The sequence below is a fragment of the Mauremys reevesii genome, linkage group 3 (genome assembly GCF_016161935.1).
Source record: "Mauremys reevesii isolate NIE-2019 linkage group 3, ASM1616193v1, whole genome shotgun sequence".
NCBI classification, from domain to species: Eukaryota; Metazoa; Chordata; order Testudines; family Geoemydidae; genus Mauremys; species Mauremys reevesii.
The window spans coordinates 163,776,843-163,921,021 of NC_052625.1; the positions used below are offsets into that span (position 1 = coordinate 163,776,843).

A 144,179-nucleotide genomic window follows, 5' to 3' on the forward strand; every position below is an offset into this window, starting at 1 on the left:
CCCAGGCCCTCTGTTGTGCTAATCTAATGGCAGCCCCTTGTGAGCAATCTGGGTATGTAGAAGTGATTTGAAAACTGGATAAGGGCAATGTCATTACATACTGAAGGATTTATCCAAAACACAGGGCACAGCCTGTAGATTAAACCCCAAAAGTCAATTAATACCACATTCCCAATCATGGGTCCCATAAATTTCTTCCTGCCAGTGTACAATTCTTTGTTTCTTCACCAGGGTCAGTTCTCAATGTCCTTTTAGTCAGGAATTCCTGGACTTTGGCAATGTCAGTGGAGTGAGTGTTTCTTCTTCTTTCCCAAAACAATTGTGGTTTAGCATCCTACAGGGGAGAGGTTTCCAGCACATATCACCCTGTAATGGCTTTGCTTTTTCTAGAAAAGTCTAAAGGCACAGTTGGTCTGTCAGTGGACAAGGGAGAGGTTGTCCAGAAGCTGTCCAGAAGCACAGTGGAACTAGAAGAAAGAATAGGCTAATCATCAATAGGAAAATTCTTCTGATGTGGAGGGGTCTTTTTGCAGTGAGAATCCTGGGTCCAAGCAGTCAGTCTTTGGCACTTCACAGCAGTGTGTGGACAGGAGGACTTGGAAAGGGCCTTTCCAGCGTGGAGCCAAGGCAGTCTTTCGTTGATGGATCTTTATGTAGACCCAGTCTTCTGGTTCCTAGGAGTGGTAGGACTGCTAGGATCTTCGGGTTGTTTCTTCTTTACCTGTGAGAAAAAAAAAAACCTAACACATTGCATTAGTGTCTTTGCAGATTTTACAAATTTTATAGTTGCATGGGCAAATTGAAGTCCCCCCTTTTTCTGGTTTTTAGCCAAGTAATGGTTCTTATACTTATTAGTGCCAAAGAAAGGGCATCTGGCCACTTTAAGTTTGTCTCAGCACAAATCTTGGCCAGTTCATTTTTAGCATGTTAACTATTCTTTTTTTTTTTTCTCAGTTAATTTATTCTTTTTCCTTTTCCCATTTTTTTCTTTAACCTATAAAGGAAACTTTTACTTATACACCTTTTGTTAACAATAAACACATACACAGTACATTAGTCTTATTTAATGTATGCCACATATACCCTTTCACTAAAATAACCTTATTACAGAGCTTTAGAACAACAGGCCAGGACAAGCACACCCACTTTGATGAGTTCACTCAATACAACCTCTAGTCCAATAGTTTTCCACCATCCCCAGCCCTCTGGCTAGAAGTCTGAGGTAGCCAGAAGGATCCCATGTCCAATATGGGGAGTGGGTTAACTTTCCATGTCCTTGCTTTCAAAGACTGTTAATATGCAAATTTCAATAACAATTGTCAATTAAAAGTTTTGGCCAATGTAGTATCTTTCTCTTACTTAAGAAAATGTATAAGACTTTAGTATATCACATTTTTCTGATGCATCCAAACACTTTGTATTCTAAGTTGAACAAAACAAATATCTGCATTTTAATCCAACACTGCTGCTTGATTTTAAATCAGACCATCCCATAAAATATTAAACACATCAATTTTGGCCACAAGACAAACACCACAAGACAGAACATAGAACACAAAACACAATTTTTACTGTGCCAGCAAATCATGGTACGTTGAATGCTGTTCAGCCGGCATCAGTGTTCTCTGATTATCTGAAAGACAAAACAGAAGTCTACCCCTTCTGGGCAGGCAATCATTACTAAAAATATACAAATACTCTTGTTGATTTTAGGCAAAACAAGGGAATTACCCCATATTGTCTTGTATGTGTTTTATAGGCAGCCCCTGTTTTAGTGGCTCCTATCTTATTAGTTAGATAATTTGCATTAATACAGATGCTTGCTGGCTCACTTTTTACTTGTAACTCCTGCTTGTAAACACTGAAAGAAAACATCATCACTCACAGTGCTCTTAGAGCCTAATACAATTTTAATTACATAGCAGTGGATACATTCTTCAGCTAATTTAACAAAATTGTTCATAGCCAAATGATTGCAATCTAATAATTTCTTTGCCTGAATTTATTTACAAACATTTCAAAGACACCAAGAACTTTTTACTTTAGTACATTTACAAAATTCAACTGCTGTTCCCTCCAGCAACTATAGAGTTAACTTTTCACTGTGCCTTAAATCACTTGCTTGTCCTTTCAACAACCACTTACCAACTCAGATCACCATTCCAAATATTCTTCTGAGTATTTGAACCCACATGCGTATACTTACTTACTCTGTTTTTTTTTTTTTTTTCACTACACCCTAAAAGTTTCCAACCTGTTCTCCAAGCTCTCTGTCTGTTGCCTGGCCGCCTGGGCCCGATCCTTTTTTTTTTTTTTTTCTGAACCGTTTCTTTCCATGGGTACCAACGTATTCCACTACCAGTTAGCTAGGAGGGTGGGCTTTTTAAGTAGCCCCCACCCTTCTGGTCCTTTCCCTAAAACATTTCTACTCACAAAACTACTCGAGTCCTCCCCTGTGAGGCTTGCCACCTGGGCAAAACACATGGCCCACTGGCATTGAACTATTTAATTTCCTCTTGTAGCAAACACACTGCTGTTACAACATATGCTGAGCACAAATGGTTAAATTTTAACAAGTCCCTGAAGGACTGGTACTTGCTTAGCCAGGGCTTCCTTTTCTAACTGGAAATCCTGTCTCAAGACCTGCAACTTGCCCTGGCGCAGGTTGGAGTTGCCGCCTGGTTCATGATCTATGCCCTTAATTGCTCAATTCTAGTTATCAAGTACACATCTCGGCCCTTTTCTCCAACTACTCTATTGCCCAGTCCTGCTACGACTGGGGGTAGATCCACCTGCCACCCTTCCGGTCAACCAGGGTGGAGAGAAAAATGCTAAACCTCTCTCCAGTTCTGAGACTTACTGCAGCTGAGAGTAGGCTCACCTTTAATCATGCAATCCTCAACATATAACACCAACAGTACCAAACAAAAGAAACACAAAAGAACAAAGGCAAAACAGATAGATGGTGTAAATTCTATAGGGCTCCCCTATTCTCAATTGCTCACCAAACTGTAACAAATCTGTTACCAATTTATCTACTGCAGGACGTTGGGGGAACACACCATATAATCAAATTTTAAAGCTTAATTAAAAATAATAAAACAACAATGAAGAGTGTTGGGAACGTTCCCACATTACTCAGGAAGAACATGAATACTTTAACCCTTAAGCCACTTTAATACTCACACATGTCCAAACTGGCCACGTCTGTATAACGTTCAGAGAAGGGGAATAGGCAGACGGGAGATTATCCTGTATACAGCTTGTCCAGAATTTCCAACATGCTTCTGCTCTTGGGAGAGCTGTTTTTTACACCCTGGAATCTCCTGCAGTGTCTCTTTTAGAGAGTCCAGTTCAGATTCCAGCCCGTGGCTTCTCCAGTTTCACCAAGTCAAGCTGAATTTCAAATTAACCCGTTCCTAGACAAATTGCTCACACTGTGTCAGAGGCTTTTCTTTGGTGATTAAAAGCTCCTTTGAGATATATGATCTTATCTAGATTGAAGGTACCTTCTAACAGGCATTGTTTAGATAGATTTTCACGCGTGTACAGATTCCAATTCTTTAAATACCTGCAGGTTTTAGGACCATAATGTACGTACATGTAACATGCTGAGGTACCCTTAGGGGGTGAGGTGGAATATTTAGTGTCTCTCCCCCATTTTCCACACACACACACACACACACACACACACCAAGGCCATTATTTCCTATTACCACGATGTATCATATCTTGCTGCACAGTCAATAAATTCAGATGGCGTGAGCCCAAGAGAGACAGACGTCCCCACGTACAGTCTTCCTCCCAGTGTGGCTCTGGGGCATATGCTGAGGGATTTTTTACAAGAGCTCTACATACAAACAGCTTCAGAAGCTACCTGTTTGCTGACAAAACAGGAGTAATTGAAGGATCGTGTTGTAATTAAGTGATCCTTCCGGTGGCCACCTTTCCTGGCTCTCTAGCTGATACTGAGGCCAGTCTACTGTACAGAACCTTTTCAGTTTACTTTTAGTCAATGGATCCAAACCAAATACCTTCCAATTCATCAGAATGCATTCTAAGGGTGTACACCATACCCTTCCTGTACTCTGTTCCTGCCCCATACCTATGGGAAGACACTGGGCGTCCCCAGGTCTTAACAGGCAAACAAAAGGTTAACAGCACTGGACTGTTCCTACCTTATCCACAGGACCGGTTCCTCACCGTCGCCCGCAGCTGCTTCTCCACTATCTGAGCGCGTTGCACCGTTGTGTCCTCCAAGGTCAGCCTGACGCGTCTCTGCCGAGGCCCCCGGTAAAGGCACCGGTGCGCGCTGGGCTTTGGCTGTGACCATCGTCCACCGGCCATTGGAGGAGTCCGGGCAAGGCACAATTTTGCCTCGAGCCCACCCAGGGACGCCAAAACTGTTGCCGGCTCAAAGAGCCCGAGGCGGAGCAACAGCAGGGTTCGTTGCCCGGTGTGCGTCGCACTAATTATCACACCAGGGTGGAGAAGCAAAACCAGGTTTATTTAAGCCCAAAGAAAGGTGCCAGGGAGAAAAGCATTCTCAAATCCTGCACACAGATACAAACAGCTCTCTCTCTTTATACATAACTTCAGCTAAGCATTCCCATCACCCCCACACTCCTCCTCTCCCCCCACCTTTCATTCCCATGCAGCAAATACACTTTGCAATAGCAATCACATGAAGCAGTTAAGTCATACTTGGCAAAAAAACCACCTTAGCTCGTTAGCAACTCTTCTGTGATCAGTTATCTGTACTTTCCCACCGTGGGGGCTACGTTCTCATGCATATAACTTTAATTACAGCACCTGCTTTCCGCCTATCTTATTTAGTATTGGCTACATCTAGTATCAAGCAACCTTGCCACTGCCAGTAATTAGCACATAACACAAAAGGTTACAAAAGTTTAGTAAGGCTAACAAAAGCACTTTACATAAAGGTACTTTGGGTCACATAGGCCCAAAGCCATCCTCCCGAGTTACCTAGATTTATGCCTAGTGACACCAACAGTATGACAGACCAAAATTACCATCTATGGGCTGGATCCTCCACTGGTGTAAATCACTAGTTCCATTGGCCTGAGTGGAAACACCCTGAATTACCCCAGTTGAAAACTGACCCATGGTCAGATAGTGAGATGTTCTGACCTTGGGCAAGCACAATGAAGAATGATTAATGAAGACAGTAGCTGTTCCTGATGGGCTTGGCAGAGACTGCTGTATAAAAATAACAAAGATTACCCCTATATTGCTATTGAACATTCAACATGTATAGGCAGTTACCACAATGATAGCTCTACACTTAGAATGGAAAATAGTGGGTATTTCAAATACACAGTGTGGTAACTGTCAGTGATTTTTTGAGACTTGTATAGAAACACTGTTATATACCTATACAGAGGCCTATTTTCAAAATGGACAAGTGATTTTGTATGGATCCATTTTGAGTCTCCTTAATGGGGCTTGATTTTCAGAGGGCAAGTGGTCAGCAATTTCTGAAAATTTGGCTCCAGCTCAGCCAGTCAAAAACTTAGGCAACCCATATCACTGGTAATCTTTGACATTTTAAAATTTGAAGGTTCAGGCCACTGGCAGGGGCCTGAGGACAGGAGTCAGGAGACCTTAGTTATATCCTCAGCTTTACTATCAGCTCACTATGAAATCTTGGATGAGTGACACAAGACCTCCGTGCCTCAGTTTCTCCAATTTGTCAAGTGGAGGTAATAATGTGTATTCACCTATGCAGAGTTCTGAGATCTAAGCACTTTTATAGCAGATTTCATCCTATGTATTATTTTTTTAACAGTACATACTGAATCAAAAAATGACACTTTACACTTTTTGCTGATGAATAGTATCTCATTGCTTAGTCTCAAACAAATCTATAATTTATATCATAAATTAAATCTTGATTTTGTTTAGTTATACAGGCAAGGCTTGTTTGTCAAGTCAGTTGAGACTTTAATAGGGTTTATTATTTATACTAATTTTTGAGCTCCCACATACATGCTAGGCACTTTAGAGAAAGAAGTTGAAAACAGTCCCCCGCCCTGAAGAACTTACAGTCTAAGTTTAGATTTGACACACGTGAAGGAAATAAACAAAGAGGGGAAAGGGAAGAAGTGGGACCCAGGAGTGTAATCCTGACATCAGGTGGTTACTCAGTTACAGCATGAGCACATCTTGCTTAGTAGGTTAAATCTTTATGCTCTTTTATTTATATTGCTGTATATGAGGCCACTGTGTGATTTTATGTATATGTCTATCTGAACATGTGCACACACACACCCCATAACCAAATAATCACCTGATCTTATTTCTATAACTCGTCCTCTCTTTTTCTTTCCTCTCTTTTTGTTCATTTTCTTTTTATAAAAAATGGAGATATCTCCTAGAACTGGAAGGGACCTTGAAAGGTTGACTCCAGCCCCCTGCCTTCACTAGCAGGACCAAGTACTGATTTTTTGCCCCAGATGGCCTCCTCAAGGATTGAGCTCACAGCCCTGGGTTTAAGCAGGCCAATGCTCAAACCACTGAGCTATCCTTCCCTTAAACTTATTAAGTTTAAATGTAGACTGTAAGCTCTTTAGGTCGTCTTTTCCCTACTTATTTCTCTAAAGCACCTAGCACATATTTGGATATTGAAAATCCATTCCTCATGAGACATTAAGTTGGAAGTCTATGCTTATGCACAGAGGAGTGTGTGAAGACACTTCTTGTAAGTAATCTGATAAAAGTGAGTTTTTAGGAAGCATTTAAATGGGGAGAGGTTAGATGCTAGGCAAATAGATTTTGAAAGGGGCATCATGGAATAGGACCTGAGGTGGCTGTGTGTTAGAAGAAAGAAAAGAGGATATCAATTATCATTAACAAAGCAGAGGTAATATGAAAGGAAACAAATCTGGAGATGCATGTAGAAGCAGAGTGATATAAGACATTGAAATTAAGCACAGAAAGTTGACATAATTGACCCGATCCTTGTAACCTTATTATCTCCTTTATTGCTACCTCTATTTTACTATTGATATTCTGCAGGGAAATTATTTAAGTTTTCATCCTCCAATTCCCAGTCCAAGGGTAGACTGCTGATTCTGTATGAGGCCCCATGGAAATCAGTGAGGCTCCATGAAGGGATAGCATGCACTAAATTGCAGGGTTAGAGCTTTCATTACCAACATTCGATGCTTAACTTGTTTTGTGTCAGTACATTTTTTAAAATTAAAAAAATTGCTGAAGATATTTAAAACTAGAAATATTAGTAGTAGTATGAAATCAATGTAAATAAAGATGTCAGAGAAACGAAGCTTTAAAAGAAGCATTTTATTTGGTAAAAAATAATAAAAGTAATAAATTATTTCATGACAAATTTTGGTTTGCATTTGTACATATACAGTATATGCATAGCATTAACTACAATGTAATGTAAGTATTTCCACTGAGAAACCAGAGTTTACATAATGAATATCAGTGCAAAACTAAATCCAGACTAGAAACAGGCATATTAATCTAGCTTCATGGAATTCCCTGGTGCTTTCAAAACATTTTTAAATTCTGTTTTCTGCTTTGCAATCAAGAATACCAATTCTGGAGGCTTGTATATGTGTATATAATATCCTGTCTATTTCCTTTGCATCATCTAGATTACAAAAGACAGAAGCAATAGCTACCATTTACATGGGGTTTGGAAGGGGCAATAAAATCCAGATCTAGCTACAGCTTGGCTGTGTGAATTCCAGACATTGCTCTAAGTAAATAAAAAACCATATATTTAGATTAACAATTGATTGGAATATGTGATTTGATGCCCAAGTAGTATTATGAGTCTTTAGAACATGATAAAGGAAAGCACTTACGCACATGCTTAATTTTATACTTTAACTTTATGCTAGGACTACTTGAGTGCTTAAAGATAAGCACATGCTTAAATGCTTTGCTAAATTAGGTTCTAAGAGCTTGATACAAAGGCCATTAAAATCAGTGGAAAACAATCAGGTTTTTGAGCTCTTTAACTGCTAGATGATGCAAGAACAGGCATTGTAGAACAGACACTTAAATGCACTATGTTCACATGCAAATATTTGGTGTTTTACATCCAGTGTATACTTAAATCAGTAAATAAAATAAAATTTTGCTAGTGGTCTCCTGTCAGTATTTTAATAGGAGACTCGCACAGGAAGGTTTTTTCCTGGCCTATGTTACACCCTGTGTATGCCACTTGTAGAGAAAGAGTGTCAGGTGAGCAGTCTATTGGCCCCCGCAATTTTCTCAACCATACCCATCCAGAGAGAGAACACCAATTAGCAAACAAATGTCTATTACGTGCATTTTACTGGAAATGTTTATATGTTCTTTCTCTTGACTTAACAATCTGTCTTTGATAGAAGAAATAGTAATTTTCCAAAAATTGTAACAAACTATATCTCATAAGATTTACTATATGTATGTACACAAACACAGACCTGACATTTTTAGCAGCTGCAATGGTAGCCACAAAAGGAAAAATATGAACATTCCATGGTGGTATGCTGGAGAGCTGCCTAGGACAGGAGAATGCAAATAAATGAGCTTCCATTGCTTACAGATCCTGCCTTACAGGGCCATGAGCAGCTCTGCAGCTTGTATGTTTTCCAGTGGAGTTCTCTTAATTGGGACACCCTCCTGAAAACTTGCTGATCATAAAAAATGTGATGTTAATAAAGAATGCTGCTGTCTAGAGCAGGGGTCCCCAACGCGGTGCCTGCGGGCGCATGTCCTGGCCAGCAGTCGAGCATCCGCCGAAATGCTGCTGAAATTCGGTGGCATTTCGGCAGCGACGCTTCTGGATGACGCCGCTTGCGACCGCTGCCACGGTCCTTCGTCTGGCGGTGCCAGATGAAAAGGTTGGGGACCACTGGTCTAGAGAGTAACAGGAGTCCACACTGGGCAGTTCCCTAGAGTTGTGAGGAGGCATTTTCTGTACTGAACACTCCAGCTATGCCAGTTCAGCATGGAAAAGGCAAACTAACAACATGCATTAGTGAAGCAATTCATATACTTTCTGCCAATATCTCAGCTAAGAAGAACTGGAAACTTTTGGTAGAGGGAAAGAGAAAGACCCAACATACAATTAAGACACAAGAAATCACCACTAACTGTAAATACCATCCCCACTATATAATAGCTATTGTTATTACATATCATTTTGCTTAAAACTGTTCTTTGGAAAATGTCCTGATCATCATAGAAGTCACTGGCAAAAACCATTGTGATTTTAATGGGACCAGGAGAGGGTTCTAGGTGAAATGCAGCACACTATAGTTCAAGGACTCCTATCACAGCCATAGGTGGGGAGGAACAAGCAGGTTTCTGATGTAGCCGATGAACAAATCAGGCGTGCTTTTTAAAAATTTTTTAAAGAATTAAATAGCATATCCCTTCACTGGAATTTTTGAGAAGTGCTGTGGGAGGGGGATCCTTTCACATCAACCACTGATTATACATTTTACTTTATCTTTCAAATTTCATGGACCAATCTGCTGTCTTAACAGCATCTGGAAATTCAGAGTTCAGCTAGGTAGCCTATTATCTTTGGGTCACATCTCCTTTAGGTTTCAAACTGAATGATTTTATAGACCTCTAAGGGGGTATGATCATGACTGGTGTGGCAAAAGTAAATAAGGAAGTGTTATTTACTCCTTCTCATAACACAAGAACTAGGGGGTCACCAAATGAAATTAATAGGCAGCAGATTTAAAACAAACAAAAGGAAGTATTTCTTCACACAACTCACAGTCAACCTGTGGAACTCTTTTTCTAGAGGATGTTGTGAAGGCCAAGACTGTAACAGGGTTCATGGAGGATAGGTCCAACAGTGGCTACTAGCGAGGATGGGAAGAGATTGTGTCCCTAGCCTCTGTTTGCCAGAAGCTGGGAATGGGCGACAGGGGATGGATCACTATATGTTAGTATAAATCAGAAATAACTCAGTGGGGTGACAGGAGTGTAGAACACTTAGCCCTGGTTTACACTACGAGTTTAGGTCGAATTTAGCAGTGTTACATCGATTTAAACCTGCACCTGTCCACACGATGAAGCCGTTTTTTTCAACTTAAAGGGCTCAAAATCGATTTCTGACTCCTCCTGATGAGAAGATTAGCGCTGAAATCAACCTTGCCGGGTCGAATTCGGAGTAGTGTGGATGCAATTTGACGGTATTGGCCTCTGGGAGCTATCCCAGAGTGCTCCATTGTGACTGCTCTGGACAGTGCTCTCAACTCAGATGCACTGGCCAGGTAGACAGGAAAAGGCCCACAAACTTTTGAATCTCATTTCCTGTTTGGCCAGCATGGCCAATCTGCAGGTGAGTGCAGATCTCATCAGCAGAGGTGACCATGATGTAGTCCCAGAATTGCAAAAGAGCTCCAGCATGGACTGAACAGGAGGTATGGATTCTGATTGCTATATGGGGAGACAAATCTGTGCTATCAGAACTCTGTTCCAAAAGATGAAATGCCCAAACTTTTGAAAAAATCTCCAAGGGCATGAAGGACAGAGGCTATAACAGGGACCTGCAGCAGTGCTGAGGGAGGGTCGACTGATGACATGGCTTACAGGGAATTAAAATAAACAAAGGGGGTGGGTTTGCATCAAGGAGAAACATACACAACTGTCACACAGAATGGCCCCCTTAAGGATTGAACTCAAAACCTTGGGTTTAGCAGGCTGATGCTCAAACCACAGAGCTATCCCTCCTCCCACTATTCCAGATAGGACTGAATCTCCATTAAACTTTTAAAGGTGCTCCTGACAGACCTCACTGAAACAATTGTCGGCTGTTGATTTCACGGAGGGAGGGAGGGGGGAGCAAATGAATACAACACAAATCTGGTCTCTTTCTTGTTTTGATCCACTCCATCTCTCTTATACATCTTACGCTGGCAGTAGACAGTGCAGTACGACTGCAGGCACGACTGAATCTCCGGGAGACAAAACTTAAAAAGAGAATGACCTGGAGCCACTCCCATTTATGTCCAGGTGCCCCTGACAGACCTCACCAAGGTCTGCAAGGAGCACTCACGTCTGCCCAGGCGCCTCTGACCGACCTCACCAAGGTCAGCTAAAAGAACATCCAATGAGACGATGATGATGGCTACCAATTCTAATGCACCATCTGCTGCCAAAAGGCAATGAGCTGCTGCTGTGTAGCAATGCAGTCCCATATCTGCCGGCACCCAGGAGACGTACGGTGAGGGTGAGCTGAGCGGGCTCCATCTTGCCGTGGTATGGCGTCTGCACGGGTAACCCAGGAAAAAAAAGGCAAGAAATGATTGTTTGCTGTTGATTTCATCAGGTTGGGCGGCGGGGAGCTGATGACATGTACCCAGAACCACCCGCGACAATGTTTTTGACCCATCAGGCATTGGGATCTCAACCCAGAATTCCAATGGGCGGCGGAGACTGTGGGAACTGTGGGATAGATACCCACACTGCAACGCTCTGGAAGTTGACGGTAGCCTTGGTACTGTGGACATACTCCGCCGAGTTAATGGTCTTCATGGTCTTAAGTGGGGACACACACAATCGACTGTATAAAATCGATTTCTAAAAAATCGACTTCTATAAATTTGACCTAATTTAGTAGTGTAGACATACCCTTAGATACTATGGTGCTGTGGGCCACATTTGTTCCAAGTTATATAGATAAAGCTAAATTAAGTGAGATCATAATCAGGGCCAAGACAACTTTTTCCATAATATTAACAATTGCTGCATGAAAATATGGTTGCTATTTAAAAAAGTTATTTGGATGGGAGTTGCTCTCCTCAAAAGTACAATTTCTTATTCAAAATCCCCCCTCCCACACACACCATTAAAATAAAGGAAATAACATACAGAAATCACTGGCGTGCTCATCTCAACAAACAGTTCAGGTATAGACATTAAAAATAAATGTTTGTCAATGAATTAACATTAAATATTAATAGTCAGTGTCATACTCTTCTCATATGAAATGTTGTTGTAGCCATGTTGGTCCAGGATATTAGAGAGACAAGGTTTCACAGATCTAAAGAAGAGCTCTGTAGAAGATCAAAACTTGTCTCTATGACCAAGAGAAGTTGGTCCAATAAAATATATGCTTCACCAACCTTGTCTCTCTCATACTCTTCTTATATTTACTATGCACAGTAGTGGGGTCCTGATTATCTTACTCCTTGATACTAGTAACTCTTATTGACTTCAGTGGGAATTACTCATGTCTTAGTTAAATAAAATGGTTGGGTCCTGATCCAATGTCCATTGAAGTCACTGGCAGAACACCCGAATTTTGCAAACAGATTATCTCAATTTGAGAAATCCTTAAATTAGCACTGACTGATTCAAATGAAAAGAGTTTGTGAATGTTTCCATACTTTAAAAAAATGATTTGAATGCAAGCTGGTCAAGTGAACAGAGAGCATTCCTGTACATTGTCCTTTGGTCCATATAGTAAGTAGGAAGAAATTAGGAACAGAAGTTTATAAACAAGATAGGTGAAATCTTGGCTCCACTAATGTCAATGGGTATTTTACCACTGACGCCAATGGAGCCAGAATTTTACCCAGTCTGTCTAAAAGGTTTTTTGTTGCTTCCATTACTTTAATCTTTGGAAATACTTCAAGTTTTGAATGAAATAAGTGCCTACAACTTCTTTTAACTGGACTACTTAAGTTAGAATTGGAAATTCAATTGCTAACATTTAAAGCTAGGTACTGTATGGGAAACATACAGACTTGCCTGAGAAATGGTAATCCACAGACTAATTTTCTTCCTTGATGCTCCAAATTTAAAAACACAGGAAAGCACATGTTTCTAAGGATGCATTATGGAATATTGGCATATATGATAAAAAGTTAACTGTACATTTGAGGTTTAACTCCAATTGCAGACTACTTTCAATAAATCTTGATGCATCAATAGTTTTTAAAATGTCACCCTACAGTTACAACCACTTCACATTGTAAACAAGTACACTACACCCTGGTGTGAGGGTCACTTTGAGGTTTGTGGTGATATGTAATTACATACAATATTCAGTACAATAAGAGAGATTCTCCATTTGTTACCCTCACAGTTCAATATAGTCTGTGGGGACAATCAGTAATATGGTAAAGTCTGTAAGAGGCTTTCAAAAATTAGTTTAAATGGCTAAGTAACATACAATGAATTAACGTCTGCTTTTATTACTTTCAAGAGTACATAAATGCTGAAAAGACACAGCAGACCACGTATCCCAGTGTTATTCTATTTTTAAACAACAGGTTTTTGAAAAAAATATTAGTTGGAGTTTAAAAAACCTCCTCCCTCTTTTTCACACTTATAAGATATTATTACATACTTTCTGCATGAGGGAAAGTATCTATCTCAAATTAATCTTACAGTATAAACAGTATAAACATCTCATTTAAAACATCTTTTAGACACAGAACTTGTGTAATGACTGAAGTATAACTCCTCTAGGTTTATTACATAAAAACATATACATCAATTCCAAAGTTCTAACCCCTGCAGAAACCCTTGTAAACTTTACAGGCCTGCCCATCAGTCTAAGTCAGTTAAATACTTCCAGTCCTGCTGCCTTTGCTATTTTTCATGCAGTCCTCAGACTATATAGGTGTTATTTGTTTTTGTACAGTAAGTTTCCAAACTTTTGCATAAATCCTCGAAGCTTGTTTTCATTTGGCTGTGATGGATGGTATACAGTCGAGTTGTAATGAACCACCTGATTGCCCCTGGCATAGTTATTCTCTAAGGTTTTGCTTTTTGTTTCTGGGAGGTGTGTACTGCTCTTGGGTGTATTTCTTGCTGGCTGACCAGAGCTTTCCATCTTCAAGAATGGCTCAAAGCGACTATAAACACGTCTTTCACTCAAACGAGATCTTAATAACTCCTCTTTGTTCTTTGAGTTTCCAGGCTGGGATGTCATTGTGCTTACTCTTTGTGGAGAACTAGAAACAGGTGCAGTTTCCTGGGTAGCATTAGTTATAGCTTTTTTCACCTCTTGGTACTGGATCTGTTCAGTATTAAATCTTGGAGTGGATGCATCTCCTAGAGTTTCTAAGAACTTTTCAGGGGGGCATAAAGTAGGGCACTTTTTACTGCTTTCATCAAATGGAGGTTTTGGAGACTTTGGAGGCTTGGGAGACTTTGGTGGCTTGGGAGACTTTGGTGGCTTGGGAGACTTTGGTGGGCTCACAGTGACATCCTCTTTACTTTTATGCAAGCTGCCTTGTGAATTGGATGATGTGGTCCTCTTTTTTCTAGGAGAGGAATCAGCCTTAGTCTCAGATATTTTTGGCTTTTGAGTGCCTTCACCATCAGAAGCCAGAGTGTCAGAACTGCTGCACATTCTATAAAACACAGGAGCTTTGTTTTTAGACAAGTTTTCCTTCTTGTCTTGTGTGAGATTCAGCAATGACCTCAGTTTCTGGGATCCCTTTTTCAGGAAACTTGGAGAATTCTTATTTTCTTTCTTTAAAGTACATTCTTTGCTAGGTTCCTCTTTGCTATCTTCAGCTAGAGCAGCCACAGAGATGGCCTTTGTGGTAGTGGGGCTCTTTGATTCTTCTTCAATATTTTTATCTTCATGTTCTATGTGGTTGGTCACACTGTGAAAGCTTTTAGAGTTTTTTATTGTATCCTCTGGGGGCTTTAGATTTTCTGGCCGCTTAAGTCTCTGCCTAGTCAATGTGCTGTACACATAGCTGGACGCCTGTTTGTTGACACCATGATCCAAAGTGGACTTGAAGTTGTCAAACATAGGGAAACTTCGCCTTTTTAGTATATTTTCATTTTGGTGGTTCTTCACATTTTCCGCTGGTCTGTTTGCATAGAAGGCTGTGTACATGTAGATAGATGGGTCCCGAGTGGCATTTGGATATACAATAGGTTTTTTGTTTTCTGCAACCTGTATTCCAGACTTTTTTGGTTCATCTGAGTCAGGTGGGACGTTAGTGCTGACCTCTGCTGATTCTTTGTCGGTCACATTTTTCACAATCGGGATATGATTGGGTGTCCCTTTAGGTGTTTCACTTCCCTCTGAACCAACAATAGTTGAATTTGAAGAACTTGTACAGCTGCTTACTTCCTGCTGTTCTGGCAAAGTTGGCTTAAAAGCTAATGATGACCTCAGGCGAGAATGAGAATAAAGGGCATGAGCTTTAATATTTTCCGCTGTGTCATAGCCCTCATACCTGTCACCGACTGCTGATCCACTGCAATCTGCAGCTGAATCTGACTGATCATTTAAGTATGACTCAATTCGCCAGTTACGGAGAAATGATTTTGTAGTGTGTTCAAGGGTTGGCATCCTCTGCTGCAGATGGCGGATATGATTATCTGTTCCATTGAAAGACCTCCGTACAATTGAATTTCTTTCTGCAATATTTATCTTTGGTTGTGAAAAACGATCAGCAAAACTTTGTTGGGGTGCATTGCAGTTGTTTGTATAGCCTCCCTTTAATGAAGATACAATACTAAGACTATCAGATGGCATCTTCCAAGTATTTGATAGATTATTGGCCCGATTAATAGCTCTGTGTAGCAAAAAGTAAGGAGTCCTTTCTGGGTTTTCCCCAGCATAACTGTGTCTCTTCCAATGCCCATTTTGTTCACTGGGTTGATTCTGCTGAATTTTATTTTGCATGTTAAAACCTGGATGAAAGGGTAGTTTGTTGTAGGTCTGATTTCTCAAACCATATGTATCTATTTCATTCATTGCATATCTTCCTCGAGTTTTCAAGTAAATGGGATCTAGTTTGTGAATCTTGTCTTGCCTACCAAAAAGGTTTCGTTGGCTGGAAACTGAAGCTAAAGAAGACTGTGAATGCTGGCATGTGCCATTCTCCCAGAGTATCCTGTGACTATTTACCCTAACTAATTCTGGGGCAAATGAACTAGGAACAGAGGAACGGGCATACAGTGTCCTAAACTCTTCATCAAAGGATTCAACCAGTTGTCCTGTGATAACTTGAACCATGCTGAGGTTGGTTTTTTCAAATGACCACATAAAGCTGAAAGCAGAACAAATTACAATTAGCAATACTTTAAAACTTTTGGACAAATGCATCATACCAGGCCTCATTATTATGAGCGACTCCTCTCAGTCTCTGATTTAGCAAGCATAATTTTTCATGCACAAATACTTATTCATGCAGTTAATTGTGGGCATGATTCATGGCACTTAGATATGGAGGGCCTGACCCAACTCCATTTGAATTCACTGGAAGACTTACCATTGATTTCAGTGGGAGCTGCATTAGGCCTGTAACTATCTAATTGTACTTACAAACACTATACATTGCAATGTTTCCATCCACAAATTGGGTAGATAGGTGCACATGTGCAAATAATTTCACTAGCAATTAATAGTGTATGTAAAACTGTATGTACAATTATTTGTAGGTGCAAAATTAGCCCTGCAATTCAAAGGCCACATCTGAAAATTAGGCCCATGGTATGCATAAGTAATTTGTATTATTATATGAAAATAGTAAATTAGGAATATATGCAAAAGTCTTTCCACAATTCTGAATAAATAAGAGCTTGTCTACACAAACATTTACTTTGCTGCAAGCTAGGACGTGAATCTACTCCAAGCTAGCCTAACTGTCTGTGTGCTCCCTGCTGTCATACATTAGTAGATTGTTAATGTGCTTCAGTGTAATCTAATTTTAAAGAGGACTAGATCAAAGCACATTAAGAAACTTTTAATGTGATTCAGCAGCGTCCATGCAGACAGTTAGAATGGGGTAAATTCACACCCCAGCTTGCCACAAACTAATTGTGTGTTGACAAGCACTAAAAAAATCCTCAAAAATATGTACACTGGAATTGTTAAATAAATTTAGACCCCAAGAATTGGGTAGTGAAATCTCTTCATAACATACATACATAATACTTTGATAATGGAAATCTAACTCTCTTGTAGTGTGTGCAGAATGTTTGAAGGACGTGCCAATCACAGCATTAATGGAGAAGGTAGCTTTACATCAGCAAAAAATGCAAAAAAAAACCACTATAAATGTTGTGTCACATGGATTCATTAATGCCATTGTGATTAACAAGTGTTACTCCTGGGGGAATTCTACATCACTGCATTTGCACAGAATTCATGTCCCCCACAGATTTCTTTACTTCCCTGCAGAAAAAATGACTTCTGACGGGGGAGCAAAGGGAAGCCCAAAGAGTGGTCACACACCCTTCCCTGGCATTGCAGGCAGGTTGGTTCAGGCACACGGAGCCGCCAGTTGAGATGTAAATCACTGCTGGGGGGAGGGTCTAGGCAGTTGTGCATGTGTGAGAGGGAGACACTCTGTCCCTCTCACTCGCTATTGCAGCACGCTCGGCATGGAGGGGCAGGGCTTCGGAGTGTTTCTGAGGAAGTACACATGGGGCAGGCTCTGTCCCCTCAGGCAGAGCACAATGTAGCAGCCTGCCTATTTAGTGAATTCCCCCAGGAGTATAAAACAGGTGGAAAAGGTTTAAGGCTCCTTTACATCACCAGAGTGGTGTAAAGGACATTATGACCTTATAAATGCTTATGGTGCTTTAGTGATTAGAACTGGCCTAAATTTTTTGACTGAAAAATTTTTCTATCAAAATGTGCTCCATGAACTGTTTGCTACTGATCTTTCTGGAGATGGTCAGTAGCCAATATAAATTGTGAGTTAATTCCTCAGTCCTCACTTACTGTTCAGTTGCCTATGATGTAACACTGAGCATATGGCTGCATTTATTTGTTGACTAATAACTAGAAATATAGAATCAAGTCTAGCTACATTACTAATAGGAAAGGAGGTTGGGGGATTTCCTCCAATGTCCCCACTCCCATTCTCCATCCATTGTATTGTAGTTTAAATAAATTACTGAAATAATTGAAACCAGAGTGATTATATTGCATTATTTTGACAAATAAAATATGCAGAATTTTAAAATATTGTGTGCAGAATTTTTTAATTTTTGACATCGAATTCTCCCAGGAGTAAAGTGCCACACCGTGATATTATATTTTGTAGATTACATTTGTAACATATATACATTTATCTTATGATCCCATTCTTGCTTGTGTCAAAATAATGAAAGACAACTGAAAGTGAAGGTATTAAGCAATATGTTACAATTTGTTGGTTCTGATGATAGTAATAAGGATTGTTGAGTTAATTTGAATGTCTTACTTCTTTTATTTTATTTGTTCAGTTAGTTTTGTATTTTTTAGGAAAGAAATATGAAAATATAATAGAATTACATCAAAAAGTTAACTTAATGACTCATGTAAAACAGTTCTATTTCTCATTCATTTTCAATTAAGTTATTAAATAAGCATATTGTACTTTTGCACATTAAAAAGTTCTGTAGTTTTAACTAATTTTTAGAAGACAAATTCAAATATGATAGTCCTAGCTATCATAATGCTTGAAACGTTTTTTTTAATGGAAGCTTAATTTCAGCAGACATGGATGATTTAGGCCCCAAAGTGCCTGGTCATGAAAACTGTAATTTTCTAAAATGCTTTTCTTTGAGACATAGTAATTTTCAAAGTCACATTCTCACAGACACTGACATTTCAAAGGCATTATCGGTGAAAGATGTCAAACCAGTCAGATTCCCTCTGTGTCCTTATACTTACTCACTTTTGAACCTGTCACTTCCCTCATCACCTTGCACACCTCACATCTGAATTTAGTTAGCTGAGTCTCACTAAGCGTAGAGGGACAGATTGTCAGCTAGTGTATACTGGCAGAATTCTATCAGACACCAGCTGAGGATCTAGCCCATAATCTCTATGTTGCTGCAAATAAATTTGAGAGCCCAAAAGAGAGAAGTGTTGCAATAAAAGCAAATAAAAATGTCTAATAATGTGAAAGATGAAGTTGGCCATCCTCCTTTTAGCTTACCACATTTTTATAGTCTCTTCCAGCTCCTGAGTATGTAAGTTATGCCAAATTTCACTCCCTTGCACACATTTGTATATTGTTAAGTAGGTATAAGTTGGTCTAAGGGAAATCTGACCAAGTGTAAGAGAATCTAACTTACCTTACCTTATACATTATCACCTCTGAATTTGGATCACAGTGTAGAACACAAAACAGGAAAGAACAAATTAACGATGCAAGTATCTGGAGGACTATTACAAATAGAAGTTTAACAGGAGAGCTTATGAAATATACCTTGGTAATCTTTTCTAAGGTGAATATTAAATAAGAATAATTAAATGGTATGGGACAAATACTGGGGTCCTCATTCTGGCCTTGTCTACACTACCGGGGTAAGACGACCTAAGTTATGTTACTCCAGCTGTGTGAATAACGTAGCTTAGGTCGACTTACTGCGGTGTCTACACTGCACTGCGTCGATGGGAAACGCCCTCCCATCAACTTACCTCTTTTCATTCCAGTGGAGTACCAGAGTCGACGGGAGAGCAATCTGCAGTCATCACTAGTCCCACCAAATAGACTCCCAGCAGCAGCGTTGTAGACATGGCCTCTGTTTTTACTGACTTCTTTGAACTGAAGCCAAATTGAGTCTGTCTGAGTCCTTATTCACTAAATACTGAATGAGGAGTTCAAAATTTGGCCAACCAAACTTCTATGTCAGAGTTATTAAATAATATACAATATATATTATATCAAAGTTAACCATAGAGTATACTGGCCATTTTCAGAAATAGCAAAATTAGTTATCATGAAAGAGTCATATTCTGACTACCTTTAAGGAAACATATTCTATTCACAGCTTTGTGTATTGAACTTACCTGTAAGTACCATACATGACTTTCTTACAGTCAACCAGAAGAAATTTCTGTTCCATTTTTCCATGGAATTTTGCCCCTGATTTGGAATAATAATCTTGTCCTTTTACTGTCCGCACCCTCATGTTCTGAAAAGGATTATAGAAGATATTTAAAATGAGCAAAATGAATGTTGCCATTTATATTTAAAATCTCGGGGCCTGATACTGAACTTTTAAGTATCAGGGAAGTAGGGGGTTGGAGGCTGAGAGAGAGAGAGAGAGAGAGAGAGAAACTGTTACCTACCTTTCATAATTGTTATTCTTCGAGATTTGTTGCTCATGTCCATTCCATTCTAGGTGTGTGTGCACCCACGTGCACAGTCAGAGACTTTTGCCTTAGTGGTATCTGTAGGGTCAGCTGTGGTGTCCCCTGGAGTGCTGCGCTCATGCATCAGTATGCCACCGAACATGCACCCCCTTAGTTTCTTCTTGCTGGCAACTCCGACAAAGGGGCAGGAGGGCGGGTAATGGAATGGACATGAGCAACATCTCGAAGAACAACAAGTTACAGAAAGGTGGGTAACCATTTTTAATTCTTCAAGTGCTTGCTCATGTCGATTCCATTCTAGGTGACTCACATCCAATATCCTCAGAGGTGGGCTCGGAGTTCATGGTCTTGCAGCTTGCCACACTGCTCTACCGAAACCAGCATCATCCTGAGCCTGCTGGATAAGTGCATAATGGAACGTGAACATGTGGATGGATGACCTGGTGGCTACCTTACAGATGTCCTGGATAGGCACCTGGGCTAGAAAAGCTGACTAAGAGGCTTGCGCTCTGGTTTAGTGGGTGTTCATGATCACCGGAGGTGGCACCCTTGCCTAATCATATCAGCAGTGAATGCAGGCAGTGATACAAGAAGAAATTTTTTGAGCAGACACTGGATGACCTTTCATCCTGTTGGCCACCATGACGAACAATTGCGTCAACTTATGGAATGGCTTGGTCCTTTCAATGTAGAAGGCTAGCACCCTCCTGATGTCTAGGGAATGCAACCTATGCTCCTCCTCCTCCTTGTTATGCGGCTTTGGGGAAAAAACAGGTAAGTAAATGTCCTGGCCCATATGAAACTGTGAGATCACCTTGGGCAGGAAAGCCAGGTTCAACCGCAAGTAGACCTTGTCTTTGTAAAAGACTGCATAGGGCGGGTCTGAGGTAAGCGCTCTAATCTCAGAGACCCAGCAGGCAGATGTCATTGCAACCAAGAACGCGACCTTCCAGGAAAGGACAAGGAGAGAGAAGGAAGCCAGAGGCTCGAAGGGTTGGGGGGGTCCTGTGAGCCGCGACAGCACAAGTTTCAGGTCCCACGGAGGGATGGGGTCCCTGATGTGTGGGTAGAGGTGCTCGAGGCCCTTGAAGAACCTGGCAGTCATGTCCTGGGCAAAAAACAGCTTACCCTCAAGTGGTGGATGGAAGGCTAATATAGCAGTTAAGTGGACCTTGATAGCTGAAAGGGACAGCCTTGGAGCTTGAGATGCAAAAGGTAGTCCAGGATTAACTGCAGTGAGGCCCGCTTGGGCCGAATGCATTTATTTGAGATCCAACAAGCGAACCGCTTCCATTTAGCCCGATAGGCTGCCCTGGTGGAGAGCTTTCTGCTGCCCAACAGAACCTGTTGGACGCCCGCCAAGCACTCCTGTTCCTCTGCATTTAACCATGCAGCAGCCAAACCGTCAGGTCTGGATGCAGAAAATTGCCGTGGTTTTGTGACAACAGATCCAACCAGAGCAGTAGCCATAATGGAGCAGCCACCGAGAAGTCCAGCAGCATGCTGAACCAGCATTAGTGCGGACATGCCAGCGCTATGAGGATCACTTTTGCCCTGTCCTGCTTGAACTTCACAGGACTCTGTGGATCAATGGAACTGGGAGGAAGGTGTACATTAGAACCCCCGAGCACGGAAGCAGGAAAGTGTGACAGGGAACCTCTGTCGAACCCCTGAAAGGAGCAGAAAATGTGGCATTTCCTGTTCTGCCTGGACGTGAACAGGTCCACCTGTGGAGTAGCCCACCTATGGATGGAGAAACCACTCATGGCGAAACGAGAAGGTCCTGCTAAGGTGATCTGCCAAGGCATTCCTGGCCCAGGGAGGTGTGCGGCTACAAGATGGATGTTGTGTTATACACAGAAGTCCCATAGCCTGAGGGCTTTCTGGAAAAGGGCAGATGACCTAGTTCCGCCTTGCTTGTTGATATAGAACATAGCCGCTGTATTGTCTGTCAGGACCTGGACCATCCTGCTATTTAGGTGAGGTAGGAAGGTGTGGCAGGCCAAGCGGACCACTCTGAGCTCTCTGACATTGATGTGTAGGGAATGATTGAGATGGAACCAATGACCTTGCATGCTGAGATTCCCAAGGTGGACTCCCCATCCCAGGTCCGAAGCATCGGAGACAAGGGTAACCAATGGCAGGGGGGGCCCTGCGAATGAAACTTCCTCCAACACCAATGCAGGATTTTGCTACTGTGTGAGTGATGACAGGATGTGGTCCAGGACCTTGACCACATGGCCTATGTTGTGTCTGTTGGGGATGTAGATCGATGCCAGCCATGCCTGTAGTGGCCTGAGGTGGAGCCATGCATGCCGGACCATGTAAGTACAGGCTGCCATATGGCCAAACAGCCTCAGGCACATATGAGCAGTGGGAAGAGGGTGGGTTGCATGCACAAGATCAGGTCTGCCATGGCCTGGAACTGGGTCTCAGGAAGTAAGGCCCTGGCCCGAATAGAGTCCAAGACTGCTCCGATGAACTCTATGTGCTGTGCTGGAACTAAGGTTTACTTTTTCTCATTTATTAACAGCCCCAGGTCATGACAGGTAGGGCAAAGCAGGTTGAAATGACACTGAACCTGATCCTGGTATTGGCCCTTTATTAAGCAGTCGTCGAGGTATGGATAAATTTGCACAACTCGGCACCTCAGGTAAGCAGCCACTGGCCACTGTGTAAATACTCTTGGGGCTGACTCAAAGACTCAAAGGCAGAGCTGTGAATTGAAAATGGCAGTGGCCCAACACAAAACAGAGGCAATGCCTGTGCCCTGGGAAAATGCAAATATATGTTCTTTAAGTCGAGGGTGGCGTACCAGTCTCCCAGATCCAGGGAGGGAATAATGGAGGCCAGAGAGACCATGTGAAACTTCAACTTCTTGAGAGACTTGGGTCTGAGGCCCCCTTTTGCTTTTGGGATTAGGAAATAGTGGGAGTAGAACCCTTTCCCTTTCATATCTGGGGGGACCTCCTCCAGACCCTCCAGGCACAGGAGGTTCTCAACCTCGTGAACATGAGAAGGGTCCCTGAAGGAGGATGGGGAAAGGGGGTGAGAAGGAGGGTTGGCCATGAACTGCCAGGTGTAGCTTGAAGATATTATGTTGAGCACCCAACGGTCCAAGGTCAGATGCAACCAGGCCAACCGGAAGAGGGGTGGATCCTGGGAAGTGGCTGTCTTCGGGCGCATCCTCAAAACACCTGCTTCTGGCTTCCTTGGCCTCTGGAAGAACTAGGCTGGGCAGAGGAATGGGAAGACAAAGGGTGCTGCTGCTTAAAGCCTTTGTCTCTTCCTTCTTCTTCCTTCAGGAGCTGAACCGGGGGACACCCCAAGATGTTAACGGAGGTGGGGGATGGAACGGCTTTCTAGCCTGCAGAGGGATGTATAGGCCCAAGGAATGGAGGTTGGCACAGGAGTCTTTAAGGCCATAGAGCTATGCATCAGTCATCCCTGCTGCCTCAAACAGGAGGTCCTGAAGGGTAGTCTGCATCTCCTGAGACAGCCCGGAGGATTACAACCAGGAGCTGTGCGTCATGACCACCGCAGAGGTGATTACCTTGGCTGCCGAGTCCATAGCATTCCAGGCCATCTGGAGGGTGCCTCTCACCACCACTTTGCCCTCATCCACCAAGGTGGTGAACTCCTGGGCTCGGTCCCGTGGAAGGCCCTCCTTGAACTTGCTGATGGAGTCCTACAGGTTGAAGTTGTACCTGCCTAGCAGGGCCTGATGGTTAGACATATGAAATTGCAGGCTGGCTGTTGAATAAATTTTCCACCAAACGAGTCCAGCCTCTTGGTGTCTTCATTTTTCAGTGTGCCACTTGCCTGGCCCTGCCTATCCCTCTCATTGATGGCAGACACGGCCAAGGACCCCGCTGGAGGGTGGGTATACAGATATTCAAATCCCTTTGCCAGGACATAGTACTTCTTTTCCGCCTTCTTGGAGGTAGGTGGAAAGGAAGAGGGGGGTCTGCCACAAAGATTTAACAAAGATTTAGGATCCTGGGTGGATGGGCAATGTGACCCGGGCCAGGGTGAAGGAGCGTATGACTTTAAAGAGGTCGTTCAACTCCTCTGCTAGCTTCTCAACCTCCAAGTTCAGGTTGGCAGCCACCCTTTTGAGCAGGGCCTGGTGCTCCTTGAAGTCGTCAATGGGGGCTGCTCATTTGTTCTTGGTTAATTTGTCCAAAGATGATTAAGAGGACTGTGCTGCAGGAGATGGGATGGCTTCCTCTTGGTTGTCTGGGGACAGCTCCTTGGGCATCAGGGCCCACTATGTCACCCCCGCGTTTGATTCAGCACCGTGCTCCAACTCGGGTGCTAGCTGTGCCATGGGAACTTTGTCTGATGTGGCTTGGGAGGAACGGTGAGAGTATGGGACTGGCATAACATGAACACCTCACAGGTTCCAGTACTGCCATGGAGCGTGCCACTGCCCCTGCCTCCGTGCTGCCACCACAGGAGGCACACTGGTCTTGCGGGCTGGTGGTAATTTGCCTTTTATTGGAGAGGGGCTGAACTCCCCTTCCACCTCAGACCATTGCCCTTTCAGTGACCAGGGCGGAGCTGTAGATGCCTGAATCTGCCGACTGACCCTTGTTGGCAACCGGTAAGGAGAGGGCGAGGACCAATGCCTGCCTGAAGAGCGATACTGGGGAGCCAGCGACCGGTGCTGTGACCTGGAATGATCCCACACTGGGGGGGAATCAATGCCTGGGAGACCACCTAGGCGACTGTGATCTGTGCCATGGTGATCTCTGGTAGGAGGCCCGATGGTACCATGGGTACAGGAATCGGCATAGTTACTCAGGTGTCCCATGCCTTGTAGGTGGAGATCTTGGCATCAGGGATCTGGGTCTTCTAACTGGGGACCGAGGCTGCAGTGCTGGAATCCTAGACCACAGTGATGAGGATTGATGCCTGCAGTCTGGGGATGCTCTGCTTCTTTAGAGGATAGTCCCATAACTAGCTTGTCCTTAGATGCCAGGGCCTTAGCTGGGTCAGTTGCCTGGCTTGGCATCTGCAGTGCCATCCAGCCTACTTGCTCTTTGGCCACCAGGCCTGCTTCAGGCATAGATTGCCCTACACCAATGCCAAAGTGCCAGGCATGGAGTCCGATCGAGAGGCCTCCGAGGTAGGACAAAGGGCAGCCTCCATGAGGAGGGCCCTCAAGCAGATATCCTGCTCCTTTTGAGTTCAAGGGCAAAAGGTTTTGCAGATCCTGCACTTGTCCTTTCTGTGGGACTCCCCCAAAGACTTCAAACAGCTCTCGTGGGGATCACTAATGGGCATTGGCCAGCTGCACGATGAGCATGGCTTAACGCCTAGGGAATGGGGTATGGCCCACTCCAAGGTGAAGTTCCAGCCGGCACTCTAACTCATAAACTACTACTCAAAAACTAAATTTAATGGTCTAATTAAGTACCTATCAACTAAATACAAAGGAGACAGAACAATGGACTGTAAGCACTCTAAGCAACAGTCAGGGATGGTAAGGAACTGAGAGGGTGTTGGGTTGGTGGTGCCTAATATACTGACGCATGAGCACAGTATTCAAGGGGGCCCCGCAGCCAACCCTCTGAATACTGCTAAGGCAAAAGTCTCCAATGACTGTGCACGTGGGCGTGCATACACCTAGAATAGAATCGACATGAGCAAGCACTTGACGAAGAAAGATTATTACTGCACAGGGAAACCCTGTGCATGATAGATAGTAAATCCTGACCTAACTTCTCACCTGGGAGCCCCTTTTAGGCTTAAAAGGCTCACTGTTGTATCTCTGACTGTGGCAAGGGACAATATAAACTCCCCTTTTGTAGTTGGCTTTTACACTGGAAGCTGCTTGTAAAACAAGTTGCCTGCTGAGTATCTGTGTGATACAGGATGCTTTAGGTAGCCATGAAAAAACACCAAGAAAGGGAATGAGCAGAGGGTTAAATATATATTCTTGTTGTGCAGATCTTATTTCTTTTCTTACAGTTTGTGGTGTTATAAGCTATTTATTACTATTTAAAATAAATGAAACACTAATGTGGTAACTCGAAAGGTGCTAGAATAGAAATGAAACCAATGAGTTATTGTATATACACATATCTACACAGAATTTGCACATTTACAGCACTATCTTCATTATTATTACATATGGTTAATATACGAAATAGTGGAATATAACATTTTTGAATAAGGATCAATAGCTTGCCCAATTTAACTGCTCATAAATAAATAATAATGGGCTAAATTCTGCCCTGACTTATACCATATGACTAAATGCATAGGTTGGAAATCAGGACACAATTTAGCTCTGTAAAAATGTAATTTGAGGGAGGATGTAGGAGAACCATTAGGTCAAGGCATTGTCTACATCAGTGGTTCTCAAACTTTTGTACTGGTGACCCCTTTCACATAGCAAGCCTTTGAATGCGACCCCCCCTTATAAATTAAAAACACTCTTAAATATATTGAACACTATTAAAGATGCTGGAGGCAAAGAAGGGTTTGGGGTGGAGGGTGACAGCTCGCAACCCCACATGTAATAACCTTGTGACCCCCTGAGGGGTCTCGACCCCCAGGTTGAGAACTCCTGGTCTACACTCTACAGAGTGAGAGGAATCAAAATAAACATTTCACTTTAAAAACAAACCCTACAGCATTTGTTTCCCAAAGCTGCCACTAAATTGACAATATTCTAAACCTTAAACTTGTCAAAATCTTTTATCCTGTGAAGTGCTCCCTTAGACAATATAATTAGCTATGCATGCAAATTATAGTACATTATGACTATAGAAGGTGTAATGGCCTATTGTAATTCACTGAAGAACATTTCAAGGGAAACAGAAATTCAGTAAAAGTTTTACAAAAACTCCCTAAAGTAAAGGATGAATAGCAAATAATGGGTGGTTTGAAGAGTCCTATACATTTTGCTCTTGACTTTTTTAAAATCATCTCAAAAGATCAGACAGTTCAAAGAGCAAAATGCTATCTGGAACCATATCCAGAGTCAACTGCTAAATTGCCACCTGCTGCTGCTGGCAAGTTATACCATACCATGGCTCATTAGCTTGTGTGATGTTGTATGATTAAAATATGACTATGTATATCATTGTTGCTACCACTGTTATACAACTGCAACAAATGGAAAATATGTAATGTAATATATCAAAAGTTACAATCTATCAAATGATTATCCTGTTTATATGCATGTTTCATTTTGTGTCTGAAATTAGGAATATTTACTGTATACTTGTATTTCAAATGTGTTTGCTGCTTGGGTAACACCCAGAAGGTAGTCTGCATCCAGTCTTGTCAGCACATTGTGAATGGACTATTCAAGTTGGTGGCCAATTAGAGGTCACTTAGCTTGCACAATCGATGATGGAAGAAGCCTGTCCCTGCCCGAAGGGCCTGCCTGGAGATCTTTTAGCCAAAGTCTGGGTAGTGGCTGCTCCTATGAGTCATCAAATCATGAATGGGCATGTGACTAGCTCATGTGACCCTGGACTCCATCATGTGCTGTAATTTTCCACAAACTAAGACTGAGAGTAGTCCCTCCACATGGGAGAAGGTAAAAAAACCCTGAAAGCATCTCCATTTTGCCTCCTTCCTGCTCTGATTTCTGGACTATGGACTTACACTAACAGTAGCATTACAACCAATGGACTGAGGACCGTCCAATCTTTTGAAAGTTACCAGAGACTTAAAAAGCCAGAAGTTTATTCCATCACTGCTACAAATTGATACAAGGACCTTACAATGAGTGCAAGTATTTGTTTTCCTTGACCATTATAACTCTCTCCTCTTTCTTTTCTCTTATAAATAAACCTAACTACTAAAGGATTGGCAACAGCTTGATTATAGGATAAGATCTGAGTTATATATTGACCTGGCTGTGTGGCTGATCTCTTGGTATTAGAAGAACCCTTTGTTTGATTAAATTGGTTTTAAATAACCACTCATCATTAACAGTGTTTGGGTGGTGAAACAAGGGCTGGGATACCTAAGGGACTGCATTTCTGACTTCTTGTTAACCAGTGTGATGAGACAGAAGTTTACTTTTATTACTGGCTTGGTATATCTTATGGAAGAATAACCAGCAGTCTGGGGTAGGGCTGCCCCATTTTTCAGCAGTTTGTCCTGACTCTGGTATTCTCAGCTGTGACCCACTGAGTTATGGTGACAGCTTGCTATGTATGTTCATTTGTCTGCCCATAGAAAGAAGGGCTGGAAATCCAGTAGGGTAAATGTCATCCAGTAATAAGCACTTGCATAACACTTTTCATCTCCAAAGATCTTTATAAACATTAATTAATCCTCACAATCCCTCAAGTGTTTACAATATAACCTAGTTAATCTGCACTTTGATAAACTGGCAATTGCCATTGTGAAGTAAACAAAAAGTGAAGCTCTGCTTTTGCTGTGATAGAACCAATGCCAGTGACATCACACTCCCTGTGGAACAAGATTCCTATATTGTCACATAGCATTGGACCTGAAATTTCGAAGACTCTAAGAAAAAGGGCTACTATAATTACTGTTCTCCGAGCTGCTCATTGTGGTGCTGCTACTGCCCAGGGGGAGGGGCCAAGTTCCTTGGAACTCTGATCACTGCTTTCTGCACCCATAGTTCTAACTTTTACACCAGAGAACTTTTTGGCCAAACTTTCAAACCTGAGTACTTAGAATTAGACAAAGACGACTAACATTCTCCATCTTGGTGACATAAATCAATAAGAACTGCGGGGGCTCAGCCCATATGAAAATCAGGCCACTACTGACATAGGCACCAAAGCATGGATTTAGTGCCTAACTATAGGCACAGAAGACTTTTTGTGAGTTATTTAGGTTCTGAGGGCTTGTCTTTTCTACCCCACTAAATCAGCGCTGTTGCCATCAATGCAGTTGCACTGATTTAGTGCGTCTGGTGAAGACACATGATGTCGATGGCAGAGCACTCTCCTGTCGACGTAATTACTCCACCTCAGTGGACATAGCACGGTGTAGACTTTAAGTTGATGCAACTTACGTCGCTTGGGGGGGGGATATTTTTTTCCACACCCCTGAGTGACATAACTTATATAGACCTAAGTGGTAGCGTAGACAAGGCCTGATAAATGTTTGTCTTCATTACAGTCGATATAGGTGAGCTTTCACCTCTCAAGGATAGTAAGGATTTTGAAGAGAAAAAAACCCTAGCCACTCCAAGATCCGAACTTTGGACTAATATTTAGTCTGTTAACAGTTGTACCTTTTCCACACCACAGGAACATTTGATGCCAGTTCTACAAACAAGTGGACTTTATTTTTTAAGCCAAACATTTTCTTCCGCTTTAAACTATTTTCACAAACCTCTTCCTGGTGAAAAGTACTGCCAAATTCATACTTTTCTTTTCAGTACAGGAATTCAATGACTTTCTAGAAGAGGCATCAATTTCTCTGTTAAACAGACACTATCAATTTCCAAACAAAATTTTGCCATCCAACCTTAATGGATGTCAAATTATACCCTAGATCAGGGATTGGTAACCTTTCAGAAGTGCTGTGCCGAGTCTTCATTTATTCACTTTAATTTAAGGTTGCATGCCGGTAATACGTTTTAACATTTTTTAGGGTTCTCTCTATAAGTCTATATATAATATAACTAAATTACTGTTGTAGGTGAAGTAAACAAGGTTTTCAAAATGTTTAAGAAGCTTCATTTAAAATTAAATTAAAATGCTGATCTTTAGCAGCTGGCCTGCTCTGCCCGCTCCTGGCCTGGGATTCCATTCACCTAGGCCGGCAGCAGGCTGGGACCCCAGCTGGCAAGCTGGGCCGGAACCCCAGGTTGGCAGTGGGCGGAGCAGGGCCAGCAGCTGGGACCCCAGCTGGCAAGGGGCCATCAGCCAGAACCCCAGACCGGCAGCAGGCCGAGCTGCTCAGCCCGCTGCCGGTCTGGGGTTCCATCTGCTGGCTCCTGCCAGCCATGTTCCCGGCTGCCAGCCCCGCTCAGCCCGCTGCCAGTCTGGGGTTCTGGCCGCCGGCCCCACTCAGCCTGCTGCCAGCCTCAGGTCCCGGCCCTGCCCACATAGAGTAGGTACCTACCTTCTCCCTGGTTCTGGCCCATTCTCTTCCTCTCTCTCTGCACTGAGCTGAGGGTGGGGGTGCAGGTGAAGGAGCACGTTGGGGGTTGGGGTGCAGGGTCTGGCCAGGAGCTAGAATGAGGGAGGGGGCTCAGGGTTGGGGCAGGAGGTTTGGGTGTGGAGCACTTACCTGGGCAGCTCCCATTTGGTGCAAAGGGTGCAGGTGGGAATGTTGGGGGGGGGACCAGGAGCTCCTATTTGGTGCTCAGGGTGGGAGGTGGGGATGTGGGGGGTGCAAGAGTCAGCATAGGGTGTGGGGTGGCTGGGTATGTGTGGGGAGTGCAGGAGTCAGGGCAGGGGGTGTGGGGAATGCAGGAGTCAGGGCAGGGGGTGTGGGGAGGCTGGGTATGTCTGGAGGGTGCAGAAGTCAGGGCAGAGGGCTGGGGGCGTGTAGGGGGTGCAGGAGTCAGGACAGGGAGTGTTGGGGGGCTGGGTATGTGTGGAGGGTGCAGGAATCAGGGATGGGGTCATGAGGAGGATGCAGGGAGTTGGGGTGCAAGGGGGGTGCAGTGTTCAGGGCAGAGGGCTGGGGGGTGCTCCCACTCCCCTGCCCTGAGCGGCTCATGGCAGTGGGCTGGAGGGATACGTCCCGCTTCTACCTCCTTTCCCCAAGGCCCCACTCCTGCCTCCCTTCCCTGCTTCCTTACCGGTCTGAGCAGTGAGGGCACTGGGGCTGCTCTTCTCCCCTCCCTTGCAAGGGACATCAGCGGCAGGGAGGGAGAGGAGGCGGGGCTCAACACAGCACGCTGGGGGAAGAGGTGGGGGAGGGAGAAGCTTGGCTGCCGGCGGAGCCTGCCGTACAGCAGCAGCTGGCAGGACCAAGCTTGCTTCTGCCCCCTGCCCCCACCAGAGAGAGCGGTAGGCGGTGGGCGGAGAAGAGCGGGCTGGGTCGGGCAGCATTTTTAATGACACGCTGCTGCCTGGGATTCGGCAGCGGGCTGAGTGGGAGCCCAGCAGGCAGCAGCATGCCATTAAAAATCGGCTTGTGTGCCGTCTTTGGCATGCGTGCCATAGGTTGCTGACCCCTGCCCTAGATTCATACTGTAAGATTAATCTCTTTTGGTTATTTTCTAACGGTCTAATCCTCTTATTTAGGGTAAAATTTTCTTTAAATAAAGCCACTACAAAAAATGTACATTGGTGTTTTTGGATAATCTTTTATTTAGTACTCACTGTTCACTGTGACCTAGAGCATAAATGTCCACTTTAGCCAGTAGATCACTAACTGGAACCCCTTTCCTGCCACTAGTGAAAATAGATGTAGTTAGGGCATTCTTGCATCATTCATTTGTTGGTGAAATGTGGTGTAGTAGATGAAGTAGGAAGACATGAATACACTAACTCTTCCAATACAAGCAGCACTGAGCTAAGGTATGGTCCATTGCCAGAGGTGCCTTTGCCATCTCATGTGTGTTTTTTTTCTTCTGTTTTAATTTTTTATTGTCTGCAGTGTTGTTGTAGCCATGTTGGTCCCAGGACATTAGACAGACAAGGTGGGTGAGGTAATATCTTTTATTGGACCAACTTCTATTGGTGAAAGAGACAAGCTTTCAAGGACAAAGAGCTTGAAATAATAAATAATATTATTGTCAGACTCAAGTACCAGAGGGGTAGCCGTGTTAGCCTGGATCTGTAAAAAGTAACAAAGAGTCCTGTGGCACCTTATAGACTAACAGATGTATTGGAGCATGAGCTTTCATGGGTGAATACCCACTTCGTCAGACACATGTAATGGAAATTTACTGTATAAATATACAGGCCAGAATCAGTCTGGAGATAACGAGGTTAGTTCAATCAGGGAGGATAGTTCTAGCAGTTGAGGTGTGAACACCAAAGGAGGAGAAACTGCTTTTGTAGTTGGCTGGCCATTCACAGTCATTGTTTATCCTGATTTAATCCCCGGTGAAGTTAATGAGAGCTGTGCATGCCTATCTGATGGCAAAGGTAGTCCTATATTATGGAAGCACAGGAAAGCTTCTGTTGAAATACAGTATTGGCAAGATGTAATGGATCTGATTCAGCTCTCAAGTTCACATATGCAACTCTCATTGTGAGCCTAGGTGTGTGCATCTTAGGGCAGAATTTGCCCAAAGGAAATAAAGATAATTCTTTATCGTACAGTGTTATAGAAATGTCATTATTTCCTCATCCTTCCATTTCAGTGAATATGTAAAGGGTGTAAATGCTTCCTGCCAAATTTGTTTTCTCATCATGCAGCAGCAAGTCTGTTTCTTGTTTCTCACATGAGAAGTAGATACAAGTGTTTGCCAACTATAAAGTCTGTCACATACCCCACCTATTATCTCATAAAACATGATGATCTGACATCAGCTGAACAAGTTGGATCACGTCTCAGGTATTATAAAACATGTTCTAGCTCTTACGTTTGTTCATTATTTTACAATCAGAAGTAAGTACTCAAATTAAAAAAGGGGACACATTCCGGAGATGCAGCACAGTGGTACTTAGGTGTTGTTTTCTTAGGTACCCTAGTTCAAATCTACTAATTCATCTTGTTGCTGCAGCATCTGTCAATCATCCAGAAACAAAGAGGGCTAACACTGGCTTCTAATAAGTTTTGAAAATAATTTGCCTCTACAGTTTTCATTATATAGATGGCTCTTATTATATATAAAAAAAAAACCCAGAGGATTTTTGATGACTCTTTCCTCCTCTCTCCCTCCCTAGTTACACAAAGGAATTGGGGATCTGAAACAGAAAGTCAGAGAGGTTTAAAGAGATGGGTGGGGAAATTATTGAAACAACTTGTGTGGGGAGGAAGAGAAAAAACAATGCAGGAGATAGAGGGTTAAGATAAACATACGAAATCTAAAGCAGACAGAGAGAGAGATTGAGGAATAGAAAGGTGCAGAGTGTTTAAACTGTATTTAAGTTTCTTTTGGCTACCAATCAACTAATGATAATACTTTCAAATAGCTTCAGATAAACTCACCCTCCTAAAATTTTTAAATCTTTCCCCATTTGAAAAAAAAAAGTTGCAGAAAAAGTGTTAAATTAAATATCTGACTTGTATATTCTTCCAGATGCTGATTACCACAATAATCTTTTCTACAACACAGTCTATCACTATTCTTGGTTATGACTGTCAGGAAAAGCAGATGAACAAGTACTGACATGAAGTCAGAATATAGCTGAGTGCAGATTTCTGCTTGACTATTAAATGATGTGTTAAGAATAAATCTTTGTTTCTCCATAAATAGACAAATGAATGGTAAACATCATAACTCAAAACACAGGGCCTGTTTCACCACTGCATTACTCCAGTGTTTATGCCAGTTTAACTTCATTTATTTCAGTGGAGTGAAGAAGAGTCAGAAGAGGCTTAGAGTCGGGCAAAGGCTACTTCTGCAGCCCCAGTTCCTTTTTTATACAATGTCTGTTTTCAGGAAGATGAACACAGACTCTACCATGCTCCTGTAGTGTTGAGCCAAGCCATGGGAGAATAACAATGGCTGCTGCTGGGTTTGTATGTTGAAGGAAGAGAGGATATCCATACAACTCTACCTTCTCCTCTTTCTCATCCAATGACCAGGAGGGGGTGGAACTGAGGGACATCTTATATACCTAAACACGAAGAGTTGATAGTGGCCCAGCCTTAAGAATCTTGAATGGAAGAGAAGCAGAGAGATGGAGATGACTTCTCTAAAGACTGGCCAACCCCTTCAAAGATGCTAGCAATTCCTTTATCACATTTTTGATAGCCATAGAATAACTACCACAAGAGCAGTAAGGGCCTGGTCTTCTGAGCAAAAGCCAGCAGGAGGTGCCGCTGGGAGAGAAAAGTAAATTGAGAACCCTTGTTATAAAATAAACTAGAAGACAGTAAATAGCAAAGGTATCTGTGTACCATTATCTGCTTACTATTTACCATAGGTTTTGTGTCTTTGAGGTAGATCTTGGAGTCTACTATCCTCTTAATGAATGCATATACATTACTCCCATTCAAGTTACTTGGGCCCACAAAAATGTGATGTCACTCCACTACTTCTGCCCAAATTCATTATGAATGGCAAACCTCTCTAATACACATTAATCTGCTCTAATCTACTCTAATTTAATTACATTAGCCCCATCAACCCCAATACAAATTATTTATAGGTTAATCCCCCCCAACCCCACCCAAAACACAGGTTCACAGCCCATTAAAACAATAGTAACCACGCCTGAGCTTCATACAAATGAAATGAAGCAGCTGAATGTTACTACTCCACACATGCAAAGGAGATCATGGATACTCCAAAGTGAAGGGTCTTTGTACAAGTGTACAGAATTTGTATCTTATGCTATATCCTTCATCTATTAAATCTCTTCAAACCACTTTACAAAAGCAACCATGAACTTGTATCATCTGTACCTGTAGCCACTTTTAAAGCTTCATTTTCTATTACAAATGTCCCTTTATACATGGCTTTGAGAGAGCTTGCAACCATTTTTTTCCACCAGAGGAAGTGGCTTAAAGATACTGGTCACAAGCTCCTTTCATATGAATGCCATTATGAAAGGTTTCTGTTTATTTGTTTGGTTTTTTTTAAAGATAACTAGAACACTACATATGTTGCCAAAGACTTTTTTCAAAAATTAACCATTACATTGCTAAATGTCTTTAATTAAGTTAGTTTTATGCATTAATTTTCAAACACCGGTCTTAAATTCAGGTATGTACATTTGGGTATGTATTGCAAAAGTAAATTTGAATACTTCCTATAGAAAATGAAGTTTTAGAAGTAACTACAACTGCTCATTCCTCAAAAGAAATTAATCCACAATGACTGCTGTGATATCACAGTTCCTCCAGGACTCTTAAAGTGTCTGCATTAACTCCTTGATGATATGGTAACACTGTAAATAGTCTTGTAACAGTTGAGAACATAAACTACACACTTGGTATATTTACAAAGAACTGCAAATGAGTAAGTGCTAAAGTTCAATGAAGGAAGCTACTTACAGTATCTCAGAGGAAATGTGGAGAGCTATCATTGAGCAGCTTCAATATTTTTTAGTATTATTCTTGGCACAACAGACCGAGAAGAATATCCCACGTATGTGTGTTAGATCAATAGAAGTACACTGTATTGGACTGTGCTCCCAATGGTACACTAAGGATATACAGTATGACTTTTGGAGTATTTAGATTCTATCCCTCTACATATTATCTTCTTACCAGAGAAAGACTCATAGTTCATAAATAAAAGTGAATCTAATCATACTGAATATTCACAAGGACAAATATATGGTAAAGCAGTTCATAGGAAAATGATGAAAAATGGAATCCTGTGCCTTTTGATATAATTTTAACATCAAATCTCTTGAAAGGAAATCACCGTTTGTTTGTTTTTTAAAGAAAGCCCATATTTTGTTTTCCTAAACAATTTATATTTTCTTTATGCTTACATTTTGCAGGCTGATTTTACAAACATAAAAACAAAATGATTAAGTCCTCCCAGAATATAATATTCTTAAAATAATAATAGTACTCAGAAAAATATGTAGTTTTATAGATTGTACTGCATATATTTATTTTGCAAAGTCCTGAAAAGGATAAAATGTTTTTGAAGGTAATAGGGTAAGGTTGTGTTTTGAGCCTATTGACAGCAAATGGATCTAGACTGTTCTCAGTGGTAGAAGATGACAGAACAAGGAGTAATGGTCTCAAGTTGCAGAGGGGGAGGTTTAGGTTGGACATTAGGAAAAACTTTTTCACTAGTAGGGTGGTGAAGAACTGGAATGGGTTACCTAGGGAGGTAGTGGAATCTCCTTCCTTAGAGGTTTTTAAGGTCAGGCTTGACAAAGCCCTGGCTGGGATGATTTAGTTGGGTTTGCTTTGAGCAGGGGTTGGACTAGATGACCTCCTGAGGTACCTTCCAACCCTGAGATTCTATGATTCTATGAATTAATTTTTCATAAAATAAATTACATAAACTAAATCAATATTAGATATTTACTTCCTAAAAAATAATATTCTCAAAGAGAACTACATAAGAGCTAGGTATTGTAGTAAATATGTATTTTATTGTAAAATATGAAGCCTTACCCTGAATCTCTGAACTTGAAAGCCCTGTTTTTCTGTCATTTTAAGAAAGTGACTGAAGTTGAACTCATCAAGCAGAATATACACGGCAATCCCTCTGGTAGATGCCTCTACCGTTTCTCTGAAGATATCCACATCTGTAAATATATCCATAATTATGGCAATGACCTGTTTAAAAAAAAAAGACGAGAAACTACTATAATAATTTAATGTATAAATAGTGTATAAATAGTACTCCTTCATAAGCTCAAAATATATAACATTTTGCATAGTGCATCTAATGAATTAGTACTCTCTACATGCCAAAAAGCTCTAAGGTTGCTTTTTGTCCATCCAGGATAGTTAACATGGTGCAATTTTTGATCCTATCTTTAAGAAAGTACAGTAGAGGCTATATGCTTACGTTTTCATTGGGCAGGTGACCACTTGCACGACACATTATTTACATACATCAAAAAGTTTGCCAAAAGGCTGATACAGTGCTTGTGCAGAAAAACATACACAAACAAAAACAGTGAAACCATTACTGTAGTTTGGCTATGGAAAGAAAGACAATGATATTGTTACTGTAAAAGGCTCTCATTAGTCTTCATCTGTAATACTGTTCTCTAGGTTTCATCAGACGGGCCTACTCAGCACTTTTAGCAGATGAAACTCCCACACAATTCAGTAAGGGTCTGGTTGTGTAAGGACTAAGAAATGCTGAATAGAGACCCTTGTTAGGCTTACCATACTGAAAAATAGCAGATACTTCTGAATAAGGAAATACAATACCTATTGGTTTGAAGATATTTGACCAACTGTGACCACTTAGCCATCATTGGTGATTTTAGAAAAAATAATATTGAAGTGAGAAAGAGAGATAGAGAGACAGAATATATGAGTAGCTGTGAGAGAAACTTTTAACCTTTACAGATAATCTCCCAAATCCATTATATTCTTAATAAAAAGGTTGTACCACATCACTCATAAAAATGACCAAATTCTGCTCTTGTGTGTGGAAACCTTTCACAGTGCTCAAAGATACTAAGTTTGCTTTACCACAGTCACTAATTTTATTGGACCATCTGTACTTATGATTTTTAATGTTATAATTGCTATATTACATCCCTTAGTCTTATCCTAGAACGGAGGACTGAGATATTCAGCTTATTCATAAAGTTGGTGAAGCCATGTCAGACACATCCAGGCCAGAGTTAATTATTTCTCCAGTGAGCCATCTTCATTACCTTTAAGAGTTTGCTTAGAACTATAAGAATCACTCATAGCAAATATCTAAATGTAACAATGGAAAGATTAATGGCTTCCTGAAATATGATCTAAAGCAAAACCAAGTCATCAAGAAACATGAGAGAACCATTAAGGAAAACGGCTTTGGGGAGGCCAGAAGATGTGAAACAAAGACAGGGTGTTAACTTGGCCTGTAATGTAAGTGCTTAGCAGTTGAAATGCTCCCTATAAATTACATGGGATGGAGAGGAGGTCAATAGCCAGGAATCATGCTGTACTTCTTTCAAAAAATCTTAGATTTCATACAATTCCCATTGTAATTCTCTTTATAATCAATGTTAGCTCCTTTTTTTTATTAAAGCAAAACAGTATTAAGCTAAGCTGTACTATAAGCTAAGCTGTGATACTGCATTTGGATAGCCTAAAGCTTCTGGCAGCTGAAAACTCATAAAATCTCTAGTTTTGAGAATGTGTGCACTGAAGAAAGGGTTTAACAGAGGGCATGGCCTTACAATATCCATGTTTTTAGTCTCTGTAGATTGTGGGACATCCTGGTAAAGAGCCAGCCCTACCATGTCTTCTTCCCTGTCCTGCCCATGCCTTCCTGGCAGCATAATTGTCTCAGACACCATTGGTTCCTCTAATGAGGCTGTCAGCTTCCTCATCTTGGAGTGGGTAAATGCCACACAACAGAAGTTAAGGCTGCACGGATTTCCCCAAGAAAATATATCAATACAGAGTTGTTGGATCCTATCACTCCTCCTCTATAGACCAGCAGCCCACTAAGCCCATGAAGCCTCAACCATGCAGAGGCTTCAGCAAACTATGGGAATGCAATCCTTTGGATATTATAGTATAAACAGGAGTATACTGAAGAGAATAGAGAGGTTATATTACCGCTGTACACATCACTTGTGAGAGCACTTCTGTGTCCAGTTCTGGTGCCCACATTTAAAAAACAAGGATGTTGAAAAGTAGAGAATTTAGAGAAGACCTACAACAAGGACCTGAGGTTTGGAAAGCCTTCCTTACAGTAAGAGGCTTAAGGAACTCGACCTACTTAGATTATTGAAGGGAAATATAAAAGGTGACTAAAGACATCACAACTATTTACTGTAGGGAGATGATATCAGATGTCTCTTTAATTTAGCAGCCAGGGGCATAAAACGATCCCGTGGCTGGAAGTGGAACTTGCCAAATTCAAACAGCAAATAAGAAGCTCATTTTTAACAATGAGGATAATAAAGCATTTGAGCAACTTACCAAGTTGTGGTTTCTCCATTACGTGAAATCTTTAAATCAAGATTGGATGTCTTCTAAAAAAAATACTCTTGTTCAATCATAGGTTATTGGGTTTGACACAGGATTTACTGGCTGAAATTCTATGCCGTGTTATGCAGGTCAGACTACCAGAGATTCATAGATTCAAAGACTCCAAGGCTAGAAGGGAGCGCTGTGATCAGATCTGACCTCCTGTATAACACATGCCACAGAACTTCCCCAAAATAATTTCTAGAGCAGATCTGTTAGTAAAACATCCAATTTTGATTTAAAAAATGCCAGTGATGGAGAAATCCACCACAACCGTTGGTAAACTCTTCTAATGGTTAATTACCCTCACTGTTAAAAATGTATGCCTTATTTCCAGCCTCAATTTGTCTAGCCTCAACTAGACATTGGATTGGATTATACCTTTCTTTGCCACACTGAAGAGCCAATTAGCAAATACAGTGGAGTCGCATCTTACGCGGGGGTTAGGTTCTAAAGTCAGCACGTAAGGCGAAAATCGCGTATAGTCAAAATTACCCTTGAAAACCCCTTAAATCGCCCATAAAGTACAGTATACTGTTCATGGTTTTGTGTATACAACCCTGTACATTAATACATTAATATGTATAATGTATACAGTGTTGTCAGAGCGGTACCGGTGTGGTGCTCTGCTTTCTCCTTGTTGATATCACTCGGCTGCGTGTGTGAGTTCCTTCTGTGTGCTTCCCCAGCTCTGCAGATAGCTGACACAGCAGACCCGACAAGAATCCCCAATGACCACAGAGTCCAGTAAGATGCAAAGCCACGTTGGCTAGGTTTATTGCGACCTCGGACACAATTGCAGTTCCCTGTAGGTTTCTTAGCCTAATTCAGGGCATACTACGAGAAAGTGCCTCTTGGCAAGGACCCGGCTTAGTGGCGGGACTTTCCACTCCCCCTACGGCCGGACAAAGGCACCTCCCCAGGGATGCATTCTTATACACAGATACAAACAAGTTACACATCACACCTGACGTATTAAGGTACAACCTCTCTACGTAGCAAGTTACAACCTTTCTACGTATTAAGGCACCGCCTTCTACCTTGTACATGTTGGTTCGAACAAAACAACTCTATCCATCATTTTACCCTTTTGCCCCTGTCATTGGGATGGGTCAGCCTGTCCTTTCGTTATCTATGGAATGTTTTAGCATAAGATGTTCTATATTGGTATGCTAGGTGAATATGTATTTCTGCAGCATCAGCCCTTTTCCGTGCCAGCTTCTGTGAACCAAGCCGGCTTCTGGCTCACAGCTTAACTTTGCTTTATGTTAGCAGAGTCTTGTCCATTACTTTAGTTCAGGCCTCAGGCCTCATACTAGGCCTTTATCAGGGCCTGCACTTACTACATACAGTAATGTACAGTATATAATAAAGAGTACATATGCAAAATATAATTTTACAGTACTGTATTTTTAATTACATGCGGTAATTACAGGGGGTCATCAGGGCTTGATGTTGATCCAGGAGACAGAGGTGACAGAGAGCTTGGGTGACGGAGAGCGAGTCGTAGATGAAGTGGTTGGCTCTGGTTCAGCTTGAGAAATTGATTGCGTAGGCTCATCTGCTGCTGGTTGTTTTTCCTTGATCGGCAACTGTCGCTGTTGTCTCTTGTGCTGCTCAAACACTTCTTGATACGGTCTCAAATTGTCCATAATACTACATGTGATTTTGAGGCTTCGTTCCATAGAGGGAACGTATTCAGAAATTAAATCATTCAAGTGTTTCGCTGCTTGGAACACTTCAGCAAATTTATGAAGATTCCAACTTGCTGGCTCTTCCTGTTCATCGTCATCATCTTCGTCTTCTGTAGATGATTTTATCAGTTCCTCTAATTCTTCGTTAGTCAATGTTTCTCTCTGGCTCTCAATTAATTCTTCAATTTCTTCCTCAAATATGTTGATGAAGCCATCACCACCCACTTGCCTGGCCACCTTGTCAATGGTCGGAAAATCCTTAAAATCATTCACACATTCTTTCCATAGGTTTTGCCAACATGCATTGACTGTTTCAGGCTTGATTGCATCCATTGCCTGTTTAATATAAGTGATGCAATTGGCAATGCTGAAGGACTTCCAACACTCCATCACATTAAGAGTGGGATCAGCATCCATAGCGCTATGTAGCTGTGAGAATGTAAGCCTCGTGTATGTAGCCTTGAAACAGCAAATCATGCCTTGGTTGAGAGGTTGGAGGTGGTATTGGGGGGGAGAAAGATGACTTCAATGTTGTTATGTGCAAACCAGAGTGCCGCAGGTGGCCAGGAGCATTGTCTATGATCAGCAACACTTTAAAGTGAAGTCCTTTCTCTTCGAGGTACCGCTTGACCTCCGGAATGAAACACTTGTGGAACCAATCCAGAAATAATGCTGCCGTCACCCAAGTCTTTTTATTTGATTGCCAGAACACAGGCAGGAGATTTTTGTTCTTGCCTTTTAGGGCACGGGGATTTGCAGCCTCGTAGAGCAAGCCCGGCTTTATTAAATGCCCAGCCACATTGCCACAAAACACAGTCACACGGTCTTTAGCTGCTTTGAAGCCAGGGACTTGTCTTTCTGATTTTGAAATGTAAGTGCAGTTGGGCATTTTTTTCCATAAGAGCCCAGTCTCATCAGCATTAAAAACTTGTTCCAGAAGATAGCCCTTTTCTTCCATGATTTTCTTTAATTGTTCGGGGTAGGCTTTTGCTGCCTCTTCATTGGCAGATGCAACTTCCCAGTAGTCTGCACGTTTTTGAGGTTGAAGAGGTTCCTAAAACTGTTAACCCAACCTTGGCTGGCTTTGAATTCCTTCTCATCAGAAGGCTGTCCCTCTTCAGCAGGGGGTTTGAACAGTGCATAGAGGCTAAGAGCCTTTTCTCGCAACGTGTTGCCATCGATAGGCACATGTTTACAGTTCATGTCTTCCAGCCATAAGTTTAATGCCTTTTTAGCCTTCACTAAAGTCTTATCACGCACCTGGCTCGTCACCTTAGCAGTTACTGGAGCACTTGATGCCACGGCTTGACGAATTTCTCTCTCTAGAATCTTGATGGCATGGATGCTAGATTCGTTGTGGCCATATTTATGCACCACATTGGAGACCAACATACCATCGCTCAAGAAGTCCAACACAGCCAGTTTTTCCTCCAGCGTTGGAACAGACGCCGTTTCTTCGGTTGAGCACCAGATGAAGTAGTTGGCATGCATTTAGGAGCTACGTTGTACGAAAAATACATACCTTTAAACACTAGAATCACACTCAGCACGGCGAGATGCTCACAGTATGAAAGGCACGCAGGAACTGAGACAACTGAGGGAACAGCAGATTCACAACTCCCACTCCAGGGCATACACTCATTGGGTGGAATCGCCCGCAATATTTACAGGTATCTTGTTGTTTTTCTTTTTTTTTGCCGAGTGCGTATAGTTGAATTTGCGTAAATTAAATGTGCGTATGATGCGACTCACCTGTATTTGTTCCCCACCATGGGCAGCACATATTGGAGGCTTGGGGAGGCTAAACCTCACATCATGGGAGGGTGGGGGGTGAGGAAGGGCAGTGGTGAATTACCGCACGGGCCCATGGACCTGTGCCCAGGTGCCCTGGCCAATTTGTGGCTGCCAGAAAAAATGTCCCCCCAGCATCCCCCCTCTGGTGGCCCTGGCCGAGCTCTCAGCCCTCTCCCTCAGAGCAGTGAGCAGGGGTGTGGCCTCATCTGGAAGAGGCAGGGCCTTTGCCAGAAGAGGCAGGATGGGGGCTAGCCTCCCTGAGGGGAAGATTTACTCCCCCACCCATGTTCCCCATATCGGTACTTATAGACTGTGATCAAGTCTCTTTGTTAAACTAAACAGACTGAGTTCCTTGACTCTAACACTATAAGCCACGTTTCTAATCCTTTAATGATTCTCATGGCTCTTCTTTGAACCCTCTCCTGTTTATCAACATCCTTCTTGAATTGTGAACACCAGAACTGGACACAGTACTCCAGCAATGGTCACACAAGTTCCAAATACAGAGGTGAAGTGACCTCTCTACTCCTACAAGATTACCCTGTTTATTCACCCAAGGATCATATTATTCTTTTTGGCCACAGCTTCCTACTGGGAGCTGATGTTCAGCTGATTATCCACCACAATCCCGAAATCTTTTTCAGAATCACTGCTTCCCTGGATGGGTCCCCCATCCATCCTGTAAGTAATGCCTCCTTTCTTTGTTCCTAGATGTATACATTTACATACATTAAAAGGCATATTATTTGCTTGCACCCAGCTTACCAAGTGATCCAGACTTCTGTGTGTCAGTGACCTGGCCTCTTCATGATTTACCACTCCCCCAGTTTTTGTGTAATCTGAAAACTTCATCAGCTATGATTTTGTGTTTTCTTCCAGGTCACTCATAAAAATGCTAAATAGAATAGGGTCAGGAACCAAACCCTGAGACACCCCACTAGAAACACACCTGCTCAATGATGATTCCCTATTTACAATTACATTTTGACATCATTACATAATGGTCTTGTCTGGCTTCAAATCTATTAATATTCCTTGAATTTCTGGTTCTTTGCACTCAGGGGCCCGCCTCCACACAGGTGGTGCAGTTTTGTTATTTAATTAGAGATTAAGACTTGGCAAAAACACTGAGGATTACACATTTAATTAGTATGTTAATTTGTTTGAAGCTCTACTGATAGCATTAGCAGCTTTATTTATATTCTTCATCAGTTTCAAAGTACTGAATTTATTGTTGTGTTTTAAATTGTTTTTAAAAGCTCATCTGCAGAAATAATTTCTATGCTAATAGTAGTAGCAAGAAGTCACAAAACAGTGAGATCTACTAAGGGAGAGGGCAGAGGAAGAAGTGATACAAATTCAAAACATATACAGCAAGTCATAAAATTGTTCGTTGCACAAATGCTGTACAGAACAATGTTATTTTCGGTTAATTGATACATATCCTGTTGTAAAGGAATTCCCCATAATCTGAGTAGTACTTAAAAGTATACTGCAGTGTTTACCTATAAACTGTCTTCGTTCTTTTTGAAACACTTTATAATCCTTGAAAACAGAAGTCTCTTCTGAAACAAATAGTTATGTTCATTTTGTAAAATGTACAACGGTTATTCAAATTTTACAATAGATATTGAATGTTTTAAACGGTACTTTCCAGTCAAACTGCCAGAATCTTATGACTCCAGCAGAAATCTTTACACACCTTTTCAAAATTGTTATCACTCAGCAATAAAAAGTGACCTTGAACTGAAAACAACCAAGCATTCTTCACTGTCAGAGGAGGAAGGTAGTTGGCTGGGTAAGCAAAACTGCTCACAGAGAAAATAGAAAATTGAACTGCTCTCACTGATTTAGGATTAGATAGTAATAGCTGAAGATGACTACTCCTATAATTTATGTTTATTTTCTCCCCTAGTATTCAAATTAAAAAGTCTATATTTGTCATAGATTAGGCATACAAATGTACCCGCTCCCACACATTTGCTACTGTCTTCTATATTTTCTAAATGTGCATGGGTTTTCAATAGGTAAGGCCAAACTGGATCTCAGTTACAGCATTACAAATATGTAACTCCACTGAAGTCAATAGGCTCAAAAATTTTCCCATTTAAACAGTTTTCATTGACTTTACAGAAGGTACCATCAGATCCATGTTTTATCATCTACACTTACATCAGTGAAAGAAACAGAGCAGAATTAGACTCACAGTACCTGAGTAAAATGTCATGTTACTTAAAAAATTTAGATAAGTTTAAATAAGTTTTTAATTATAAGAAAAAATATTTTTGCTGAATAGTGCTTTGGTTTTAGGTAATGAAATGAAATATATCAGCTTAAAGCAAAATAAATGTCTTTAAAGTGACAGTATCTGGACACAGTATTTCAAACGAAGGTCTGGTCTACACTACAAGTCAACCTAACTCCGTAAGCATCTACACTACAAGGTTGCTCCTGCCGATGTATGTGACCCACTATACCAACCTACTAACTCCACATCTGCAAGAGGAGTAGTGCTTAGATTGATGTAGTTAGGGCAACTCAGTGTCCCTGTAGACACGGTTACTTACATCGCCTGTTGGCTTTCAGCCCTGTGCCAGGTTCACAGTTTGAGATCTCCACCCCGGGGCTGACAGCCCAAGATGTCATTCCCACGGTAGGCTCACCGTTGGAGCCCCCTGTGCCACTGCAGTGCTGTAAATGTAGAGAAGCTCTCAGTACCATAAAAGTACCAGAACATGTTAATAAATGATTCACAGCTCTCTCTAATAAAAAACAAAATGCATTTCTCTGATAACGGTTTGAATATAGGAAATGATGTCTTCCTACATAATATATATTCCCATTGTTAAGATTTAAAATCTCTCTGACAAGTGCCAATCGTAAAGAAAGACAGATATGTGCATGTTTTGAAGGTTACAATAGCAACGGTTTTTATTAAAATAACCATACAAAATTGAACTTAACACCTGGCAGGCAATCCTTGCCTAACTTGACCCATTTGTATTGTTCCTCTGCACTGTCATGTGACCCCTGTTAGTCAGCTGATGACTGTAACCCATGCTGTGGCCTAATTCAGTTGATCTACCATGCATTGGGATCAGCCTTGGAGATTGGTACATTGGGCCGAGCTGCACTCCTCTTACTTGATGAAAATAGTTAAGGCCTTACTAAATACACACTGTTAAGAGGTCCATGTGAAATGAGATGCACAGTCCAGTTTTTAGTGTGTAAAGTAATCATATCACCAAAAAAGATCCCACTAGCACAACTGATAATAATTAGCGGTTAGTCTCAAAAATAGGTTAAAAAAAAGCCAAGATAAAAATTTGTAAGCATTCCCCACTCCCTCCTTTTTAAGTTATTGAAATTAATGAAAACTGTCATTGAAATGGCAAAAATTGAAAATTTTGAAGATGCCTTAGGTTTAATGGACACAGAATCTAAATCCTGTCATTCAGCTAGTCATTCAAGGTTAGGGGTTGAGACACATTGGTAGGGTTCGGCGTAGCAGCTTTTACTGCCCTGCTGGATCCATTCTGTAAATAACCAATGACTTCACTCTCCTGGACTGTTCATCCAACTCCGCACATCTCATCACTGCCGAATGTGCGAAGCTAAGGCTGACTCTTACAAAATACAGAATCCATGACCATAAACTACAGATTAAAACTGGGAGACCCAGAGTGCAGAGGAATTATTGTGCAACCAATGTGACTAGGATTTAGATGTAGAGAAATTCTCTACTCTACTGTCCAAGACACATTTGAGAAAGATATTTCATTGAATTATTAGAAACGCTAAAATACTTTCTATAAAAATAGAGAAAAAATATTGCATTACCCCTTGTGGAAAGGAAAGATATAGCAGAAATAGCACCAGCCAAATTTGACAAGGATATGGGATAAAATCTCAAACATAGTAAGAAGATCTGACCTCCAAATTGTATCTGCCTTTCAAATAATTGAGGGGCTCTGTCATTTTCTCACTTTGGCAGCACTTCTGCAGCTCAACATGCCAATAAAGCACCACTGAAATGAACTGTGCTCTTCTACGGCCTGCATTACAATATTACAATAAATGAGGAGAGGATCAAGATTAGCCCATTCACAAATGTAATTATGGTATTACAGCTCTATTCTCACTAGTACAGCTCTATTTTGAATAGTGACTGTAAAAATGGCCTTATGTAGTTCCATGTTTACTATCTCTCTGTGATTCTGGACCAAATCTGTTTGGTTTACAAAAAAAAGGGGGTTTCTATTTTAGCTGCCAGCCCTGCTAACTCAGCTCTGAAAATTAAGCAAGATTCTTTCCAACTTGTGCATTATTCATGGCAATAAAGGTTCTACAGGCTAAATTAGCCTCTCAATTAGACCACACCATGTCTTAAAATACCTGTTCAAACCTATTCCCTTTCTAGGGAAAATATGCTGTTTTGCAAATATTTAAAAAAAAAACTGTACAGCTGTTTCACAGAAAAGCCTACCACTTCTATGCTCTGGAGTAGGGATGTGAAATTGTTGCGGGGGGACTGCACTGGTGTCAGGGATATGTCTTTTTCTTTCTGCAAACCCCTTCCTCATTCACTTATACACCCTCCAACTTCTGCAACAAATAAGGGAGGAGTCCTACAAAGAATAGTCTCCTTCACTATACAACCCTGATTCATTCCCAGGGCACTGTCCCTCCTGTGCCGTGAATGAGGCAGAGGTCTTACATAAAGAATAATATGTGACCATGTAATTAAAGAACATCATAATGCACAGGTGGCAAGAGGGCCAAATTAAGGTTGCACAGGCAACTGTAAATATGATGTTTCCTAACTTTTCAGTGCTTGACTCTGCAAGCTAAATAAAATTATCTTAATGTAGTAGGATCTTTATGTAATTTTTTTTTAGGAAACACTAAACCAATTTATTATGCCCAACTATAACAGTCCCCCCCACCATCATGAATGATCAGCAGGATGTGAACCTTGAGCCTTCAGCACCACAGCAGACTGCTGCTACTGGAGGTACCGGACTAACTATACAAACTAGCAGCACAAGAAGGCTGCTATTCCAGAGAGTACACGAGTCACTGGGATCACGTGTTCAGTCTGGAGGATGGTCAAGAGGGGCCTGGCCTGAGTATCTTTGCCCCCAGGAATCAGAGAAACTCCTGTCCCATGCAGCACTTCCAGAAGGGTAGATGGGATGTGGAGGTCCTATGCTAGGTTCAGGTGATGAGATATGGGGAAAGCTCAGCCCCTTACCCTGATTGCTACAGTTGATCAAGTAGCTCCTAGATATTCCTAATGCAGCGTGTGCTACTGCTGCTGCTTTGGTGACACTGGAAGACAGCAGAATTTATTCAGCTCTTCAGAATGTTCTGATTGAGTTGCTATTTTGACAGGCTGCCAAAGTTTTCCTACAAACAACAGAAATTAAGTCGCAATTTTTAATCGTTTATAATTCAGCTAAGCCAAAATGGAATTACATGGGACAAAGACAAGTTAGGAACAATAAATAAATGGATTGTTACCAGCTCCCCCTAAAATATGTTAATGTTTGTGTTATGAGTATACAGTACCAAAATGTATAGGATGTGTAATCTGCTTGAATCAGTGTTATGAGAACCTTAAATTTTATTTTAAATTTGTATTTTTATACATAAGAGTTTGTATTTTAGAGACTGTTCAAAATGCATAATTATACACATCCACACTATACATTTTGATAATTTCCTCAAAGTATCCCTAGTAGTTACAGCATGCTATGCAGTAATCTCTTACCACATTTCAACTTTGAAGTTGCTAAGAGTACCACTAACAAAGCTGTACCACTTTTTGATTATTTTAGCACATTTATTTCATTCTTGATATAATGATATAATGTTGCAGTGATGTTTTTCAGAGTTTGAAGGCTGCTGTTTCACATGCTGACTTTTCTTATACATGACAAAATGTATCAATGATTCATCAGTGCAAGGATATTGAAAAGGCTTTTAAAGCACATTAATAAACTTTGAAGTTGCTAAGAGTACCACTAACAGAGCTGTACCACTAACAAACAAGTAACCTCAACAGCTGATACAAAAGCACAGGGAGGTTGGATTTTTAGTTCATTATGTGCTTTTCAGCTAAAAAGATTGAAAGCTTTGGCATTTGTTTACCTCCTCCCCTTCAGTTCACACCTCTAGTTGATCTGTTGGTCATTACATAAAATTTGCAGGTGTTCCTTTGTTGTTCTCTTTTGAACAACTTGTTATTAACCTTTCAGATTTGAGTTTGACATATTAATTCAAATTACCTATTCCCAGTTAATGTTATTTTTTTAAAAAGCAGACTTTAGTGAAAGAGATTATACTATTAAAATAAAAAACAATTAGAATAATACTGTATTACTATAATATAGACCCCAATCTTAGAAATACTTATGCATCTGCTCAACTTTACTCCTGTGTTGTTCCTATTGATTTAAATGAGACTTCTCAGGACAGAGAAGTTAAGCACACATGTGTTGCCAGGTTGAGGGCTGTAGCCCTTGTTTCATCTTTAAATGGTGCATCTAACTTTAAAGATGTGAATAGCCCCATTGAAGTCAACAAGGCTTTTAGCTCTTATGCTTAAAGGCAAGAATGTGCTTATGTACCTTGCTGAACTGGGTCCATAGTTCTCAATTTCCCCAGCACTTTGGAGGACAGGATTAGAATTCAAAATGACCTTGACAAATTGGAGAACTGGTCTGAAATCAACATGATGAAGTTCAATAAAGACAAATGCAAAGTACTTCACTTAGGAAGGAAAAATTAAATGCACAACTACATAATGGGCTATGCGGGAGTATTGCTGAAAATGATCTGGGGGTTATAGAGGTTCATAAACTGAATGAGAGTCAATAATGGGATGCATTTGCAAAAAAAGATTAATACCATTCTGGCAGGTATTAACAGCAGTGTCATATGTAAGACATGGGAGGTAATTATCCTGTTCTACTCAGCAGTGGGGAGGTCTCAGCTGGACCAGTTCTGGTCACCACACTTTACAAAAGACGTGGATAAACTGGAGAGAGCCCAGAGGAGAGCAATAAAAATGATCAAAGGTTAGAAAACCTGACCCATGGGCGGCAGGTAAACATGCCTTTGGGGGAGGCTAGCCCAGAGCACACACACCCCCCAAACTCCCCGCGGCTGCTGATCCCCCCTTCCCTGACCTCTTCGTGTCCCCAACACTGGGTGGGTGGCACAGCCGGAGCACCCTCGGGTCCAGTGTGATCCCAGCGCCAGAAGGACAGGTGGCCTGGCATGGTCTTGTGCACCCCAACCCCCAGCCTGCTTGCCCCAACCTCTTGGCCACAGAAGGGAACAGCAGGCAGGAGGGACCCTGGTGGAGTGTGGGTGGGGCCACACTAGGCTGTCTGGGGAGCCATGGCCTCTCCAGCCTACGATACTTGCCACCCATGACCTGACCTACAAGCAAATGGGCATGTTTAGTCTTGAGAAAAGAAAACTGAGGGGGGACCTGATAACAGTCTTCAAATATGTTAAAGGCTGTTACAAAGAAGACAGTGATCAGTTATTTTCCATGTCCACTGAAAGTAGGACAAGCAGTAATGCACTTAAATCTGCAGCAAGGGAGATTTAAGTTAAATATTAGGAAATTTTTTCCAACCATAAGGGTAGTTAAGCTCTGATAATAGGCTTCCAAAGGAGGGTGTGGAATCCCCATCACTGGAGATTTTTTAAGAAGAAGTTCGACAAACTCCTGTTAAGGATGATCTAGGTATACTTGGTTCAGCGTCCGCTCAGAGGGCTGGACTTCACAACCTCTCGAGGTCCTTTCTAGCCCTACATTTCTATGAGTCTATGATTTACTGCTAAGAGCAGTAAAGGGACTTATATTTGAGCTTTCATTTAATAGAATTTCTTTTGTAAGAATGCTCCTTATTTTAATTTGTATAGTTGTTTACAAAGGTTTATTTTCCTGATCTATCTTGAATATCGTTTTCTAACCATATATTTTACATCAGATTCTCTCAACCCACAGAAGAACCTGCACAACCTACTAGAGATTCCATAGTAGTTTGCATATCTGTAATTTGGACCCCTGTTGAGACACATCCAAAAGTAGAAGTGATTATAGAAGCCAATATTAGTACAGCTCCTGTTGGAGCTGTGTTCTTCAAGACCAGGTTGGGGGCGGGCATGGTGAAGATTGGCAGTGCAGATGTCGGGAGCCTTTATTTACCAGTTCTCACTAGGAGATCATTCTGAGAACGTGTGTATATGTGTGCGTGCATGGGGCAGTGACAAGTGGAGCAAACAGAAGAATTCAAAGGATAATCAGGGAACTGAAACTCCTGGAGTTTCTGCTCCTCTATTTGGTTATTCCCAGTAGGGGAAAATGGGACTCTAAATGCAACGTTATCCTTTCAGATCCACATAGCTCTGAGGGAGGAATTTCACTCTATTTTTTTCCCTATAAAACCTATCATATAATTTAAAAAATAATCTGTATTTTATTAATGTGTTTTAAAAGCCTTTTCAATATCCTTGCCCTGATGAATCATTGATGCATTCTGTCATGTATAAGAAAAGTCAGCATGTGAAACAGCAGCCTTCAAACTCTGAAAAACATCACTGCAACATTATATCAACAATGAAATAAGTGTGCTAAAATAATCAACTCCAAAATGTTTCTGCTAATGAATACTATGCGTGTGAGTGAAGCCAAAGCGCTTCAAAGATTTTCTTTTTTAAAGAAAAAAAAAACCTGCTGATCACCAGAGAGTCAGGACAGAGGATTGGAATTAATGGTCTTTACAAGCTTTCTTCTAAGAAAATTGATTTTGGTGGGGTTTCCACAATGTGGAAGTTGGATGGAGCTTTTAAGTGAATCCACCCCATTGTTCCTTTCTTTTTTCTTTAGAAATGCAGTATGAATATATGGTCAGCGTTTATAATCTATCACACTGGATTACCATATTGAAAAATAAGATGCGTAGACAATCACAGTATTAAAGGACATTACTGGATATGAGTTACAGTAATCAAGCAAAGTTCCATTAAACCAGTCAACTTTACAGGTATTTGCTAATTAGATTCATGACAAATTGCAAATTCCCTGTGGTTTAGTACAAAAGCAGATTTTGCTGGAAAAAAATGATTCCACAGAACCAGTTTTCCAAATTCAGGAGACTGATTTCTCCCATCATTTCTCATGTAAAAACTGCATACTATTTTTCATCTCTGAGGATATAAAAATAGGTTTTATAGGAAACAAAAGTCTTTTAAATCACATAGGGCAGTATGTGACTTTCATATTATATCAGTGAATAGTATATTTTAAAAGTACCATATTAAATGTTCAGTGCTGATGCTATGTTAATATCTGTGATAAAAGCTTTTTACAGAAAACACAAATTTCATTTAATTGTAAAATGCTACATTAGATCTCCCACTGTTACATGATTGGAGGTTTTACTATATACACATAAGCACTCATATCCCCACTCCACTTTATAGAAGTGGAGAAAGATTCCAAGAAAAGGCCAAGAGAGGGAAGATCAGAGTTTTCATTTCCTCTGCAGAGCAAGTATGTTCCTACTTCAAAATCTTTGAGTGGCTGAGGGCCCCAGGAGAAAAATTGGAAAAGGACTGGATGGCAGAACAACATATTCCTCATTCTAAAAATACATCTTAGTTAATAATGCTAAGAGCAAACTGATTTTATGGAGCCGAGTCCTCTGCATCTTTTAAAATTCCTATCTTCGCTTTCCTATTAGGAAAGGAACATCAGATTTTGATTACAAGTATTTGCACTGTAAAAAAAGCAAAAGAAATAATAGTGAATTATTTAATGGCACTTTTTTCACTGAGCAAACAGATTTTGTCTGTTGGGATGGTTCATCACAATATGATTAAATAAGCCGATTGCTGGTCCCCAAAAGTAACACAAAAAGCAATCTGGGCTCCTCCCATAAGTAAACAATTTGCACACAAAATTAGAATCTAAACTACTGTACTTATGCTGCAACTTCTATTAACTAAAAGCTTTTTCCTATAAACCAGTGAGCATGTAGATCAGACATTCCTGTGGGAAAACAAAACTAAATATGTATTACAATGTGCAGAATCCTAAAATCTGACTATACTACAGAATTTAGAGTCAATGGGAGTTTTCCCTGCATAAAGGACTGCATCATCGGGCAATTTGGTGTGTATATAAAAGTTACACTAACCTCCTCAGTGTTCTGACACCACCCCCCCTATGCAAAACACAGTTCAGAATTGAGTCTGGGCAGTTTCCAGACTTCCTTAGAGAAATGCATATGGCACAATGGTTCTAAGCACTTCCCAGTACAATTTGGCAGAAAGGTAGTGCAAATATTTTGTTTAAAAAAAAAAAAGCAACAACCCCAAATCAGACAATTTTGCCTAGTTTCAGTTTTTGTTACAAACTTAAATCCAGCCCAGTTCCATCAAAAACTTTGCCAAAGTTTTCAGGTCTTCTGAGCAAGCTCAAGCTGAATTTTGAATACAATTAGACCAAGTTCTTAGCAAACCAATTCTTCTCTTCTAGCTTCTCATACAAACCACATGAAATAGGCAACTTTGACTGATTTTTACTCTGCTTTTTCAAATGTGAAACTCAAAGTAAACATCAGTATGAACACATGCGAACTGAAGCAGAATATCATTGCTGAAATGTCTATAAACCAGGACTAGGTTGTTTCTTACACTTCTAGTCATTAGCACCACTTTAAAAATATCTCATTTTTCTGTTATTTTATTTCAAAACACTGCATTTCTCAATTGGCATATTATATTTATATTTGGGTATCCTATACTTGCTAGTTACCTGTTACATAACAAAGCTGCTCTAGCACACAAACTGACTTGCTTTGTTAGAAATACTGAGGATTGTTAAAGTTTTTCCTTTTTTCCTTTTGTTTTAAAAACAAATTGCATCTTAATTATAAAGCAATGGCCTCTGATATTTTTGTGTCAGAGAATGGAATTGCTAGTTTCCATATCAATTATACTGTATGCCTGTACTTGATTAAAAGTAATTTCATAAGGAATATCAATAGATTCCCACCTTGTGCCTAAGCTATAAAAGGGGGTGGAAAAGAACAAAGGGGGCTGACAGTCTTGAGAACACTCCTGCTTTCCACCTAAGATGTCTGCTGGAACTAACAAGGATTGTACCGGGGAAAGGATTGGGCTCAGACTAGAAAGGAGTCTAGTCTGTGAAAGCAGCTTATTGGAACAACTCTGAGGGTGAGATTTTACCTGTAATCAGTTTCTTAATGTATTCAGCTTAGACTTGTGTGTTCTTGCTTTATTTTGCTTGGTGACTTGCTTTCTTCTTGAAACCACTTACATCCTACTTTTTATACTTAATAAAATCACTTTTGTTTATTAATAAACCCAGAGTAAGTGATTAATACCTGGGGGAGCAAACAGCTGTGCATATCTCTCTATCAGTGTTATAGAGGGCAGACAATTTATGAATGTACCCTGTATAAGCTTTATACAGAGTAAATCAGATTTATTTGGGGTTTGGATCCTATTGGGAACTGGGTGTCTGGGTGTTGGAGATAGGGAACCTGCTGAGCAGTTTTTGGTTAAAGTCTGCAGCTTTTAACCAAAAACTGCTCAGCAGGTTACCTATCTCCAGCCTCATTGACTTTGATAGAGTTATATTGGATTTACGCCAATGTAAGTGAAAGAAGAATCAGATTCAGTAACTCCAGCAGATCATCTACACCCTATTACAATAAAGAACACCTAAACTGAACAAAAATTAAGACATATCACCATCCCCCAGAGACCTCCACTCCAAAAACCCCTATCTACCTGGACAAAATCAACCCTCCCCAAGAGCCTGTTCAAACAGATGGGCCTTGACTTTTGGCCTTCTAATTTGTTCAAGCTGTGAATTTGGACTGGAATCCAGATCCAGGGTTTTGGTTCAGGCCATTTATCATTTGCATGTTTTTAACAATATATTTGGCATCAGAATATTTGCTCATCTCCCTTAGTATGACCTGCCTTTTCTCAAGGGCAGGGATCAGCAACCTTTGGCATGCGGCCTGCCAGGGTAAGCACCCTGGCAGACTGGGCCGGTTTGTTTACCTGTCGGGTCTGCAGGTCCGTCCGATCGTGGCTCCCACTGACCGCGGTTCACCGCTGCAGGCCAAAGGGGGCAGCGGTGAACCACGGCCAGTGGGAGCCGTAATCGGCCAAACCTGCGGATGCAGCAGATAAAGCAACAGGCCCGGCCCACCCAGGTACTTACTCTAGCGGGTCGCGGGCCAAAGGTTGCCAAACCCTGCTCAATTTAAAATGGGAAATTATAATTTTGAGGTTGGAGCTGAGGTTTGTAAAATGAAATTGTATATTTTCTACAATGTTTATATGTGCTTTAAATTTATACAGTTGAATTATGCATGAGAGGGGCATGTGTGTGTGTAAGTAAATGGGTAGTTAGTGGCAGAATGATAGGAGATAGGAAAAAATATTCAACCTAGTTTTGAAGATTTAACTTTCTCATCTGATATAGACACAAAGAAGATGGGAGCAATTTATCTGGAGAAAAGTTTCTCATTCCCAACCCCCTCTCTTCACACTTGGATGTAATCAACTCAAGATGTTTACTTGTTTTCCAAACAAGCAAATTATGCTGCTGTAGACATGTATTAAAAGAAAGATTATTTAAATGATATTTAAACTCTGATCCTTAATGATACATGCTTAGACCTTCAGGTCCTGATCCTGCCAGGACTTATGCAGGAGAAGTCAATAGGACTTCTTATGTGCATAAAGTTAAGTATAGGTGGTAACTCGTAGGAGATATGGGCCTTAGTTTGCTTTCAATACATCTTTTTGGGACAAAATTATTATTTTTATGTTTGAATCAATTAGTTACTTTTCCACTAGCTATTATTGTACATGTATAAATGTAGCTGAAATGCAGGCTCTTTCAGTTTGCAGAGATACACAATAACTGTTTGATGCCATTAGATAAAAAGTTGAAAAATCATTTCACCAAATCACTTGACACTTCAGGGTGATGGTGCTGAAGCACCAAGATAGCACCAGATGAATAGAGGGTCATCCAATATTTCACCCAGTGCTTAGCTAGAGAACAGGGCATAGATAAAGCTTAACCTGACTGAGCTTCAGCCAGCTTAAAACAGATTGATGTTGATAGGATCGAGGAAACGGCAGGAAAATATGACCAGGATTAGATCTGCCCCTTGAAGTGAAGATAAACCATTTGGTTACTCAAGTTCACAATGTGGGGGTTTGTTGGATCTCTATCTGCTGTTAGATGATCACATAGAAGCTCAGGATACTGAAGGTCTCTTTATCTTCAAGAGTGATACAGTGCATTCTTTCACATGTTGTTCTATCAATATGTTTTAACCTTCTCCTGGGTAGTCTACCACTGTAGTTGTGAAAGTGGTATGAGCAGATCTGGAGCTGCAGTTAGCAAAATTTCTTGACAAGAGGAGTGCTTATGATGCTTTTGAAATAAAGCCAGGTTTGTCCCTAGATGCCTTTCTTACGAGTATGAGAAGTGAGAGCCTGTTTTTGAAAATTTTGCCCTGGCTCCCTCATACCTCACTCTTGGGGCAGTAAGATAAACATTCCAAACCAACCGACTGACCACTTAAGCTAATCATTCTTATTTAAAAGATTAGGACACTCCATAGACTCATAGACTCATAGACTTTAAGGTCAGAAGGAACCATTTTGATCATCTAGTCTGACCTCCAGATATGCCCTGATAAGCACTGTTTATCTGGGGATATGATAGGACTTTATGTTTTTACTGTCCTTTGAAAAGGGGGCTCTATGAAGTCAGTCACATACTAATGGAAATGCTTCTTAAGGAGTTTTGATGTCCCACTAGAACTCAGGTTTTTATAACTATAAATACTTGCTGCATGGCTCAAAAACTATATTAACTAAAGTTATATCTTCATGTACTTGTTTCTATGATAGTTAACCTCCCAGAGTAATAGCTGACAATTTAAATTATTCCTACACTTTTGGTTTATATTATGCATTTTCTTAGGGTAAATCTACACTCTGAGATGAACGTATATGTGACGTTATTGACAGGAACTGTGACCGTATAGATCATTGTTGCAACCAGGGTCCTATGGTTGCACCAGGTCTTGTACAGAGGAGGTGAAGTGGGATGTCTATGAAAAGGTTGTAATTTTCTGGTTATGATTATGCCATCTGTATGTGTGTATCATTTTTGTATTTGAAGTTATGAATATTGGCTATGTACTTGTATCTCAATGTGTTTGATTCTAAGTAGCCTCAGCGAAGCATTTGGTCAGCTCCGTGAGAAAGGACTATTCTCAGTAAGTGCCCAATCAAGAAATGCTTAACTGACAATGGATTTTGGGAGACACCAATCCACATCTGAGCTTTCCTGGGAATGTTCAAACTAACATGTAAACAATGGCGTCGGCCTGCAAAAAGCTGAATCATTCATGGACATGTGACTTGCCCAGGTGGCTACAAATTCCATCTTGTTACTTTGATTTTGCACAGGAGAGCTAAGGGGTTTCCACCCAGAAGAGAGAGAATATAAAAGGCCCTGGAAACCACTCCATTTTGTCTTCAGCTGGCTCAAGAGATGGTCTCTCTACCCTCAAGAAATACCCCAAAAACAAACAAACAAAACTGGAACAAAGGACAATAACTACGGGGGTGATAGTGACTGCTGGACCCAGACTAGGAAGGAGTCCAGTCTGGGAAAGAAGCTTATTGGAACATCTCTGGGGTGAGATTTCATCTGTAATCAGTTTCTTAATGTATTAGGCTTAGATTTGCGTGTTTTATTTTATTTTGCTTGGTAACTTACTTTGTTCTGCCTGTTATTACCTGAAAGCACTTAAATCCTACTTTTTATACTTAATAAAATCACTTTTTTGCTTATTAACCCAGAGTAAGTAATTAACACCTGTGGGAACAAACAGCTGTGCATATCTCAGTATCATTGTTATAGAGGGCAGACAATTTATGAATTTATCCTGTATATGCTTTATACAGAGTAAAACAGATTTATTTGAGGTTTAGGCTCCCAGAAAGATTGAATACTGGGTGCTGGGAAAGTCTCTGTTAACTAAGAAGCCCCTAAGCTGAGTGGATCTCAGTTTCAGTGAACTGCTGGGGGGCGTGGCCCAACCTCTTGGTCTGTGCTGTAGTTGACTGGAGTGTCTTACTCAGCAAGAGAGGAGTGAAGGGAAGCCTTCTCTGGCAGGGGGTGGTTTGCTCACAGTGGTTTCCCCTGCACATCTAGTGACAGTCTTGAGGGAGTTTCTGTGACCAAACCCATCACAATATAATTTCAGGTTGAGGAGACATGCCCACACTACCTCTGATCGAGGTTGTACACTTAAAATAGCCACAGCAGCGCAAAGAGCAGGAGTGGCTAGCCACTCCAGGTACTTGCCTAGGGTCTCAGATTGGTAAGTACTCAGTATGGCTAGCCCCTTCTGCTGCTAGGCTATTTTTAGCACACAAGCTTGATCAGTGCAAGCATGGTATTCCTCAAGCTGGGAATCACACACCCCAGGTCAAAGAGTAGACTTATTCTTATTGGCAGCTAGAAGAATTCAGTTACTCTCTCTGTGGCTCAGCTGTAAAATAGGGATAATAATTCTTACCCACTTTAGTAATGCACTTTGAGATCAAAGATGAAAAACATTATCCCTATTCTTATGTAAGTATTAAGGCCCAGAGTTTTAAAACTGTTTAGACATTGATGAACTCAGCTTTGCAATGCCTAACTGATTTAGACACCTAAACCACATTTCCCAAAAGGATTTAGGTACTTGAGTGTCAATAGAAGTTAGGTTTGGAGGTGACTAAATCCCTGTTGAAAATGATTTTAGGTGCCTAAATCAGTTCAGCATTGCGATGTTGAGCGCCGCAATGCCTATATGCCTTTTAAAAAAAATCTAGCTATAGGTATTATTATTTAAATACATTTACCAAAGGCTCTTAAGCAAAGTCATGGGATAAGAGGGAAAGTCCTCTCATGGATCAGTAACTGATTAAAAGATAGGAAACGGAGTGTAAGAATAAATGGTCAGTTTTCAGAATGGAGAGAGAAATAGTGGTGTCCCCCATGGGTCTGTAGTGGGATCAGTAGTGTTCAACATATTCATAAATTATCTGGAAAAAGGGATAAACAGTGAGGTGGCAAAATTTGCAGATGATACAAAACTACTCAAAATAGTGAAGTCCCAGGCAGACTGCGAAGAGCTACAAAAGAATCTCTCAAAACTGGGTGACTGGGCAACAAAATGGCAGATGAATTTCAATGCTGATAAATGCAAAGTAATGCACATTGGAAAACATAATCACAACTATACATATAAAATGATGGGGTCTAAATTAGCTATTACCACTCAAAAAAGAGATTTTGGAGTCATTGTGGATAGTTCTCTGAAAACATCCACTAAATGTGCAGCGGCAGTCAAAAAAGCCAACAGAATGTTGTGATTCATTAGGAAAGGGATAAATAAAACAAAATATTATGTTGCCTCTCTATAAACCCATGTCATGTCCACCTCTTGAATACTATGTGCAGATCTCATCATCCCATCTCAAAAAAGATATATTGGAAAAGGTACAGAAAAGGGCAACAAAAACGATTAGGGGTATGGAACAGTTTCCCTATAAGGAGAGATTAATAAGACTGGGACTTTTCAGCTTGGAAAGGAGACATCTAAGGGGGTATATGATAGAGATCTATAAAATCATGACTGGTGTGGAGAAAGTAAATAAGGAAGTGTTATTTACTCCTTCTCATAACACAAGAACTAGGGGGTCACCAAATGAAATTAATAGGCAGCAGACTTAAAACAAACAAAAGAAAGTATTTCTTCATACAACATACAGTCGACCTGTGGAACTCTTTGCCAGAGGATGTTGTAAAGGCCAAAACTATAACAGGGTTTAAAAAAAAAAAGAACTAGGTAAGTTAATGAGGTCCATCAATGGCTATTAGCCAGGATGGGTAGGGATGCAAAACCATGCTCTGAAGTGTCCCTAGCCTCTGTTGCCAGAAGCAGGGAATGGGCGACGGGGGGTGTGTGTGTGATCACTTGATTACCTCTTCTGTTCATTTCCTCTGAAGCACCTGGCATTGGCCATTGTCGGAAGATTGAATACTGGGCTAGATGGAAGATTGAATACTGGGCTAGATGGATGATTAACCCAGTATGGCCACTCTTATGTTCTGTTCTAATTACAGTAGCACTTAAAGGCCCCAGTCAGGATCAAGTCTACAATGTACTATCTCCTGCATGTATGTATAAAAAGGTAAAATGGTATGGGGAAATGGATGCAAAAGTACAGAAAAAGTGATCAGGATGACGATGGTAGTACATTTGGGTTTGTCCCACTTCTATAATTATTCAGTTAAATATTATTGTTGCAAATTAAACTGACTTACTGACTCTTCACAGAAAAAGAACTAGTGTGTGTGATCTCAAAATGTATGAACCAGACCTTGAAATAATTATTTTGATTAGCTCTTACTAAGGTGGATAATCCCATTAAAATCAAAGGGATTATTCACACTGGTAAGAGTTGCAGGATCAGGACCTGTTACAATATCTGATGGCCCTGAAAGCCATCATTTCTTTACCCTGCAAGGCAGTGGTTCTCAAACTTATTTGATCAAGGACCCCTTCTTTGTGTCTGTATTTATTTATGCCTCCTCCACCCCCCAAGTACACATACCTCCGCCTAGCTCTGAAGGCAGCGCCATGCCAGTAGCAGCCCACAAGTAAGGGCAGAAACATGAAAAGTAATATTCATCAATATCACTTTTCACAGCAGACTTAGCATACCATTGCCACCCTTACTTGTGCGCTGCTGCTACCACCCCAGGGCTGGTGAGGCAATGTGTTTGGAGGGAGAACCCGAGCCCGGGCTGCTTGCCTGTGAGGAATTGGGGGAGGAGGAAAAGAGAGCCTGAGCCTGGGTGGTGAGGTTCCAACTGTCAACTTTTATCCCCAGCTCTTGGGTGTGCATAGCCGTTCTGCATGAGCCCCAGCCACCCAGGGCTGATAGCCAGAGCTCTTAAAAACAAAACAAAACAACCCCCCCCAACTTGCACTTCCCTTTACATATTCTCATGCCTCCCTTGGGAGGCCCACCCCAGAGTTTGGAGACCGCTGCTCTAAGGTAAGTAATTTAGGGTAATATTTTAAGAGTGATAGGAGCTGAGTATTTTTGAATATATGGCCCTTAATTTTTACTTAAAAGTAACATATCTGTTTTATTTTATTTTCAGCAATATTCTGAGGGGTGAAATCCTGGCTCTTTTGAAGTCAACGGCAAAGTCTATTTTTCTTTTACTGAGCAGAGTCCTGAATTGCAATTTGACGTCAACATATGTACCACTTCCACTGGAATACTTACAGCGTTCTCTGTATAGAAGAATTTAGCTTTGAGCAAGTTACCTAAAAACAATTAGGAGTAACGAGCATCTCTGTAGCAGGATCATATGTATGAGAATGTAATAAATCAGTTTTGCTCCTCCAAATATTCGTGCACATGTTTAACTTTAAGCATGAGTAGTGCCATTGCAGTTAATGACACTATGCATATGAACAAAGTCAAATATCTGCTTAGCTGTTGTCATGATCAGAGCCTTAAATTTCTATATATAAAATAGTTTTGTAAAATTGAAATAAGATACCCTACTAATAGTGGCAGTTAAAATAGCATCATTTATAATTTAGTTCATTAAAATTTTAAAGTAGCAATAGCATAAATTTCAAATTAGTTTTATAAAGTCTCAATCTGACTGAAAGCAGTGACTTAAAAAAAATCAAGTGATTTAAATTGTTATGTCAATTAATTATTTAAATCACTTCACTCCAGCCATCCCTTTCATCTTGCCACTTCTTGACTCCACATATCTGGTGTTTGCCTTCCCCAGAGATCCCCATGAGCCATGGGACTGGAAAGCCATAGAATCCCTCTCCAGTTTGCAACCCCAAATCTCTGCCACCTAATGACGGAATTACCAGGATATTAATGTGGTTCAACCCTGTTCTGGAGGAAATATCCCTAGGGTTACAATTATATATTAAAAAAAACCAAATAAATAAATAAATAAATCATACAAAATGGGTTCATTCATTCATTTTCCCCCCAAAACTGGCTGAATCAATATGGTCATACAATATACCTAATTCAGCTAATATTTGAGAAAAATCTTATATTTGCGACCAAATCAGCATGACCCACACATTTCACATTGGAAAAAAATCCATTTGGCTGGCCAGCTATAAGAATAGAGTTATTTTACTAAATTTCTCCATTAGTATTTGCTTTGTATACACTGCATTTTTATCTTGTTGTTGCTGTGTAAATTTTTTGTCAGGTAAGTAGATACTGCAATATACATTTCCAAAACAAATCAACGCAGAATGAATGCCTGAAAATACTTTCTTTCCACAGTAGAATGAAACTAACTTTACACTGAGGGACAGAGTAGCAGTGAAAACCTTTCCCCAAAAGGTTAAACATGCTGTACAATGGATACAAAACTAGAGAGACTAATGCCTAGAGAGACTAGAGGAATTCTCAGAAACTGAATAGGGCCTGTGGAATTTGGCACTGGGATTCATATAGGTGTTCCAAGTGGAGACCTGGCCCCTTTCTGACCAGTACTGCAGTCAATGGCCTGTTATTAAAATAGCCCGATTGTACTAGGCACTGTGCAAAAACAGAACAAAGTGTAGTCCCTGCTATGACACACAGCCCCAGTGGTGGTTCACTACTCTGTGCCAGCAGCTCTTGGCAAGCCTGACATGCTCACTATACCTTACACACTGTTGTCATGATATATATCCAAAAGGTGGCATGTAATATGTCATTGGACAACTAATAAATTACTTATTAATATTCTTCTGAAGTGTATGTGAGAGTTGTGTACATAAAGTAATGGATTGTGCTAGAATTATATTTTTAAAATGTGCTTGGTAAGCAATGCATAAGTGCAGTCTGCCCTAGACAATGGAATGTGTATTTGCTTGGCTGGTTGTCAAGCAGAGACAATGAAAGTGCATTTACATTAAAAGGTAAACAAAGTCATCAAGCTAACAAGGGGAAGAGGTAACGACCCAACTATGACCAGCAGAGAAGAAACCAGCATGAAGTCTTCACAGACCACATGGCTTTTCTCCCTCTGGGAATACATTTCAAATGGTTTATTGGACTATGTAGACCATGGAGCTGAACCTGAAATGATAAATAACTGAATAATTGATTGTATGCACTATTACTGTATTATAAAAGTCTATCAGGTAAGGTCTTCTGTGAAAGCTAATGACACACTGGTGATTAAAATCATTGTAGAATGTATGTATTAACACAATATACAGAATTATATATACTCACTGATATTATGCTTTAACGTCTATGACAAACAAGGGGGAGAGAGGTTCTCTCCCAGACCGGAAGGAAGGCAGCTGTCTACCTGTCTCCAATGAAATTAAACAACGTGTGACCAAAAAAAATTGAAGCCCTATTAACATACAAATCAGCAGGGGGATGGAAAGTTCACAGGAAGGGAAGAACAGCATAGGGTCATGGTCTGAGGCCAAAGCATTCAGTGTGCGAAAAAGCATTAGAAGAAGCCATCTTGGCATCCACTACTGGACAGGCAAAAAGGGCAGGAGCTCTTGCAAGGTGATAAAGCTGGGTCCTTCAACAGAGGAGTTTGAAGTTGCTGGGAACTGAATATCAGTGAAAAACCTTGCCTAGGCAAAAGTCTTTCACTTAAGAAGAGAATGGAGACCAGCACTTTGCACTTCAGTGGAAGGTCCTGACCAAAAGAAAGTCAGCCCTGGCTGGAAAGAAAAAAAGATTGATAAGAAATCTCCCTTGAACCAAGGCTGTAACTTGTTGAGTGAAGTATTAGCCACTAGAAAGCATATTTACTTTTATTTGCTTGTAACCACTTTGTCAACATCTCTTGTACATGAACTCAGTTAAAACCTCTCTTTTTATAAGTCTCTTCTTTGATTAAATAAACTTGTTTTATTTTTAAACTAAACCAACCCAGTGCTGGGTTAGGGGAGAAGTGATTGTTAATTCCAGTTATAGTAATAAACAGTGCTTTTGTCTCTCTAAAGGAGACAGAACCCTTGTTAATTCTGGGCATAGGCGCCGACTCTGTGGGTGCTCCGTGGCTGGAGCACCTACAGAAAAAAATTGGTGGGTGCTCAGCATCCACCGGCAGCTCCCTGTGGCCCTGCCCCGCCCCCCTGCTCCAGCTTACCTCTGCTTCCTCCGCAATCACGCCATGGCGTCCTGCTTCTCCCCACTCCCTCCCAGCGCTTGCACCGCGAAACAGCTGATTTGCGGGGCAGGGGGAACGGAGCCCACTGGGGGGAAGAGGCGGGGCTGGGCAGGGATTTGGGGAAGGGATCCAATAGGGGCAGAGAGGGGCGGAGTTAGGGCAGGGACTTTAGGGATGGGTTGGAATGGGGTTGGGGCCTGGGGCGGGGAAAGGGGTGGGATGGGGCGCAGGCACCCACCAGCGCCAGAGAAAGTTGGCGCCTATGATTCTGAGTGTTCCAGGAAAGGGTTGGATACTCCAAGGCAGATGTTTTGGGGAAAACCTGGGACTAGAGTCACTGTGCAAATAGTAACCAAGGCAGGTAGAGATTACAGGGGGGCCAATGTGTTGCAGGAAGGCTGCCAGTGTCAGGGTGCTGAACCAAGGGTGCACAGCACACAGACACTCAGGGAACTGCATCCTTGTCTGCTGGCTGTTCGTGTCCAGGCTATGAGCCACAGCAGCAGAGCATTTACAGCTCATAGGGTTACAGGGCAGGTGGTAATGCAATCTCTTATCAAAAGGTGGCAATACAAAATTTTGCCTGAAAGCTACAGGCATGACTGCTGTGCCAGTTTTTAAATAATCATAAATCATTTTACAGGAGAACAGGTGAAAGGAATGATGGATGCAACTTTTAATATGCTTGTTTCAAAGCAGCTGACTCCACAGAGCACTTGCCGAAACTCAATACTTGCTGAAACATTTTAATGGGGCTGAATTCTGCCTTCACTTACACCCCTTCAACTGCACTGGACATCAGTAGCAGTTGTAAGGGAAGGCAGAATTTGTGTCTATCATCATCAATATGGTAAAAGATTACCTTACCTAATAAATACTGGTTCAAACCATTTGGGGACCTTTTCAGTCAGTCAGTTGATTAACTTGTTTATGTATTGTTCTTTGGAACACTAAGCAAGTTTCTCTAAATTTTATGAACCATTAAAATGGCATCACTTTCATCTAGTTAGACTTTTGTAATTAATAAGCTATGACAAGCATTGTCTGAAGCACAATTTATCGTTGTTCCAGTCTCAGTTCAAATTATATTCAAAACAGTTGGCACAGAGTATTGCTGAAAGGATGAAAAAGTTGCTCAACCCAGTCTCCCACACCCATAGTCTGTGATAAGTCTCTTTCTCAGTATGAACATTTATTTTTATATAAATATGTACAGAAGTTGACCTTGTTTAATTCAAAGAAGTATTTTATTAGCCTCTAATAGATGACTACTTGAATACACTAATAGATTATGTCTATGTCTATGTTTACTCTGATTGATGCCCATACAAGAGAGTCATTCCATGACATTTCAATGGGCAGCGCTTTTATGCGAGAAGTGCCCATCTCTCTCTGTGATTCATGTATGTTACTGAACCGAAAAGGCAACAATGACTAAAATGTGGTTTCTCACCTACTTATAACTGTTGCTGTTCAAAAAATGTTGCAATTGTCCATTACGTGTGTGTGTGTGTGTGTGTGTGTGTGTGTGTGTGTGTGTGTGTGGCACACCAAGACCAGAGCTGAAAAGTTTCACAGGCAGTAACCAAAGGAGCAGACACATGTGCACCACACTGTTCCTTGTGCTCTGAGACAAGGGTATAAAAGGCATAGCCAGCCCACCCTTCCTTCAGTTCCTTCGTACCAGACTCAGATGATAGATTCTGATGTGTTGGGAAAGAAGGGTAGGTTGTGTAATGGACATATGCAACACATCTCAAACAGCCACAACTACAACAATGTGAGTAACTCTTTTTATTGCCTAGAGTGACTGCATATGTCCATTACACTAGATCAATGGTTTTCAAACTTTTTCCATTTGCAGACCCCGTAATGGTCCCTCGCTATCAAGTGGGGGAGGGAGACCACTCTGCCTCACTACCAGCAGACTGCAAGTGACAGTTTGTAGGGGAAACTCTGGCCCTCTGGGCAGGGCGGAGCCACAAACAGGCTATAGCCCAGCACCTTCTGGATGGGGCTGACAGTAATTAACAGTCTATAAGGGAGCTGTGACTCCCTGGGCAGGGCAGAGCACAAATAGTTTATCAGCTCTGGGCCCTTTAGGCAGGTGCAGAGCAAACAAAGCAGACAAAGCAGTCTGGCATTCTGGCTCAGGTAGACGTCTTGGGTAGATGAATGCAGGTCTCTTGGGCCTCAGGTGGGGAGGCTGCCACTGCAGGGGTGGCGTGGTAGGGAGATGCGGGCCCACCTGACTCCACCATGTTCTAGCCCAGGGCCCTATCAGTGGCAGAGTGTTCCACCACTGGGTCCGTGGAGAATCCCACAACACACTGCCTCACACTCTGGCAGCAGTACCAGACCAGAATCTGGTTCCCCTAGGCTACTTCCTACCACAGTCTGGGTGTAGGGTCCTGCAGTCGAAAAGTCCTCCATCTCCTCAGGGTACATAGCCACTGGCAGTCCCCACAGTTCCTCAGGGCATCCATCTGACGGTGGTCCTGGCAGTGCCTCTGGGCACTGGTCTGTCTCCTTCAGCCACAGCTCCACTTGGGGCCTTGTTTGGGATTCTGTTGAGATTCCAGCTCCCTGGAAGAGCCATCTGCTCCCTCTGGTGCTCCAGCCCCAACTGAGCACTGGGGCTCTCTTTGTATACTTCCTGTCCCACCTTGGGACTTCCGGTGAGCGGGGCAGGGCGGATTTAGCTCCACCCTCCAAGGGGGAGTATAGTGGTCCTTCCCTCTGCTGTTCAGAGCGAGGCCACTCTGCCTCACTACATACACCTAAAAAATTTCAAATGGAGGTGTGGACCCCTTCGGAAATTCAATCTGTGGTCTGCAGACCTCTACCATAGACGTCTTTGACTGAAAACTGACTGAACAGAATTCAACCATAACTATGGCATGTGCTCGGCACAGCATTTGTCACAGCATGAGAAAGGGCGCTAAATTGTGGGCTTCTATAGTCACACCACCATTTTGGGTTTTGACTGGTAGGTGGGGGTATTCACACACTTTTGATTAATCAGAAAAACAGAATGCCTTTTCTGTGATCTGAAACTTTATTTTCACAGTCACCTTTCACGAACCCTTTAGACATAGTCTGTGGACTTCCAGGTGTCCACAGACCGCAGGTTGAAAATTACTAACACCACTACCTGGGAGAGCAACTTTCCTTGATGTAGCTAGGTGTAAAATGCCTGATTTGTGGGGATTTTTCTCCATAAACTCCATCTGCAGAAGACTACATCCGTACCAGGGCCTCATGCGCTGAAGAGGACAAGGTGTTTGGAAGAAGCAGATTAGAACCCTCCTAAGGATGGTCTTGCACTGTTGATGTTGGAGGCCTGCCTGAAGCACAAGCAATGCCAATCCTCAACACCAACACTGAGTAGTCTATCAGTTCCATGTGGAGAAACTTCCTCCATCAAGAGTAGGTTTCTGTAATGTAGCAGTTGCCCGGTACTGACTTTGGATGGTCTTTTGTGACCGGGTGGGGAGACTTCTCTTCTCAGTGACTGATTTCTGTAGTGAAGTAGATGAGGATCTAGATGCCAGAGGCATGCTGCATGTTACCCAGTAGGGCCTATAATAGGGTTGGTATGGTACCAGAGGCCAATTATGGCACTGCATTCTCTCAATCTGTTTTTGTCAGAACTAGTCCTACAAGAGCAGGGATGATCCCTTGGGGGAAGCTCTGGATTCCATGAAGTGGGAGACTTCAGACTCTGAGGAAGAGTGTGAGTACTCCAAAGGCCAGAATGGAACAGTACCAGCAGGCATTGCAAGAGATCAGTCCTGGGATCTATGATGGGTCTGTAGTTTCAGTGATAACATCGGGGGCTTCCTAGTTATCAGCACTGTGCACTGCAGTGGAGGAGCTGTCATTGGTTTGGGAGCTGCCATCAAGATTACTGGAAGCAGTACCAGACCTGATGTTATTGCCAGTGTAGATGATCCTGATGTGGAAATCAACATGCAATGGGCCTGATGTATTAATTTACATGGACTACATGGGCTAAAGGTGTTAACATAACCCAGTCACTGTCCAACACTAAACAGTGTTAAACAAGCTTTGGGGTTTACTATGCAGGGACCTTAGCCTGCTTAGCAACATGACAAATACACCATTAAAAGTCCTTTTAACCTTTTTATTAAAGATAAAGAACAGAAGGAAAAACAGTTAATACATTTCAAATCTTTTAAGTAAGGCTTTCATTTAAACAACATTTTTGTTCCCTTTCCCTTTAGATGGAACTCCCCCCCCCACCCCTTGTCTGACAGTCTCTTCAACAGTATTCAAGATGAGTAATAACTGTCATCCCAGGTGTGGTTTGGGATTCAGCTGGAACCATCAGAGGTGGGAAGGTGATCTGGGTACCTCTATTTCTGACCCATTCTGGTCAGAACACCTCTCAGGATCAGAATGATGAAGGTCTGGGGTCCCTGAAAATGGTAGGGGTGGCAGCCATGATGGTAAAATTCATTCCAGTAGCCTTTTGTTTTCTTGCTGTTCTTTTAAACTTTCCCCACAGAATCTCTCTCTTTTAAGGACTCAAAAAGTGAGTGATGGATGGAATAGCCCATTCCCTCATCATTTTGTCCACCAGTTAGGCTCCACATTTCCTGTTTTTAACAACATAAGAACGGCCATACTGGGTCAGACCAAAGGTCCATCTAGCCCAGTATCCTATCTTCCGACAGTGGCCAACGCCAGGTGCCCTATAGGGAATGAACAGAACAGGAAATAATCAAGTGATCCATCCCCTGTCGCCCATTCCCAGGTTCTGGAAAACAGAGGCTAGGGACAGCATCCCTGCCCAACCTGGCTAATAGCCATTGATGGACCTATCCTCCATGAATTTATCTAGTTCTTTTTTGAACCCTGTTATTGTCTTGGCCTTCACATCCTCTGGCAAGGAGTTCCACAGGTTGACTCTGTGTTGTGTGAAAAAATACTTCCTTTTGTTTGTTTTAAACCTGATGCCTATTAATTTCATTTGGTGGCCCCTAGTTCTTGTGTTATGAAAAGGAGTAAATAACACTTCCTTATTTACTTTCTCCATACCAGTCATGATTTTATAAACCTCTATCATATCCCCACTCCCCATTATCTCTTTTCCAAGCTGAAAAGTCCCAGTCTTATTAATCTCTCCTTATATGGAAGCTGTTCCACACCCATAATCATTTTTGTTCCTCTTTTTCTGAACCTTTTCCAATTCCAATATATCTTTTTTGAGATGGGGCGACCACATCTGCATGCAGTATTCAAGATGTGGGTGTACCATAGATTTATATAGTGGCAATATGATATTTTCTGTCTTATTATGTATCCCTTTCTTAATGATTCCCAACATTCTGTTTGTTTTTTTGACTGACGCTGCACATTGAGTGGATGTTTTCAGAGAACTAACAGGTAATGATATAGTGATCTCTCTCCTGCCATCCATCTCCACCCTCTGACAAACAGAGGCTAGAGACACTATTCTTTACCCATCCTGGCTAATAGCCATTAATGGACTTAACCTCCTTGAATTTATCTAGTTCTCTTTTAAACCCTGTTATAGTCCTAGACTTCACAACCTCCTCAGGCAAGGAGTTCCACAGGTTGACTGTGCGCTTTTATTTGTTTTATACCTGCTGCTCATTAATTTCATTTGTTTTAAACCTGCTGGCCCCTAGTTCTTATATTATGGGAACAAGTAAATAACTTTTCCTTATTCACTTTCTCTGCACCACTCATGATTTTATGGTCACTATTTCCAAGCAGTCCTGTTATAGTTACCAGATCCTGGCTCCACTCAGGACTAAATTGAGAATTGCCTCTCCCCTTGTGGGCTCCTGTACCAGCTTCTCGAAGAAGCAGTCATTTAAAATATCAAGAAATTGTGTCTCTTCATTTCATCCTGAGGTGACATGTACCCAGTGAATATGGGGATAATTGAAATATCCCACTATTATTGAGTTCTTTATTTTGATAGCCTCTCTAACGTCCCTTAGCATTTCATCTTCACTATCACTCTCCTGGTCAGGTGGGCGATAATAGATCCCTTTCTTAACAGAGCATGGAATTACTATGCATAGAGATTCTATGGAACATGTGGATTCATTTAAGATTTTTACTTCATTTGATTCTACATTTTCTTTCACATATAGTGCCGCCACTCGACCCCCTCCTCCACGACCTGTTCTGTCCTTCCAATATATTTTGTACCCCAGAATGATTGTGTCCCATTGATTGTCCTCACTCCACCAGGTTTCTGTGATGCCAATTATATCAGTAGCCTCCTTTAACATGAGGCACTCTAGTTCACCCATCTTATTATTTAGACTTCTAGCATTTGTGTACAAGCACTTTAAAAACTTGTCACTGTTTATTTGTCTTCCCTTTTTTGATTTGTCAGATTCTTTTTTATGTGAATGTTTCTCATCTGATCTGGCCCATATTTTATCCTCTTCCATCCTCTCCTTCTGACTAAACCCTAGAAAATCTCTAAGAGAAGTCTCTGTCCTATCCACTTGCTCTTCTGCAGCAATCGGCTCCCACTCCCGCACCCCCTGCCATCTCTTAGATTAAAAACCGCTCTGCAACTTTTTTTATGTTAAGTGCCAGCAGTCTGGATCCACTTTGGTTTAGGTGGAGCCCATCCTTCCTGTATAGGCTCCCCCTATCCCAAGTTTCCCCAGTTCCTAATAAATCTAAACCCCTCCTCCCTACACCATCGTCTCATCCACGCATTGAGACTCTGAAGCTCTGCCTGCCTACCTGGCCCTGCATGTGGAACTGGAAGCATTTCTGAGAATGCCACCATAGAGATCCTGGATTTCAATCTCTTTCCTAGCAGCCTAAATTTGGCCTCCAGGACATCTCTTATACCCTTCCCTATGTCATTAGTACCTACATGTACCACGACCACCGGCTCCTCCCCAGCACTATACATAAGTCTATCTAGATGCCTTGAGAGATCCGCAACCATCGCACCAGGCAGGCAAGTCACCATACGGTTCTCCTCGTCATCACAAACCCAGCTATCTCCCATTACTAACACCTGCCTTTTCCTAATGACTGGAGTTCCCTCCCCTGGAAAGAACCTCAGTGCGAGAGGATACCCCAACATCATCTGGAAGGAGGGTCCCAACTTTGGGAAGGTTTCCCTCTGCTCCCGTTGACTGCTTTCCTTCCCTGAGCCTTTCATCCTCCTTAACAGTGCAGGGGCTGTCTGACCACAGGTAGGACAAATCTACAGTGTCCCGGAAAGCCTCATCAACATACCTCTCTGACTCCCTTAGCTCCTCCAGTTCCGCCACCCTGGCCTCCAAAGCCCGTACGTGGTCTCTAAGGGCCAGGAGCTCCTTGCACCAAATGCACACATACGCCACCTGCCCACAGGGTAGGTAATCATACATGCTACACTGAGTGCAATAAACAGGATAGCCCCCACTCACCTCTTGGACCTGACCCTGTGCTCCACTTAGGACTAAATCAAGAATTGCCTCTCCTCTTGTGGATTTCAGGACTAGTTGCTCCAAGAAGCAGTCATTTAAAGTGTCAAGAAACTTTATCTCTGCATCCCATCCCGAGGGGATATGTACCCAGTCAATATGGATACAGTTGAAATCCCCCATTATTACTGAATTTATTTTAATAGCCTCTCTAATCTCCTTGAGCATTTCACAGTCATTATCACCATCCTGGTCAGGTGGCCTGTAATATATCTCTACTGCTATATTCTTATTATTTGAGCCTAGAATTATTATCCATAAAAATTCTACGGTACAGTTTGGTTTATTTAAGATTTTTACTTCATTTGATTCTACGCTCTTTCACGTATAGTGCCATTCCCCCACCAGCACAAGCTACTCAGTCATTCCTATATATTTTGTACCCTGATATTACTGTGTCCTATTGATTTTCATAATTCACCAAGATTCTGTGATGCCTGTTATATCAATATCCTCATTTTATACAAGGCATTCTAGTTCACCCATCTTATTATTTAGACTACTAGCACAACTCAAGGATTGTGTTGAAATCATAGCAACTTGGCCTTTTGGTCTAGACTAATTCAGTTATTCTGTCTTTCTTTCAGACCTTTTCCCATTAACATTTATTATAGGTTATTATAACCTTTTATGAATTTTTACATACTTTTTTACAGTTGAACTCACAATTTGGGTAAATTTGTAACTCCAATTGTCACAACAGGCCTGGCAAGGCATTGCCAGACTGAATAATTGGTCAGGGTGGTACTGAGAAGCTCAGCAGATCCTTTACATCTGCATAAGGCTCTGGAGTAGTCAGTACCAAAATGCCCTTCTTTGAGCAAAGGCAGCAGCTCCAGCATCTGCACTGAAGAAGTAGACAGCCTCACCAGTCCCAGTATGGGAATCAGAGACATCAGCTCTAGGTTGGTCGAGCCACTAGGATGCAACAACAGGGAGCAGTGGGCTGAAAGACACACTTTATCTTCAATACCAGAGTGGCTAGCAGCTTCTGCAGTTGCAGAGTTCCACAGCGAGGACTTTAACAATGTGGAGGCCATTCTCTTCTTTGGCTTTGGAGGGTGAAGGTGCTCCAAGCACTTGTACCTCTTGGAGGAGTGCTCTAGTGAGGAGGATATCCTCCTCCCTCTGTCTGCAGGTAAGACCAGGGGAGCACTCCCGCATGGTGAGGAACTCCCTCTAGTCAACTGAACTGATATTGATGTTAGGCCAGCAGTGGCCTCCACAAGGATGTACTGGAGACGTTCTTTCTCTGCTTCTTGGTTCTTGTCTTGAAGCCCCTGAAAAAAAATCAGACGCCCATCCCTGACTTCACCGTCACCGAGGCACTTCAGGCAGTGAGAGTGCGAGTCACTCACAAGCACTAGTTTGTGACACCCAAAGCAGGGTTTGAAGACGGAGGGGGTGAGGGAGGAAGCAGAGGGCTACTCCGTTGCCTCGCACCCCTCCTGCACCCCAACTCCCTTCCCTGAGCCATCTGCTCCACCCTGACCCCCTGCCGCACCCCTCACCCCTCTTGCACCCCACACACCAACTCCCTGCCCTGAGCCCCCTGCCGCACCCTGCACACCTCCTGCACCCCAACTCCCTGCCCTGCACCCCTCCTGCACCCCACATCCTTCCTGCACCTCAACTCCCTGCCCTGAGCCCCTGCCACACCCTGCACCCCTCCTGCACCCCCTGGTGACAGGGAAGGGGCAGCGTTGGGGTGGGGACTTTGGGGAAGGGGGTGGAAAGGGGCAGGGCAAGGGCGGGGCCTCATGGAAGGGGTGGAGTGGGGGCAGGGCCAGGGGCAGTGAGGGTGGGGGTGTCAGTGATGTGGCCCTCGGGCCAACGCACTAGACCTCATGTAGCCCTTGTGGTCATTTGAGTTTGAGACCCCTGCTTTATAACCTTAGCTCAGAGCACAAGGAACACCAGGTCATAGTGTGGCCGCCCCTCTGGGTTCTGTTAGGGAAAATTCTCCAGCACTGGTGTACAAGGTGCGCGGCACATCCTCTCCCCTCCCCAACCATAATGGACACGTGCAATCATTCAAAGAAGAATTAGTTTCTTATTGTACACACATTCTCCTTCTAGGTTCATAACTAGATCCAAGCAACTGAATCAGTTTAAGTCTTGTGAGCTGGAAGACAGCATAAGCAGTTACTTTCTGTGTGGACCTGCATCTTTCTTGAGTTAAATTCAAATAGAGTTGATACTTCTTTCTGAGTCAGTAAGTTTCTGCCATGAGTCCCACTACATTTATTAAAAGTCTTTTTTACAGTGTAGTTTTAATGTTTTCTAGGGTCCCAGTTTTGCAGTCTTTTCTCACATTGATAGTCCAACTGAAGGTAATGCCCAAAATTTTCAAACTTGATGCACAAGTTTGGCCACATACATTCATTAAGTAGCCTTACTTATGAAAGGGCTGGGCCCCACAACTTACATTGATTTCAGAAACCCATGTTTGAAAATTGTGGCTCATAGGACTATTCACGCAAGTAAATGTAATTTAGTGTAAAGAGTGCAGGTTTGGGGTTTTGGTTGCTTGTTGTTTTTAAAACATCTTTTGAAATACAGAAAAAGTATGCTTAGGCATTTTCAAGAATTGTTTCCAACATCTGGTGTGTATCTTAACTTATTATATGCTGTCAAAAATTCTAAAAGTACTGCAGTAAGCACTGAGAATTGTTTTCCAAACATCCTCCCTTTGTGGTGCAAACCAAACCTCGTGGTGTTATCTGAACTAGGTGATTCTGTAGAAAGTAATCTGAATGATTTCCAAGAGGCGCTGATCAATATTTGGATGTCCACTATTAGACTTGGCAGGAACATGTGAGTGATTTAGGGAAGAGATAGAAACCAAGCTCATAAAATGAGAGGAAGAGATATTTCCGGGAAGTACACCTCCCAGCTTCACACCCACTTCTCTGTCCTCTTCCCTCCCTGCCGTGACATCTCTGAACAACTGTCACTCCTGATATATTGATGTAGTATTTTTCTCATTTCTTTGCCACACCACAGTATGCAAGTCTCAGACCTGATAATATTGGAGGCAATTGTGAAGAGATGTCAATAGGGAACACATGGAAGGAATATTTTATTATTGAGTTACCCATGATACTGGACAGTAAGATAAGGAAGTTTCATGTTGACCCAAAACAAAGGAGTAGTCTTCTTGATACTAGTGCCCAGAAGAGTAATTATCGGGGAGGGGGGGAATATTATCCACCAGGTGCAATGAGTCAGTCCTTTTATAGCATCTTGAACTCCAGAGGAATTTGGAAAACAGCCTAGGGTTATTGAAAAATCTCTGAAGGATGAGGATAACAAGCCAGTTGCCTTATTTCTGGAGGCCTTATCTACCCTGCTCCATCCTCAATTTCTCTTCAGAGGAGGCTCAAAATCATGGAGCTGCTTCAAGGTGGCTTTGTACTTTTCCTTACTATAGCTCTTTCACCGTCCTGAGTTTTCATATTAGTATGGTAGCAGTTAAACTTAAATTTTAAAGTCAATGTATTCACAATAAGCTAAGTTGATAAGGAAAACATTATTGGCAAGATTCTTTTCTGACATCTTTTATGGATGTTATTTTTTTCCCCTGGCACAGCTTGGCTTTACGTCTGCCAGAGGAAGAATGTCAGAGTAGATTCATCATTAGTCAGTGATTATATTTACAAAACATGCCTCAGTAAAGAAAGCAGCAGACAAAATTAACATATGTAATTATTTTACTAAATCACATGTTGTTGCATCCATCCTTGAGGAAAGAGGTCAAGAAAAATTAGTTCACCCTTAAGGTAATCTTTCCCCTGTAAATCTCCCAAAATTTAAAGAGCATCTAGATTATCTGATGGATCAATCACCACCACCACCAGTCTCAGGCTAGTTTACCTTGCACACTTAACGTCTGCTTCTATTCCATTAAAGCTGAAATTCTTATTGACTTCAGTGTGGGTGAGATAAGATATGAAACATCTGGTGCCTCATCACCAAGCTATAAATTAAGTTCTCCTTCCTGAGGACAGTCTCATTTGACCACTCCCCATTTTGTGATAAGTAACACCTTTTAATGAAAATCTCACAACATAACCTACCTCTGCCAAGCAAGTTACCTGGTCCTTTCTGGAATTCTAATGTTTACAAACTGACTTAAAACATTTGTACTGCAGCTAATAAGTACCTCCCCTACAGTGCACCTTTCTTTAAGCATAACTATGCATGAATCACATACCTGCAGATAAAAGAAAAAGAGTTTTAAGACCCAGACAAATACCGTTTCCCCCTTCAAGACTGAATGTTAACTTCTTGAAGAACCTTATCTATATCACCACAAGGCTCAGTTTTAAGACTGCTATTCAACTTCATTTTTTCCTGTTTTGTATTACACCGATCAACTAATCAAGTCTTCGTTCTGTCTTATCATTGCTCATTCATCAGTAACATCAACTACAAAACATTCTCTTAATTAACATGCAAGTCATTTAGATCTCCAATACTTAAATAAAGTACTGTACATAGATCCTTACTTAAAAACAGTAAGGGTCACATCCAACCTTTCCCATATCAACACACAGAGGAGGAGTATTTGCCCAAAATTTTGAGCATTCATGTGGCAGCATCCCCTGCACAGGGCAGAACCAGTGGAAGCAGCATGAACTGTAGCCAGAAAGAAACGCATACACAGAAAAGACATGCCACTCCTCACAATCTCAGGTCTTAAGAGAGAAGTCAGTATGTCTTTTTGGTACTCCAAGCCCCTTCCACAAGGGGAAGCCAGTACTGGCAGCATGGCTAACTGTGCTGTCGATTGCTTTCCCTAGGGGAAGAGGGTTTTCATGGATCAGGCTCTCCAATGGGGAAAGGAGATTAGAATAAATTGGCAGAATTATTGCTGCTAACAGGAGCATTAACATAAATACAATATTCTGACTCATTCAGAAAGGAATATACCATGAAGACCAACTCTTCCCAACTCCTCCCTCTCTTGCAACTGGACTGTTTTCTTCCCAACATGCAGCAGTACCAGTAAGCAAACGGTAGAGATGGACTGGTGGTAGCACCACAGTGGTAGAAAAATACCACCACATAACTGCCTTTTCTCACCATTCCCTTGCCAGTCCACTTCCTCTTTATGGCCCCAATTCAGCAAAGCATTTCAGCACATGATTAAACCCATGTTTTTTCAGTAAAGCACTTCAGCAGGAGCTTAAAATTGAGTACATACTTGTGTGCCCTTGTAAGCTTAACCATGACCTGCAGCCATCTGCAGGGAACTTGGAGAGAGGCGCACAGGTTGCAGGAGAGAAGGGTTTGGAGGAGGCACCACAAAGCCAATTTGTATTCCCCTGGTTTAAATACTAGCTGCAGTTGCAGCATGCCTGTAACTAGTTCCCTTAATAAAGAGCCAGTTTGATGTTAGAAACGTGGAGTCATTTCATGTTTTTACTTAGCACATCGTACATGAAACAGGGCCTAAAGTGAAACTTTTTGTAAGTGGTTTGCTGAACAGGGATGGACTGCTGAATCTGAGCCTACACGCTTCCAGTGCCCCTCCATGCCACATTACTGAGGTAAGTGTGGGGCTTTAAGTCATGTCTTTTCTTTAGATAGATGGGTATTTGCTTATACAGCTTTCAGTTACAAAAAGCCGTGATAGGTGCCTCATATATCACAGCTTAAAATTAGTAAACTTTGTATGTCTTGCTTCCATTTTAAAGAAATATTGATCCAAGATTGAGACTCTTCTGAAACTGTAAGCAATTTAAAGTGTGATAATACTTTTCTATAGCTTTCCAGCAGCATACACAGTGATCAATGGCTAAGCTAAATATGATAATGTACAGTTAAACGGTCATAAATCAAAGCTAGTAGGCTTAAAATAATACCTCTATTTGTTTTGCAAGATGAGGGTGCATGCAAGTTCTTGATATACATTCCTGATCCCTGCATAAAGATTCCCCGCCCAACATTCCACAGTAAATTAAGTACAATTTGTGGGATAACATTCACCTTTTCCTCATGTGTCAGGCATTGGCAAATTCTGAAGGCAGGATACCAGACTTTATGGACCAAATGCTATTTATATAACACTCTTCTTACCCCTCTTTTGTGCTTTTCTGTTCTATTACTGTAAGCAGTTGTATTCAAAGTCACAAAAATCTTGCTTCCTGAGCATTTCAAGAAACATGATTCTGGTACATGTAAGTCAGCAAAATTTTCACAAGAATTGGACTGAAACAACTTCACATGCTCACATGAACACCTAATCACAGCAAAACAACAAATTGGATAGCTCTTGGAGCTAGACTGAAGGACACCAGCTAAGGATCTAGTCCAATGTTCCAGATTTGTTGTTATAACATTCATATGAAGATTCAGTTTATATTCAACATAAGGGAAGCTGAGGTCAAAACAACAGGTCTGTCAATTGTCTAGGCATTTCTTATGTGCCTATCAAAGGCCTCAATCCAATAATTTTTTACATCTACTTTTCTTTCAGCCAGATTTTTCTTCCCACTGATAGTATGCACAAAAAGACTCAATAAATATCAAATTATTTCCATAGTCTTTGAATATAAATATTGTTTAAACTGTTTACCTTTCTTGCTTCTCTTATCATCTTCCTAATAGTTTCCTTTATTGTGAAAGGCTGTATTCGTGGTGGATGAAAAAGTAGATCAATATTTGTACCTCCAGACATTCCAGGCATCAGATAGGGCCAGCCCAAGTCAAGGTTCGGAGCTTCCACATCAGATTCAATAGGCCAATAAGTACCCGAAGAAGAGGTATCATCAACAGCATTGTCAGAGGAATAAACTGTGTTTTGAGGAAGTTTCTGAACAGTGTTCAAAATATAATTAATTTCTTCTTCTGCAAGGAACTCTGAACATCTCTCTTTGGAAAGAAATTCTTGGTAGGCTTCTAAACCTCCTTCAATTAAAGCATCAATAGCTACACGATACCATTCCTTGTAATGAGGTTCAATGTAATTTTCTGATCTGCATTCATCATGTAAAGATGAAAGCATAGATGATGTTTCCATTTTCACCAATAGTTAATGACAAACCTTTTAAATTTCCATTCATGCGCCAATGAAATGTACCTGAGAGGAAATTGAAAGAAAACAGTTAATGTTTTTGGCAATTTTAATTATAATACTTTAACCTTCTCTTCCACCACCTAAGGATTTCAAAGTGCTTTGAAAAATTCATTAAGTAAGCTTCACAAACCTAAGCCAAGTGGTATTATTCTCCCCTTTTTCAGATGGGGAAAACTGAGGCACTTGTGAGTTAAGTGATTTGCTGAGGTTCATATGTAGAGTCTGTGGCAGGGCTGGCAATACATCCCAGATTTCCTGATTCCTAGTCTTGTAGTATAAACAGCACATGTTCTGTGTGTGGAGAATGAATATGTAAATTTCCTCCAGTCAATTGTTTCAATACTCTATGCTTGTTTGCCCATTCTTATAAGTGTTAAAACCGTAGCCCTGATTCCTGCTTCTTTATGCTCTAGTCTCTCATATTCCTCCCTTGTACACATACCTTTTTCTCAGGCTTCTCTGAAACCACAGCCTTTGATGTCCTTATCTTTATCTACCTTTTTATTCACCATGCTGATCTAATCCTCTTGCTGCTTGAAGCAAAGCCAGCCTACCTCACTTTCATGAGTTACTTGAAAGAGTTTTCTCCTCCCACATCTTGAATCAGACTATGACTCAGCAATCTGTTTTCTAGTTCCACCCTGCTCTGTCTCTGGAGCGGCTGTTTTTATCTTACTGTTAATTTAAAACGACAACAATAATAATAAAAAAATCAGGAGTTTTTCATTGCTCACATAAATGTTCTTTTTTCAATTAAACCGGAAGGGGGGTTGCGGCTGCTGCCACAGAGAAAGGTAGTACGTACAAGGGGAGTAAGTACATAAAGAATAGAGGGCCAAGTTTTCCTCTCATTTACAGACATACAACTCCACTGAACTTCTACAGTTTACTTACAATCTTTGGCCTAGGGAGGCAAGCTATAACTTGGAGACCCATGAGAGCAGCATGCAAGTGGTCAGGTAGAACAGAAAGCAGGTACATGGCAGAACCTTCCCAATCCCAATGGTGACAACATAATGTGACTCAGAGAAAGATAACCAAAGGAGAGTAGAGGGAGTTGGGAAAACAGCTATTGAGTGCAGAGTAATTTAGGATGCAGATACCTAATGTGTTGCTAGAAAATTAATGTGAAAATCCTTGTTGGAAGCCTATTTAATGATATTTTGCAGTAATGCATTATTTATGTAAATAATAAATGTACATGTTATGCTGAACTTATTTATTGAGCACATAAAATATTTTATTTATATGTAGATCTTCCTAATATTTTTGCAAGAAGTGCAGTGTTCATTTACTTTAGTAATCTACATTGGAAATAGCCTAAATAATATGAAAATGCAACTGAAAATGGCTTCCAAATACCACTTAAATTAAGCCTAATGAAATAAAAATTAAAAGCTCCCTATAGCACACTGTACTAACTTAACTGTAAAATCCAATGTTCAAATATTATTTATTTTCAATTCTGGATAGTAATCGAAGTAATGTTTGTGTCTACAGATTTGTTGGTCTTACAACTAAATTCCTTCTAAGGGAGGAAAGATCAGCTGGATAACGAAGGATGAAATAGGGGTGAACAATTAAACCAAGACTGCTGTTGAGGAGATTGCTAAATCTGAAGCTTAAAAGAAATGGGAAAAGGCCAATCTGAGGCTGGCATCTGCCAGACACATGAAGGATTCAATTTGAATTCTGTCTCTGGGGCAGCAGAAGGAGAGATCACCACCCAAAATATTATGCTTTTGAGCCTGGGGGAAAGGAGTGGTTTTTGCTGCTACTGTAGTGGCAGATTTCAGTGGTTAGCAGTAAGCTAAAGGAGGCTTGGTTCATGTCCACTGACTGAGAATTATGATGTGTTACAGTGGGAGATATGCAGGGTCTGATTATCCACTGCCTTGTACAGTAGGTAAGTAGGTATAAAATAGGAATATTAACATCTTTACACACACTTTGTACAGATGCAAATGACTACACATGGTGCAAGGCTGTGGAGAATCAGTCTGTGATGCATAAAGGAGCAAAAAAATTAAAAAGACAAAATTAGGCCTCATGAAGTTGAGATAGTATCACTTTGAAATCAGTGTTTTGTGAACTCAAACAACAGGGCAACACTTTTTCAAAGCTATTTAAGATAAAGAGTGAAAAGTTACTAAGTACAAAATTTATAGATATTCAACTGAATATTAATGGGAAGACAATTCACTAATGCAAGCTACTAAATTGACCAGTTAGTGCACTTTTGTAGGACTTTCTCAGGGCTAATATCACTCTAACCATTGCATTGTTAGTTTGATGGTAAGGGCCTGATCCTGATTCCACTGAAGTCGCTCTCTCTAAGGTACTTCTAAAGTTGGTTACTACTGTGGTATGTGAGTGTTGTTGGGAATGAGAATTCCCATTGATTTCAACAGTTGGAACAGGATCATGCAAATATAAAACTCTGACATCTTGAGAACAAGTGAAAAAATAACACTACATTTTAAATTATATAGATCTAATGGCAGTGTCTAATCTTCAACGGTGGTGTTATACAATATGGTTAGACAGGGATTTCTACTTTCTGTATATATTTCCCTTCTATCCTTTGTCGTGATACTTTCTTGCTTTATTCTCTTCAGTATGCATTGCTATTCAATTTATTTTGTGTGCACCTCCACCCCTAACAAATATATATCAAATATTGGGTGTGGGGACTGATGCATGATGAATGAGGCAAAGCTTCATTTGTTCCACTCTCCATTCCTTCTAACTAGTCCATGCAAGTCTCTGCAATGGGGATTAAGGAAAGATGGTTTGATTTTCTTATTTTTAATGGGCTAGAAACTCAGATGTTGTAGATTGGAGTTCAATTTAAATTAATGGAGCTTTACAGATTTATTCCAGCCAACCATTTGGCCCAACATTGATATTTTTCATATTTTTCCTTTTCCTTTGTTTTTAAATAAGGACAAGGGGTTCTTTGGTTTTTGCTTGTTGTTTTATTGAAGAAAATGTATTTATTAAATATGACATACAGGTCAAATGCAATTACATGGGCTAAGACATATGGTAGCAGGCTATAAATACAATATGGCTCTCCATCTCAAAAAAGACTGCAGACTTCTGCATTAATGAATTTTGTCCCACACAAGACTAATTATGTTTCTCAGAAAAAAATGTTGCTTATAAAAGTGTCAAAAGCAGCATCCTTTTAAGAAATTAAATATATTTCCTGTTTATTATAAGGAAAAAGAAGGCAGTCAAGGCAGGTGAGACACATGGAACATATTGTCTGGAATTAAGGACATCAGTGTCTGGTACGTGGATAAGTACAGACAAAAGAAGACTCTCAAATTGAAGTGATTCTATCAAGTAGATAGTACCATCTCTAACTCTCTTGCAATTGTCTTTTCCCTCCCCAGAACGTACGAGTTATTGCACAGGAAGGGCACCTTGATGGAGAGTTAAGAACTTGTAGAAGGTACGCTACAGAACAGAGATTTAGACAATTGGTCTAGCTGGCAAACTAAACTTTTCGTATTTTTATGGTGTATCAGCTAGTTAAAATTTCACTATATTAAAAAAGTATATGGGTTTGGTTTATTGAGGGCTTTTTAATATAAATCAGCACAGAGATTAAACTGTGAAACAAAGTGTGCTGACTTTCGAAAGATTTTTTTAAGTCCCTTCCACCATGTATATTGTTTCTGTATAGTGGGCTTGAGTCTTCAAAGACTCATTCTCAGGATCAATCTGTACATCAGCAACCCTATTACTGACGCAGCTAAGGATCTGCAGGATCAAACCCATCTTCCTATCTTTGTATATGTCAAATGCACTTTGATTAATCAGACCAGGGCCGCCCGGGGGGGGCAAGAGGGGCAATTTGCCCCAGGCCCCAGGTCCCGCCGGGGCCCCCACGAGAGTTTTTCGGGGGCCCTGGATCGGGGTCCTTCACTCACTCTGGGGGGCCCAGAAAACTCTTGCGGGGGCCGGGCCCCCAGAGCTTCTTCCGCTCCCGGTCTCCTTCGCTCCAGGGCGGAAGGACCCCCCGCCGGCAAATTACCGCCGAAGTGGGACCCGCTGCCGAAATGCAGCCCGGTCTTCAGCGGTAATTCGGCGGCGGGGGCCCCTTCCGTTCTGGGACCTGCCGCCGAAGTGCCCCGAAGACCCGCGTCGGGGGCCCCCCACTGCTGAATTACCGCCGAAGACCCGGCTGCACTTCGGCGGCGGGTCCCACTTTGGCGGCAGGGAGCCCCTGCCGCGGGTCTTCGGGGCACTTCGGCGGCGGGTCCCGGAACGGAAGGGGCCCCCCGCCGCCGAATTACCGCTGAAGCGGGGGCCCCCCACCGCCGAAGACCCCAGACCCCTGGAATCCTCTGGGCGGCCCTGAATCAGACTTTGTGTACATACTTTAAAACAGACCAGCTGTGAGAGAGTTGTCAGGTACCTTCTGAAATATACCATCAACTGTCAATTCCAGTGCTTTCCCTATGTTTAGTTTCGTGCACTTGACATTCACTGTATTAGCCATCTTCTGGTTATGGACATAGGGGTTGGATACTTAACGTTGGTCAAGAAAGAATTTTCCTACCAAGAGCTGAAATGTGCTTCACTGAATGAATAGGGGATTTGCATTTCAGAGCATGTGCTCCAGCTGAATCAGTTGGTACAGTATGTGAACTCTGCATGCATCCTGCACAGGCTTGCTCATTTTTGCTCACGCTAACATACCCCACCCTCTCCAATGTTGCTACCAGGAACAGAGCCAGACAAAGCTTGTATTTTGGGAAGGAAGTGGAAATGTGTGTCTTTGTAGAAATTGACTTACAACATGTTAGCCTCCACAAAGATGACAAAATGGATGACAGACATAGAAAATGCAAAATAAATAATGAGTCCTGCTCCATATTCAGGCCCTTATACATTGACATTACTCTAGGCAATGACCCACCTGTGGGTATATATCAATGAGACAATGCACAAACATCTCCCTACATCCCTCACCTCTATCACATATGATGCTTGTGGATTTTATGGCTGTTATTGGAACAATACACCTTTAAACCAATTATTCCTATTATCAAAGCTATGGACAATACACAAAAGCCTTGCTCAGCCAGTTGCTAACAGAATAGATGTTTTATGACACTGCATTCCCTACCTATGTAGTGCCTTTCCTACCAAAGGATCCAAAATGCTCTGTTACAGTCAGAGGAAAAGTAGAATTTAATAGGGGAAAGTTGAACATCATTATTTCTGTAGGACAGAAAATTAAACTTTGTTGACACAAATATGAAAACTACCAAATGCTGATTGACCTTTAGGAAACTAAACCTGTGGTAGCTATGGCCAGAGCTGGAAAAGTTTCTATAAAACAAATAGGAGAAAGACCCAACCAAGAGCAATTGTGTAGGTGCTCAGTAGGTGTAAAGAAGTGCAGAACAACCCACTATTTACTTCAGGTGGGAAGCAAAGAAGTGATAAAAGCTTGCATCCTTGCCTCCAAGAAATTTCAGGCCCTACAATAAGCCTGGGGGAAAGGACCCAATCGCACATATCCCAGTCAGCAGAGCAGTTGTGACCATGGAGCCCTTCAGAACATTGCTTTCAGTGGGCTTAGCCAGCTGCAGGCATGTTACCTGCTGAGTGAACTCACTGGCAGTGGAGGTGATGAGCTGCCCCAAGACATGACCAAAACCACTGTGGTGTTGTTAGTGGTGGTGTGCCAAGGTGGCAGGCTCCACTCCGTGTGACCCAGCCTGTTAGTAGCTATTTGGCCAGTTCACTACTTGGGTGGGTGTGGCGAGGGAGAGGCTCAGAGCAGGCCAGAGTGGGCTGTGGCCCCTGTGGCATGCAAGCCCAGGCTTGGAGGAGCACAGAGTGCACCCACAGTGGGGTGTGCGTGCAGGGCAGGTCCCGCCCGCTACAGCCAAGCTTGGATCCCACAAGGTCTGGCTGTTTCTGCTCAGACAAAGCCCAGCTCCTGGGCACGTTTGTCCCAACAAGTCTGCAGCTCAGAGTGAAGGGGGGGAAAGCCTGCAGCACCCAGCCTCTGCTATAGCTCTGCCCACCTGCCCCTGGCCCCTTCGCCCAGCTCTCACTGCCCTGCCCCAAAGTTGCCCCCTTCACACCCCTAACAGCCCACCTCCCATTGCCCTATCTCCGCTGATCACCCAGCAACTCGCCCCTCTAGCCCTTGCTTCCCCTGCCGTAGCCCCGCTCCTTTGCTCCCCTGGGCCCGGCGGGCTCCGCTTTCAAACCTGAGCGGTGCAGCTGGGGACTGCCGGGGGATGGGGTGGGGTGAGCCGGACAAACTAGCCGGACCGTCGGGCAGGGTCCCCGCCGCCCCTCAGCCCGGCAAGGGGCTGGCGGCGAGCGGAGGAACCCAGGCAGGGAGCCGAGCCCCGCTGCCCCCAGCCCCTGCAGAGGGCGAGGAAAGACCCCACTTACGGTGCCGAGCCCCCCCGCGCGTGGAAATCGCCTCAAAGCGGGTCTAGAGAGCTTTTCCCAGCCTGATCCCGAGTGCCTGTTCCCCTGGCGAGAGTCACGTCGGAGCGCAGCGGAGTGCAGCCGGGCGCAGGTATTTCCCGGCGCTCTCAGGAGCACGCTGGGTGGGGAACCAAGTTGGGACATGCCAGGAGAGTCACATCGAAGCCTTCTCGGCAGCCGCGGGAGCAGGGCGAGGAGCTGTGGGAATGGCCAAACCCCGCCCTGGGCACAGTCCTGGGCCGGGCTGCTGGCACCAGCTACGTTGGGGAAAGGCAGCTCCCGACGGGGGCAGCCCCCTGACTTGGTGCCTGGCACAGGGCAGGCTGGGGGCAGTGAGGAAACAGAAAGCTCGCCGCGCGCCAGAGTGCCTGCAGGCTCGAGCGAGGCGAACGGGGCACATGCAGCCCTGCTTTAAGGAGCAGGCACACAGACACGGGGGAAAGAAAATCTACTCGTGCACCTGCGCTCAGGAAACTCAGACTGTGCGTGGAAAAAAAAAATCAAAGCTAGAAGGAGTTGAGTAAACTTTTCCATTCATCAACCGCTTGCTTTAGACTTTGAAAGCACAGAGTCTGTTTCTGGGATGAAGAGGTTTTCAAGCGGATGCCAAGAAGATGAAAGGAAATGCAGCCTTCCATTGGAAGACTGATTCCTAGATGGAAAGTTGTATTTAATTTAAACTATTTACTTACTTAATTAAAGTTAATTTTGGAGCTCACGCTAATGCTCTGTTATGCTTTGGGAGGCTGTTGGCTAATGGTTTAGAGAAAGGGAATAGGCATTAGGACATCCGGGATACATCTAGTCTGCAAATAACACAGAGTACCTCATCTCAGCGACCATGTCACCTGGTTTGGGCCCAGGAGGCTGGGGCTGTGGAGTTAAAAATAGCAGTGGAGAGGTTTGGACTGGATCATGGGCTGTGTGATCTTCTCCCATTGCAGATGTGGAGCCTTAGCCCAGCTGTCTACACTGGCATTTTTAGCTCCACAATCAGAGCTCCAGTTGGCTGACTCAAATAAAAGACTGGTGGCTGACATAGCCCTGGTCTCTATTCCTAGCTATGCCCCTGACTCTCTAGTAAGTCACCTGGACCCAAATCTTCAAAAAGTATTTTAGGCACCTAATTCCTATTTCATAGAGTCATTCTCACATGCTCTGGCCCAATGGCTAGTTAAGTATTTATTCTTAGTGGAACAATTATTGGGCCAGAAAGAGTGGGAATGACTCTCGTCCAGTGGAAGCAGCAAAGAATCCTGTGGCACCTTATAGACTAACAGACATTTTGCAGCATGAGCTTTCGTGGATGAGTACCCACTTCTTCGGATGCAAGCAGTGGAAATTTCCAGGGGCAGTTGTGTATATATAAGCAAGCAAGAAGCAAGCTAGAGATACAGACAACCTGCCAACCTGAAGCATATTCTCACCAGCAACTGCACACCACACCATAGTAACTCTAGCTCAGGAACCAACCCATGCAACAAACCTCGATGCCACCTCTGCCCACATATCTACACCAGCAACACCATCACAGGACCTAACCAGATCAGCCACACCATCACCGGTTCCTTCACCTGCACGTCCACCAATGTAATATATGCCATCATATGCCAGCAATGCCCCTCTGCTATGTACATCGGCCAAACTGGACAGTCTCTAAGGAAAAGGATAAATGGACACAAATCAGACATTAGGAATGGCAATATACAAAAACCTGTAGGAGAACACTTCAACCTCCCTGGCCACACAATAGCAGATTTTAAGGTGGCCATCCTACAGCAAAAAAACTTTAGGACCAGACTTCAAAGAGAAACTGCTGAGCTCCAGTTCATCTGCAAATTTAACACCATCAGCTCAGGACTAAACAAAGACTGTGAATGGCTTGCCAATTACAGAACCAGTTTCTCCTCCCTTGGTTTTCACACCTCAGCTGCTGGAACAGGGCCTCATCCTCCCTGATTGATCTAACCTCGTTATCTCTAGCTTGCTTCTTGCTTGCTTATATATACACACCTGCCCCTGGAAATTTCCACTGCTTGCATCCAAAGAAGTGGGTATTCACCCACGAAAGCTCATGCTGTAAAACGTCTGTTAGTCTATAAGGTGCCACAGGATTCTTTGCTGCTTCTACAGAACCAGACTAACACGGCTACCCCTCTGATTCTCGTCCAGTGGTTAGGGCACCCACGTGGGAGGTGGGGACCCCAAGTCCTTGCTTCCATCACTTTCATTATTGATCCACAGTGGAACAGCTTCATCAGGAAAGACTGAGGGAGCCCCACATCAGAACATCACATAGCTCTGTAGCTGGAGCACTCTGCTGAATGGTTTAACGAAAGGGAACTAGTAGGTTAGAGAACATGGTTTAGAGCACTCACCTGGGATGTGGGAGGCACCTGTTCAAATCCTTTCTGCCCTTCTAGCAAAGGGGTGGGGGGCAGAAATTGAACTTGGATCTCCCACATCCCAGGTAAGTGCTCCATATTCAAGAAGGGTTTTGTGGTCAGCATCACCAGCTATTTTGTGGGGAGCCAGGCAGGTACCTAACTAATTCTGGCAAGAAGCCTCTAAGCCAGTTGACTCCAGGGGAATGTCAGCACTGCAAAGAACCCTGCAGCTGGCTCATGCCAGCCACCTCAGGCTTAGGGGCTGTATCATTGCTGTAGTTTACACAGCAATAATACAGCCCCCAAGCCTGAGTTGTCTGGCATGAGCCAACTCTACATGTCTAGTTGCTGTATAGACCATACCCCAAGCAGCTGCTTCCCACGGGGTGATTACTCAGAACCTAAGAGAGGGGTGTGGCTTAGGCCAGTCCCCTTTCATTGGCATATCCCATTAGCTAGCTTAGGGTTGCTGCCTTTGGCAGCTTCCTGCCTAGCATGCTTGCTTTTGCAGTCTAAATATGTGTCTCTCTTGACATTCATTTTACTGAGAGGATAGGCACCTGACTCAGCCTAATGGATCACAGTGGTGTTCTTGTGATTTTCTAGGCACCTAAAAGTTGTATACTGCAATGCTGGGCCTTAGTGCTCTTCCCTTATTGAAGCACAAAGGGTGGGATTCACAATATTGAAGATGTGTATATAACACCTATACAGCTGGGTTACAAGGCTAATTATTGTCTGTAAAGTATTTTGAGATCCTTGTTTGAAAGGCTTTAAAAAAATAAATGAGACTCGATTCTCAGCATGTGTGAGAGAAACATCCATGAGTTTAGTGAGTTACATGCATGTTTATGAAAAACCAACTTTTTATTGTGATTACATTAAATAAATAAAACAAAAGAAAAATTATCTTGTTAAGTCTTTGCCCTCGTTATATTTTGTAGTATAGCTTACAAGCAGGCCTTTCCTTGGTTGTAAAGCTGATATGTCACTTTGACCAGAATATTTTATCTACAATATTTCATCTTGCCTACCTTGAAGTGCAAGTTTTCCCTCCAAGCTTGTAACGCCCAGTAATAAATACAAGGCATATCATGATGAGCTGTGAGGTTGCCACATCTTCTAAGCTAAGCAAGGTTCAGCTGACAGTTTCTAACTAGACAAGATCATGGGGTAAAAGTGATAAAGATATTAACCTAATTTTTATCCAAATAAACACCAAAGATAGGGTCCCAAAGAAGTGAATAACAGCCAGTAAGTTTTGCTGAATATGCAGTGTTGGTATAGCTGTGTTGGTCCCAGGATATTGGAGAGACAAGGTGGGTGAAGTAATATATTTTATGGGACCAAGTTGTGTTGGTAAGAGACGAGATTTTGATCTTACACAGAGCTCTTTTTCAGATCTTGCACTATTACTAATAGCCATAGGACCACTTGAACCCAAATTGTGCTCTCAGTTACACCTGAATGAATGTTACATCCATTTTTCTTGATAAAAATTGAAGTTATTTAATATTTAGCCCTTCTACAGCAATTTTGATCTTATGATCATTTGTGGTCAGCAAGGTAGAATGCTTTTCTATGGACAATCTTTCAATAGTAATATAGTGCCAAGCAAATTTTTTTAAACACCATCTATATTTTCCAAGTTTATATAGGAAGGGGGGAAGGGGTACTAACACTGTTTTCTACACCAACTAAATTGCTTGGACTTCCCTTTCTTTATACATGTAAATATTACTAAGGCTTCACTTAAGAGACGTTAATCATTGATTACAGGCACAGCATAACAAGAAGCAGTTCTAGATGTCCATTAACTTTTCTTGGTAAAGTGATCCGGAGAAGAAAAAATAAAAGGTCAGGTGCCTTATGCCACAGGCCTATTACTAAAGCATCAGTTAGGGATAAGTTTGGAAGGATTTGATTTTTTAAATCAGTAAATATTGATTTTATTCTACACATACAATTACTTCCATTGATAATAATCCAAATGTACAGCTAGGCAAAGAAAGAAAAATACTGCTTGGGACCTTAGAGTTGGATTTAAAATATTTTATATACTTTGACAGTGACATTGACAATTTGTTTTAATGGTTAAAAGCTAAAGGTTTATGAATCTCAGTGTCTACTGTCAGCAATTTTTATTGTCTGCCTCTCCCATAATTTCGTACAACTGTGAAAATTTAAATCAATACAAATAAAAAGCTTAAAAATATACAATTTATAATTGTCAAAATTATAAGAAAAAATAAAAATTCTTCCACACTTAGTTGAGTATCATTTTCTTGCATATTTGTACAATTCCTAGTACAATGGGACCCTGATCCAGTACTGGGGTTCTTAGGTACTACTGCAATACATATAATAATGAAACTAAATCAGCTTCCATCTCCACTGCCACATGTCTGATAATGAAGAGTTCAATCAATCAGATTAGTAAAAGGAAACTTTGAAGATCAAGAAAGATGAGGTATTTATACAGGTCATGACATTGATGATCTGAACTTTTAGATCTCAAACAGATAAAGAAAAAAAACATACAATTGCCAAGCATATTAAATGTACAATATTTACAAGTCAAAGAATTTGTCAAGAATAAAGAGGCTGTAGCCAGCTATGTTTAAAGAGAAAATATATGTTGTTACAGCTATTAATCTAAAAGGTGCCATATCATTTATGTAAAGCTTTGAATAGTATTGATACAAGATGTGCACCTTTTATGAAGAGGCAGGGAGAAAGATGGATGCAGAAAAATAAAAATCAGTATGTTTAATAAGAGTCCTGCTTTCAATACATGCTATTACAAAACAATCACTATAGACTACCTTGTCAGGGGTATCTTACTGAACATCAGTCAGATTAAAAAGGTCTTTGGCCAGGGATAACATTGAAGGATTTCATACAGAATTGGTAGCAGACACCCGAAATGAAACATTTTGGAGCAAACGTACAAATAATGACATCAGTTGCAATTTGCCAGTGGTCCTAGTGGACCTATTCTGTTCATTCCTTCTGGGGACCTGGCCAATGTCGGAAGACAGGATACTGGGCTAGATGGACCTTTGGTCTGACCAGTATGGCTGTTCTTATGTTCTAAATAACTTCATAGGTAGGCAAAAATAGCATTCCAGATGAAATTGGGGGAGGAAGGGAAGTAAACTACTTCCAGATCTGCACATGGTTCATTTTCAAAGTTACAGCAGTGTCTCTGCTAGGGCAGTTTTGGTGTATATAGGAACCAACTCTTGGCATGGAATTCCTGATGCTGATGCACTGCCTGCCAAAGGGATGGAGGGGAGATGGATTGTGCCCTTCCAATCCTGGGACTTCTTGGGGCCAGTTTGGCTCCCAGCACTGGATAGGGGGGCCTGGAGACTGCCTGAACTTATGCCCCACTGCCGGAGACCTCTCATGAGCCTTGTGGGGCACAAGTCGTTCTTCTCCACAACCTCTTCCAAATGTTACAAACCCAATTTTGTTGTCAGTATATGTACATTTTTTATTTTTGTAATTTAAATTTGGGACTGGACTGAGGGCTTTGAGGTGCTCTGGCTGTCAGTGCTAACTGGCAGCAATACAAGGGTAAAGAACCTTTTTGGAAATATATGAGAAAGAAGAAACCTGTCTCAAATGATCAAATCTTATACACAGACCTGCAATGTGAAAAAATAGTTTCATCTGTAATGATATCAGTGTTCTTGACCTGAATGCAATTGCTAGGAACAGCAGGGTGACTGTTTCATATCCAAATTTTTCCATGCACAGCCAAAGCAGCTATGCCCCAAGCTTCTATTACAAGCTGGAAAAAGTGCTATTGACTATTTCATTGTTGTTAAAACTCTAGGACTACAATAGCTGGATAGGCCACACAAATGATGTGTGCAGGGATGGTCTCTAGGCTTAGTGGTCCCATAGTGTGTTAAAGTACAGACACCTGAGTTTGTGAATTTGTGTTTGCTGGCACAGTCATGCCCCCGAGATCATAGAATCATAGAATTCAAGATCAGAAGGGACCATTATGATCATCTAGTCTGACCTCCTGCAAGATGCAGGCCACATAAGCCGATCCACCCACTCCTGAACTAATTCTCTCCCTTGACTCTGCTGTTGAATGCTCCAAATCATGATTTAAAGACTTCAAGTAGCAGATAATCCACCAGTAAGCGACCCCTGCCCCATGCTTTGGAGGAAGGCGAAAAACCTCCAGGGCCACTGCCAATCTACCCTGGAGGAAAATTCCTTCCCGACCCCAAATATGGCAATCAGCTGAACCCCGAGCATGTGGGCAAGACTCTCCAGCCAGACCCTCTGGAAAAGGCTAACAATATCCCAACATTGACCCTTTGTACTAATTACCAGTGTGGCACGTTATTGACCTATTGACTAAACCCGTTATCCTATCATACCATCCCCTCCATAAACTTATCCAGCTTAATCTTAAAGTCATGGAGGTCCTTCGCCCCCACTGTTTCCCTCGGTAGGCTGTACCAGAATTGCACTCCTCTGATGGTTAGAAACCTTCGTCTAATTTCAAGCCTAAATTTCCTGACTGACAATTTATATCCGTTTGTCCTCGTGTCCACATTAGCACTGAGCTGAAATAATTCCTCTCCTTCCCTGGTATTTATCCCTCTGATATATTTAAAGAGTGCAATCATATCTCCTCTTATCCTTCTTTTGGTTAAGGAAAACAAACCGAGCTCCTCAAGTCTCCTTTCATACGACAGGCTTTCCATTCCTCGGATCATTCTAGTGGCCCTTCTTTGTACCCGTTCCAGTTTGAATTCATCCTTCTTAAACATGGGAGACCAAAACTGCACACAATACTCCAAATGAGGTCTCACCAACGCCTTATATAACGGGACTAGCACCTCCTTATCTCTACTAGAAATACCTCGCCTAATGCATCCCAAGACCGCATTAGCTTTTTTAACGGCCACATCACATTGCCTACTCAGTCATCCTACGATCAACCAGGACTCCTAGGTCCTTCTCCTCCTCCGTTACTTCCAACTGGTGCGTCCCCAGCTTATAACTAAAATTCTTGTTAGTCATCCCTAAATGCATAACATTACACTTCTCATTATTGAATTTCATCCTGTTACTAATACTCCAGTTTACAAGGTCATCCAAATCTCCCTGGAGGATATCCCAATCCTTTTCTGAATTGGCAATACCTCCCAACTTGGTGTCATCCGCAAACTTTATCAGCCCACTCCTACTTTTGGTTCCGAGGTCAGCGATAAATAGATTAATTAAAATCGGACCCAAAACCGAACCTTGAGGAACTCCACTGATAACCCCCCTCCAACCCGACAGATCACCCTTCAATACGACCCTCTGCAGTCTCCCCTTTAACCAGCTCCTTATCCACCTCTGGATTTTCATTTCGATCCCCATCTTTTCCAATTTAACCAGTAATTCCTCATGCGGTACCGTATCAAACGCCTTACTGAAATCAAGATATATTAGATCCACCACATTTCCCTTGTCTAAAAAATCTGTTACTTTCTCAAAGAAGGAGATCAGGTTGGTTTGGCACGATCTACCTTTCGTAAATCCATGCTGTAATTTGTCCCAGTTGCCATCGGCCTCAAGGTCCGTAACCACTCTCTCCTTTAAAAATTTTTCCATGACTTTGCATACTACAGATGTTAAACTAACAGGCCTGTAGTTACCTGGGTCACTTTTTTTCCCCCCTTCTTGAATATAGGAACTATATTAGCTAATCTCCAGTCAAACGGTACAACCCCCGAGTTTAGAGATTTATTAAAAATCGCTAACGGGCTTGCAATTTCACTCGCCAATTCCCTTAATATTCTAGGATGAAGATTATCCGGGCCCTGATTCACTTCCGTTAAACTGTTCAAGTTTGGCTTCTACCTCAGATACCGTATTGTCTACCCCCATATCTTCATTCCCGTCAGTCCCTCTACCACTATTCCTTAGCCCTTCATTAGCCTCATTAAAGACCGAGGCAAAATATTCGTTTAGATATTGTGCCATGCCAAGATTATCCCTAATCTCCACTATTTCCTCAACAAGGTCCTCGTTACTCACCTACCCTTGAGCAGTGCACCCACTGAGTGGCCAGCCATTCAGTAAGGGTTCAGGTGACTTGGGAATGACAGACAAGCTGTTCTGAAAACCCCATCAGCATCCAAACATATGCCAAGCCCCCACTGGAAAAAGCAAGAGGCCACCTGCACTAGTGCAAGCTTTTGAAAATTCCAAAATGAGGTTTCTGTGTTAACTACAAAATAGAGATAGGCACAAATAAGACAGGGTGGGGTAGAAAATGTGGAGAATACTGTTGCATCTCACAGTCTTATGCCATGTAAATCCATGGTCCTAGTTGTACAATAGACTAATAACGTGGATTGAGAACACAAGTTGTACTTGGTGGCAGCAAGATCCCTGGGTTCTGTTGCACTCAAATGTAGAAATTCTGTACCAGCTTCATTTAAATTAGAGACTTAATTGTTTTAGTGTATATGAATAATTTTGTAGTAGTGTGTCAGAACTGGTAGGGGGGCAGAGGAGGATAAATCTGTACCACCATTGTCTGCACTGAGGGAAAGCAGCCACCGCAGAGCCAATATGTGCCCTTCCTTGTGCAGTTGACTGGAAGGGAGCAGGGTAAGCCTCAACTCCATTCATCCAGTGCCTCCAATAGAATAGTTTATGTCCACAAGTGTTCCATGACAGAATTATATCTGTCACCACGTTTACTCCCTGCCAAGAGCAGGGGGAAGATTACAAGTCACCCACTGCAGTTTCTGTCCAAGGCTGCCCCATGATAATAGACTGCTCCTTGCTACAGGCTAGATTATCACTTCTGATAAAATATCTAAGTGTTTTTTTAATTTTTTTTCCTCACATTAGGACTTGAGAACTGTTTTCCAACAAAGGTTGTAATGAAGTATTCTAATACCCTTATTCACATTGGGTAGCTTTTTACTCCATAGACTGTCCCACTGACATCAAATGGGACCCTTTGATGAGTAAGGGCAATGTTTATAGGAGTTTAAGAATCTGCACCTCTATTTGTTACAAGTCTAGTAATTTACTGTACCATATTATCAATTGTAAAGGAAATAAAAAATTCTGTTCTATTCTATAAAGGTTTTATATCTTTCCCATCACTGTAGGATCTGCATGCCTTCCATGAATGTATTAAGGTAGTTCATTCCATTTCCAGAGGGAGAATTATGTGGTTAGTAGTTTGTTTTGGTAGGGAGTTTTTTTTTAAATTTTTTTTTGGAGGGGGTGTTGCAGGGGGATAGCAGTGTATACATTTTTAAAAAGTACTATGCATTTTAATAGACAAGGCAAGCTTGAAGTAGTACATCTTGCTCTTTGAGCAGCTGGTGGTGAGATTTGTGAGGATCCATAGTCTCTGTAGGAGTTCATTTCACAGCTTTGGCCTACTACATGTGGAAAAGACTATATGCTGCTGTAATGGTCCTTTTGGGGAGTGTGGCCTAGTGGTTATGGCTGCAACTCCTGCCTGCCAAGGGGGTTGTGGGGAGGGAAGCCTGGGCCCTCCTACCCCACCAGGCTCCAAACCAGGGCCCTTTGGGCTATGTCCTCCCTGGGCCTCATCCTCTTGTCCACCCACCTGGGGTCAGCTTACTCCAAGGCTTTCCCCTGGTGGGGGAAACTTAAACCACAATAAGTAAGGGGAGTTACTAAAGTCCAAGGTCCACAGGATACTTCCCTCTGTCTCTGGGGTGGGTCCTCCTTCCCTCAGGGCAGGCTCCTTTAGGCAGCTGTGTCAAAGGGCTTGGCTACACTTGAGAGTTACAGCGCTGGTGGTGGCGCTGCAACTCACTCCCCGTCCACACTGGCAAGGCACATACAGCGCTGTATCTCTCTGGCTACAGCGCTGGTTGTACTCCACCTCGATGAGCGTAATAAAGAGAACAGCGCTGCTCTTGCAGCGCTGGGGTGCCAGTGTAAACAGTGATTAATCTTACTACACTGTAACTGACCTCCGGAAGCTCCTCATAATGCTTTTAAGTAAAGATAACACTCTTTGTTTTGTTGTGATGCCTCTCTTTGTTTTGTTGTGAACTTGGGGCTCCCGGAGCTGCTTATCTAAAAAACAAGCACAGCTACTGTTTGCTCGAGCAGAGGCAGGCAGGGGGATGAATGTCCACAGCTAGTGTTTGCTTGAGGAGAGAAGCAGCCCCGGGGGTGAGGGAGCGGGGGAGGTGTTCCGTTTTGGAGCAGCTGCTTATCTGGTCTGTGAGGAAAAAAACAAAGAGGGCTGGGGGAAGGAGTCGGAACTTGCAAGGCAGGGAGCTGACACAGTGTCAGTTCCAAAAATCCACTCTCTCTCCCCCCCACGCTCCCTGGCACACTCCACCCCACCCCTCTCTTTTGAAAAGCACGTTGCAGCCACTTGAACACTGGGATAGCTGCCCATAATGCACCACTCCCAACACTGTTGCAAATGCTGCAAATGTGGCCACACTGCAGCGCTTTCCCTACACAGCTGTACGAAGACAGCTTTAACTCCCAGCGCTGTACATCTGCAAGTGTAGCCAAACCCAGAGTCTTACACTTCCCTCTGCTCTGCTGGAGCTGTGGGTCTGCTCACCTCCAGCTCTGCCACCCAAATGAACTAATTCCCTGCCTTTTAATTCCTCCAGCACAGAGAGCATTTGCTGCAGGTGTGGTAGGGTGAGGCTGGCTGAGCCCAAAATTATCCCTTAACCTCTTGTTGCCCAGTGTGGGGTTTGTACACCCAATCATACCTGCAAACACAATCTTTACCCTCATGATAGAGTCGTTGGTGACATTAATATTAATTTGTACACAAAGTATAGGGCTACTAATTTGAATAACCAGGAACCCTATTTGCATTAACTGGTTCTTCTTAGCTTGAAACTATTTCAGTACAAAAACTTCCATGTTGTCTGCCACACTGTTCTAAATATGGAAGTGATAACTTATTTTTTCCGTTACTCTTAATGTTTCTACCAGCACCATACATGAAATAGCTGATTAAACTATTACTTCAGATTAAACATTTCAGTGCAACTAATGAAATTAATCTCAGTGTCAGCCTAAAGACTCAATCAAATGAATATAGTTAGAGAGAAAACATTTCTTTTTAAAGTATTTTAAAACCACATTTTCCAAACACGGACCTTTCAAACTCCCATACCTCATGGATTTAGGTAACACCCTTATTAAAGTAAGTAAGTAAGGTAGAGTTTTCTTTTGGTCCAAAAGTGTAGAAACATTTAGGACCAGTTTCTACACTAAGATGTAAAGGTCAGTGGAAATTTTGTATTTGCAAGAGCCTCTCTTCTGTAATGGAGAGCAAAGTTTTAGTGACAGATATAAAAACTTTTGTTTTAAACGTGTTGCCCATTAATTTCATTTGGTGGCCTAGTTCTTACATTATGGGAACAAGTAAATAACTTTTCCTTATTCACTTTCTCCATACCGCTCATGATTTTATATACCTCTATCATATCCTCCCTTTGTCTCCTCTTTTCCAAGCTGAAAAGTCCTAGTCTCTTTGATCTCCCTTCATATGGGACCCATTCCAAACCCCTAATCATTTTAGTTGCCCTTCTCTGAACCTTTTCTAATGCTAGTATATCTTTTCTGGGATAAGACCACCACATCTGTACGCAGCATTCAAGATGTGGGCGTACCATGGATTTATATAAGGACAATAAGATATTCTCCATCTTATTCTCTATCCCTTTTTAAATGATTCCTAACATCCTGTTCACTTTTTTGACTGCAACTGCACACTGTGTGGATGTCTTCAGAGAACTATCTACAACTATACGAGATCTCTTTCCTGATTAGTTGTAGCTAAATTGCCCCCATCATAGTGTTTGTATAGTTGGGTGTTTGTATAGTTGGGGTTATTTTTTCCAATGTGCATTACTTTACAGTTATCCACATTAAATTTCATTTGCCATTTTGTTGCCCAGTCACTTAGTTTTGTGAGATCTTTTTGAAGTTCTTCACAGTCTGCTTTGGTCTTAACCATCTTGAAGCAGTTTAGTATCATCTGCAAACTTTGCCACCACACTGTTTACCCCTTTCTCCAGATCATTTATGAAAAAGTTGAATAGGATTGGTCCTAGGACTGACCCTTGGGGAACACCCAGGGCCGGCTCTACATATTCGGCCGCCCCAAGCAGTCATGCGCGGGAGACGCCCCGGAGCCCCGGGAGCAGCGGACCTCCCGCTGGCTTGACTGGTGAGGGTCCGCTAGTCGCGCAGCTCAGCTGGACCTCCCGCAGCTGCGGACGGTTGGCTGGTCCGGAGGCTCCGGTTGAGCTGCCACAGTCATGCCTGCGGGAGGTCCACCGGAGCCCCGGGACGACCGGACCTGCCGCAGTCATGCCTGCGGGAGGTCCAGCAGAGCAGCGCGACCAGCGAACCATCCGCAGTCATGCCTGCGGCAGGTCCGGTCGTCCCGGGGCTCCGGTGGACCTCCCACAGGCATGACTGCGGCAGGTCCGCCGGCCCAATCTGCCGCCCCTGACAACAACTGCCAACCCACGCGCGTGCTTGTCGCGCTGGGGTCTGGAGCCGGCCCTGGGAACACCACTAGTTACCCTTCTCCATTCTGAAAATTTACCATTTATTCCTACTCTCTGTCCCCTGTCTTTTAACCAGTTCTCAATCCATGAAAGAATCTTCCTTCTTATCCCATGACAACTTAATTTACATAAGAGCCTCTGGTGAGGGATCTTGTCAAAGGCTTTCTGGAAATCTAAGTACACTATGTCCACTGGATCCCCCTTGTCCACGTTCGTTGACCCCTTCAAAGAACTCTAATAGATTAGTAAGACATGATTTCCCTTTACAGATACCATGTTGACTTTTGCCCAACAATTTATGTTCTTCTATGTGTCTGACAATTTTATTCTTTACTATTGTTTCAACTAATTTGCCAGGTACTGATGTTAGAGACTTACCGGTCTGTAATTGCCAGAATCACCTCTAGAGCCTTTTTTAAATATTGGCGTTACATTAGCTATCTTCCAGTCATTGGGTACAGAAGCTGATTTAAAGGACAGGTTACAAACCATAGTTAATAGAACTCAAGTGTGCAACTGAGGAACTTTCAGAACTCGTGGGTGAATGCCATCTGGTCCTGGTGACTTGTTACTGTTGAGTTTATCAATTAATTCCAAAATCTCCTCTAATAACACTTCAATCTGTGACAATTCCTCAGCTTTGTCACCTACAAAGGACGGCTCAGATTTGGGAATCTCCCTAACATCCTCAGCCGTGAAGGCTGAAGCAAAGAATTTGTTTAGTTTCTCCGCAATGACTGTCATCTTTAAGTGCTCCTTTTGTATCTCGACCATTCAGGGGCCCCAGTGGTTGATTAGCAGGCAACTGGTTGTTTAGCAGCAACTGGTAAGGAAACAATCATATCAGTATGCTGATACTCTGGTCTGTGTTGTCTAATGTCTCTATGTTGATTTACTGCAGCTGAAGATTTTTCCTAGTGACTTCTTCTCAGCTCTGTCTTACTGCCTAACAGACTGCGAGTGGCTACATGAAAAGGAAACATCATACCAGATATGGAGTTATTGCTTGTGGCATGTTGAAAATGTACATAGGATCTTGCCTGCTGCATAGCTGCCCTCTATTGATGGTGTTTGTCTCAGGGAAAGTGATACGGTCTGCAGCCTGGGGAATGTTTTGTCTGTGACTACATTGTAGGCACATACAGGTATGAGCATAGAAATTTTGCTTATGTCCATAGCCATAAGGTCATTATTTAGTGATGCTAGAGCTGTGCCAATTGTCAGGCATCCAGGATGTCAGCTGATACCACTTTTTGGAACTTGGTGTCACTACTTTCTAAGCTATTTTTCCTGTGAATAGGAGGTTGAGACAGGGCAGTAGCTGAAGAGGTCTTCAGGGTTGAATGTTGGTTTCTGGAGAACTTTTGTATTCTTTAAAAAAGTAAGGTGTATACACTTTTCTGAAGGAGGCATGGACTGTTTCCATTAGTGGACATCGTCACTCTGTAGCCAGCAGGACCATGGATCCATTTCATCCATCCATGTTGAGACTAATATTTTTCAGGGCTTCTTGAGCCGTGTGTGATTGGGCCAAGGCAGGAGTTGAAGTAGCAGCCAGCTCTTTATAGTGCTCAGTGCTTGTGTCTGGGCAGTGCAGTGTGGGTTGATGATCTGGTTCACTATGTGACCTAGCTCTGCTGGCCATCATTCTGCAGGATTGCTTGTGTAGGAGTAGCAGGCCAGTTTTGCCTCTTTTACGGCAGTGGTGTAGTCATCTAAAAGTTGTTTATGCTGTTGTGGATGAATCTGGAATGTTTTATGCCACTGGTGTTTTCATGTTCTGCCCATGTGCTTCATCTGTCAGAGTTTGTTTGTGAACCATGGTGATCTCTGGTATGTGGTGGGAGGAGGTTGTTTTGGTCCAAGACATCAGTGAACATCAGCTGATTATACTATTGTATCAACTCACTGGTGGCTTGCCTTAGTACAGAGGTGCCTAACCTATGGCCCGCAAGCCATATATAGCCCACCAGAGCATTTCATAAGGCCTCCGGCCTGCTTCAACACAATATACTAACAGTCAATTCATTAGTGTTTACACACTTGTGTAAACTAAAGTGACATAAACATGATGAGAAAACAGACAATACTCTACATATGTATTTAGATAAAAACAACCTATGAAACAAGTTGAACTTAAAATAAATTAATACCGGTGATTATAAATCTTATTAAAATATGGAGCATCTGTTTAGCCCACACAAGGTTGTGTTTAAGTTTGTCACCCTCCTCTGTAATAAGGTTGGACACCGCTCCCTTAGTATGTGTATAGCTTGTTTTGCTACAGAGCAGGGGTGGCCAGCCTGTGGCTCTGAAGCCACATGCGGCTCCTTGCATAGGCACCGACTCCGGGGCTGGAGCCACAGGTGCCAACTTTCCAATGTGCCAGGGAGTGCTCACTGCTCAACCCCTTGCTCTGCCACAGGCCCTACCGCCACTCCACCCCTTCCCGCCCCCTCCCCTGAGCCTGCACTGCCCTCACTCCTCCTCCCTCCCCACCCCAGAGCCTCCTGCATGCCACAAAACAGCTGATCAGGAGGTGCAGGGAGAGAGGGGGAGGCACTGATCAGCGGGGCTGCTGTGGGTGGGAGGCTCTGGGAGCGGGGTTGGGGCTGTGCTGATACAGGGCTACTGATGTATTACTGTGGCTCTTTGGAAATGTGCAATGGTAAATTCTGGCTCCTTCTCAGGCTCAGGTTCGCCACCCCTGCTAGAGGATCGAAAACCTAAGTGGTTCAGGAGTTTTTGGGAACAGACCAGTTTTGTTGCTGTTTATGTTTACTGCCCATTCCCAATCAAATATAAAGCTATTGAATTGTGATTTTTTTTATTTCATTATAAACATTTCTTAGATCCCTGAGGACTGGGCCCTATATGACATTGTTCAGGTTAGCAGGACCTTTGACATTTTAACCTCAGCAACAGCTGCTGTAAAGGTTAGTTAGTAGAGGTGCTATTTTTAATAGCTTCAAATAGGTAACAATGTTTTACTACATTTATTTTAAATTTTATTCTTGATAACTTTACAACATGAGATGATCAGCTACTTGAGTGACAGGGGCTAATATAAATCCTAAAATAGATGGTAGATTTATACCAGAACAGTTTTGTCCACTCAGTTATGACTGAATTTATTTCTTGGGTCTCATTGCAGGGTTACATACTTCAAAGCTCAAAACTGCAAAATTTTAATCTGAGTAGTAGTCTCATGAACTTCACCTGAAATCATTATGAATAAGGGTTACTCTCAACCATATAGGTTTGCAGAATTGGGTCGTACCTGACCAAGATGACATAAAAATGAACATAAGTAACCTTTGATAGATCATTAGTCTTCAAAGTAATTAGGAGCCAAATTTGTACACACTTTGTAGCTATCCTCTTACTTTATTTTAGTGAACCAGGTTTTTTGTTTTTGTTTTTAAATAAAAACACAATTGTTATAGTGCATTACAGGCCTGAACCACCTTCCACTGAAGTCAGTGGAAAACTCCCAGGGACACGAGTGGGTGTTGGATCAGGCCCTAACTTTAGCTTATTCTACAACCTACAGAGCCAAATCCTGCCTTACTAACAGAAGTAACCACAATAGCCAGTCTCAATTTGAGAAAGGAATGCTAAACACTTGTAATTCCCAGTGAATTTAATTGGACTTGTGGGGTACTCAGCACTTCTCAGGATTGGATACTATCACCTTAACAACTGGCAGAAAATGAAATGAACCTTAAGACAACTTTTCTTCAATATGTTTTCCCAACAGCCAAGGACAAGAAAGAAAGGGGACAGTCTTTTTGTTATGCGAGTGTACAGTGCCTAGAACAATAGGGCACTGCCTGGAACCTTAGGCACTGCTAAATAATAATTAGTTTAGCAAAAAATCAGCAGGTGAGAGTTGTTTTCAGTTTTTGTTTCTTAGCCACGTGCATCCAATTCTTCAATGGGGGGGTGTCAAGATTTCAGGAGAAAAAGGAAGTCAGGAGAAGTTATGCCAGTGACTTCAAGAGAACCAGGATTTCACCCTATTGCCTTAATTTAAAATCTCATCCAAGTTGTAGCAGTCATGTCAGTAGAAACATTATTATAAACAGCTATCAATTTAGCATGTACAACTTAGTTTTAATATAAACCTGTGACAGAATTGCTCCTGGGCTCGCAGCAAGCCACTGTTTGGGTGTACAAAACAAAGAGATCTTTCTTTGGCTGTCACCTCCTTAAGGCAGGACACCACATGCAGCAGTTTCACCCAGCAACAACAACAAGCAAAGCACTGGTAGCAAATCACCCACTTGTCCGAGGTCAGACCTACCTTCCCTCGGGGAGGCTTTGACAGACAGTAGTCTCTTGACAGTTCTTCACCCCAGCCGGACTTCTCTCACTGAGTGGGAGTTAGAGATCTGCTCTCCCTCCTAGGTAGATTCCAGCTGAGTTGTGCTCTCCCTTTTTACCCCTCCCTCCAAGCCTGACTCCTACTGCAGGTGTAGCTGGGTGGGGCTGATTGAGCTCACAGCAGCTCGTTAACCCTTTCCTGGCCAGTGTGGGGTTTATGTATCCAATCACAAAATCATTAGTAGTTTAGTAGGAAAAAGTAAATTTGTTTACTTCTACTTGCATGAAGTTGTGTTTCACCCTCCCCCACCCAAACATCCTCCATTCTGGCTTCATTGCACAATGATATTGCAGCTGTTTTTGTGCTCTGATGGCTGTGAAGGTAGTTAACTTGTCCTGGCACCCTTCATTTTTCATTCAATTTTACAAATCAAATTCAGAAATCATTATGATCAGTAAAACAAGGCAAAAGTGAATGGGGCCTTGTAACAGGTGGGTCCGGGGCTCAACCCTCTGAGGGGAGGAGGGGAGCCACACTGGCCCGCTGGTCTCACGGGGGCTCTGTCCTGTCCCTTTAAGGCTAGGCAACAAAGACAGAGTCAGTTGGGGCTCAGGCTTTTTGCTGCAAGGCTGAGCTGCAAATAGTACCAACAGTCTAGGAAAGGCCCAGGCCCTCTGGTGCAGGGGCTGGGCTGCAAGCAGTACAAGGAGAGCTCAGGCCTCTTGTAGCAGGCTGAGCAGCAAACAGTATAGGGACTCAAGCCTCTTGTAGCAGGCTGAGCAGCAAACAGTATAGGGGCTCAGACCTCTTGTAGCAGGCTGAGCAGTCTGGTGAGGGGGATAACTGCCACCTGTGAGTGGGGTGGCAGGGGGGACACAGGCCCACCCACTCCACTGTGTCCCGGCCCGGGGCCCTAGGCAGCGGTCGTTACCGCTGACGGTCAGTGGGGATCCTGACCGCAACACACTGACATGGGTATTGTCTGATCAGTAGCCTGACTGAGGTCGGCTGCCCCCGGGCCACTTCCAATATCCCCCTCTTGTCCTACCTAGTCCGCGGCGTCTGGTCCCGGGAAGTCCCACTGCATGGGCTCCTCACAATCTGGGCTGGGGGGTAGATCGGGTAGTTCCCCGGGGAAGTCCGGCCAATCCTGCTCCAGGGGTTCCTCGGGGTAACAGCACGGTAGCGGGGAAGCTCCTACGGGCTCCTCATCGTAGGTGGCACGGGGAAGCTCCAGCAGGTCTTCCCAGTAGCGAGGTGGGGTGCTCTCCGGCCAGTCCAGGCAGCTGCCCGGGGCTCCAGCGGTTCCTCCGGTAGGAGCTCCCTCAGGCAGGTCTGCTCTCCCCAGTGGCTGGGCACTGACTGGGCTGGAAGGGCCGGCCTTTATCCTTCCGGGTCGCCGTCTGACCCTCTGAGGGGCGGGCTCACCACTCTGTAGCCCCGCCCCTTCCTGTGTCCGGGGCTCAACCCTCTCCGGGGAGGAGGGGAGCCACACTGGCCCGCTACAGGCCTGATAAATGATTTGGCAGAAGTGATATTCAGTTAAATAAAGACTCAAATCTTCCTCCAGGTTTCTGGATATTAGCTTCTGTCTTCAGAAATATAACAAAAAAGAGTTTGGGAACTCTTCCCTTGAAAGTTCCTTCTCGGGAAATTGATTGCAATGAAAAAGAAAAGGACTGAAAGTGACATTATGGCTAAATTTTCAAAGTACAAACTTGCAAGTTATATGTGCACAGGAGCCAAAATCAGCTGGTGAATTCTTATTCTATTAATTTTCAAAACAAATGCCTGAAATTAAGGCGTTTACCTGGCTGAAAAGCAGTCACAGGTCCCAAAGATAAGTGCAAAGTAACTGCAGCCACAACTGAGCAGTTGATTGTACCAAGGGTAGATCCTGGTACTAGAGTCATGTTGAGTCACCCCAGACAGTAAGAGATGGTGAGACACATGCTGGAGTACAGGCCACACTACAGAGCATCAAGATCAAGTCACTACATGCTTCCCAACTGTCCTCAAACTGATGTGGAGCTCCTGGTTGCACTGGGATGGCTTCTTCTAACAGCCACCAGTAAAGAGGGACCCACCAAGAATACAATGGGAATGAAAGTTAAGCTGCCCACTGCTTAATAGCTGGGCTGAGAAAAAAATGGTGGTGCTCCAAGCAGGATCACTTGAGAGAAGCATGTCTCAGGTAGCAGCAGGCAGTCCAAGTAGCTCCTAAATCCCAGCATAAACACAGTATCCCACAACATTGTGATTCCTCAGCAAGCCCTATAGCAGCCCGCATTGGCTGTCCATGGCTCTGCCATAGAAACACTGGATGAACAGCACAGGACACTAAAAATTAAAAATATCCTACATTAAAATGCAACAGGAGGGTGGTGAAGCACTGGAATGGGTTACCTAGGGAGGAGGTGGAATCTCCATCCTTAGAGGTTTATAAGGCCTGGCTTGACAAAGCCCTGGCTGGGATGATTTAGTTGTTGTTTTTCTTGCTTTAAGATGGGGATTGGACTAGGTGACCTCCTGAAGTCTCTTCCAACCCTAATGTTCTATGATTCTATGAACAGTTTAGAGTTGAATTTGAGGATAGTAGCATTAATTATCTTAATCCAATATCAGTGGGTGGATTGTGTGGTCTATGGCGATAATTAAGTTCAGTGGCTATGGGTTCGTCAAATTATTGCCCAAAGTTAGGGGATTCAAGAAATCACTTGCATCCAGTTGAACCCCTTTGGGGATTCCATAGCAGTTGCATTCTCTAGTCAATGCCATGTTGCTCCTCACAGGTATAGCTTTTGGCAGGTGCAATTCATTTATACCCTAGTTATACTCTCCTTTGAAAATATTATGTTGGTACAAATTCCCCTTATGCTTGTTTTTACAAAATCATACTGTTTAATAGGGAAATAATCTCAAGTGTTGTGACCTGTCTCAGCTCAAAGGATTTCCATTCAAGAATTTTTATGTAAGCCTACCAATATCTGAAGAATAGGTGATACAAAGGCAGTCAGATGATTTTTAGTGCCTATAACCATTTTTGTACGGGGTGATAAAAGAATAGTGATAAAAAAAACAGTCCATGGACTCCTTAATGTAATCTGAGATGTGATATACTATGCTGATACAGTAAATCACAAATAACTGCTGTGTCTGTGAAGACCAAAGCATGACACATCAGGCTATAGTGCTGTGCAAAAGGAGATGTCTAAAGCTCCTTCATTTTTAATGTGACCTTAACAAAATGGTATTTCTATTCTTGGTATAAAGGTTGTGCTAAGAATTGAAATAATGTTTGGGTACTGTTAACCTATACTGGAGCAAATTTATTCCACATGTGAAATTTAAATCCTTGAATTAATTGGTAAAGGAAGAAAGTTTGTAAGATCAATTCCAACATAGAAAGAGAGCTTCTAGCAGGTACCATGGTTTCCAGTTTGACTTGCCATTGGCAGAATCTAGCTAACCTGGCATGGGTTTCATAGCATGAAATCAGATTAGCTCTTTTCCATTATCTATGAGTATTGCATCTACTGTTCATATTTATAAAGATTTAGGATATAAATGGACTCAAGCAAAAAGACACTACTTGCAGCAACAAATTATTTCTATTATATTGTTTTTATACAGAGGATACAATTAAGGTGGCTGCTGCCAGCCATAGTTTTTAATGTTGGCTGTTAAGGAGGATTGTCCATTCTATGCTAAATCATGCAGACTCATACCAGTATTGGTTACAAAGATTGTTCATCTTGGTGGCAAAGACCTAGTTAAGGAACATTGACTATCCAGGTGAAATATGATTAAATAGAGTTGAGATATTTATCACAGTGACCAAACTGACATACTGACAGATCTAGCTACTTAACAGGGACCTATTTGGGTGGTGAATGCAAGTAAAATCTAAGGCTTGTTCTGCACAGCATGTGTGAGATCAGCCCTCCCTATACCAATGGATTATAGATGAAGGGGGATGGTGGTTTGTCTCCCAACCAGCCAGGATTAGGAATTTGGGGATACACTCTGTCTCATTGAATAGGTATTAATCCTCCATGCCATGCCAATAGAGGTTGGATCAATGGCAATGCCTTGTGCAGTCTCAAACAGCACTGCAGACAAGCTTAGAATGTGGGATTATGAAGCACAAATTTAGGATTCAGAATTGTGAGGCCAAGGTCACTGATTGTTGTGTGAGCACTGTACAGTAATTGCAATTGCATCACAGCTTTAATCATCTCACCTCATTTCAGAACCTGCCAGGACTGTCAACTTTCAGATCCTATTTCAGTTGCATTGAGAGAAACTGTTAACTTACCTTTTTAAAGGTGAAAAGGTAAGTTTGTTCTGTTCTGATTAGTGCCTACACTGAGAAAAAAAAATCTACCAACTTTGAATCATTTTAAAACTCCTGCTTTACCTGTTGGTTGGATCATTCCTAACTACCTTGCACCAGTCTTCTTCCTGAATAGTATCCTGGCTCAGACGTGTTTCTAAATTCCAAATATTTTATGATTCTCATCCTACCCTTTGGCTGTTTGAAACAGTGAATTGCTAAATGGCATCCTAAAAGCCAAACAGTCCCCTAGAACTCTCAGTTTGCATTTGACATTTACATAAATTGCATTTACCATGTGAAACATCATGTGTTTATACATCAGTTTGATCAAGCAATCATATTTATGTGAAGATGGTAAGCCTAATCATAGCAATGATTAATTAGGAAGATAGGCTAATTCATCTTTGTAACAAAACAAAAAAATCCAGAGAGGTAGGAGTCACATAGTAAAATGGTTGGAGTTACAGATATGGAAAATGATCATATTTTTAAATTATGTTCCCTTTTAGCAATGATAAAAGAAAATCTCTCCTAGTGAGCAAGGGTGTTTGAATGACACAAAGTGCACAGTGTATACCATTGTACTGAGTTATAAATGTATGGTAAATCAATATAAGGCAGAATGTAATTGAAGGCTAATAAAAAAAACAACAACAAAAAGTTTAACAGAGATTTCAGAAGTAAAGCAGATGGTATTCCTGCAAATTTTCTCAAAATCGAAGCAGCTTTTTGAATAAGCTCCCATTGTCTTGATGGCTTTTGGTTTAGGACCTTAATATACAATATCAACTCTCAGAATGAACTCTTGATGTCTTCTTAGATGTGTTGCACACAAGAACATAACTATTCTGAATTTGAAAGGCCACCTCTTGCCTCAGGAACATAATGAAGTATAATGATGACCAGCTGCACCATCAGTTAATATTTATCACAAGGTATGTAAAATGCCTACACTTGGGGAAAAAAACAAGTACATTGTCATATCCGGTTTCTATTATTTATAACCAGATGTCAGAAGCAATAAACTTTAATTGAGATGTCATGCGAGAGAGCAATAGCACTTGAACTTTGACCAATATGTAGGAGAAACTACTAGAATGTTAATAGCATTATACAAAGATTGGTATATATTAATAGAAGAAATGGCTTTGTATGAAGAAATAATATATTGCATAAACAAATCTCCCAAAATCTGTCTTAAACTGGGGAAATTTTGTTGCTCATCTCAAAAGTAACGCAGATTGGAGCATGGATATTTTGGTGAATGGATGCATTAATAATACCAAAACAGATCATTCCAGCTTGTGATACGAACAAAGCACTATTTGAAGATTGCTTCACAGGTGGATTGTTTAACAGCATCCCACGTAATCTTCCATACCTGCTCACCCATACAAAAAAAAATTATTTTTTTAGTGTCAGAGTTGCATATATCTCCCTGCTCACCTTCACTCAGCTGACATAATGGTTTCCTGATGTGGGTGATATTCCTAAAGGTCACATCTTCATTCTCTCTTCTCATGATGGACAGTCTGATATTAATGCTTAAGAGTGTGACAATAAGTGTGACATTTTGTCATGATCATTTGAATACTATGTAGCAGGCAGCAATATCTGATAAACAGCAGCTATGAAGAAAACATTATTTCAGGGCATTGTGAGAGCAGCAAGACCTTTTGGTGTGCTTCCATCTGTGCAACAGGACGCTAGTGCAAGGAAATCATGAGAGGTCCTCTTTATCCACTAGAGTTGATAAAACTGGAAAACTATAATTTTTTTACAATTTTGTCCAAACTGCACAGTGCCAGTGTGTAAGAGTTCCATATGGGCAATTGTAAGATTTTTTGTTTTACCATTCAACATCACATATCTTGACTTCACCATGCTGATAGTGGAGCAATAAGAAGGTCTAATCCAAAACCCTGTGAAGTCAATGGAAACACTTTAAAGTTGTTTGGATCAGGCACTAAACTTGCTGAAGCATGAAAACATGAAGAAATAGGGAGGGTGCGTGGGGAAGAGACTACACAGAATGTTGATTCCTATTTCTACTACAAATATTTCACACACAACTGCTAAGTTGATGGCCAATCATCTGATTCTATTCTCAGACTAGTTCTGCAATGTGTTGGCTCCATTAATTTAAGTGGAATTGCCCCTGATTTGCTAGGGTTAATGAAATCAGAATCAGGCTCACTTTGGATCCACATTCACTATGGTTTACATCACCTCTGAATTTGGCCCATTGTCTTTTATAGTGCTAAGAGTTAGTATTAGCTGCAGTAGCTGATTGTGATTAAATAAATGATCACCACTTAGACCTAGATCCTGCAACCACTGAAATAATGAAGTGTCACAGGGATATTCATGTGAGTAAAGTTACACATCTGTTTAAGTATCTTGTGATGATAGTAACAAAATATGTATTAGCAAAAATAATACTTAGCACTTATTTGTGCTTTTCATCTTCAAACTACTTGACAAATATCACCTAATTAATTTGATAAGTACTAATGCTTTCTCAGACCCCCATCTGAAATAATCTGTGTTGTTTTGGTCACCATCTTACTTGAGGTTTGTCAGTAAGTTGTAGTTTTAAAACCGACCTGCACATCTTTTTCACAATTTTCTAACATTCCTCCCCACATTAAGATATTCTAGAATTATGGTTCTTGTGCAATCTTGTTTCCACCCTCTTGTACATCCAGCCTGTGCACTGAAAGAGGTAGTGTCCAATGGAAAAAAATTATGTGGGCTCATGTCATTAAAGTTGGCATCATAATGCATACACGCCAGGGAGACAAATCAAGGTTGACTGCTTGACTTTGTAACCTAAATAACATTCTTTTAATGTCATTTTAATAATGTAATTTCCACTTTGGGTTTTTGTTTGTTTTTCAGGGGAAAAGATTAAAACAACTGCTATTGTGTGCTACTGTAGCAACTCCTCAGTCATAAATCAGGAGGGTTTGACCACTGAACCAACCTTCAGCACCATAGCACAAGGTTTACTAATTGATCTACAGGAGTAACTACATTAGCTGGCAGCAGCAGCATAAGGCTTTATCCGTGGAGGAGGGGTGTACTGAGGGAAAGAGCTGGTTCTCAGAAGAGTGGTTGGTCAGAGAAGCTCAACCAGGCTCTCTCTCTCTTCCCTCCCCATAGGAGCTTGAGAGCTCCTGCCCCATGTGGTTGCTGCAGCCAGGAGTAAATGCACAGCTGCACCCTTATGCTGAGTCTGGGAGGTGGTCAGGAGGACTCCAGACAAGCTCTTCGCCTCTTCTCCCTCGCATTACTGCTTTTCCAGTATGTTGGCTGCTGCTGCACTTATGACAGCCTGAGCCCAGCTCTTAATAAGCATCATGTTTAGTTATTATTTTGACAGGCTGCAAAAATGTTCTTGAAGGACACAAGAAAGAGAAGGGAAATATTGATTTTCAAAAGTTTCTCTCTCTGCAAAAATTGAACATAATTTTATTGTGACAAAGACAAGGCATTTCTGTTACCAGGGGGCTTTCCATTGCAAAATTTCAAAGTCCTGATGCCAGCAATGGAGGAGTAACAACGGCTAAAAAAAAAGGCATAAGAACCCTTTATAAGTAAAAATGTTAGGTCACCTAAATATGGGGACTACTATAAATCCCCCCCCCCGCTTTTTGTTGTTTTTAATTCCTCCATGCAGTTTTTCTTTTGGATCCCGCTCTTTGGCCTCAGCAGTATATCTAACTTTGTTTACTGTGAAATAATAACATCATAAACTTCATAGACATATTAATCCAGGGTTTCACAAACTGGGGGTCGGGACCCCTCAGGGTGTCACGAGGTTATTACATGAGGGGGGGGGTCATGAGCTGTCAGCCTCCACCCCAAACCCTGATTTGCCTCCAGCATTTTTTAATGGTGTTAAATATATTTAAAAGTGTTTTAATTTATAAGGGGAATCACACTCAGAGGCTTGCTATGTGAAAGGGGTCACCAGTACAAAAGTTTGAGAACCACTGTATTAATCACTTAGTTACAGTGTCAGTTAATCTTGGTCTGGGAGATTTCATCTCCCACACTCTCTGGGCTGGGAGGCAAGCAACTGAACTAAGTTCAATCATAAAAATGTAGCAGCTTTAACCCAAATAAGGTAGAAATGAATAAATAAAGAGTGTGATAAAGAGGGGAAATATTTCCATCTATTTGGCATGCAGATAGCACCAATATAACTAAGGCTCACTCTGGCTTTTCTGTGGAGTGGAGGTTGATGGTGGGCTAGAGAAGAGTCAGAGTCACAATTTTAAAAAAGTAGAAGGAATTTTGACAAAAATGTGTATCTTTATGGGTCAGGAATCTCTTATGCTGTAAAAGTGAACAATCTGGAAAAAGCTTTGTAGGTCACCTTTAAGTAAATAACTTACCTGAGTCAAATCATTCATTAAGCAGTTAACTGCAGACAAATGGTCTATGACATGTCCTAGGAGCCATTATTATAATTATGACTTTATTAGATAGTCTGTATTTTGGATTTCAAGTTATCAATACCAGGTAAGGACCTTTGCATATTACAGATTAAAAGGTTCTCTTCTGTAATGTTTTATTAAGCAGTATGAGGATTCTAGCTTGATTATAAGACATGCATCAGGCATTATCATTATCACATTACACACATTCATATCTAGGTGAGCAAAGTACACTGATAAGTACACTGATTTCAGTTGGAGATACTGTATTGTGTTGACTTAGTATTAACGCCAATATATTTTATTTGGAATTTTACAGTGAGTTGTTAAATATCTCCCTGGTAGGCCTCTGCCAGTCACAAACTATCTAAACTTGGAAGAGAAGCAGACTGAGAATAATCCATATGCAACAGCAGAAGAAAACTCAACAGAGTTCAGTATAAATGCTGAAGTGTATTCTTTACCTTCTAAGAAGCTTGTGGTTCTCCAGATCAGAACACCATTTGTAAAGAACAAATTTTATTGTTACTCAGCTGAAGTTGACACCGTAGTGGGTGGGAATGAACTGAAGCATAGCAACTCACAGTAGCTTTTGTCAAGCTCTTTTTTTTTATTTTAAACTAAAGATATATGCAATTTCTCCCACTCCTAAGCATATTATACAATCCCACTCTGGCTAAGATATACACAGCCATTTTGGAAATAATCAATTATTATTTCCCCTAAAAATGCAATTGTCCATGCCATTTTCAAAAAGATAGCACTGGACCCAGAAGACCTTTCAAACTACCGTCTCCTATCCAACTTTCCATTCAGAAGCAAGAACATAGAGAAAGCAAAGACTTTCAGGCTCTAAAAACTTGTAACCTCTGCCAACATCTTGGATTTCCCAGGTGACTTGCACTCGGGTTTCAAATATTGTTACAGGAAAAAGAGTATTCTGATAGCACAAAAAGATGCCATTTACATAGCTATGGATTCAGGCAATATTGCTATTCTCATCTGACTAGACTTCTTTGCAGCTTTTTACAGAGGTGTCTTCAAGTGTTCCTCATCCACCAGCATGACCTCGCTGGATTAAATGATGCAATATTACAATGGGTTGTCCCTTTCCAGCAGAACTCAAAGTGTTGATGACTTAGGATTTGAGTACTACTTGCACAGTCCCACAGAGAGCCATAATAACTCCTTTTTTCCTCTTCAACATCTACATGAAACCACTTAGAGGGACAGTGAGACACCACAGTATGCGTTGCCAATAGTATGCTGAAGGCATCATAGTCAATCCCCACCCTAACCATCATCTCTTATTTGCTATAGAGTTGTCTGTGCTCTTCTCCTATTGGCCCATGATGCCAACTGCCCACTTGTAAAATTTTCAGACAAACACCTTTGTGCTTTTTCCTAATCTGCCCCATACACTTGGATGTACTCCACATAAACATCCATCTTCAAATCCCTCCTCAAAACTCTCCTTTGCCATGATGCCTACCAAAAACTGGGCAAGGGATAGATTGCTGGTGTGTTGAGAACACAACCTATCATTCTGACACAACTGTCACTCTGTTTACTTGTACTCCATCTGTTCCCATCTGTCTGTATCCATCTGTTGTCTTATACTTGGATTGTAAGATCCTTGGAGCAGGGACCAACTTTTTGTTGTGTGTTTGTGCAGCACCTAGTACAGTGAGGTCCTGACTTATGACTAGTGACCCTAGGTACTATTGTAAAACAAATAATAAAATAATAATAATTCCCTTTGCATTTCTTATTTTCCACAGATACCACCAGCTGCCACTACTAAGGCGGTCACAATGCCTACAAGAGATCAGCTCCTAGAAGAACAGCAGCTGGCTCAAACTTACCCTGCCAATCTTAATCCAAACTCAGTTTTAAGCTTGTAATACTTGGCAGAAAGTAACTATTTTTCATGCATGGTGATGTGATTGACACACTGACTGCTGCTCTGATGACACCTTCTTCATGCACTGTGTTCACCCAAGAGAGCAGCCTTGTCGCTTCTAGAAGGGACAACCCATGCACCTGCACCCGCTCTCTACCACCTCGTCCTCTTTATTCTCCAGAAAATTCTAGGCATAGGCAGGAGTCCAAACAAACTCAATGAGGTTGACAATAGGAATTGCCTATGGGTTTGATTCTTACTTGGGTCAACTCTCCTCCCCGCACGTTGGGCCAATGTATGAAGGAATTCTCGCCATGGCACCAATGTGGGGGGAGGAGTGATGAGCACACTCACAATTGATGCAGTCACATTCATGGGCTAGGATTGGGACGAGGGAGTAGAGAGGTCTTATATGCCTATTGCCTATGTATGGACTACAGTAATAGCAGAAAGAAATGTTGGCATCACAGCATACCAACACAGAATGTTGGTATTATCCGTGAAAGTAGACATGGGCTAATTATTAATCCAATATTGGCCCCTAAATGCAAATTTATGTTAAAGTATAAAACTGATTTTGTTATTAAAATAATGGCCCTCTATGTTTTGTTGTTGTCCCCTTGATCCCTCTTCTGTTCTGGGCTGCTACTACCAGAAGGTATGCATCAACATTTCTTAATGTGGCCATCTTAGACAAAAGATTTCACACACACTGCTAAGCATATTGGATAGTTTGCAAGAGACCTAGTTATGTGGTGAGAGGATGGGTAGTGAAAGAGCAAAGTTGCCTTCTTTGTCATTGGTGACGGGAACAACATAGTCAAAACAATTAATGAAGGGAAGTAGCATGTGACAGTGTTGGTTATTTTGTTTGACCCTTCAAAGTCCTGGGTATTGACCTGTAATATTTAGCCAGACCCTGAAACTGCAGAAATTATTGCAACCATATATAGCACCAGAGTCACTGAATGCTCATTTCCATTACCCAGGTAAGCAGCTTGGTTGCTACTAATTAAGCCAGACTGGAGCCAACTAGTCAACTGATAGATCTAAGGGCAGCAAGGATGGCACATGCTGATTGTCCTCCCTTACCTGCTGTGTAAATGAAAGTGTTGCTGTTTTCCAGGAGTACTTGCAAACCTTTAATCTTGAAAACAAATCTTGAGAAGAAGCTCAGTCCCCAGGTGGCTTTCTGGCTCCACCTTTCTCCAACACTGCCTCTCCTCTTATATCCTCCCCGGCATAGGCAGTCCAGCAACACTTCTGTAAATCCACCCCTAACTAGTAAATAGCAAAGGCAGCTGAGCTTGGGGCTTTGACAGACAAAGAGCAGGTTCCACCGTTGTGCTAGCTGTTTGACAGCAATATTAGAGACACAAGAAAATCCCTCTGTGTTATGACATTTGCAGTCTATATTTCTGATTAAAGTTCTCAAATGTTCTCTTCTTCCTCACTTGCTACAGAGACAGAGTTATTGTCTATACAGTGATCAGGATTTCTAGAGAATTTATATAAGAGGACCTTCGTGTTTTTAATAATCTGATTTTGAGGAGTGATTGTCTAAAGCATTCACAACAATCACTAATGGGGGCTTTCAGCAACAGAAACAATCTACTTCCATTCTCAGCCAGTGACCGAAAGCATGAGCAAAACTCCAAAATGACTAGCTCACATAAGTCACATGATTGAGCTGCCCCAGAATTATCATCATCTAGATTTATCTTGGGACACTTGGGGAAATGAAGCACAGGCCAAGGATGAAGTATGTAAAGGAGCAATGATTTCACATACATGATATGAGCTGTGAATAAGGTGAAAGCAATAGGCAAGGTTTAGTTTGTGTATATTATGGTATAAAGACTGCTAGCAAGGACAAGACTGCACCCAGATTTGCGCAATGTAGATTTGGCTGGGGGGACAAAGGCTTAAGTTCTGTTTTGAGGACTAAAGTGGGAACAGAGTAGTGCACGCCCTCTGCACAGGGGTGACTTTCATCCCCTGTACACATGCTGTATAATGCTCAGTGAATAAGGCAGCTCTGCAATATTTATTTTTATCCTCCATGTAGTGAAGCCCTATCTTATTGACTGACTATCGTCCCACTGGTGGACTGAGTGAGTACAACCCCCTGTCACATTCAGTCGCATCATCCATCCTAGCACTGAGGGACCAGAGGTGCTCAGTTTCACCGGTGTAAATTAGGAGTACGCACTTTTACTTTACTGGGTTTACTCCAGATTTAGTGTTGTAATTGCAAAAAGTTTTGTGCCCAAAATGAGGAACCAGTCTGTAGGACCCATGGACTCTACCTATATATCCCTTTGTCTTCCCCACTCTCTGCACATTAAATGAGGCAAGGGTCCTGAGGAAATGAGAGTGAGTTCTCATGCAATTGAAGACTGTATTGTAATGAGCACGTACACTGGGGCAGAGGTAACACTGGCAGACTTGCAAAGCTTGTGCAGAGATCAAACCTGGAAACTATAAACTGCAAAAATGAAAGCTTTACAAAGTTAAGAGAACTTATAAATGTTCTTCTTTACAATGGAAATGCATAGGCAACTTAACCATAGCAGTCACTCCCTGTTTCAGCTATTATATACACGTGTGCATGTCTGTGTATCTACAGAGATACCCACACCCATATGTACATAGGCTTTCATGCCCATGTGCAAACACGCATCCAGTGTTACTTTATATATTCCTATAGTTTTTGAAATCCCTTCTTAAATCTTACTTCTTTCAACTAGCATTCCACCTCAGCTTTACATTTGGATGCTACCCATTGCCATTCCTGAGCCATGATTAGATTACAAAACAAAGTAAAATTAAACAAAAGAAAAAAAACCCAAAGCATTAAACAGTAACATGATAAAAATAATTGCAACCCTGAGTGAACATAGACAAAAAATGGTCTCCCAAGGGCTGCTCCCTCACTTTGCTTATTTTATCACACACCCAACCTCTCATGTGATGACATCTTTACTTGTTGAGTTACACTGGGAACAGTGAATACATTTTCTTTTACTTTTTCATTGCAGATATGGTATTACTGGTGGGGAAATACCACTATCATTAGCAACAAATTACCTACCAGTTAAAAGAGAACTTTGTATATAGATGCCTGCTGTGGCCTCACTCCTGTAACCACTTAGGATATGTCAACACTGCAATAAAACACCCAAGGCTGGCCCATGTGAGGTGACTCGAGCGAATTGTGGGGCTATAAAAGTGTGGTGTAGACATTCAGGTTTGGGCTCTGGGACTCTGCTCCAGCCCAACCTTGGAAGTCTACACTGCAGTTTTATACCCTTGCTGCTGGAGTCTGAATCACCTAACATGGGCCAGCCTTGGGTGTTTTATAGCAGTGTAGACATATCCTTACACATATACTTAATTTTTATATTGTAAATAGCCCCATGGATTTCAGTGATTACATCAACTTGTAAACTAAACATTCTTTTAAATATCTGGCAAAAATTTTGTAACTCTAAGGAATAATTGCAAACTTGGTTGTTTATTCCCTAAATCACCTCTTAAATGGTCCATAGATAAAAGACAGTTCAATGTATCCATCATGAATAGACAATGCTAGTCTCCTTTCTAGTAGGTAATCAAACTCAGTTTATTCAGACTTTCTGTGATTTGATGGTGACAACATCTCTTGTCTTCCACAGCTACTGTGACACAAAACAATAGGTTGAAATCATCATCTTCTCTTCATGCTGATTTTGCAGTCTTTAAGCAATAATCAACTCCAAAAAGTTAGAACAGATGAACATTCAAGCTTTTTTTTGTCTTTTAGATTTGCTCAAGTACATATCAAGGGAGCCAATTAGTTATGTTTTAGCTGCATTTTCAGACATTTTAGGCATGTCATTGTATAAGTACTAGTCAGAAATTACTTCTTGTATGCTATTGCTAGTTCTGAAATTAAGATCCTATTTTCATGATGTAAGTCTTAACTGCTCTCCTCCATTGTGATCTGTTGAAGGATTAAGAATTTTTAATTTTTTGTGAGCAAAGACCCACGCCTGAGACAATCTGATGTGAACTGCCAACAACTGTTTACCTTTAAACCAAATATTTAAAAAAAAATCAGCAATTATGACCTGCACAACTCTATATCAAAAAGTGGATGAGCCCAATTCCAGTCTCACTCAACACTGAACTGTAACGCTAGTGTAAGTAAGTTCAGAATCAGGCTCAGAGAATCTCTAGCTGGAGAGGAATTATTAGATCATCTTGCTCATCTCCCTGCAGTGGAGGAATGCTCCCTGTTGTATACTTCTTAATCTCTTGACAAGTCTGGTTTTCAGTGTGTCAAGAAATGACACTTCCACAACTTCCCTTGGGAGGTTATTAAACATAGAATCATAGAATATTAGGGTTGAAAAAGACCTCAGGAGATCATCTAGTCCAATCCCCTGCTCACACAGCATAATACATTGCAAGATCAGGCAGTTTCCCTTGATAGTCAACCTAATTTGCCCTTTCTTCATTACATCCCATTAATCCAAATTTTACCTCCTTTTATTATGCTGAATAATTCTTCTTCCTCCCCGTTATCTGTGCCCTTTGAATACATGCAGGCCATTATGCCCCCACTTATGCTTATGCTTTAATCGAATCGAGTCTTATGCTTTAATATTTCCTTGTAAAGTCATCCCTCTGTTTCCCTACTGTTTCCGGTGTTCCTCTCTGAATGGCTTCCAGTTTATTATAATAATAATAATTAATATAATACCTAGCTCCTATATATATATATATATATATTTATTAGTAGATCTAAAAACCATGTACAAGAGAGGTAAATATCATTATCCCCATTTTACAGAGGAATCTTCATAAGAGAAATGAAGTTGACCTGAACACAATATTACCTTGTAGCCACACTTGGAAACCCAGTTACCAGAATGCATCTCACTAGGAGCCAGATCCTGATACTCACATATATTGTATTCCCCAAAAAGGCACACAGCCACAGGGGCCTGGAGTGAAGAGGAGAGAGGTACGGGGTGTGTAAAGCTGTGGTGGGCAGAGGTGCCTTTCCCCCAGCCCCAGAACTGCTGCGGCCAGGGAGAGGCACCTCTCCCCCAGCCCCGGGGTTGCTGCGGTGAGAGAGGGCTGGGGAGAGTTCTCTCTCCCCACTTCAGCCCTGAGGCAGCCTGCACCCCAAACCCCTCATCCCCAGGCCCACCCGAGAGCCCGCACCCCCAGCCAGAGCCCTCAGCCTCCCACATACCCTAACCCTAGCCCTGAGCCCCTGCCCCCACACTCCGACCCCTCAGCCCCATGCCCACCACACATCATCTCCATATTGGTGCACATAACAAAATTCATTCCACACATGGATGTAAAAAATTAGAGGGAACATTGTTCCTGTGTAACCTTTGTTTCACCCCTCCCAGGCTCATTTCCTAAAAGTTGAGAACAACAACCTACCATTCTGGCCATCTATCAAAATGATATTACAGATCTCTGTGACCATGTGGATTAAAGTTTCCTTAGATTTACATTTCATTGCTTTGGTGGGAGCCTATATATCCTAAATTCCAAGGGCTAAAATCTGGTTTCAATTGTTCAAAACCATATGTATTCAAGGCTATAAAAATGTGAATATTTATTCTGATCAGTAATGGCCTCCCTCAGCCACACTCCACAGACAATTATAGCCATGAACACCTCTCCATACTCCAAAGCTTGTTCCTGGGGAGCGACTGGAGAGGAGAGGAGATATAGTTGCCATTCCCAATTCAGGAGACGTATGTGTGAAAACGGTGCAGACCTAGAATGGCCATCTGATGTTACTGTGATAGAGGGACAATGGAGTCATATTTCTCGCAGTGAATGTAACTTTAAAAATCATATACGAAGAAGCATTGTCAAGTAGTTTAGGCTCAAATTTAACCATCTTAAAAATTGTTATAATCTGATGGTTGGGATCCTGAATATTTATTGGCAGAAAGAGTTCATTACTTATTTGCCAACATTTAAAATAGCCACTGTGTATATAGGATGTATAATAATTTGTATTTTATCTGTAGTTGTAGAATACTGTGGGATTGCCACCCCTGTCATGCCACAGGCCCTGTGCCGCTCCTGGAAACAGCTGGCACCACGTCCCTGTGGCCCCAAGGCAGAGGGCTCCGTGCACTGCCCTCACCTGCAGGCACCATCCCCTGCAGCTCCCATTGGCTGGGTACAGGAAACCGTGGCCAATGGGAGCTTCGGGGGAAGTACCCACAGGTGAGAGCGGCTCAGGAAGCCTGCTCTGGCCCCAGTGTGTGCTGCAGCCACCCCGGAGCTGCTCCAGGTAAGCGGCGCTGGGGCAGAGCCCGCACCCCGAACCCTATATAGCCCTCCTGCTAAGTGCAGGCACCAGAATATAATCACATGGCAGATGGAGTCCCTGTTCAGACAAAAGCTGCTACTTTCATACAAGCCATTCGATAAAGGTATCATTCTTATTCAGGTCACAAGAGTAATAGAAGTCACTGGTTTGTTGTTGGGTTCAGTTATGAGAGCTGAGTGCAGTTTAGTAGATCTGCAACAGTAAAGTCTTTCATTGTGTATGCAGAACAACATGCACTATATCATCATTGTGGATTACTACAGCAAGTTGTTTGAAGCAGAATGCTTGACCAATACCAGTCTTACCACAGAAACGCACAAACTGAAGATTCAAGGAATCCACGTCTGGCAAATAAAGGGAGTTTTTCTAACAATGGACTTCACTATTCCGTAAAACAAAACAAAACAAAACAAAAAAAACCCTACTGATTTTGCCAAATCATGGGACTTACTCCTATCACAATACATTCATGTTATCCACAAAGCAACTATTGCCTTGAAATAAGAGTCTAAACTGCACAATGAGGCAATTCTGACATCAACCTTTGCTTTGTTCAGCCTGCATTTTTGTACGCATTTGATTTAGGTTGTTTGTTTTGGCCACTGAATTGAAAAATCATTCACTCAGCTCTACTATAACAGTGCCTAAAGTGCTGGTGCTAGGCATAAGCAGACTAAACAATTGCTTAGGGCCCTGAGCAGCTCAAGGGTGGCCTCTTATTTATTTATTATTATTATTATTGTGGGGGGATGTCCCAAAAATATTCCTGCTTAGTGCCCCCAATGGGCTAGCACCATCTCTGAATGCCTATAGACTTGAGCAATGCTTTTTTATTATTCTAACAGTACTATTTCGGTACCATGATGAGGTTTAAATAGGGCTAGTGCATTCTGTAATTGGATATTACAGTGCTCTGTAACACAGTCAAAGAAAAATGTATTCCCTACACTTATGAGGAAGAGATTGTTAATAAGACATTAATTTCAAAAGGCTGAGGACTGTAACAGCTAAAAAAGTGGGCAAAGCTGATCTTGGCTTGTCAATGTGAAACAGGTAACATGAAGGGTTATAAAAATGTCTTGATTTATGGTTTACTTCAATCAGACAATACTGTTTAAAAGGGAAGGTTTCCTATACATGTTTCTAACTATCATACATTAAAAGAGACTCCCTTTTCCTGATCATTAGCAGAGGAGTGGAGCAAAAATTTTTAGATGCATTGTCAACACTCTAATTCACTCTTAAAGGGTGAGTACAAAATACAGTCTTGGAAGAGACTGTCCATAAAGCATGCCCATTAATAACATTAACACTGTTGCAGTTTGTTGGGAAAAAGGACTCGGAATTTAAATATTCACAACCAGTAAAAGTGCAATGGACCAGATTCTCCGCCCAGAGTATGAATTTGCAATAACTCCACAGATATCAGTGGAATGACTCCAGCTCTACACACTGGTGTGAATCAGACTATTATTGGGTTATGTAGTCTCATACAGTCAAAAGACTTGGGTACTATTCCTTGCTCCTGTTATGCAGGTTACAGATATGATGCTTTGGAAGAATGGAATATTCACAGACTGTTATATTGTGATGTGACAGATACTATGGACACATGAATATTCAAAGAATATTATATCAACTTTATAAATATTATATGTATTTTTATGGGCTGGCTGGTGATTGTATTCCTGGCTCAATGCAAGATCTAAAGGGTTTTCTGCAGGAACTAAAATAATTGGGGTGTAATTAATAAAAACCCTAATTTAGACAGCAGCTCTGGCATTGTTTCACCCTTTGTGGAGGTAACATTTGCAGGTTTGATGCAGTTCAAGAGGCCTGAGAAACTTAGAACTAAACTCTATAAAATTGACCACCCTCACGTGGTAGAAAGGTCACTCACTCTTAATGCAGGAACAGACATGAGACATGACCAAGAGGGACAGGTACTACAGAGGAAAGTACTTTAAATCCTACCAGGGTTTCCATATGGAATATAGGTGACTCCTTGGTAAGCTAGACCCACATTTAAGCTGTTTATTGTTTAAGGTGTGTTTTCTCTGTAATGCTGTTGTTCTGAATAAATAGTACTTTGTTTTATGAAAGCTGTCTGGTCATTGGTTAACTCTGTCATTGCCTCTGTGAGAAGAGGACTTCAGATGCTGAACTAAAGTCAGACCTGTTGAGACCATCACTGTGAATTACAGGAGTCTGCCTCTAAGTCCCCTGTGTCGAGAGAGAGTGTCACAGGACTCTGCCCTGAGAAAGGTGATGGGAAGAGACCTGAGACCTAACTGGGGTGCCCTCATGGAGGCTACAAAGGGGTCAGAGGTGCAGTTACTTTGGGAACTGTGATGGTGTGACCATGGGCAAGTCTCTTTTTGCTTCAGTTTTCCAATCTTTAAAATGTGATTAATTATACTTACTTTCTTTCATACGAGTCTTTGAGGTCTGCAGAAGAAAGCAGGTATGACTGAACACTTTCCAAGGCCATCGTAAGAGGAAGTGTGTGTCAGACTCCCTGGGCTACTTTCTGCTGCCCTCACTTCTGTGCCACAGATTCAGATCAACTGCTATACCAAATGCTGCTCCTTTCAAAAGTGGAAAGAAGGAAGAGAAAACATTTACTAGGTTTCCAGAGCAGGAGCATGGGCATGAGATGTCATCATGATGGTCTGAGTGGAACTGACAGCTTGTCAACACAAGGAGCTATTTAGGAACAGCTGTTCCTGAATAACTGTGTGTGGCAGTGGAAACTCCTATTCTGGAATAAGAGTGACTTGTCCCACTAGGTTAAGCTAAGCAGGAATACAGCACACTTATTATGGAATAAGTGTCCACACATGGAATTATTGCAGAAAATTGTTCCTGAATATTTCCATGTATTGCTAAGCCCTGAATGTAAACTTTATGCAATGGATCATGTAGGGAGAAAGGATTTGGTTTCTTTTTATATTAGTTGAGGTTTCAGAATTTCAAGCACAAAATGGAGTATTTTTCACCAAATATACCTGGGGTGCTCACAAAAACTCAAACTGTGTAGCAGTCAAAATCCTTCTGGGGAGGTAAGGTGCTGGAGAGCTCACTGGTTAATGTTCTAGTTATTCTCTCAGATCATCTCTCCATCCTCTGCTCTTGTTGACCACGAATCTCCTGCTCCTCTTTTCCCTCGGTAGACTGCTTAATAAGCACTTCAAGAAGCTGTACCTCTGTCTTGGCAACTACAGATGGAAAGAACTGGTTCTGGAGGAAAACCTTAAAGGAGGGAAGAAAATAGCCTCATGTGCTGCCCTTGAGTAAAATTCACAGAAAATTCTTCTAAATATTTGGGAACATCAGTGCATAAATATTTCCTCTACAGAATAGGTTAAACTTTAAAGCTGTTCTTTCCTCCTCTTATTGCCTGGCAAATGAGGCATGCTGTAAGTTTCGCTGCACCAGGGTGTGGTTTACCCTGCAGTGAACATGTTTTAACAGATCATCTCTGAAAGTACATACCTTTAAAACTGAAGGCTTGGTTTGACAAGGAGTGAACCCACTCAATAAGTAAGAAAATGCTTCTGAGCTTTTACAGTGATTCAAAAATATGTGCTTACAGTTTTTGTTGTTCTTTGTTTTTGTATTTTAATAGACATCATTTGCCCAGTGGCATCAAATAACTATTCAAAGGCACTTTTTGAAATGGGGTGGACTGGATATCTCCTTTAATATAACTTTTGTTTGCCAAATTTGTAAACTGCATTCTCCATCTTTAAATAACAATGGCAAGTGGGATTTTTGGCTTGGCTTTTTAAACTGTGATGTGTTTAGAATTCTATAATGTTTATTCAGTGATGAGCTGCCAAATTTTTAACAACCGGTTCCCTCCTCCCTCCAAAATTTTAACAACGGGTTCCCTCCTTCCCCCCCCCCCTCCGGGGGGTGTGTGTCGTGCCCCTCATGTTCCTTGACACATACACTCGGAGACCCCTGACCCATCCCCCCCTTCCCTGTCCCCTGACTGCCCCTTGCCGCCACCCAACCCCTCCTCTCATTCTCAATGGCCCCCCAGAACTCCTACCCCATACAACTACCCCTTCTCTCTGTCCCTGAGTGCCCCCACCACCTCATCCAACCCTGCTCTTTCCTGACTGCTCCCCGGGACCCTTGCCCCCATTCAATCCCCCTGTTCCCTGCCCTCTGACTGCCCTGACCCCAATCCACCCCCACAACCCACCCCTCCCTGCCCCCTTAACACACTGCCTGGGGACCGGGTCCACTCTGCCAGGACCACGACCGGCGCTGCGGGGCCCAACTCCCTGAGCCCGGCCAGACCAGAGCAGGCACCGCTCGGCGGCAGCCGCTCGGCCCGACTCCCCGGGCCGGCACCGGAGCCCAGCCGCTCGGCGGCAGCCGCTCGGCCCGACTCCCGGGCGGCACGAGCCCAGCCGCTCGGCGGCAGCCGCTCGGCCCGACTCCCGGGCGGCACGGGGCCCAGCCGCTCGGCGGCAGCCGCGGGCCCGACTCCCCGGGCCGGCACCGGGGCCCAGCCGCTCGGCGGCAGCCGCAGGGCCCGACTCCCCGGGCCGGCGCTGGGCTGGAGGGAGCTGCGGTCTGGGACCGGGAGCTGCTGAGCCAGCCGCACCTCCCCTCCCCCTCCGCGCCCCAGCTTACCTGCCTTCATGCTGCTTGTTCAGGCTTCCCGCGAACATCTGATTCGTGGGAAGCAGGGGAGGGGGAGGAGAAGGGGGCGGAGCAGGAGAGGAGGGGGAAGTGAGTTTGGGCCGGAACTTTTGTTAAATTTAGCAGCCCTTAACAACCGGTTCTAAAATGGCTGCTAAATTTAACAACGGGTTCGTGCGAAACCGTGCGAACCGGCTGCAGCTCACCCCTGCATTTATTTTAAACATTTCCCAGGTAAAAAAATGCCAAGCTAAAATACCCACCTGCCATTAGTATATAAAAGATGGAGAACCCAGTTTACAAATCTGGCAGACAAAGTTATACTAAAGTTGATTAGATAAAGAATTCCCAATTACACATGTGGGCTCTCAGTTGGCACAGAATGGATACTGGGTACCGAAGTGCCAGTTGGCTCAATCCTCTATGGTAATTAGGCCCAGGTACTAAACATGCATGCCTATGTTAAATTTGATTTAATGGGAGTTAGGCTGCTAAATACCTCTAAGGATATGGGCCCTCTTGCCTAATCCAGCAAGCCACTTACACGTTAGCTTAAATTTAAGCATGTGAACAGTCTGCTTGAAGTCAATTCATCTTATTTTCACTAGGAATACTCACATGCTTAAAGTTCAACATGTGCTCAGTTTTTTCTTTTGGTTTTTATGTTCAGGCTAGAGTGTTCGGTACCTTGCCAGAATTAGCTTTATCTGAGCACATTAATTTAGTTGAGCACATTTGAATTCCAGACACATCATATTTATAAATAGACCTGTAATATCTATCAGTTGGACCTGTAATAGAAATGTAATATAATGTTAGGCTCACAACATCCACACATCTAGCCATGGGAGGAAAAAAGAATGCACTTAACAGTCATGTAGAAACACAGGGCTGAGTAACTTTGAATGTAGGGCTAACTTGGTTCCCTACAAAAGATCTGAATGTAGGGCTAACTTGGTTCCCTCCCCTCATGATATTTTACACAACAAATCCATTTAAAAATATGGCTGTTTTCATATTATGCAGTTTATGATATTTTACATAATTTTATGTAGAATTATACTTTAACATGAAGCCTTTTAGAAGGAGATAAAGAGAACGTTATTAACAAAATTATATAACTTAATATTAAAGTACAGTGTTCAAAGACAATTAATGCAAGTCAAGATTACACAGTTCATATTAAAATGGCACCTAATCCTACCTGCACTGAAGATAATGGGAAAATTTCCATTCATTTCAGTGCAATCAGTTTAAAAATCAAGAAATTCTAGAGTTAGAATACCAAAGCATTATTTTATGGCATATGTTTTAGGGGACACAGTAATATACGTATAAGAAAAAGGAATAGAAAATATGACTTAAATGTAATGCTTAACACAATGGGTCCCCAGTTCTGACTGAGATCTTTGAGTTCAATTGCAACAGAAATAATGAAGAAGATGATACAGGTAAACAAAGGTTTATCATTCTAGCATTAATCTCTTGAGTCTCACATGCGCACTAAATAAGGTTCAATATTTTGCATTTAAATTAACATTGTAAATATTAAACCAATGCTAGGGACTCTTTATTACAGCTCAGAGCAACCATGAAAGTGTGCTTCATTAAACCAGAATTTTAGTACCTTTATCCTGCACCTGGAATGTTCTACAAATATTAATTCCATCACTGTCTAGGCTAGATCAATCCAAGACTGCTTATGTGACATATCACACCTAAATTACATGGCTACTTTTTATGGCACAGAGAACATCAAATTTCATACACTATAGAGAAGCCAAATATCCTGCAACTTTCACAAAGCAGTTTCTTTCATGTAACGTAAGAACAGTGTCTCAGCGCAGTAGTGACAAAGCAGATGTATGTGCAAGAAACTTCAAGCCAAATGAAAGGTTGAGTGTGCTGGGGGGGTGGAAAAGGAGGTGGGTAGGTGGCATTGGCCTCCTGAGTAACTTTATATCATGCCCAGTTGACACTTATTCAGGAGCTAATCCATGCAGTAACTGACCATCTCTGTGTCACTGGGAAATCCTCTTCATTCTGTGTGATTAGTGTTTTGTGTACAAGTATGCATAACTTCTTTTTCTATCTCTGTAATTAAAAAAAATCTCTGTGACCACTGCAAGCAAATATTCTACATTCTGTGGGCCCCATCCAAACCTTCTTGCAGTCATTGAAATCTTTTGATTTACTTCAAACAGCTTTATCAGGGACCAAATTTCTCTGTATTCTCCAGCTTTTTAAAGTGAGAGAATTAATACATTTCAAAATATTTTTTAAATCAAGTGTTTCTGCAACTGCAAGGTGTTTTTCTGGAGAAATCTAAGCAAGCAATGAGCTACAGCATATATTTTCCCCTTCCTACTTAAACTTTTTCACTCTGCACATAAAAACAAACTGCACCACCAAAAAAAATCCTAAAAAACCAAAACTCCACCAAGCTGGTCTTCCACTTTAATGCTCCTTTGCCTTGGATAAACAGTCCCAGAGTTACTGTTTCCATCTCCAACATCCACCTTATTAAAAAAGGGAAAATCTCACATCTTTCTGTTTGTCTATTAGAAATATCAGAGCCTCTCTTTGATAGCAGAAAGATCACAGAAAGATCATTGTCCAGGTCTTCCAGCAATGTCACACAAGTCTGTCACCTGAACTGCAGCTCTCATTCCACTCAAAGGTAGGGAAGAGATGAGCTGCCTTAGACTCTCCTGATATTTTTGATATTTCAGATGTAAACATGCCGCAGACAAACAAAAGTCTCGGAAAGGTTGGGGGTTGTTTTTATACATCATAACAAAGCAGTAAAGGGCAAACCTAGACATTTTGGTTTGCTTTGTAGTTAACACTTAAAAACATAAAAAGAGATTAAATACTGATTTGGAAGGCAGCTCTGCTGTTGACTGAGCATTTAGGAGAAATGACACAGCAAGGGACAAAAAATCAGCAGGCTGCCTGTTTCCATGTCTAAAATGTATTTCCAAAAGACAACTTTTATTTTCTTGAAGAAGAGGTACATACACATGGAGACACATTGGAGATTTATAATAGTAATAACTACTTCTAAGGAGGAGAATACCACTCCTAGAACAGGTTTCAGAGTAGCAGCCGTGTTAATCTGTATCCGCAAAAAGAACAACAGTACTTGTGGCACTTTAGAGACTAACACATTTATTTGAGCATAAGCTTTCAATCTCCCCGGTCACTCGATTACAGACCTAAAAGTCACAATATTACAACAAAAAAAACCTTCCAAACCAGACTCCAACCAGAGACTGCTGAATTGGAATTATTTTGCAAAATGGACACCATTAAATTAGGCTGGAATAAAGACTGGGCGTGGATGGGTCATTACACAAAGTAAAACTATTTCTCCATGTTTATTTCCCCCCCCCCCACCATGCCTCACACCTTCTTGTCAAAGCCTGCAAATGGACCATTTTGATTACCACTACAAACTGTTTTTTTCTCTCCTGCTGGTAATAGCTCACCTTAACTGATCTCTCTCCTTAGAGTGTGTATGGTAACACCCATTGTTTCATGTTCTCTGTGTATATATATATATATATATATATCTTCCTACCGTATTTTCCACTGCATGCATCTGATGAAGTGGGCTGTAGCCCACAAAAGCTTATGCTCAAATAAATTTGTTAGTCTCTAAGGTGACACACAAGTACTCCTACTCCTAGAACAGGAGACTGGAAATAAGGTGTACATTTTTAACAGTGAGAGTAATCAACCATTGGAACAATTTACCAAGAGTCATGGCAGATTCTCCACCACTGACCATTTTTTAAATCAAGATTGGGTGTTTTTCTAATAGATCTTCTCTAGGAATTTTTTGTGGGGGGGGGGGCGTTCTAAGGGCTGTGTTATACAGGAGGCCCCTTCTGGCCTTGAAATCTATGTACAAGAGCTGGGAGATTATAAGCCCTTCAGCGCAGCGAATGTTTCTTCATATGTGTTCGTATAGCCTCTTGCACAAGGAGGACCCAGTCTTCAATAGATCTGTAATGTAGCAACAATATGTACTGTATAATGTCTTTCTTGGAGGAAGCCAAATAAATATGAATGTGGTAAGCTAAATTTCTGTGCAGCTCTCAAAGCCAAGGGCATCCTTCAAAATATAATATGAGCTACATTATTATTCCCCTTTATTCCCAGGTCATAATCAGACTAAAGAGCTTCTGGGCATGAATCTTGTTTTCCTACCTGTCTGTGTCAGGCACACATGATACATCTTGCCTCTCAGATAGATCCCAGAAGGTGATGATGTCAGTTAGTCCTCCCAAGGGTACTGCCTATGGGCTGTGCAAAGCCCATTCCTGTGACGTATTTATGTAAGGACTTCAAGAGACACTGTAAGCTAAAATGCTACCAATGTGCTGGCAAAACCCAGTTCTGAATCTGCTTCTAACCAAGAACCTGACCCTGCTTCCATTTAAATCAATAGGACTTTTGTTAGTGACTTCAGTGGGAGCAAAATCAGCCTTCTAATGTGGATAATCAAGTGTTCCTGCTGTCTCACCGCCTCTGGGAAACAGGATCTTTAATGAAAACAGCTGGTCAAAGCTCCAGCCAGCTGACATGAGGGGGTTCAGTGTGCTGATAGGACATGGGAAGTATTATGAGGAAATAGCAGGAGATGTGTTCCATGTACTTATGACAAGAATGGATTACTGCAAATATGCTCTACCTTGGTCTGACCCTGAAGGCTCTCCAGAATTTAAAGATGGTCAACAAAGGGTGATCCAGCTGCTAGATTGGGTAGGCAAGGTAGGGTACATCACAATGATACTCAGCACTCCAAACTGGTGAGCCAGCATTAGTACATTCATTTCAAGGTCCTGGCCTTCTGCTAGAAAGCTCTGAATGGTCTTGGCCTGAGTATTCGAAATGGATCTCTCTGCCTACCCCTCACCCTCATCTTGCTTGGCTTGAGCATTGGCCATCTATTGTTCAACCAGACTCTTTTTGTGCAACTCCCAACTTTAGCAACTAGACTGGATAGTGATGTTGCAGCTAATGGAGCTTAGGGTGACCAGATGTCCTGAATTTATAGATACAGTCCCGATATTTGGAGCTTTTTCTTATATAGGTACGTATTACCCTCCACCCCTGTCCTGATTTTTCACACTTGCGATCTGGTCACCATAATGAAGCTTGTGGGACTAGAGGCACAGTATTCTCAGTGAAGGGGCTGACTGTAGTCGTAGCTGTAAATGTTTAGATCAGGGTCGGCAACCTTCGGCAAATGGCCCATCAGGGTAATCCATTGGTGGGCCATGAGACACTTTGTTTATGTTGACAGTCCACAGGCACAGCCCCTTGCAGCTCCCAGTTCCTGCGGTTTGCCATTCCCGGCCAAAGAGAGCTGCGGGAAGCAGCACAGGCCACAGTGCTGGTCACCGCTTCCCGCAGCTCCCATTGGCCAGGAATGGTGAACCATGGCCATTGGGAGCTGCAGGGGGCCGTGCCTGCACACGGTCAACATAAACAAAATGTCTCACAGCCTGTCAGCAGGTTACCCTGATGGGCCGCATACTAGCATTGGCCTGCTAAACCCAGGGCTGTGAGTTCAATCCTTGAAGGGGCCACTTAGGGATCTGGGGCAAAATCAGTACTTGGTCCTGCTAGTAAAGGAAGGGGGCTGGATTAAATGACCTTTCAGGGTCCCTTCCAGTTCTTTGAGATGGGTATATCTCCATATATATTATTGGGGAGGGATAGCTCAGTGGTCTGAGCATTGGCTTGCTACCCCAAGGGTTGTGAGTTCAATCCTTGAGGTAGCCATTTAGGGAACTGGAGTAAAAACCTGTCTAGGGATTAGTCCTGCTTTGAGCAGGGGGTTGGACTGGATGACCTCCTGACGTCCCTTCCAACCCTGATATTCTATGAAGGTTGCCAACCCCTGGTTTAGATCCACTATGCAAAGTGACCCCTAGGGGACATATAGCAAGGAGCAAATAAAGACAATGGTGCATTCATCCCAACCATGGTGTGCTGGGTCTCTAATCCCTATCCTTATAGTTACAGAGCTCATTACCAGACATTAAGTCAATTTCCTTGATATCAACACATTCAGAGCACATTGTAACCCTTCTTTCTGCAGGCTCTTTTCTAATTACAAATTTGCTTTTGGGTACATGCTGTGGGAAACAGAGCGCAGTGGATTATTTCCTCTTTAATGAAGAACTTGACTTTATTTTTAATCTCATGTAATATCGCCTAGATACTATATTGGTTGATGCTTTATAAATACAAATTTGGAGGGATGTGTGCATCTGCATCTATGTGTACAATAGAATATTAAGGTTGCAAAGTCAAGCACTCAAAAGTTAGAAAATGCCTGAATTAAGCTTGCCTGTGCAAATCTAATTCAGCTGCTCATACATATGCATTCTGATACATTCTTTAATTACAAGATCATATACTAATTTTTCCACAGAACTTCTGCCTCATTCAGTGCCCAGGATGGATATGCTCCCTGAGATCTTCAAAATGTTTTCTCCTCATTGTTCAATGCGCAGCCCCGGGCTTTCTTTACTGCACACTGTTCAAACCCTGCTCTGACAATAGAATTAACTCCCCCTGGGCTGTTTTATGGCACTCATCACCATGCTATCTGAATGCTTCACAACACTAATTACCTTCACAAAACCCATTAGGTCGGAGGGGCATATTATCCTCATTTACAGATGGGGAGCTGAGGCACAGAGAAAAAAGTCCAAAGGATCCACTAATTTAATTGCTCATTTAGAGACACCTAGGACCTGATTTTTCAGAGTACTTAGCATTATACAGCACTTCATATATTCAAGTACAGCCTCTATTGACTTCAGTTGCTGTTGTGAGGGCTCAGCTAGCACTCCTACAAATCAAGTCCCAGGGTCTCTAGTTGGGCCCCCAAAACTAAGGAAAACACAGTGATACCCTCCAAAAAGCTTGGTTTAATTGACTTGTCTAGCACTGCATAGGAACTCTCTGTTAGAGGGAGGGATAGAATCCATTTCTGAAGGAAGCAAACAGTATTAACCATGAGATCCTCCTTTTTTTCCTGCAATCTTCTACCTCATTTACTATATGCCTTCCAACTCTGGCAATAGATAAGACAGGGTCCTACAAGCAGCCTCCTTTCCTATACAAACATTGATTTATCCATAGACCAAGCCCATCCTATGCACTGAATGAGGCAGGGGTCTTGTGGAAAAATTGGTATGATCACGTAATTAATGACTGTGTCATCAGACGTATGCATGGGGGAGCCAAATTAAGGTTGCACAGACAACCTTAATTCTGCCATTTCCAAACTTTGGAGTGCTTGATGTGGCAACCTTAATAATGTTCCTTTAACAGTTTTTTTGAGTAATCTCATAGGTAATTAAAGAAATCAAGCTGAAAAACTAACATTTCATGACATGGCATCATTTGGACACTCACGTGGTTCATAAAGATTCATGATTAGAATCTTTAGATCCACTGCTCTGATCTTTGCCACTTATACTAATGGAGTTACTGAGGCTGTATAAGGACAGGTCATTTATATGGAGTGATCAGAAGTGCTGGGCAGAAGTAAACAGTATGTATTTTAATATGGCTCAATCTGTTTAGCTTAACCTGTAAAAGATCAGGTTAAAGGATGACTTGCTTACAGTTTATGAGTGCATACATGTGGAACAAAAAATGTATAGTGGGCTCTTCAATCTAGGCAAAGGTAGAACAAGAAGCAATGGCTGAAAGTTATAGCTAGACAGATTCAGACTGGAAATAAGGAATATTTTTTTAAACGGTAATTAATCATTGGAACAATCTAAGGGTTGTGGTGGATTCTCCTTCACTAGCAGTTTTCAAATCAAGATTGGATCTTGGGGAAGTTCTATAGCCCATATTAACTGTGACCAGAAGCTTAACACAATTAATGTTAACAGCCAAGAAGAAGGAACTCAAGCCAGAATAGAGAAAAACAGGTGAAAGAATATTTACACAAGCTAGATGCACTCAAGTCAGCAGAGCCTGATGAAATGTACTGTAAGGTACTTAAGGAACTAGCTGAAGCAATCTTGGAATCTTTAGCAATTATATTTGAGAACGCATGGAGTATGGGCGAAGCCCCAGAGGACTGGAAAAGGAAAAACATAGTAACTATCATTAAAAGGGGAAACAAAGATGACCCAGAAGCTATAGACCAGTCAGTCTAATTTCAATATGTGGAAAGACTTGAACAAATTATTAAACAATCATATTATAAGTACCTAGAGCATAATAGGGTTATAAATTATAGCCAGCGTGGATTTGCCAAGAACACAAATCATGTGAAATCAACCTATTTTTTGTCTTTGGCAGGGTTACTGGCCTATTAGGTGGGGGAAAAGCTGTAGACATGCTATATCTTGATGTGAATAAGGCTTTTTACACAGTCAAACATGACATTCTCATAAGCAAACTAGGAAAATGTGGTCTAGATCGGTGGTTCTCAAAGTCAGGTCGCCGCTTGTTCATGGGAAGCCCCTGGCAGGCCGGGCCAGTTTGTTTACCTGCCACGTCTGCAGGTTCGGCCTATCGCGGCTCCCACTGGCTGTGGTTCGCCGCTCCAGGCCAACGGGGCTGTGGGAAGCAGTGCGGGCTGAGGGATGTGCTGGCCATCCTTCCCGAAGCCCCCATTGGCCTGGAGCAGCAAACCACAGCCAGGAGGAGCCTCGATCAGCCAAACCTGCAGATATGGCAGGTAGACAAACTGGCCCAGCCAGCCAGGGGCTTTCCCTGAACAAGCGGCGGCCCGATTTTGAGAACCACTGGTCTAGAAGAAGTTACTATAAAGGTGGATGTACAATTGGTTATCAATGGTTCCCTGTGCAAGCGTATGTGTGAGAGGGATGTATCTAGTGGGGTCCTGCAAGAGTATGTACTGGGTCCAATACTATTCAATATTTTCATTAATGACTTGGATAATGGAGTTAGCACTTTGGAGGACAGGATGAGAATTCAAAACAACCTTGAGAAATTGGAGAATTGGTCTGATATCCACAGGATGAAATTCAAAAAAGAATGTACTACATTTAGGAAGAAAAAAACCCCATCAAATGGCCAACTACAAAATGGGGAACGACTGGCTAGTGAGCAGTACTGCAAAAGAAGAACGTGGGGGTTATAATGGATCACAAATTGAACAAGTCAACAACAATGTGATGCAGTTGCAAAAAAGGCTAATTCATGGCATATCGGGAGGTAATTGTCTCACTCTACTTGGCAAACGTGGGGCCTTAGCTTATGTCCAGTTCCAGGCACCACAATTTAAGTGAGATATGGACAAACTGGAGAGAATCTGAAGGAGAGCAACAAAATGATAAAAGGCTTAGAAAACATGACATATGTGGAAAGGTTAAAACTGGGCATGTTTACTGTTGAGAAGGAAGATGGCGGGGGACAGACCTGATAATCTTCAAATATTTTAATAGTTGTTATAAAGAGGATGGTGATCAATTGGTCTCCATGTCCACTGAAGGGAGGACAAAAAGTAAGGGGCTTAAACTGCAGCAAGGGGGATTTAGGTTAGATATTAGGCAAAAAGCTTTCTAACTATAAGGATAGTTAAGCAGTGAAATAAGCTTTCAAAGGAGGTTCTGGGATCTCCATCATTGGAGGTGTTTAAGAACAGATTGGATGGACACTTGTCAGGGATGATCTAGGTTTACTTGGTCCTGACTCAGCACATGGGACTGGACTTGCTGACCTCTCGAGGTCCCTTCCAGACCTACATTTCTATGAACACATATATTAACTGGTCATACTTAAATTTCCACTGGTTTCAGAGCTAGAGTTGTTTTTAGTGGTATACCACATTTTATGTAAATGGAAACTCCTCAACTTATGAAATTTTCTTCGTATGACCAGTGATTACACATATGTAAAATAACTGGAATTTATTTTTATGGACTATTGTTTTAACATTTTTGATATTTTAAGCAATTTATATTGTCTGCATTTATTTTTTATATATATGCTAGTTCATTCATTTAACAGAAGATACTAAACAGACTTTTGTTTTATCCTACAGGAATGCAAGCAAATACATTCCACTGCATATGGTATACAAAAAGAATAAAGAGTAAAAAATAAAAATGGAGATTACCATTTCACAAAACAAACACATAAACCTTAAGGGTTTCTAAAGTGGGACGCTTAGGGATAATTTCATCCCTGATATAATTCTATTTATATATGTTTTCTAACATACTCTAAAGTGTCCTTGTCAGATTCATTCACTGTTTTGAGGTTTCCATTTTAGTTCATAGCTTGATGAGACTTTCATCCAGTTGCAGCATTCAAGTAATTTTAGTAACTGTTCCATTAATCATCTTACATAAAATAGATTTAAAGTCACCCAACCTTCACATTTATTTGGATATTTTGATTTTATTCACAGCATTCTTAGACACAGTTTCTGGGAGGATTGAAAACTATCTTTGCTACTATTTTTTGCACCGGAATGCTTAATATTTTCAAGAATGTGTGTGTCCAGGTCTGTCAGGAAAGGAGCATGGAAACCTTCCCTTGAGGTTGCATTAGTCTCTCTACTCTACCAAAAAGGGATCTTTGTGTTTCTGAGGCATGGCCTGAGGACTTCAGATGCTAGCAGCACAACAGGCCAGCCCAGATGTGGTTGGCCTAATGTGTAAGATCAAAAAGTGTTCTGCAGCACAGAAATGTGGAGAGCTCATGTTTGTAAAAAAAATCTTATACTTTAATAAAGCACTAAACCGAAAGCAGCTATTTGAGAAAGTGCCTTCCAGCAAGACTAGTATATATACAAATCATGGCTGTCTTATGAAAAGTTACTCTATACAAATGGCACTATAGGTAGAGGGTTCCATTTTTATTTTGTTATTCTGTCAGATCAAATGTGCTTACTTTACAAGTAAAGACATTTTTTGAACTTCCAGTCCTGAAAACTCACTTGAGAATTCTAAGTCAAGCCCTGTTCTTTCTTTTCTCTCACACATTAGCATCAGTGATACAGATTTAAGTGGGAACATAATGCCCAATCCAACTCCTATTAGAATAATTACTCTCTTAATGATGAACAAGCCAGAACAGAATCCAGAGAACTTGCTGCATTGGCTCTGCATTACTGAGGAATAAATAGCAGTAACTTTTTTTTTGTCATCATCAGTGAACTAAGAAGATTTGACTCTGAATAAACAGAGAACACATCTGCTGAGGTAAAGAGTGAGAGAGAAGTGGGGCGGGGGCGTGTGAGGTAATATCTTGCAATGGACCAACTTCTGTTGGTGAGAGAGACACAGAGCTTACACACACAAGCTTCTTCAGACAAGATAAATGCCATTTTGTTCTCACTTTACAGACCATCACACACTGTGATGATCACTTTTCTTTTTATCAATTACTACATATGCTGCATTGTATCATTTTGCTCATTTTAGATTCAAGGTTGTCATACCTGGACTTCAAAATTATGATGTGATGATGTGGCCCACATAATTTGGAGTTTTGTTTCATTCCTCTCTTCTGATTGTACTGTATTCAAAACTGACATTTATAGTGGAAGAACATCTTCTACCATCTTAGAGTTACTCAGTCCTTAGGGGATATTTGTTTTCACTGACTTGAAGAAGATTGTGTCTACAGTCCATGTAGGCCCTAATTTGAATCTGCGCAGTGTGGGCCAACAACAAGGGGGTAAAATGACTAATGGATCCACAGGTCTTCCTTTTCAGTAAGAGAAAACAATGATGGGACCCTTCTAATTGCCAGTGAGAAAGTCATTAGGCATCTATGGTGATGCCACTGCTGTCACATCTCAAACATTGATGTGTGAGACTTTAAACAACATTTGTGAATTATGTTGTCCATGAATACAGAATATTTGTGGAAAGTGACCATAACAGGGCCAAACTGCACAGTGATCATTTACTTAGAGAGCAAAATCCTCACTGTCATTCTAGGCCCTTTATGCTGGGTCAGAGGGTGAAAGCAGCAGAAAGGAGTCCTAAAAGCCCACTTGTAGCCAGGGGAAGATTCTCCCACCACAGGCACTGCTGAAGCCAGATGTAATTCTGGATTCCAGGAAGCTAATCACAAGACCATATATAGGGGGTGTGCTGGAGCAGGACTGCATCAAGCAGTGCTGGGGAGACTTTGGGGCAGAATTGCAACCCACTGGGCAACCCAGGGAGGCTGTTATAACTTAGACAGTGCTGGAGGCTTAAGTTATGCCAGGAGCCTCTTCAGACCCTGAAGGAGCCCAAGATGAGAAGGGTGGCAAAGGTGACTTAAAGCCACCTCAGTCCCCCATTCTCCTGGGCTGCAAGTTCTATGCTGTAGCTCTAAGAGGCACAGCACAGCACAGAATCTCACCCATACTTGCCTTTTGCTTAGATTGTACATCACAGGTGGTAGGGTTTGTCACTTGGTTTTTGCATAGTGCCTAGCATGAGGGCTCCCTTCTACACACAAATAAAATCACAAGTTAACAGGAGGTTGTGGAACTAAGTTGTTGCCTGCTCACTGGCTGTAGAGTGGAATACACCCGCTGTGCAGAGGAACACCCATTTAAGTGTTCTAGACTTCATCATTGAGTGCTCTTGCCAGGGGCCGTTCAGCAATTCTGGGTGGATGTGTGGTTACCCTGGCAGTGCTGTATTTAACAAAAATATTGTTCTCATAGTTCAAAGCAGCCCAAGTAACATAGGTCTAAAAGTAAAATCAAAGAGGAATTAATGTTTTAAAAGCCCAAAGCTGCACACTTTCAATAATGCTACAGTGCTTGAAGGATAAATATTCTGTATACTTGCACTGTTTATTGTGGAGCTGTAGATATAAAGATTACAGCCAGACTTTTTTGAGATAACTAGACTTTACTTTGCTCACTGTTGTGATGCCTAATTGACTTAGGAGCTTGGGCTTTGAAGCCCACCCCAACTTCAGAGCCCAAGCCCAAACTAGAAGCACTGTCTACACTGCTATTTCTGGCTGCTACCCTGTAAGTTCTGAGTCATGCGTGGACATGTGACTTGCCCAGGTGACTCCAAAACTCCACTTTGTAGCTGGACTTTGCATAGGAGAGAGGAGGAGATCTCCACCCACAAGAGAAAGTCTATTTAAACCCCTGGGAGATCTCACATTTTGTCTTCAGCTGACTAAAGAGAGAGCCTCTCCACCCTCCAGGATACCTGAGAGAAACTAGAACAAAGGACAGTCACTACAGGGCGTGTGAGTGATTGCTGGACCCAGACTAGCAGGAGACTAGTCTGTAAAAGGAAGCTTACTGGAACTGGTGAGGTGTAATTTGTATTCAGTTTTCTTAAACATAGACTTGCGGGTTTTATTTTATTTTACTTGGTAATTCACTTTGTTCTGTCTGTTACTACTTGGAACCACTTAAATCATACTTTCTTGTATTTAATAAAATCACTTTTTACTTATTAATTAACCCAGCGTATGTATTAATACCTGGGGAGTGGGGAGGAAACAGCTGTGCATATCTCTTTATCAGTGTTATAGAGGGCAAACAATTTCTAAGTTTAAAACTGATTTATTTGGGGTTTAGACCCATTGGAAGTTGGGCATGAGAGTGTTAAAGACAGGAACACTTCTGTAATCTGCTTTCAGGTTAAGTCTGCAGCTTTGGGGCATGTGGTCCAGACCCTGAGTCTGTGTTGGAGCAGACTGGCATGTCTGGCTCAACAAGACAGGGAGCTGGAGTCCTGAGCTGCCAGGGCAGGAAAGCAGGGGCAGAAGTAGTCTTGGCACATCAGGTGACAGTTCCCAAGGGGGTTTCTGTAATCCAACCTGTGACAGTACGCATGACTCAGAATTTGCAGGGTAGCAGCCATGGTTCACATGCTTCCTTGAACATCCTCAGGTAGACTTCTTAGGTGGATTGGAGCATTTCAAGATTCATTGTTCCTTAAATGCTTCTTGATTGCAAAGTTAAGTGCCCAAATTCCTTTCTAAAGAAGCTGACCAAATGCCTTACAAAGCTTACTTAGAAATCAAGCAAGTATATAGCCAATATTCATAACTTCAAGTACAAAAATAGGAGGAATGTATTCAGTAGATCATAACCTTTACAGAGATATGTTACATGGCATATGTAGCATAAAACAGATTCCAGTTACGTCATATATACATTCATTAGCATATTTACATAAAACCTTGGGGGGGCACCATCACATGTTTCTCAAATTATATTTTCAAAGAAACACTATACTGTACAATAAGTACTTTATTATTTTGGTAAAATAATTGGCAGATTGTGATTTAAACTATCACATCTTTTCTTCGTGTTCTGGGGTCATGACACCAGAGATCATGGTGAGAAGCTGTAGTATCTGAATTTAAGAACTCACTGCCTGATTCTCTTTTCACAGCAGTTTTACGCTGGCTGTAATGCCATTAATTTCCACAGTAAATCTAGATTTATATCCTGGTAAGCGAAAGGAGAATCAGGCCCTCAACATGAATATATTTGAGACAAGAGTGAAAACATAGGTATATTTCATCATGCAACTATATACACAGCAGCAACAGAAGATTCAATCCAGTCAGTCTTCAGATCCACAATGAACTCAAGGAAATTAATATGATGTTGCATCTAGGTACTCATATGGTGCCCAGCCCTATTGCATATGAAGGCATATCTCAAAAACAAAAAAAAACATTTGGCCCGAAGTACTTCAGGGGAATATGGCAAACCTCATACTTTCCTGCTAGCCTGTAAATTTAAAAACAGCCTAACCTGAAGCCAGTTCATTGAAGATAATTTATTCCAGAACTGTGTTCTATACTCAAAAGCTTAGCCAAAAAAAAATACGCTTTTGCACATCTTTCAGCAAAATCAGAGTTCCAGAGGGCATGCATGTACAGTTTGCATGAGTAACAGCACTAGTTTTAGTTTGCTCGATAGTTGCAATGCAATTTTGTTGAGTAATTTTTTAAAGCCAGACATAACGTAGAGATTGTATAGTGCAGGAAAGTGCTGGTGCAGGAGTCATTGCTTGCCTGTAATACTCAGAATAATTATCTACTCACCTGATTTTGAAATTATTACTGAGAGAATCTATCCCTTGCACAAGTGGGTTAATGGTACTCAAGTTACCCTCTCTGCTAAGTGCCTACAAAAAGACTATTGAATGCATATATATCAACCTCTTGTCTGCCAGATGTGTAATATCTTAATGGAAAGGGAAGAGAAGATAGTGTATATATCTGCAGTTAGTTCAAAGGTTTTTTGTAGTTTACTGATTTGGAACCGTGGGTGTTTTTTCACCACTGTAAGATGGACACCAAAGACCACCCCCCCAACACCTTCACTACAGTTACAGGCTGGCTGTGAAGATTGGTCTTGAATACCTCTCTTCTCATACTTGTATTAGTAAAAGTGTTTCTGGCCAAAAGAAACAAATAAACAATCTTCATTTGTACTGGTATGAGGGCACAGCAGCTATAACAAGGAGCCAAGGAAAAAAATAGACATATGGACCAAAAATAGTTATTCATTTTAATCCAATCCAGCATGATACTTCTAAGAAATAATCCAAAAAGCAGAGTTCAATGAGTGAGGATAACCTGGACAGCAGTAATGCAGAAGGACTTCTGGCTGTCCTACCTCATGGTAATTTAAATAAGATTTTGCAATATTGTAGAAGGGTGCATATACAGAGGGATCACATTATAAATAGTTCACTTCTTACATGTCTCTCATACAATTGCACCTCCAATACTTTGCTCATTTTGTTATCCAGTCAGGGAGCAGAAATGCCACCATGTGACTTAGGCAGTTAAAGCAAGTAGTCAAAGATGTAGGTAAAGCAAGAGTTTTAAGAAGAACAAAAGGCTGAAATTTGTTTTGCAATTGCTCAATGAATATTTTATGCAAACAGCATTTTATAAAGCAAACTCAGTTTGTAGATTATTAGTTACCTGTATTACTTAGAGCCTAGCAGCCACAGTCAGGATCAAAGATCCATTATTCTAGGCAACATGCAAATACCGAGTTAAAAAATAGAAAGGTCCTTGCCATTGGTCCCATTTACCAATCTATTTGACACCAGAGTTTCAGCTGTGTGGACAGAAAATAAAGAAAGGCTGGCTCTTAGAGAGATTATGGAAGATGTGGCAATATTTAGACATTTTCATGAGTCTAGAGAGGGAAGAATTAATTGCAGGGAGCTGGGAGGGATAATTTACCAATGGAAACAGGCTAAATTCATCCAGTAAGTTATTCACTATAAGTTATTTACCAGACTCCCTTCCTCGGGTTCTTTTTCAACCAACCATCCATAGCAGGGGGAGAGAGCACAAAAAGTTAATGTAAATTTTTACTCTGATAAAGGCTACACTTAGAGCCCCAAGATTTCCTTTTGTTTTGTTGGAAATGTTTCCAAGTATTTAGCTAAAGTGCTGAAGATTTTATGTTCCTAAAAAGGTAATCCCACCTGCTATTGCTGCATCAAAAAGGTGCTCTAACTATATCGGATTGAAAAATAGGTTCCCTTTCCACCTGCCCTTCGAACGAGCAGTCATTTGGAAAATGCATTTTCCCTCCTCTGCAAAGATAAGACTAATTTTTCACAATTAAATGTAGCCCTTTTAGAATTTGGAAGCTGATAAAGTTCAAAGCTTTGAAGTTTTATGAAAATTTGGTAGGTTGCATGACTGTCTAAAGTACCACAACACCATTACTAAGATCTGAAAAACACCTAGAATTTGATAAATGAGCATCAAGGATAAAGACACATGGACTGGTATAGTGAGTACTTACCTCCCAGAAATGCTTCAGGAATTGAAGTAGAAGTCACATTACTGATGTTTCCACACAGTGTTACTTCTCCATTGGGGCCCCTGCAGGAACACTCTGTTCTTGCTTGTTTCGTCTGTTCTCAACAGGGAGCAGAAGTGAGGCTCTCCTCAGAAATCAACAGGACAAACACATTAAAGATTGAGGAACATGAGGGCTGCAGCCACTCTTCTTCATTATGTCTGGAAGAAAAACATCTCCAAGCCAATGGCAGTCAGACCAGCAACTGGGGAATGGAGCAACAGCGGTGCAGAAGTAACAGGAGAGAATTCTTTCAGTTAACCTGATGTTAGGAGGTGAAAGGAGACCAGGCAAGAATATGGAAGACTACAAAGGCCAAGTATAAGAGAACCGAGGAAGAGAGGTGGGATGGGATGCCAAATACTTGGCTTTTCCATAGTATCTTGTTGGTTACATAAAGAACATTATAAGTTAGGACTTGAGAAGCACTATATGAAGGGAATGAAGTGGTAATCCTTTCAATGGAAATGCCCATTAGGTAGTTGGGTACCCTGTTTGAGAGTAAATGCCCTTATTGTTAGTAGAGCATGGTTTAAAAACTTTGTGTAGAAAAATGTAATAGTGTTAAAGATTTTCTCTGAAACATTTAAAGAATGATGGCTAAAAAGTGCCTTTTCTGATACATGTATCCATATTCGTCTATATGTATTGCAAAGGCCACTGCAGCATTTCAGCACAAAATGGAACGTAAGAGTTGCCACAGTAACTGGAGCTTGAACAAGATACCTGTTGAGTAAATTGTTTTAAAAGGTGGGTTGTTGTTTTTTTTTGGGGGGGGGGGGTAGGGGCTAACAGACCTGCATAGTCTCATACTTAGACAAAAGAAGTGAAACTAATAAAATGTCTAAGTATTGGCAGCTTTCACACTTTTCAGCTCCTAAGTAGTGAGAATCCGTATGTGCCAAGAAAGCACTCAGAGTGCTTACTAGTTTTCTGACAAATAGCTTAACAGAGCTTTAACTGCAAGCCATGGGAAGGAAGTCTGAGAAACTCAAGTTTTGATCTTGATTAGACTTCTAAAAATACTGGAACCTGCAGAAGTTTTTAAATAAAATTTTACATTAAACAAAACCAAGACATGGCCTCACTATGTAGTTAACCCTGTTTATAGCTTCAGTCCACTTGAGCAATAGAGAGACCCGTCTGCTTTTGTAGTTGCTTTTTCTACACCACAAACATGTTCCTGTACCAGATATGGACTGGCTACAGAACTTGCTTCTGTAAAATCCTTTAATGTTCTGCTAGGTATGGCCAAGGTTATCTTAAATAAGGTATTTTACACACAGTGCCATCTAGTTGTTGAACGTATAATACAGTTTATCATTCTGTTACCCAGAGTTTTCGGAACCCTCAACAGGGGCAACTTATGTATTTCACTCCAGGCAGTGTTAGGAATAAATCAATAGGAACACAGCAATTCCATCTGATAAGATTTATGCAAGTAAGTGCGCTCTATCTAAAACTGCTGTTTATTAGATTTAAGCACACACACAACATAAGCAATAGATTTAGAACATCCCAGATATTTATCTAACATCTGGAATGGTATTGAGTAATTAACAGCAGGTTCGCAGTGGGCAGTTACCCACCGGGGAGAAAGGGTGTCAGGAAAAACATCTCTCAAGATAGCTTCAGAGGACTGCAACATGTTTCACCTTTCAAGTACATTATTTCTATATTCCTGGAAAAATAGTCCACAATGATCAGGTAATGATGTCTCTGAATCCACATAAATCTGCAACTAGTCTCTTTCAACAACTGATGGTGTGGATGTTTATACATTGTATTGTTCAGTATTGTCTTTTAAGTTGATTTGTACCGGATCTTCTTCCAAGAGCCCAACAACATCAAAGTCTTCCTCGAGTTCTTCCTCCTTTCTCACTATCTTGGCTGCCACACTACAGCTGAGATAATAGTTAGTCTTTGTTCATATGCACTCTGAATGCATAGCTTTGGTCTTTGTAAGTTGTTTCAGTGGTGCACTGGCCTATGCAGTTCAGAATACCTCCAAGGCTAGTGAGAACTGTGTCAGGTGATGTCATTGCTTGGAAGGGATGAAGATGACTAAGTCCCTTCTGAGATGACTGTGACATCAGCTCCTGAGTCAGTTTTAAAGTCAATAGTTTTGCCATTAAAAGACAGTTTCACTCTCCAGCCAGGTTCTCTGTCATCACAAGTGAAGAGCCATTGTTTCTGGGATCTATGATTATCTGAAATAAAAATCAAGTCAAACAGCTGCAAAATGTCCATCTTTTGTGCATTTATTACACTGTGTACCTCTTGCTGGACATGCATCATTTCTTGGGATATGACTTTTTCTACATCTTTTAGAAGTTGGCTGGAATTTGTCCCTCTCAGGCTGGGAGTTCTCTCTCCTTGCCTGAAGGCTTTTATGATAACTTTTAAACACTCAAGTGGCTGTTTATAGCTTCTAAGCTATTTTCAGGTTTTTCAAGTTGCTCCTGACTTTTGTTCTGGTTTACTAGTTCAGTACTTTGCTTTCTGTATAGCTGTGGTTAAGTCTGTCTTCAATTGTAGCTGCTGTGAAAGATTTTTTTAATCTGTTAACCTTATAACCAACCTCTGATTGTTTCATGTTTTGTATCCTCCAAAATCAGTTTTCAGCCAGTGTATGCAGAGCTCTCATAAAACATTCAGCATTTTCCCTTTGTTCTTAAATGCTCTGGTGAAAACAAAATCTTTCATAAACCACATTTTTCCAAGGTATAAAGTAGAAAAAGAGCTACAAAGACGATTAGGAAAGGGTTCTGGCTGTCTTCTGTAAAGTCAAAGGATTTAAAGATATGCTCTGTCTGCTTCCCCATAGTATAAACTAAAGATACTGTTATATCTCCAGTTGCCTTTTGGAGCCTGTTTGCAATGCAAAATACTGCTTCCAGTCTGTCTATTCTGAAGGTTTATCAAAGCTCAAGTTCTCTAAGGCATTGAAGGGTGACTTGTTGATGAGATCCTGCAACCATTGTTGCGGTTTTACTTTTGTTTCTATTCTCCTCTGGCTCTAGTTTACTTCTGACACCATGTCATGTTCCTGTACCAGATGTGGACTGGCTACAGAGGTTGCTTCTGAGCAAGAGATGTGTTCACTAAAAGACCCTTTAATGCTTGGTGAGGTATGGCTGAGGTTTGCTTAAATACAGTGGTTCCCAAACTTGGTTCGTGGCTTGTTCAGGGTAAGCCCCTGGTGGACCGCGAGATGCTTGCTTTACCTGAGCGTCCACAGGTACTGCCACTCCCAGAGGCTGTGGTTCACCGTTTCCAGCCAACAGGAGCTGTGGGAAGTGGTGGCCCAGCCCACACTACCTCCTGCTGCTCTCAGTGGCCGGGAAGCCAAACACTGTACAACAAACAAAACACTGTACCTTATTGCTACTCTGAATTTGTCTGGCTTCAGATTACAGCCATGGTTCACTTAATGTCTCTGTTCCTCAGTCTCCTTGTCTGAAATGTAAAGCACTTTGAGTTCAATGGATGAAAAAAGTTAAAATATTTGTAAAAAGAACAGAAGTACTTGTGGCACCTTAGAGACTAACAAATTTATTTGAGCATAAGCTTTCGTGCCCACATCATCGGATGCATGTAGTGGAAAATACGGTAGGAAGAGATACACACACACACAGACCATGAAACAATGGGTGTTACCATACACACTATAAAATATT

The 144,179-nt window shown here is 41.9% G+C and overlaps 1 protein-coding gene and 1 long non-coding RNA gene across 2 annotated transcripts; one reads left to right on the forward strand and one right to left on the reverse strand.

Annotated features, from left to right (window-relative positions):
• Positions 1 to 13,259: 13,259 nt before the first annotated feature.
• On the reverse strand, positions 13,260 to 102,098 carry LOC120400098 (protein FAM83B-like). The gene is made up of 5 exons (XM_039528463.1): positions 101,935 to 102,098; positions 77,690 to 78,193; positions 36,242 to 36,406; positions 19,772 to 19,896; positions 13,260 to 16,031 (listed from the first exon to the last, which is right to left on the reverse strand). Exons 2-5 carry the CDS (start codon positions 78,131 to 78,133, stop codon positions 13,637 to 13,639), a joined length of 3,129 nt encoding a protein of 1,042 aa, XP_039384397.1. The 5' UTR covers positions 78,134 to 78,193; positions 101,935 to 102,098; the 3' UTR covers positions 13,260 to 13,636.
• On the forward strand, positions 76,204 to 113,884 carry LOC120400099. The gene is made up of 4 exons (XR_005595533.1): positions 76,204 to 76,661; positions 106,209 to 106,291; positions 107,115 to 107,229; positions 112,521 to 113,884. It is a non-coding gene; the product is annotated as an uncharacterized LOC120400099 (long non-coding RNA).
• The last annotated feature ends 30,295 nt before the right edge of the window (positions 113,885 to 144,179 follow it).

Excerpts from the sequence above, each read along its gene's own strand:
- LOC120400098 (XM_039528463.1), bottom strand. The coding sequence starts at position 78,133 with ATGGAAACATCATCTATGCTTTCATCTTTACATGATGAATGCAGATCA. Across the intron at positions 19,897-36,241 it reads TTCAAGTTCAGAGATTCAGG|AACATGAGGGTGCGGACAGT; the intron begins GTAAGGCTTCAT and ends AATCCTTTTCAG. Across the intron at positions 16,032-19,771 it reads GTCATGTATGGTACTTACAG|CTTTATGTGGTCATTTGAAA; the intron begins GTAAGTTCAATA and ends TTCTGCTTTCAG.